The sequence below is a fragment of the Microcaecilia unicolor genome, chromosome 11 (genome assembly GCF_901765095.1).
Source record: "Microcaecilia unicolor chromosome 11, aMicUni1.1, whole genome shotgun sequence".
In the NCBI taxonomy this organism is placed as follows: domain Eukaryota; kingdom Metazoa; phylum Chordata; class Amphibia; order Gymnophiona; family Siphonopidae; genus Microcaecilia; species Microcaecilia unicolor.
The window spans coordinates 32,659,706-32,769,661 of NC_044041.1; the positions used below are offsets into that span (position 1 = coordinate 32,659,706).

The 109,956-nt window shown below is 45.1% G+C and overlaps 1 protein-coding gene across 2 annotated transcripts; it reads right to left on the bottom strand.

Moving 5' to 3' along the window:
- Positions 1–31,438: 31,438 nt before the first annotated feature.
- LOC115479552 (aldehyde dehydrogenase, mitochondrial-like) lies at positions 31,439–100,410 on the bottom strand. Of its 2 annotated transcripts, XM_030217520.1 has the most exons (13): positions 100,190–100,410; positions 91,519–91,623; positions 79,319–79,459; positions 68,089–68,168; positions 66,574–66,685; positions 60,622–60,750; positions 59,154–59,267; positions 56,057–56,159; positions 54,390–54,574; positions 48,383–48,547; positions 47,695–47,852; positions 39,507–39,621; positions 31,439–32,183 (listed from the first exon to the last, which is right to left on the bottom strand). In XM_030217520.1, exons 1-13 carry the CDS (start codon positions 100,313–100,315, stop codon positions 32,151–32,153), a joined length of 1,566 nt encoding a protein of 521 aa, XP_030073380.1. In that variant the 5' UTR covers positions 100,316–100,410; the 3' UTR covers positions 31,439–32,150. The 2 variants fall into 2 exon arrangements, with proteins under 2 accessions (XP_030073380.1, XP_030073381.1); XM_030217521.1 differs by lacking the exons at positions 31,439–32,183; positions 39,507–39,621 and adding an exon at positions 47,200–47,550.
- Between the last annotated feature and the right edge of the window lie 9,546 nt (positions 100,411–109,956).

Here is a 109,956-nt window from a genome sequence, read left to right on the forward strand (position 1 = left end):
AGTCTAAGGCAGGGTTGTAGTTCAACAGAGGGGTTCAGCATTCAGTTGGGTTCAGGATTTCCCCAATGAATAAGCATGACATCTATTTGCATACATTGCCTCCATTGCTTGCAAATAGATCTCATGCATATTTATTGGGGAAAGCACTGACAACCTGATCAGGCAAGGGCAGAGGTCAGACACCCCTGTTCTAAGGGCTAGATGCACAAAACTTTCCAGGCTAGCAGCGTGCAATTTTTACGGGTTAAAGCAGGTTTACCAAGCACAGCATTTAGCGAGAAATGCACAAAGGGGTTCTGCGTGCTTTTTACCATTTGTCATATGCAAATTTATTACAAGTAGCTGATTACTATTTACATGTGCATTCCAAGCAATGCACAGACTGCAGTCCCTACCTTTTACGAGAAAAGTTTTACAGGAAGTCAGGAGCTGTCATAGCATGACAGTGGCTTCTCAGCGGAGCAGTGCTTTTAATGAAATGGAGCGTTCCCCTTTTCTTAAAAGCTAATGATCACAGCCCTAACTTCCAAAATTAACTTGTTTTCTTCTATCCAGCTTACACTACATCATCTCGAGAAAAAAAAAAGCCACGTGTATGAAAGCCATGTGTAGCAATGAAATGCTGTGGAGGCGCATCCTTAGCACACACTGTTCTGAGCATGCGGTTCAAGTTGTTTTTTTTCTATTTCCTGCTTCTGTTTGTCCTGGCCAGATTTTTCAAAACATGGTATACAGGGATGTTTGCCAGCCAGTTCATGGACCCTCAAAAACCTTGTAGCCGCAGTGGCGATCCTAGGTCGGCTGCCACCTGGGGCAGATCCCCGCTGTGCAGCCCCCCCCCCCCAGGTGCAGCGGCATCCGTCCCCCCAGGGTGCAGCATGACACCCCCTACCTGGCGCATCAAGCCCTCCCCCCACGCAATGACACCCCCCTCCCCGGCGCATCAAGCCCTCCCCCCACGCAATTACACCCCCTCCCTGGCGCATCAACCCCCCCCCCCCCCCCCCCCGTGCATTCTTGGCTGCTGGAGGGTGCAGAGAGCAGCCTCGTGCCTGTCGGCTCCACTGGCTCCCTGCTCCCTCTGCCCTGGAACAGGAAGTAACCTGTTCCGGGGCAGAGGGAGCAGGGAACCAGCGGAGCCGACAGGCGCGCGGCTGCTCTCTGCATCCTCCAGCAGCATGCCCCCACCGCCCCGCCCTTCCTACGCCACTGTGTAGCTGTGTGTGTGAAGTGCTATGAAGGTGCATCCATAGTGGACGCCGTTCTGGGCTTGTGCATAGCAGCCACGCTTAGCAAGTGGCTGCCCTAGCATGTGCTGCTTAGCGGGTGGCTGCTCGACGCATGCACTGTCGCTTTCCCTACTGTACCAAGCTGTTTTCTGTAAGTTGCAAGCAGCTCATTTGCATGCAATTTTGTTTGAGCATGACTCACTGTTTCCAACTTGGTAAGTTTTACTAAGGATCTTAAAGCAACAGTTTTTTTTGCCTGGACTTATGTACATCTGCCCCTATGTAAGACAGGCAGACCAGAGGCCAGGCATATTATTCCTTGGTCTCTTCATTCATAACACTTTTTCAACACATCTTTTGAGTTCTTAAATAGTGGTTCTCACCCCAGATTGATACATTTTGTTAAACTGATGAGTAGTGGGTATTTTTTTTTTTTTTTAGCAGCTTACTGGTTAGAACAGCAGATTTAAAAGAAGGAAGCCTCTGTTGAAATTCTGCTGATGTTCCTTGTAACAGTGGGCAAGTAACTACAAATGCTGTTGGGCTAGATCTGCCAATCTGCACTAATTAATTAGCTCACACCTTTTTTAGTAGTAGCTGAAGGTGAGTTACATTCAGGTACACTGGATATTTCTCTGTCCCAGGAGGGCTCACAATCTAAGTTTGTTCCTGAGGCAATGGAGGGTTAAGTGACTTGCCCAAGATCACAAGGAGCAGCAGTGGGATTTGAACCAACACCTCTGGATTGCAAGACCAGTGCTCTAACCACTAGGCTACTCCTCAACTAGCAACATTCCATGTAGAAGCCTGCCATTGCAGATCAGCAACGCGGCCACGCAGGCTTCTGTTTCTGTGAGTCTGACGTCCTGCGTCAGACTCACAGAAACAGAAGCCTGCGTGGCTGCGTTGCTGATCTGCAAGGGCAGGCTTCTACATGGAACGTTGCTAGTGGAATAGCAACATTAACATTCCATGTAGAATCTCAAATAGTAGCAACAGAATCTCAATAGTAGCAACATTCCATTTATTTTATTTAGATTTTGTTCACGCCTTTTTCAGTAGTAGCTGAAGGTGAGTTACATTCAGGTACACTGGATATTTCTCTGTCCCAGGAGGGCTCACAATCTAAGTTTGTACCTGAGGCAATGGAGGGTTAAGTGACTTGCCCAAGATCACAAGGAGCAGCAGTGGGATTTGAACCAACACCTCTGGATTGCAAGACCAGTGCTCTAACCACTAGGCTACTCCTCAACTAGCAACATTCCATGTAGAAGCCTGCCCTTGCAGATCAGCAACGCGGCCACGCAGGCTTCTGTTTCTGTGAGTCTGACGTCCTGCGTCAGACTCACAGAAACAGAAGCCTGCGTGGCTGCGTTGCTGATCTGCAAGGGCAGGCTTCTACATGGAACGTTGCTAGTGGAATAGCAACATTAACATTCCATGTAGAATCTCAAATAGTAGCAACAGAATCTCAATAGTAGCAACATTCCATTTATTTTATTTAGATTTTGTTCACGCCTTTTTCAGTAGTAGCTGAAGGTGAGTTACATTCAGGTACACTGGATATTTCTCTGTCCCAGGAGGGCTCACAATCTAAGTTTGTACCTGAGGCAATGGAGGGTTAAGTGACTTGCCCAAGATCACAAGGAGCAGCAGTGGGATTTGAACCAACACCTCTGGATTGCAAGACCAGTGCTCTAACCACTAGGCTACTCCTCAACTAGCAACGTTCCATGTAGAAGCCTGCCCTTGCAGATCAGCAACGCAGCCACGCAGGCTTCTGTTTCTGTGAGTCTGACGCAGGACGTCAGACTCACAGAAACAGAAGCCTGCGTGGCTGCGTTGCTGATCTGCAAGGGCAGGCTTCTACATGGAACGTTGCTAGTGGAATAGCAACATTAACATTCCATGTAGAATCTCAAATAGTAGCAACAGAATCTCAATAGTAGCAACATTCCATTTATTTTATTTAGATTTTGTTCACGCCTTTTTCAGTAGTAGCTGAAGGTGAGTTACATTCAGGTACACTGGATATTTCTCTGTCCCAGGAGGGCTCACAATCTAAGTTTGTACCTGAGGCAATGGAGGGTTAAGTGACTTGCCCAAGATCACAAGGAGCAGCAGTGGGATTTTGAACCAACACCTCTGGATTGCAAGACCGATGCTCTAACCACTAGGCCATTCCTCCACTCTACTACAGTGCAAGACAATAGTAAATAGATGCCCTTGCAAATAACAGGGTGTGCCTTAGTATGCTTAAAACACACTCATGTAGATTAAAGTGCAATAAACACTTTGGAGGACGCTAATGGGAAAGTATATTGCAATTATAATATGCTTCACCTGTGTGATGAGATATGAACTTAAATATTGGAAATAGGTACAGTAGATGCACCTTAGTAAATCCAGCCCTAGGTTTGCATATCCATTAGAGGCAGCGAAGTATCCACTTCACCTTCTTAAAACTCCCCTTGCGCTGCCAGTGAAAAGATGCAACCTAAACAAGTCAATATAAAAGAAAACAATGACAGATTCAGAGAGGTAATGAGGGTAGGCCACATTAAAAACAAAAAACAACCTCTTATAAGAAGTGCAGTGGGGCACATGCACCAAGATACTGTGTTAGGGAGGTGTGATTTTATTGTAATTATATACTGCTTTGAAGGCCTCCCTAGAATCAGCCATGACCTCAATCTTCCTCTCACTGACGCTGCTACTTCTTCTAGGGACTACCAGCAGCAAAATAACACAAGAGGGCCACCTCTAACAGTCCCACCTCTTCTCTGACATCACTTCCTGTTCCAGAGAGGAGAAGGTGAGAGTGGCAGAGACAGCAGCTATGCCTATAGGGGTTGCACCTTTGGGGCTAGTCAGTCACTGGATGTCACGCCTCTGCGGACGATCCGGAGTAGTGAGCCCTTGGGCTGCGGCCAGAGACCGGCAACAGCAGGAGAACCACCCAAGCATGAAGCGAGGCCAAACACCACTAGGCTGGTAACAGGTACAGGAGTCTCAAACAGGTTTGGCTGGATGGAACGCGGAAACAGACTTGGCTGGGTTGAACCGAAACTAAAGGCTGGAGCGGCCTCGGCTGGGCTGGACCAGACCCAAAGGCTGGAGCGGCCTCGGCTGGGCTGAACCGAAACCAAAGGCTGGAGCAGGCTGGGCTGGACTGGACCCAAAGGCTAGAGCGGCCTCGGCTGGACTGGACCGGACCCAAATGCTGGAGCGGCCTCGGCTTGGCTAGACTGGACCCAAATGCTGGAGCGGACTCAGCTTGGCTAGACCAGACCCAAATGCTGGGGCTAATCATGGTGTTTGCTTCTTTTCCTGGTCTAAAGAACTCTTTGCATTGCTTAGATGTAGAGACCAGTGATGTAATGATTGTTTATACAGCTAACCATTGTGTTTCTAGAGCTAATTACTGTATATGTGCTAACCATTATATATATATGTATATATATTAAGCATTGTAGAATCTAGCTTCCTCTAATAAAGGTTTCATTTACTTATCACAAATCCAAAATAATCCACAGTAATCACTGAGCAGTCTGTGTTAGTGAACCAGGCTGTAAATCCATAGCAGAATAAGCTGAAGACACACAAAGCAGATACAATAGTAAGGAGCTAAAGACACACGGAGCAGATACAAACATTAACAGTGGCGGAGTGGAGGAGTGGCCTAGTGGTTAGGGTGGTGGACTTTGGTCCTGAAGAACTGAGTTCGATTCCCACTTTAGGCACAGGCAGCTCCTTGTGACTCTGGGCAAGTCACTTAACCCTCCATTGCCCCATGTAAGTCGCATTGAGCCTGCCATGAGTGAGAAAGCGCAGGATACAAATATAACAAAAATAAAATAGATACTATTGGAGATTCTACATGGAATGTTGCTATTCCACTAGCAACATTCCATGTAGAAGGCTGCGCAGGCTTCTGTTTCTGTGAGTCTGATGTCAGACTCACAGAAGCAGAAGCCTGCGCGGCCACATTGGTGATCTGCAAGGGCCGACTTCTACATGGAATGTTGCTAGTGGAATAGCAACATTCCATGTAGAATCTCAAATAGTAGCAACAGTGGAGGACTGGCCTAGTGGTTAGGGTGGTGGACTTTGGTTCTGAGGAACTGAGTTCGATTCCCACTTCAGGCACAGGCAGCTCCTTGTGACTCTGGGCAAGTCACTTAACCCTCCATTGCCCCATGTAAGTCGCATTGAGCCTGCCATGAGTGGGAAAGCGTGGGGTACAAATCTAACAAAAATAAATAAAGACACACTAAGCAGATACAAACAGTAAGGAACTAAAGCTAAAGACACACTAAATTTGACTGAGATAAATTTACATGCATTGCCTCCATTGTATGCAAATTTATCTCATGTATAATCATTGTGGGTATCCTGAAAACCCGACTGGGTAAGTGTAACCTGAGAACGGGGTTGAGAAGCCCTGATCTGTACTAATCTGGCTTGTTTACTTATTCAATAATTGTATTGATGTTCTAGTGCTCAGTTAGGAAAAGGCAACAGCATAAACACTAGGCCCACTGCAGTGTTTATGGTACTGCCTTTTCCTAGGTACACCCTTGTTGTGTGACTCCTGGACGCTAATGCTGTTATGGTAGGGTAGAATTGCTCTTTAGATCCTGAGTGACATTTGTACTGTTTTGTTATCACTTTACAATATGCCTTTCTCAGTAATAGCTCAATGTGAGTTACATTCAGGTACAGTAAGCACAGTGGTGTTCCTGGCCTGGATGGCACCCGGGGCGGAGCGCCAATGCGCCCCCCCCTGCTAAATGACACCTCCCCCCCTCCGGTGAAATGACACCCCCCCTGGGTGCACGCCGCTGGGGGGGGGGGTGCCGCGGCGCGTGCCTGCTCCGAGTTCACTAAACTTCGCTTCGCTGCAGCTCCCTCTGCCCCGGAACAGGAAGTAACCCTATCCATTTCCGCATTCAATTCAAACTTCTCTTATTGACCTATAAGTGCATTCACTTCCCTACGCCCCCTCTCGGGTACTCCATTCTGTTGATAAATCTCTCTTATCTGTCCCCTTCTCCTCTATTGCTAATTCCAGGCTCCGTTCCTTTTGTCTTGCAGCACCTCACGCCTGGAATAGACTTCCCGAGCCTGTGCATCTAGCCCCATCTTTGGCCGTTTTCAAGTCCAAACTTTAAGCCCACCTCTTTACCACTGATTTTGACTCCTAACCACTGCTCACTTGGAGTGGCCTAGTGGTTAGGGTGGTGGACTTTGGTCCTGTGGAACTGAGTTCGCTTCCCACTTCAGGCACAGGCAGCTCCTTGTGACTCTGGGCAAGTCACTTAACCCTCCATTGCCCCATGTAAGCTGCATTGAGCCTGCCAAGAGTGGGAAAGCGAAGGGTACAAATATAACTAAAAAAAAAAAAAAAAACCTCACCTTTTATTCCCTTACCCTTAATTGTTCTGTCTGTCTGCCTGTCTTATCTAGATTGTGAGCTCTTTGAGCAGAGACTGTCTTTTTCATGTATGGTGTACAGCGCTGCATATGCCTTGTAGCGCTATAGAAGTGATAAGTAGTAGTGAACTGAAAACGTTTGGGAACCACTGCCCTAGATTGTATTCAGTGTGTATATTACCATCAGTAACAGAGGTACGAAGGGGAGGCAGATGGTGTATAAGCAGCAGACACACCATGAGCACCTTTCTGACCTTATTTGCAACTTTGTACAAACTAGTATCTTATTTTCTTACTCCTGTTACTTTGTTACCTATCTATATGCTCCATCATTGCTTACACCCTATACTGTAATTAAAATGATTTATTGTGCATTGTAAGTAGTAGACTATGTCATACTTTTTATTTATTTCAATTTTGCTCACACCTTTTTCAGTAGTAGCTCAAGCTGAGTTACATTTAGGTGCACTGGATATTTCTCTGTCCCAGGAGGGCTCACAATCTAAGTTTGTATCTGAGGCAATGGAGGGTTAAGTGACTTGCCCAAGATCACAAGGAGCAACAGCAGGATTTGAACCAACACCTCTGGATTGTAAGACCAGTGCTCTAACCACTAGGCTACTCCTCCACTAGCAACATTCCATGTAGAAGCCTGTCCTTGCAGATCAACAATGCGGCCGCACAGGCTTCTGTGAGTCTGACGTCCTGCGTCAGACTCACAGAAACAGAAGCCTGCGCGGCCATGTTGCTGATCCGCAAGGGCAGGCTTCTACATGGAATGTTGCTAGTGGAATAGCAACATTAACATTCCATGTAGAATCTCAAATAGTAGCAACAGAATCTCAATAGTAGCAACATTCCATTTATTTTATTTAGATTTTGCTCACGCCTTTTTCAGTAGTAGCTCAAGCTGAGTTACATTCAGGTGCACTGGATATTTCTCTGTCCCAGGAGGACTCACAATCTAAGTTTGTACCTGAGGCAATGGAGGGTTAAGTGACTTGCCCAAGATCACAAGGAGCAGCAGCAGGATTTGAACCGGCCACCTCTGGATTGCAAGACCAGTGCTCTAACCACTAGGCCACTCCTCCACTTTGTATAATTATTTTAATATTTTTACTTCTGTAATTGTCTATTGCTTATGTTTGACTAATACTCGCTGTACATCACCTTGAGTGAGTTTCTTCAAAAAGGCGGTAAATAAATCCTAATAATAAATAAATTAAGGGGTTCTGCCCTACTGTGTTCAAAAATATCCCTACTGTCCCTTTACTGCTGAGGCAGGTGTTACCTTCCCACTCAAAGATTTTAATTTGCCCCAGCCCTGCCCCACCTTAGCCTCTGCAAAGGGTTGAGTCACTGACCGCCTATGAATACAGCAAAATGTGAATGAAACCCTCACCTGACATAGAAGACTTACATGTAATTTACACTTAGAAATTGGGCTATATATGTAAATATAATTTTAGAACAGATGCTGCCTATCTATCTATCTATCTATCTATCTATCTATCTATCTATCTATCTATCTATCTATCTAACTATCTAATTTATCTTTTTCACTTGAAGTTTGGAGAACTGCTTCTAGCTCATATCATTTTCACCTGGGCTTTGGAGAAGTGCTTGAGGGAGTCAGTGTTTTCCCATTTGGCACTGAAAATTTATCTCCTTGTCCCTCTTAAGTAGAGGAGTGTGGTAGCCGTGTTAGTCCACTCTTAAGGTTATCAATAGAAATCAAACAAAATAAATCATGGAAAAGAAAATAAGATGATACCTTTTTTATTGGACATAACTTAATACATTTCTTAATTAGCTTTCGAAGGTTGCCCTTCTTCATCAGATCAGAAATAAGCAAATGTGCTAGCTGACAGCGTAAATAAGTGAAAACATTCAAGCATTACTATGACAGTAAAATAGATACCATTGGAGATTCTACATGGAATGTTGCTACTATTGGAGATTCTACATGGAATGTTGCTATTCCACTAGCAACATTCCATGTAGAAGGCTGCGCAGGCTTCTGTTTCTGTGAGTCTGACGTCCTGCACATACGTGCAGGACGTCAGACTCACAGAAGCAGAAGCCTGCGCGGCCACATTGGTGATCCGCAAGGGCCGACTTCTACATGGAATGTTGCTAGTGGAATAGCAACATTCCATGTAGAATCTATAGAAATCAAACAAAATAAAACATGGAAAAGAAAATAAGATGATACCTTTTTTATTGGACATAACTTAATACATTTCTTGATTAGCTTTCGAAGGTTGCCCTTCTTCGTCAGATCGGAAATAAGCAAATGTGCTAGCTGACAGTGTATATAAGTGAAAACATTCAAGCATTACTATGACAGTCTGACAGGGTGGGAGGATGGGGGTGGGTAGGAAGTATGCATGGAGACATCAAAGCATATAATTGAGCAGGGACTGTCTTTCTTCTATGTTTGTGCAGCGCTGCGTATGCCTTGTAGCGCTATAGAAATGCTAAATAGTAGTAGTAGTAGTAGTGTGGATAGGTGAGGGGAGGGTGATCAACAGAGAAATACAGCTTTATGGTTTATAATGGGCTAGGAACCCCAGATCCTTGTTAAGTCCTTTCTGTTGGGTGTTAAAATATTCAATCATTCTGACTTCAAAGGTTTTACGTTCTTGTATGGTTTTAAAGTTACCTTTCAGTATTCTTACTGTGAAATCACTGGTACAGTGTCCTGGTTCTGTGAAGTGCTGTCCCACCGGGGTGGGGGCCCTACTGGCTGTATTGTTCATGTGATGTCTATGTAAATTGAATCTTGTCTTAAGCATCTGGCCTGTTTCTCCAATATAGCATCCTTCGTTACATTTTTTACACTGAATGATATATACCACATTGGAAGATGAGCAAGTTAAAGATCCCTTTATGTTGAATATCTTTCCTTTGTGGATAACTGTGGGGGCCTGTGAAATATTTTGGCATAGTTTGCAACTGGATAAATTACAGGGACATGTGCCCTTCTGTTCCTTTTCAGTCTGTGATGGAAGTTTACTTCTGATTAGCTTGTGTTTTAAGTTGGGTGGCTGTCGGAAGGCCAGTACTGGTGGGGATGGGAATATCTCTTTCAGTAATTCATCCTCCTGGAATATAGGTTGTAGATCTCTTATGATTTTCCTCAGTTTTTCCAGCTCTGGATTGTATGTCACTACAAGAGGGATTCTGTCTGTGGATTTTTTCTCCTTGTACTGTAGCAGATTCTTCCTGGGTGTTTTGAGGGAGGAGGCAATATTCTTGGAGATTATTTTGGGGTTGTAGCCTTTCTGTTTGAAGGATGCAGTCAGGCTTTTAAGGTGTCTGTCTCTGTCCCCTGGGTCAGAGCAGATATGGTGGTATCTTGTGGCTTGGCTGTAAATGATGTATCTTTTTGTATGTGAAGGATGGAAGCTGGAGTTGTGGAGGTACTGTAGCTGCATCTGTCTGTGGTTTTCTTGTATATAGATGTTTGTATATAGCCATCACTGATTGAGACCGTGGTGTCCAAAAAATTGACTTTTTCTGGGGAGTAGTCAATTTTGAATCTGATTGTAGGATGGTATGTATTGAAGGCAGAAAAAATTGTTTCAGAGTTTCTTCACCCTCTGTCCAAATCATAAAAATGTCATCGATGTACTGGTAGTATTTTAGAGGTTTGGTCTGGTGTGTATTCAGAAATGTCTCTTCCAGCTCAGCCATAAAAAGGTTGGCATATTGGGGTGCTGTCCTGGTGCCCATCGCAGTGCCCATTATTTGCAGATAGATATCATTGTTAAAGCGGAAGTAGTTGTGAGTTAAAATGAATTTGATTAATTTTGTAATAGTTTCTGGTGAGTATTGATAGTCCAGTGTGGATTTTTTTTAGGAGTCTTCCACATGCAGCTATGCCATCCGCATGTGGAATGTTGCTGTATAGTGATTCTACATCCATCGTGACCAGAAGGGTGTTAGGTGGTAGTTGCTTGATATTTTTCAATTTATTCAGAAAGTCTGTGGTGTCTTGTATGAAGCTGTTAGTTTTGTGTACGAGAGGTTTCAGAATTCCCTCAATGAATCCAGATATTTCTTCCGTGAGTGTGCCAATACCTGATATGGTTCCTAGCGCATTATAAACCATAAAGCTGTATGTCTCTGTTGATCACCCCACCCCTCAACTATCCACACCCATCCTGTTAGAATATCAATGATATGCTTTGATGTCCCCATGCATACCTCCGACCCACCCCCATCCTCCCACCCTATCAGACTGTCATAGTAATGCTTGAATGTTTTCACTTATATACACTGTCAGCTAGCACATTTGCTTATTTCCAATCTGAGGAAGAAGGGCAACCTTCGAAAGCTAATCAAGAAATGTATTAAGTTATGTCCAAGAAAAAAGGTATCATCTTATTTTCTTTTCCATGTTTTCTTTTGTTTGATTTCTATTGATCTCCTTGTCCCAAAAGTTTGAGTTTTGGACCTCAGCTCCTTAATTAGCTGTGAACAGATGTGCATGTTTGCAAAATCCGCTACTTACAAATATGTAAGTAATGGCTTATACATGCAAACGCCATAGTGATGAATGTCAGGAAGACTGTTTTTGCCCCAGGTGTAGACACATGGGTGGTGAGGATATGAGAAGTACGTGGATTTGACTACATACATTTCCTACATGCAAGCTCAACCTGAGTTACAATTCAAGCACAATAGCTACATCCCTCCCTAGAGCAGTGATTCTAAACCCAGTCCTCAGGGCACACCCAGTCAGTCAGGTTTTCAGGATTCCCATAACAAATAAGCATGAGATCTCTTGCATATTCATTGTGGATATCTTGAAAACCAGACTAGCTAGGCACGTCCCAAGGACCAGGTTGAGAACTCCTGCCCTAGAGGACTAAATTTCAGTACATTGTAAGCCACTTTGAGTCCGCATACCTGTGGAAAAAAAGTGGCATATAAATGTGCAAATAAAAAAATAAAATAAAATAAATTTGTATCCAAAGCAATAAAGGATACCATGACTTGCCTAAGGTGACAAGAAGCATCAGTGGGAAAAGTGGAGTGGAACCCTGGGTTTTCAGTCCACTTCTCCACTAGAAATGCCGATGTTTCTCTTGCATATTCATAGTGCTTATCCCCCAAAACATTGCCTCAGGGATCCCCAAGGACAGGTTTGGGGATGCTGTGAAACAGGGATAGGCAAGCACCATCCTTGAAGGCCATAATCCAGTCAGGTTTTCAAGATTTCCATAATGAATTGGCATGAAATTGATTTGCATCTACTGCTTCCATTGTATGCAAATACAGCTCATGCCTATTCATTGTGGAAATCTTGAACACCCAACTGGGTTGTGTGGCCCTTGAGGAATGTGGTTGCTCACCTCTGCTCTGAAATAAACACATTACTGTACATGTTTGGTCTAGCTCAGGGGTGGGCAACCACAGTCCTCAAGGGCCTCAAAGCAGTCGGATTTTCAAGATTGCCACAATGACTACGTAAATGAAAGCGGTGCATACAAATCAATCTCATGAGTATTCATTATAGAAACTTGGAAAACTGGTTTTGGCCCTCATGGACCATGGTTGCTCATCCCTGATCTAGTTATTCTTTGGTGTATTCTCTGTCTGGTGTATGTTAGATCACTGGTTCTCAGCCCAATCCATGGGACACATTTAGTCAGCCAGGTTTGCAGGATGCCCATAATGAATATGCATGAGATAGATTTGTATGCACTACCTCCATTGTATGCCTATCTATCTCATGCATATTCATTATGGGCATCCTGCAAACCTGGCTGGCTAAACGTGTCCCATGGATTGAGTTGAGAACCACCGCCATAGACCTTGTGATCTTGAAGAGAGTTGCAGCCCTCAAAATATTACAAGACAATAATTTGGCCCTGGGCCAGGGGTTCTTAACCTTCTCCTCAGGACACACCTAGCCAGTTAAGTTTTCAGGATACCCATACTGAATATGCATGAGAAATTTGCGTACAATGTAAGTAGTGCCTGCAAATTTAGCTCATGCATTTTCATTGTGGGTATCCTGAAAACCTGACTGGCTAGGAGGGTCCCGAGGACTGGGTTGAGAATCCCTGCCCTGGGCAGATACAAGTTGGCATCCCTACTTATGTATTTCCAGAAGATAAACAGGACTTTATTCTCCCATTTCTCACCACCTTCTAGCTTAGATCATTTTATTGCCTAGGCAGTTTTAAGGTTCAGACGTGATGCCTCAGAAAACAGTGCGATCAGTGTACATACTGAAATGGTGACAATTCATAGGCTGTCTTAGAAACAGAATGAAACATAATTGCAATATGATGTGAGATATATGAAGTAAAACTGGTTTTGGTGCAAAGAGAGCGAGACTTAATGGTAACAAACTGGTCCTGGTATGTGTTTGTCTCATAGGAAATTTTTTTTTTCTGGCTGGAATTCAAAAACAAGTGTAAACTGACTACATGGCTCCATCCAGGCCACTAAAGCAATATATGGTCACAGTAAAAAGTTGCAAGTTTTCCAAGTGTCCTGTTTTATTTTTTTTTTTTCCCCTGTACTTTGTTCCCTTTTTTAAAGCTGCAAGTTTATCTCCTGCAGTTTGCACCATTGGATTGAGTCCTACAGCTGCCTGTCTTCCCTGAAGTTGAGACTGTCTGTGGAGCATATCATAAAGTCACTGTACAAGGCCCCCTGACTGACTCCGTCAGCTGGCAACACAGGCTGATGCTAAACCCGAACTAATGCACAAAATGGTTTATGGTTTACTGACATGATATACTGCTGTTTCCTGAAAGCACAGCAAAGTGGTTCACATACTGTTATTTTATTTTCTCCATTTGGCTTCCATACAGAGCAACTGTTTAATTGAATTGAATCTGAGTCTCCAAACTATAACCTCCATGATGCCAGGGGCTGTTACCAAACAGAGCTAATGGCAAGCCTGAGGCTAAGCAGTGTGCATTTCTGCCTTCTGCTCTGGTCACCACTCTCACAAAATATGTAAGCAAAACACACCTGGAGTTGAAGCCAGTTTTAGGGTTATTGTCATCTTGAATTTGTTGCCGGAGAATGTGGTAATGGTGGTTAGCTTAGCAGGGTTTAAAAAGGGTCTGGACGGCTTTCTAAAGGAAAAGTACATAATTAAATTGACTTGGGAAAATGCACTGCTTGTTTCTGGGATAAGCATCATAAAATGTATTGAGCTTTTCTGAGATCTTGCCAGGTATTTGCGACATGGATTGGCCACTGTTGGAAACAGGACTCTGGGCTTGATAGACCTTTGGTCTGTCCTAGTGTGGCAATACCTATGTACTTAGGCACCTGCAAACTATACTGCCTCTGCCCTCCCTGGCCTCCATTCCCCCTCCTTCAAACTCTGTTCACCCTGCATCTGCCCCCACTTACCTGTGTAGAACCTTCTGTCAAACTGGCATCGCTGCTGTGGACCCTCAGGTGCTGCCTGCCAGCAATCCAGCTCCAAGCATAGAGACCATGACATGAGCTGGCACATGTCTCCTATAGTCCTGACGTCATCTGGAGAAGGAGAGGTTTTGGCGGCAACTAACCACATATTTTAAAAAATTGTATTTGGGGGGGGGGGGGGGAGGTATGTTAACATTAATTGTTTCTTGCTGATTTATCATAGGAAATTTAACTTCCTGATTTGTGTTTCAGTTTACTGTTAGGATTAAGCTGCTCTGAACCTAGATTTAGGGATAAAATAGACTAGACGTAGCCATTAATCATAATATATTAGGTTCTAATAATAACAAACCTAAAATATATATCTTAATCAAAATATCAGAAAAATAAAGTTACATTCTACCATTTATCATATTTAAAGTGAGATTAGTACCTCATTTTTAGGTATAACTTGTCTGGAATGTTTTTACGTTTGGGGAGCGTGCCAGGTGCCCTTGACCTGGATTGGCCACTGTCGGTGACAGGATGCTGGGCTAGATGGACCTTTGGTCTTTCCCAGTATGGCACTACTTATGTACTTATGTAGGGTGATGCAGGGTCTAGAGGCACCTAAATAGTAGCAGAAATCAAGGTTACAGGCCAGGGCTGGTGTTAAGACACACCGGGAACCAGGGCAGACACATACATATACACACACACAAGCATAAAAGTGGTATACATCTTGCAAATACCAGTTTCTTCACCAATTATAGCCATGTCTAATTCTAATGCCAGTTAGAGAGCCTGAAGGCTGAATTAACCGTATAGCCAGTTATGAGAGGAGACACTTTATCTTAAGGGCAATACTGTTCAAGATTATTCAGTAGTTAAAACCAAGGTCGGAGCCAAAAGATATGGAACAGGCCTCTTAAAAACATGTTTCAGTTTCCAAACATGCAAGGAGCCTAATGGATCCAGGCAGGATAATTCACTTTTCTGTATCCCAGGCTCTGCATTTACTCAGTTAGGATTATAAAAGAGAAACTCTCAGGGAGACAGGGACAGGGATAGTGGTAGCAGAAGAGGGGAGGGAGACCCAATAAGAGGTAGGATCTGTATTGTACAACAGTATAAGAGAGAAAAGGCGGTTGGAGAAGAAGCAAGGCAGTAGATACCATGAAGTTTGGAAAAAACGTGGCAGGATAAGTAAGGGAGGGTGGGAGGGATAGGGAAATATAGGCCAAGTACTTCTAAAAATATAATACACCGTGTCAGGTTAGCAAAAATCAAGCTTTTACTTTGTTATCCTATATCGCTTATTCTGATACATGATCGCAAACATTTTGGCTACAGTGAGAGCGGTTTTAGGGTACGAGGGGAGGAAAAGATGTAAAAGAACAATATTGGTGAAACAAGTTACTGTCATAATCACATAAATATGTCATATTACTAGGGGGGGGGGAGGGGGGTCCCTGGACCAAGTTGTAATATTGGTTATATCATACAGCTGAGATCAAAGGGTAACAAACGAAAAACATAAGGCAGTGGAGGATGATATTATTTTACTTTATTATGTAAATGATGTTTTTTGTCAACAATCTTACAATAGTATGTCAGCTTCTCGGAGGGGAGGGATGGGGAAGAAGGGGGGAGGGGAAAAGGAAGGGGAAAATTATTACAAAATATTGTTGATGTTATACTTAGTTGACTGAGTTGTATATGTACTAATTTTGGTGTATGTATAACGGTTTGCCATTATGATAATATAATAAGAAAGTTGAAACATAAATATGTCATATTATTCAAACTGTTAACAGTGACATTTAAACATAGTAACATAGTAGATGACGGCAGAAAAAGACCTGCACGGTCCATCTAGTCTGCCCACGATAAACTCATATGTGTATACCTTACCTTGATTTGTACCTGTCTTTTTCAGGGCACAGATCGTATAAGTCTGTCCAGCAGTATTTCCCGCCTCCCAACCACCAGTCCCGCCTCCCATCACCGGCTCTGGCACAGACCCCGTATAGGTCTGCCCTCCCCTATCCTAGCCTCTCAACCACCAACCCCTCTTCCCCCCGCCACCCAATTTCAGCTAAGCTTCTGTGGATCCATTCCTTCTGCACAGGATTCCTTTATGCATATCCCACGTATGTTTGAATTCCGTTACCGTTTTCATCTCCACCACCTCCCGCGGGAGGGCATTCCAAGCATCCACCACCCTCTCCATGAAAAAATACTTCCTGACATCTTTCCTGAGTCTGCCCCCCTTCAATCTCATTTCACGTCCTCTCGTTCTACCGCCTTCCCATCTCTGGAAAAGATTCGTTTGCAGATTAATACCTTTCAAATATTTGAACGTCTGTATCATATCACCCCTGTTCCTCCTTTCCTCCAGGGTATACATGTTCAGGTCAGCAAGTCTCTCTTCATACGTCTTGGAACGCAACTCCCATACCATCCTCGTAGCTTTTCTTTGCACTGCTTCCATTTTTTTAACATCCTTCGCAAGGTACGGCCTCCAAAACTGAACACAATACTCCAGGTGGGGCCTCACCAACGTCTTATACAGGGGCATTAAAACCTCCTTTCTTCTGCTGGTCATGGTTATGTTAAAGCAATAGAATCATCAATAAAAATGTTGAAACGTAAATAAAATGCAGGGGAGAGGAATTAAGGTAGTAGATACCATGACGAATGGAAAAGAGAGCGGTAGGATAAGTAAGGGAGGGTGGGAGGGGGGGAGGGATAGGGAAATTTAGATAGGGTAACTTTAAATAATATACACCATGCGATGTTAGCCGAAGTCAATGTTTTATTTTATAACTAGCCATTCAGCCCGTAAAAACGGGCTAGTATAGGGGGGGGGGGTTGAAAGGCCCCCCACCCCGCCGCCGAGTTCGCTGCTGCTGCTCCCCCTCCGAGTTGGTCCCCCCCCCGGAGCCGCCGCCACCACTCACCTTCCACCCGGTTGGGCCCTCGCTCTGCTATTGAAACAGCGAGGGCACGCAGCACACAGCTCTACTGCTGAGCTGCCGTGACCTTCCTTCTTCTCTGCCTGTGTCCCGCCCTCGTGTGATGTAACGTCGTCGAGGGAGGGACACAGGCAGAGAAGAAGAAGGAAGGCCGATGGCAGCTCAGCACAGCTGTGTGCTGCGTGCCCTCACTGTTTCAATAGCGGAGCAAGGACCCGACCAGGTGGAAGGTGGGTGGTGGCGGCGACTCCGGGTGGGGGGAGCGTTAGCGACAGCGGTGTCCCTCGCAAATGCGCAGTAGAGACCCTCTCTGTTCCGCCCTCGTCATCACATATTGACATGGGGGCGGGGCAGAGAGGGTCTCTACTGCGCATTTGCGAGTGAGTATGACACTCGCCATTTATATATATTGATGTTCATTCTCAAAGAAGATTGCAAACATTTTGGTTGTGGGGAGAGCAGTCAGAGGGAAAGGGGGGGGAGAAAAGACATAAAAAGCATTGATGATACAAGTTATTGTCATACTTGCACAAGGATGTTATGTTATTCAAACTGTCAACTGTTGCATTTAAAGGCTATGTACAAGTGATTGACTCATCATTAAAAAAAAAAGTTGAAACATAAAAAAAAAAAAAAAAAAGAGAGAGAGACACTCTCAGTGCCAGGACCACCTTCAAATGAACCAGGGCGTTAAGTGTATGGTGAGTATCAGTACCGGTGGGGATGGGAATATCTCTTTCAGTAATTCATCCTCCTGGAGTAGAGGTTGTAGATCTCTTATGATTTTCCTCAGTTTTTGTAATAGCATCAATACTCACCAGAAACTATTACAAAACTAATCAAATTCATTTTAACTCACAACTACTTCCGCTTTAACAATGATATCTATCTGCAAATAATGGGCACTGCGATGGGCACCAGGACAGCACCCCAATATGCCAACCTTTTTATGGCTGAGCTGGAAGAGACATTTCTGAATACACACCAGACCAAACCTCTAAAATACTACCAGTACATCGATGACATTTTTATGATTTGGACGGAGGGTGAAGAAACTCTGAAACAATTTTATTCTGCCTTCAATACATACCATCCTACAATCAGATTCAAAATTGACTACTCCCCAGAAAAAGTCAATTTTTTGGACACCACGGTCTCAATCAGTGATGGCTGTATACAAACATCTATATACAAGAAACCCACAGACAGATGCAGCTACCTCCACAACTCCAGCTTCCATCCTTCACATACAAAAAGATCCATCATTTACAGCCAAGCCACAAGATACCACCGTATCTGCTCTGACCCAGGGGACAGAGACAGACACCTTAAAAGCCTGAGTGCATCCTTCAAACAGAAAGGCTACAACCCCAAAATAATCTCCAAGAATATTGCCTCCTCCCTCAAAACACCCAGGGAGAATCTACTACAGTACAAGGAGAAAAAAGCCACAGACAGAATCCCCCTTGTAGTGACATACAATCCAGAGCTGGAAAAACTGAGGAAAATCATAAGAGATCTACAACCTATACTCCAGGAGGATGAATTACTGAAAGAGATATTCCCATCCCCACCAGTACTGGCCTTCCGACAGCCACCCAACTTAAAACACAAGCTAATCAGAAGTAAACTTCCATCACAGACTGAAAAGGAACAGAAGGGCACACGTCCCTGTAATTTATCCAGTTGCAAACTATGCCAAAATATTTCACAGGACCCCACAGTTATCCACAAAGGAAAGATATTCAACATAAAGGGATCTTTCACTTGCTCATCTTCCAATGTGGTATATATCATTCAGTGTAAAAAATGTAACGAAGGATGCTATATTGGAGAAACAGGCCAGATGCTTAAGACAAGATTCAATTTACATTGACATCATATGAACAATACAGCCAGTAGGGCCCCCACCCCGGTGGGACAGCACTTCACAGAACCAGGACACTGTACCAGTGACTTCACAGTAAGAATACTGAAAGGTAACTTTAAAACCATACAAGAACGTAAGACCTTTGAAGTCAGAATGATTGAATATTTTAACACCCAACAGAAAGGACTTAACAAGGATCTGGGGTTCCTAGCCCATTATAAACCATAAAGCTGTATGTCTCTGTTGATCACCCTCCCCTCACCTATCCACACCCATCCTGTTAGAATATCAATGATATGCTTTGATGTCCCCATGCATACTTCCTACCCAACTCCCTCCTCCCACCCTGTCAGACTGTCATAGTAATGCTTGAATGTTTTCACTTATATACACTGTCAGCTAGCACATTTGCTTATTTCCGATCTGACGAAGAAGGGCAACCTTCGAAAGCTAATCAAGAAATGTATTAAGTTATGTCCAATAAAAAAGGTATCATCTTATTTTCTTTTCCATGTTTTATTTTGTTTGATTTCTATTGATAACATGATGATCAGCAAATCCCAACCTTAAGTATCTCCTTGCACAGGTTGTAGGTTCAGGGTATGAGTCAAGGCTGGAGAGGCACTGGAGCAGGAGGAAGGTGGCTGGATTTAGAAAAAAAAAAATAATTTGCAAACCAAGCCCTAGTGCCAGCCAGGGCCCAGCACTGTAATAACTAGATTAAAGCAAGCTGGGAGATGATATAAAACAGGGGAAAAATTGCTAGGTAACTGCAAAGAAACGTTTATGACACCACAGCCCAGACCTTAGTGTAGTTGAACATACTCTGTAACTCACCTTAAACTAAGTTCAACATTCCTTTCCCGTACAGCTTTAATAACATCACAAATCAACCCATCAAAAGAGGTGTAGATTAATGGTTTAGGCTTGCTGGAGAATAATGAGAGTCAGGTTGCCAGATTATTGCAAAACGTTTTCAAATGAGGTTGGTGCAAGAGATTTTAAGTTTAAAAGGTGTGATAAGGCATGTATAAAAGCTATCTGTCTATACTCATGTTGCACAGTCTTTCAGGAGCTATCTTACCTCTAATATTAATAACGTGCTTTGCCCTAGGCTTAAGATATTGTATAGTGTCAAAAAGTAGAAGTAGCAGTTATGACATTGGGAAAAGTCTGAATGTACAGGTTTGCTGTAACAGGGGATGTGAGACCATTCACCCTCCTTGCCAAACAATAAATAAGACATCATAGTTCAAGATAACATTTATTGGAAACTAGTAAAAAAGGCCCGTTTCTGACACAAATGAAACGGGCTCTAGCAAGGTTTGCCTCGGAGTGTGTATGTGAGAGTGACTATGTGTGAGAGAGAGAGTGAATGTGTGAGTGTGTGTGTGAGAGAGAGAGTGAGTCTGGGTGCAAGTGTGTGTGTGAGAATGAGAGTGTGTGCAAGTGCATATGTGAGATACTGTGAGAGAGAGAGAGAGTGTGTTTCACACAGATACAGTGTGTGCGAGAGAGTGTGTGTGAAACACAGACTCTCTGTGAGACTGAGTGTATGAGACCAAGAGAGTGTGTGAGTGTGCGAGTTACTGTGACACATAGAGAGTGAATGTGATACAGTGTGAGACACAGAGTGTGTGAGAGACAGTGTGTGAGACTGAGAAAGACATTGACTGTGAGAGAGTGTGTGTGTGTGACAGAGATACCTCCCCCCCTAGTGTCAGGCCCCCCTCCCTCCCTCTCTCTGGTGTCAGGCCCCACCCCCCCTCTCTGGTGTCTGAGCGTTACTGTGCAGGACGCTGAGCTCTGGCTGTGCTTCAAGGAACTGACCAATCCTATTTAATAGAATGCACCTCCAACATTCTGAAGCCGAGAAACCTCGTTTGGTTGGTCACTTCTGCTTGTGACAAACCCGGAAGTACGTGATGTCAATTCAGGAGATGGATACAGAGAGCAGGAATGCCTCAGCCATGCAGTCAGCTTCAGAATGTTGGAGGTGCATTTTATTATATAGGATACTTGGCCAATACGTCATCAGTGAAAAATTGCCTTAACAGAACTAAGAATAACAAAAACAACAGACCTCCTGCCATGCCCAGCTAGGCCAACATAGTAACCATCCAAAATTATACTCAACTCCGCCATGCCAGCTGGAGCAAGGTACAGGCCTAGACCCTCTATTCCTGTAGTGCAAGCACAGACCTAACGTTGACCGCTGGGTGAATGTTAAGGTCTGCTGCCATTAGCTGTGACAAGCCAGACTTTGCCAAATGACAGGGAGGGCAGAAGGGGAAGCAGGATGCCTCCGAAGAGAAGATCCCTGCTTGATGGAGGTCCTGCCTTAAAAACCACACCCGCAGCTCCTCCCCACCAAGGAACACAAAGGATCTGATAGGCAGATCCTTCACACCAATGCCTGCTTGAAAGTCGCCAGCCAATCCTGGCTAGAATTGTCTGCAAGCGACCCCGCTGCCCAGCATCCCCTGCAACCTGAACCAACACACCCTTTGACCCAGGCCTGGGCAAGCTAAGCTTCACTCTAAGCCCTCCATCACTGCCCAGATTGGTGTTGGGTGAAGCTCCTGTAATGCCCCCTTGGCTTCAGCAATGCTTTGCTTCTCTGAAGTAGCCAAGTTAGCTATTGGCCACAGTATCGGGTTTGGATGATTTCCCGTGAAGCAAAGCACATTTCCACCCTTGGCACCACTGCTGAGTGAGTGAGTAGGATCTCCAACCAGGTGACAGGCAATAAGAGGCTTCTGCGGGCTTTACAGGTAAACAAAGCTTTTATTGCACATAAGTTTCAAAAATTACTTTGGACAGCATTCAGTGAGCTAAGACACGTGTCTTAAAAAAAAAAAAAAAAAAGGACATCTTAAACCCTTTTACCTGGTATTCAAAACCTCTGCTGAGCTTACTAAAGTGCTGTATTTATTGGGGGGAAAAAAACACAACCCCAAAAAAACAATTACTCTTTGTCTTGCAGATAATACTACAAACCCAAACATCAGGTGAGTATTTTTTTGGTTTGTTTTTCAATAAATACAGCACTTTAGTAAGCTCAGCTGAGGTTTTGAAAACCAGGTAAAAGGGTTTTAAGAGGTCTTTTTTTTAAATTTGAAATGCACTTTAGACAAAACTTTTTGTTATTTTTAAAAATCTTTTTCCAACTTAGGATGAATGTGCTATGTGCTACTAAAACTACTTTTACCACAGACCCTGCGGTTACTCTGGTAGGTATATAACAGCTTTACCTCACAATAGTTTTCTAAAATAACTTGCTTTAACCAGCATGTGTGTCTTTGGCAGAACTTCCCTACCATAGTTTTTCAGGTAAGTATCCCTCTGCCCTGGCCCAGTGTTCATTAAAATGCAGCCAAATATTAGTGTTTAAATAAAAAGAACCAAGTGTGCACACCGAAATAAAAAAAAAATATATATAAAAAAACCTTCACTTGCTCCAGCGCTTTCTTGCAAAGGGTATCATAGGTTCTCAACAGCTGGACCAGACTCTGGATTTCCTCCTCGATGAAGTTCTTCTGGACAGGTTTCTCAGGACCTACTATCCTTCTCAACAAAGCGAGACCTTAACTCTGTGTGTGCAACTAAGTCAGTGCCTTCTTGGGCGGTAAGACCATGTATGCTAGATATTTGGGAAGGCAAAACATAATTTTCTGCCCCTGTTCTAATTTCCCAATAACCCAATAAGGTCTACTAATTGACTCCGAGTAGATTCTCTTTCAGCAGTGCTCAGCCACACAAAACTTCAGAGCGCTTCTTTCTCTGGCATGATAGTACTTCTGGGTTCATAGTAGAGAGTTGCACGGGGACAGAAATCTTACCCATCCCCGCCCGTCCCTGCTGGAATCTTACCCGTCCCCATTGGAATCTTACCCATCCCCATCCATCCCCGCAAAAATGTAACCCATCCCAACCCGTCCCCGCAAGAATTTAACCCATCCCCACCCATCACTGTAAGAATTTAATGGTACATAAAAGAAAATTCCAGTCAGCTCCCTCAGTCTCTCTCTGGATTTGAGCCACAGCACAGTAGGCAAGGAAGGAATGGAAGCGGAAACTTGGAACACTCTGGTGTGCACATGTAAGATTTGTCTCTGATTTACTGGCACTGTGTGCTGAGAGGTCACCACATGCACGCACCAGTAGGTCAGGTGACATCTGATGCTCATGTCTCTGTCAGAGCTGAGGTCTGCTCATCAGCCCGGGAGCAAAGAGGGTTAATTGTAACATAGTAAGTGACAGCAAATAAAGACCTGAATGGTCCATCCAGTCTGCCCAATAGTCACACTCATTATCAATTCATGATTAAATCAACGAGTGTGATATTATATACTTGATTATAGTCTTTCTTTTGTGTTTCTGGAACATAGACCATAGAAGTCTATCTGGCCCTATCCTTATGTTCCAACTGCTGGAGTTGTCATTGAAGCCCACTCCAGTCTATGTGTCTTCTCATTTGTGGGACACAGATCGTAAAAATCTGTCCAGAACTGTCCTTATGTTCCAGCCACTGAAGTTGCCGTCTAAGCCCTTTCCAGCCCATCCTAAACCAGACTTCTATATATTAGACACAGACCATACAAAGCTGCCCGGTATTGGCCCTAGTTAATCACAGCCAGAATCGCCATCTAAGCATTACTTCACACATCCACACACATGCAGCCATTTAAGGTTAAGTTTTTTATAACTTCCATTTTCTAATTAGAGATCCTCTGTGTTCATCCCACGCCGTTTTGAATTCCATCATCATTTGTGTCTCTACCACCTCCTTAATGGAAAATTTTCCACATTTGTGCTGTTAAAGCAAAGAGGAAGAGGAGGAGGAGGAGACAGCAGTCAAAGAACTTGGTACTCGGTAGATGAGAGGCTGGTGCAGGTGTAGCTTACATTTCCACGGGAACCCCGCAGAACTGCTTCCATCCCCACGGGAACCCCACAGGAACTGCTTCCGTCCCTGCGGGAACCCCACAGAACTGCTTCCGTCCCTGTGGGAACCCCACAGAACTGCTTCCATCCCCGCGGGAACCCCACAGGAACTGCTTCCGTCCCTGCGGGAACCCCACAGAACTGCTTCCGTCCCTGCGGGAATCCTGCGGGTTCCGCGGGATTCCCGCAAACCCCGTTCCCGTGCAGCTCTCTAGTTCATAGACACCCGTGGCTACACCCCCACGTCGACTCCTGTTCAGCCTCGGGACTCGGTGAAGCCCCAGTAAGCTTATTAAAAAAAAATTAGATTCCCCACCTTACACTCCCCCCTCCTGTTATACTGTGGCTATGGCCACGCCGTTCGCCCTTTATCTTTAAGAGCAGTTGTCACGGAAAGGCAGTCACTGCTTCCTGAGGTATGCAAGCAGATGTCAGGACTTTTATTTCAACACTGAATCTAAGAGAGGCTCAGGAGATACATGTAGCTTTTTCAGATGTACAGAATAATCTTTAACATTTTAAATAAACTATACATGTTTACTCATTCTGTATTACTGATGCAACCAGGTAAAGGGACTTTGTTTGCACATTACATTTTCAAGACTTCTGGATCTATTTAGAGCTTTTTAAATACCTGACCAAGAGATGATTGGTGAGACAGGACACAATACCTTCGTCACAGGTAGCAATAAGTTTGAGAGACTGAGCTCATACTTTTGCTGACCCTGCCTTAGGAGTGAGATTTATTTCAGTCATGGTATGCACAAAACTAATGCAGAAAACAGTGGAGATGATTAATGAAACAACACAACCATTAATGGTGTACAGCTGGCTTTATTGGTTACTAGTAAAAAAAGGCCCGTTTCGTACAGAAATGAAACGGGCGCTAGCAAAGTTTTCCTCGGAGTGTGTATGTTTGAGAGAGTGAGTGTGTGAGAGAGTGAATGTGCGCGCGTGTGTGTGTGTGTGTGTGTGACAGAGGGAGAGTGAGACTGGGTGCGAGTGTGTGTGTGAGAATGAGAGTATGTGCCAGGGTCTCCCCCCCCCCCCCGGTCTGTCTCCCAGTTGCAGTTGCAGGGGGGATTCCCCCCTCCCTCCCAGTTCCAGGGGGGTTCCCCCCGTCCCTTTTTCCCAGTTGCAGGGTCCCCCCTCCCAGTTGCAGGGTCTGTCTGTGTCCCCTCTCCTTTTGTCCTCAATTTAAAAACAACAATGTGAAGCAGCAGCTCCTAGGTTTGCTTGTTTGTGAGTGTATAGCAATGACGGCTGCGTGGGGGAGTTGAAACAGAGATTAACCAATGGGCTTCCTTCCTTACCGTACACTTGCTTGGGTCACTTCCACTCCTGTGTATTAAACGTCCTGAAGCATGTCATAGGTTTGCTTCTTTTGTTTTCAGTGAATGGGATGACGGCTGCGCTGGCTGGAGTCGTAGCCAGTGCTGTTTCCTCCCCCCCCCCCCCCCCGCTTCCGAGTCGCCAGTGGTCCTCGACCCCGAGCCCTCACCCGCCTCCTCCACATTGGACAATCGCCGCAGCCATTTGCTCGCCGTGTTGCCGCCCTCCCTCTTCGTCCTGTGCGAGAGTGTGAACCTGGCCTCTCTCCTGCTTTCGGCTACTGATTGGCTCCTTGAATGTGCTCCGCCCTCAACGTCATTACGTTTGACGCGAGGGCGGGGCCCACATCTGCTGCTACAGAGCTTCGAACAAACGAACTGGCTTCATTGACGTCAGTGGTCAATGGAACGTTGAGAGTGCTTTTTATGTCCAGATGGGGCGTGGCCTAGGGCGCAGATGGGCGTGGCTGAGTGCGGGAGTCCGAATAGCCTAGGTCAGGAGCCACAGTTGGAGAGAGGTGAGCTTCAGAATGTCTGAGGGGGATTTTATTTATATAGATCTTCTAAAATGACTTGACACGGGCCATGTTTCAGCTACATGGCCTACATCAGGAGTACGTTTTAAGCTAGCTAGCCAGCTCTGGAACATGTTAATAGCTATTGCTTGGCAGGGATGCCCGGAGGGTTGTTTTTCAGAAAGTAACTATGCGTTGTGCAAATATATATTTTTATATATACAATATGCAGTGCATTGTTGTCCTGTTTCTACCACATGGATCTGTCATCAGTATCTAAGTAGTTTGGTCACTATACGGAAAGACTATCTTATGTGCTTTTCATATTCGTAATCTTTTCATCTAGTAAAGAACAAGCCCTTGGAATAAATAAAAGCATCTGCCCAGTGTGCTGCAACGGCTAAGAAAGCGCACAGAATGTTGAGTATTGTTAGGAAAGGGATGGAAAACAAACACGAGGACGTTATAATGCTGTTGTATCGCTCCATAGTGCGACCGCACCTTGAGTATTGTGTCCAATTCTGGTTGCCGCATCTAAAAAAAAAAGATATAAAGGAATTAGAAAAGGTGCAGAGGAGGGCGACGAAAATGATAAAGGGAATGGAACGACTTCCCTATGAGGAAAGGCTAAGACGGTTAGGGCTCTTCTGCTTGGAGAAAAGGCGGCTGAGGGGTGACATGATAGAAGTCTACAAGATAATAAGCGGAGTAGAGCGGACAGATGTGAAGCGTTTGTTTACATTTTCAAACAACAACAAAACCAGGGGACACAAGATGAAGCTAGAATATGGTAGATTGAAAACAAATAGGAGAAAGTTTTTCTTTACTCAGCGTGTAGTTAGACTCTGAAACTCATTGCCGGAGAATGTAGTGACAGCAGCTGGCCTTACGGAATTTAAAGGGGGTTTGGACAGATTCCTAAGGGAAAAGAACATTATTAAAAAAATTTTTTTTTTTTTGGGGGGGGGGGGGTTGCCGGGTTTTGAAGCCTGGATTGGCCGCTGTCGGAGACAGGATGCTGGGCTTCATGGACCCTTGGTCTTTCCCAGTATGGCAGTGCTTATGTACTTATGCAAATTAGTTTTTAGATCACTTTTTCATACAAAGATTTTTTTCCATTTTGGTGGGCTGGTGATGTCACCGATGATGCATTTTTTAGGAGTTAGACTTATGATGGTGACACACACACAATTTCTGCTTACTCATCTTGCGCTGCAGATGCATTTGGAATGCTGCTTTTCTTTTTGGTAAGCAATCTAGCATTTGATTTTAGATATCCCAATGTTACACTGGATTTTATGATTCATTTGACAATCATATGGTGTTCATCCTATATCCTGTTTGTCTTTTGCACAATTGTTTTAACTTTTGAAGTAATTGTAGATTGCATATTCACAGAATTCCGGTGAACAAATATTTATCTGTAAGTGATCGCTGGGTACTCAAGTTTTATAAACGTTGTCTTAATTATAGCTCACTGATGGCGGTACAAAATAAGTACCTGAATATATGTAAATCGCTTTTTGAATGTAGTTGCAAAAACCTCAGAAAGGCAGTATATCAAGTCCCATTACCCTTTCCCTATTTGAGATTCCAAATGGAATGTTGAGATTCTGTTGCTACTATTGGAGATTCTACATGAAATGTTGCTATTCCACTAGCAACATTCCATGTAGAAGCCTGCCCTTGGAGATCAGCAACGCGGCTGCGCAGGCTTCTGTTTCTGTGAGTCTGACGTCCTGCACGCAGACTCACAGAAACAGAAGCCTGCGTGGCCGCATTGCTGATCTGCAAGGGCAGGCTTTTACACGGAATGTTGCTAGTGGAGGAGTAGCCCAGTGGTTAGTGCAGTGGACTTTGATCCTGGGGAACTGGGTTCGATTCCCACTGCAGCTCCTTGTGACTCTGGGCAAGTCACTTAACCCTCCATTGCCCCTGGTACAAAATAAGTACCTGAATATATGTAAACCGCTTTTTGAATGTAGTTGAAAAAACCTCAGAAAGGAGGTATATCAAGTCCCATATCCCTTAGTTCATAATTGTCACAGAGGGAGCGGATGCACCATTAGTATATTTTGTGTAATGTACCAGCAGTGCGGGTTAGTGTCGGTAGTTAGCTACATGGCTTTTTATGGCATAACACATTGGTGGTTCAGGGCTTGTGGACTGTGTTCAATATAGGGTGTGGGTGGCTGTCATATGGCCTATTCTCTTTTCCCATTCAGTTCCGTTTCCTCCTCCTTTTCCCATTCAGTTTCCTCTTCCTCCTCCTTTTGTCTTCCCTTTCTTCATGTTTTTTCTTCTATTTTTGTCCCCTTTCCTCTTTTCCCTCCCTTATCTTCTCTTTTCATCCACCTTATCATTTTTTCAGCTGCACTTTTTTGTATTTTTTTTAAAATACTTATATTGTTTAAGGCTATAGCTTGTACCTGATGAGTACTGCATGCATTACTAGAAGTGTTCAGTTGCTGTTCCTGAGGCACAATAAGTACATAATTATTGCCATACTGGGACAGACTAAAGGTCCATCAAGCCCAGCATCCTGTTTCCAACAGTGGCCAATCCAGGTCACAAATACCTGACAAGATCCCAAAAAAGTACAAAACATTTTATGCTGCTTATCCCTGAAATAGTGGATTTTCCCCAAGTCCAGCCGGCCAAACCTTTTTCAAACTCTGCTAAGCTAACTGCCTTTACCACATTCTCTGGCAACGAATTCCAGAGTTTAATTACATGTTGAGTGAATAAAAATTTTCTACAATTTGTTTTAAATTTACACTTTGTAGCCTCATTGCATGCCCCCTAATCCTAGTATTTTTGGAAAGCGTAAACCGACGCTTCACATCTACCCATTCCATTCCACTCATTTTATAGACCTCTATCATATCTCCCCTCAGCTGTCTTTTCTCCAAGCTGAATAGCCCTAGATGCTTCAGCCTTTCCTCATAGGTATATTCTTTTATGTGTACTTATGTAAACATTTTCAGGATCATACCTTGCATGTGATATAATTGCTCTGTAATGTTATTTATACTAGTTTAGATATGTTTGTTTGTTTTTCTATGTTCACATGGTGTTTCAGATATGAAGATCATGTTGGTTTCATCAGTCACAGGGTATCAACATCCACTATCTTTTACACAATTTTTTACCTAAATTGTCACTATATTTATACTATACTAGTAGCGCCCGTTTCTGGAGCAAATGAAACGGGCACTAGCAAGGTTTTCCTCCCCAACCCCCGCCCACCCCTTCGTCGTTGTGAAGCCACTGACACCATTGCTCCGCACCTCGTCAACGCACCTTCATCACCTTCTTCGTTCTGAAGTCACTGACGCCATTGCTCCGCCCTCGACATCATCACGTTTGACGCAAGGGCGGGGCCCAGAGACGGTGATTTCGGTGGCTTCACCACCACAAACCCTTCATGAAGGAAGTGACGTCAGTGTCTTCAGAACATTGAGGGTGAGTTTTATTATATAGATTATACATACAGTATTAATATTTGTTGATTTTAATGTAGCTACATTATTTGTATTTTGTGTGTCCCCAATAGGCTTTTACATAGATGTCTTGTTGTTAATATTTGTTGACTATTTTGTATTTACATTATTTGTATTATTTTGTGTGTGTGCTAATAGGCTTTTAGGTGGATGTCTTGTTGTGTACTCTTTTCAGACTCCTGATGTAGGCCATACAGCCAAAATATGGCCTATGTCAAGCCATTTTAGTAAATAGCCAGCTGTACACCACTGATGGTTGCGTTTCATCTTCACTGTTTTCTGCATGTGTTGTGGAGGTCGGTTCTTCTTTTTCTGGTTCATGCACAAAAAACTAACCCATTGGGAGAAATTGCCCCCAAAAGGAACAATCCACTTTAATGGTGGAGGGAAGCACTTGAATTAAGTGATCAGTGAAGACAGACAAGTAAAGATCTGAGATTTTTGTGTTTTCAAGACAGCATTGGGGTAACCTACACAAAATGGCAGCAATAACTGCAAAACAGCAGAAGGAGTGTGGTGGGATAGCTAATAAGGAAGAGTCATTGCACCAGACTTCCAAGCTTCAGCCAGCCTCAAGTGTCATACCCAGCTCCCTGACAGCAGTATGCAGGTCCCTGGAGCAGGTTTAGTGGGTGCATTCCATCACTCTACATAACATGCCGAAGACAGACCCCGCCTGCACCTAGTCCCCAAAGAGCAGGAAACAGCAGAACCCAGAGAACAGATACTGGGTAACAGGTGGTAGATTCCAGCCAAAGATACAGCCCAAAATGTATTCAAATGTGTTTTTTAAATCACAAGTGTCACAAAACACCTAGCACCCACCTGGGGCTAACGCTGTGGCCACCTAAAGGGCCTGTCCTAGCACTGCTCAGTCCTGCTTGCACCTGTGCATGTGGTCTACACTGGCATACCCTCCACCCTACCGCACCTGGGTTCCACTTGCCTCCGGGCAAGTCTCCCACCCGCAAGTTAGTTCCCTGATGGTTTCTAAGGACACTGGGGCCAGAATCCCAGGGGTCCCACAGTTCCTAGGAAACACCCACAGATGGAGAACACAAACCACCCAGACTCTTAGTCCAAGACAACAGAGCTAATACACTTTTCTGATAATAAACCTCTATTAGGTTAACAGTGGAAAAAGGTGTAAATAGCAAACAATAACAGCTAAATTAACATGTATTAACTTTAAAACTAACTAGACACTTTCTTACTACCTGAGTAGCACCTGGGGAGTTCAGAAAAATAACTGCTCACAGGTTCTGAACATGGTCAGAGTGAAGAGATCTTTACTCTCTACAAGTACACTCCCTCACTGAGACTGGAGATTTCCAGCACATACTGGCTGGATTTTGAACTTCAGGGCTAATCAGAGCCCAGAGCATTCTGAGGAGTATTTGGCCAACAGCAGTGCAGGCTACTTTCCCTCAGGGCTTAAGCTGAAAGGAAAATAGTCTTTAAAGCAGCGGACAGGCACCACCTGCTGGCCAAACTTAAGAGAAATGCTTTGAGGAAACATATGTCATACAGCAACATAATAAATCAGACATAAGTCTCCTGTTTCACCACAAGAATCAAGTGCTCCAAAAAGGTGCCTCAAGGATTAACAGATGAGCTTGAATGGATTTCAGTGCTTAAAATGGCTTTTTGTTTCTTTTCATGAAACCAAGAGCACCAGTCCTAGAGTAGACTGTAAAGTATAGCGCAGCGACCTCACCTTGAGCATTGCATTCAGTTCTGGTTGCCCTATCTCAAAAGGGATATAGTAGAATTAGAAAAGGTTCAAAGAAGAGCAACCAAAATGATAAAGGGTATGAAATTCCTCCCACATGAGGAAAGGCTAAAGAGATTAGGGCTCTTCAGCTTGGAAAAGAGACAGCTCAGAGGGGATATGATTGAGGTCTACAAAATCCTGAGTAGCATATTACGGGTAGAAGTGAATAGATTTTTCTCTCCTTCAAAAAGTACAAAGACTAGGGGACACTCAATGAAATTACATGGCAATACTTTTAAAACAAATAGGAGTTAATATTTTTCACTCAAAGAATAGTTAAGCTCTGGCATTCGCTGCCAGGATGTGGTAACAGAAGTTAGCGTATCTGGGTTTAAAAAAAAAAGGTTTGGACAAGTTCCTGGAGGAAAAGTCCATGGTCTGTTATTGAGATGGGCAGGGGGGGGAAGCCACTGCTTGCCCCAGGATTGGTAGCATGGAATGTTGCTACTAATTGGGCTTCTGACCTGGATTGGCAAATGTTGGAAGCAGGATACTGGGCTAGAAGGACCATTGGTCTGGCCCAGTATGGCTGCTCTTGTGTTAACACACACATTTCTACTTTGTGCTATGTAAAAGTGAAAGTTAAGCAGCAAACATGAATCTGCGTCTAGTAGCAATAGTCATATTTTCTCATCATGCTTTATATCAGTTCATATGGAACTCAGAACACGCACTGGCTGTTGATTATGTCCAAAATATAAAACTTATTTAACAAAACAAAAAAACAAACAGTGAGGCTGTATTTGTATTCGATTCATGCCCAAAAAGTGCCCCCCCCCCCAAAAAAAAAAATTGTATTCAGTTGAATAGTGATTTAAATTCAAATACAAATAATTCGGGGCTCTACTGTGTTGAATCATACTGAAATAAAACATTTGATCTCTGATTTCATGTTGCCTTTTATGAAAAATGGGCACTGAGCTTTAACATATTTGGCCGAATAATAAAATGTTCTTCAGTACAGCTCTAAAATTTGAAAATACATAAAAGTGTTTTCCATAATAGTGATTTGGAGGTTATTAAAACACAATGGAAAGTGATGAACCACTTCAGACAGCAACAAAAAGAAGTGAATCTTGTTTGCAGATATTGTTGCATTTCTTTCATGCATATCGTATTTGGTTTGAATTTTTTCTTATGTTCTTAATGCAGCTTAAGGCGATGTTACCCCTTCTAAAAGCCTATGCGTTCTTCTGGGACACCTGGACTGTGACCTAAAATAAAAACACAAGACAAGTACATTGAGAGGCAAAGATCCACAAAAGGAAGATAAAACCAGATAGCAGACCAACCCAAGAGAGATAGGGCTTATTTTCAAAAGACCAAACAAAAAAATGGCACAAAGTGGCAGATTAATTATTTTTGCAAAAATGTTAAAATTGCTATTTTCAAAACTCAAAGACATTTTTCTATGCAATTTGTCTAAATCTCAAAGGGGCGTGTTGGAGGCATGTTTTAGGTGAGACTTGGGAGGGCTTATGATTTGGACGATTTTCTGTAATAATGAACTTTGTAAAAATATCCAGGGCAAAAAAATAAAGATTTTTTGGCTAGACCTGTTTCAATTACAACTAAGTGGAAAAAGGTGCCCAAACTGACAGTGGCATTCCTGGGGGGGCTGGCACCCGGGGCGGATCGCTGATGCGCCCCGCCCCCCTTCCCCAATGCAGCGCGGACCCCCCCCCCCCGGTGAAAGGACACCCCCACGAAGGACTCCCCCCCCCCCGCCAGGTGCACGCTGTCGGGGGGGGGGGGGGTGCCACGCGCGCCTGTACTCCGTTCCATGCTTCTTCTCTGCCCCGGAACAGGAAGTAACCTGTTCCGGGGCAGAGAAGAAGCATGGAACAACGGAGGACAGGCGTGCGCGGCACCCCCCCAGCGGCGTGCACCCAAGGCGGACCGCACCCACCGCCCCCCCCTAGGAACGCCACTGCAAACTGACCAGATGACCACTGAAGGAATAAAACCATGACTCCCCTCTTAATCCTTCCAGTGGTCACTTAACCCATCCCAACCCCCCCCCCCCCCAAGAGGTAAAAGTGACAGTACATACCAGACTTTAAGATAGCTACAGATATAAATTTATTTATTTATTACATTTGTACCACGCTCTTTCCCACATACAGCAGGTCCAGTGTGGCTTACATAGTAAAAGAAAGCATCTTACATGGTAAAAACAAGGAAAAACAAGGAAATGTAGGAACAGTATTATAAATTGTGATGATCATAACTACTTACATTATGAAAGGCATTACAAAGGACATGTGAAAAGAATGTAATGAACTAGAATAGGGAAGGTAGACAAGGATATGATAGGTGAAAGGAAAGGAGAATGGGAGGGAAATGGTAAAGGATGGAGGGAAGAAGATGAGGGATTGAGTATAACATTGGGGTCAGAGTAAGCGTCAACGTCTTAGCAGGAGTATCGTAGGTGATCTGGTGGAATTAAGCTGGTCCACTAGGGTAAACTTGCTTAAAAAAATGGGACTTTAACATTTTCCTGAAAGGTAAATAGTTATTACTAGCTCGGATGGGTCTTGGGAGAGCATTCCAAAGTTGACTACCCAGAAAGGAGAAACTGGATGCATAGTATGTTTTGTACTTGACACCTTTGCAGTTTGGGAGGTGTAGATTGAGGTATGTTCGCGATGACATTCCTCTTAAGGGTAGCAAGCAGGTCCCTGGAGTAGCCTAGTGGTTGGTGACGTGGACTATAGAGAAGGGACTCGGGCCCATATCCTACTCTAACTGGTACACTTGGGGTGGAAAGTGTGAGCACCCCCCAAAAAAAAAAAAAAAAACCCTATTGAAGCCACAGGCATAAGGGCTACTGTAATGGTGTACAGTACTTTTTTTGTAGTATTCCTGAAGGGCTCTCCATACAATATAAGAGAGTTATGATGTGATGAATAAATCATGAAAGAGTGGAGGAGTGGCCTAGTGGTTAGGGTGGTGGACTTTGGTCCTGGGGAACTGAGGAACTGAGTTCGATTCCCGGCACAGGCAGCTCCTTGTGACTCTGGGCAAGTCACTTAACCCTCCATTGCCTGCCGCATTGAGCCTGCCACGAGTGGGAAAAAAAGCGCAGGGTACAAATGTAACAAAAAAAAAAACCATGGCTATGTTTTGCCAATTAGACTGCATCAGGGATGAAAATACACTTAAAAACAATAAAATAGATAATACATATACAATGTAACAGCCAGAAACTCTGAGCTCCCTCAATATCCTGGGGTGGATCCAGTCCAGTCCCATGGCTTTGTCCACCTTCAAATTTACAAGTTGTTCATAAACAGTTTCGTTAGTGAACAGTGCTATATCTGCTCCATTCTCATATGTACCTTTGCCAGACAATCATGGTTCTTCTCCAGGATTTTCTTCAGTGAATACAGAGCAGAAGCTAACACCTTAACATAGTAGCATAATAAATGATGGCAGATAAAGACCTGTACGGTCCCATCCAGTCTGCCCAACAAGGTAAACTCATTTTACATGGTATGTGATACTTTATATGTATATCCGAGTTTGATTTGTCCTTGCCATTCTCAGGGCAAAGACCGTAGAAATCTGCCCAGCACTGTTCTTGTACTAAAAGTTCTGAAGCTAACGTCGAAGTCCCTTAAAATTTACACTCCAACCAATCCATATCTATTTAGTCACGATCATGGCATAGACCACAGAAGTTTGCCCAGCACTGGTTTTGCTTCCCAATTACCAGTGTTGTCACCCAATCTCCATTAAGATTCCATGGATCCATTCCTTCTAAACAGGATTCCTTTGTGTTTATTCCACACGTTTGAATTCCATTACCATTTTTATGTCCAACACTGCCTGCGGGAGGGCATTCCATGTATCCACCACCCTTTCTGTGAAAAAAAAAATACTTCCTGACAGTATTCCTCAGTCTGCCCCCCATACAACCTCAATTCATGCCCTCTAGTTCTACCGCCTTCTTGTCTCTGGAAAAGGTTTGTTTGTAGATTAATACCTTTCAAATATTTGAACATCTGTATCATGTCACCCCTGTTTCTCCTTTCCTCCAGGGTATAACCTCTCCTCGCATGGTTTGCAAGGCAACTCTCATACCATTTTTGTAGCTTTTCTTTGCACCACTTCCAGTCTTTTTACACCTTTAGCAAGATACGGCCTCCCAAACTGAACAAAATACTCCAAGTGAAGCCTCACCAACGACTTGTAGAAGGGCATCACACCTCCTTTCGTCTGCTGGTTATACCCCTCTCCATGCAGCCTAGCATCCTTCTGGTCACGGCCGCCGCCTTGCTGCATTGTTTCTTAACCTTCAGATCCTCAGACACCAATGCCCCAAGGTCTTTTGCTGAGTCGAGCTTACTAACCTCTCCCCTCCTATCCAGTATCTCTCTTTTGGGTTTCTGCACCCCAAGTGCATCACTCTACACTTCTTGGCATTAAATTTTAACTATACAGCAACCACAATCCAGAAACCTCTGTTTTTTTTTTTTAATATATAAGTACCAAAAAAACCTAAAATTATTATAAAGTTGTGATAAGTGCTCAGTTTTTGGTGCATTACACAGACCGGAGACTTCATCAATTGTAATATCACCAGTCCACCATCATAGCACCATTGTCCATCCCTACCTTCCTTGATTGTATATGATATACAAACAAAATCTTCTTGTTGTTAAGAGATATTAAAGTTCGCCGTTTAAAGGCAAAACATGGACATGTTGGGAACACAAGAAATGGAACTAATATATTACGAGACATCAGGATAACAATATTTTAAAGCCACAATGAATGAGTCAAAATGGGGAGTTATAACAAAATGAGGGCATTTACCACTGAAAAAAAAATACACTTTATTGATCTTGGACCGTTAGCAGAATATCACCACAGTGAGAACAGCACAATGTTTAAAGATAAGTACAACTGCTTATGAACTGGGAATACAGAACATGGTGTAGGAGACCACCTGAATATCCACTACTCTCACCCCATCAATCTACCAGAGGGAAAATCCCAAAACGGCACCAAGGAAACCAGTATACCATCAAATGAGTACTATCTGCATTCCTACTTACCTATTCCAATTGCTACATAAACGCTCACTCAGTGGTAAACAAGTTGAAACTCATATGGTCCTGGGTGGAAAACCTAGGACTAGCCCTGATATCAGAGACCCGGATACATGACAATGAGGACCCGATAATAAGTGATTTATGCCCCCAGGTTACAAAATAATCCACTTGACACAGCCCTCAAAAAAAGGGAGTAGGCTTAGCTGTTATATACTAATTGTTCCTGAACGTAACAATGACCTCAAACCTCTTTACGCCATCACTAGAAATATTCGAATTCACCATAAATGATTCTGCTCTCATAGGCAACTTCTGCGGCACATTCTTCTATAGACCACCAGGCAACTGGGCCAAAACAAGAGACGACTTCACTAACTTTAATAGCAAATATATGTGCATCCTACTCAAAACACTTTACTATTAGGCAACATCAATCTCCACCTGGAAGACACAAAGGACCTCTACACACAAGAAGTTCCAGACTACCTGTCATCCTGGGACTTCACCTTATCCTACACTACCCCAACCCACTGCAAAGGGCATCTCCTCAACCTGTTCACATACAAATTCACAAATCAAGACAATCTACAGATATCCGATACTTCATGGACATCTGTCCCGTGGTCAGACCACAGCAAACTCATCTTTACACTCAACTGGAGACAGGAAGAGACACAGGAAAGCTACACCACAACCACCCAAGTTCCCCTTCAGCTTCTGGACTAAAATCTCAGCATGCCACCAAATACTAACACCCGATTTGATAGAATTCCTCAATACTTGGGACCAAAGTCACTCTAGATAACATTACACCTGCAAAAACAAAATCCAGACGCTCAACTAAAATCTCTCCATGGTTTAACAGCGAAGAACTCCCTGCCAAAAGACACTGTAGGCAACTTGAGAGAAAATAGAGCAAAGAGCCCACTCCAGAAAAAGAGACTGTCTGGAAACAAGCAATCAGAACCTATAAAGATTATCAAACAGGCAAAACTGAAATTCACCTACGTAGGCTCAGGCTAACCCAATATTAAAAAACTATATGGATTAGTTGATAACCTTCTGCATATATGAAACGTGACAACCTCAAATGAAAACCTGCCAAACACGAATGACCTAGCCTTGCACTTCAAACAAAAAAGTGGCCAACATCAGGCCAGGTCTCTCTTCTCACCCAATACCCCTACAAAACTGCCTAGGCTCCTTGGAGATCCAAAATGAAGCAATATACGCCAACAAAACCTGGACCTCATTTACCATACCTACAACAATAGAAGTCTTCAACTCCCTAAGCAGATATGCCAGATCTCACTGTATTCTAGATGAATGTCCCTCCTAACTACTGCAATATACCTCAGCTTGGTTCACAGACCTACTAACCAACCATCTTCTCATTACGAACAGGGAGCTTCCCTACAACAAAAGGCAGTACAATGCTTACCCTCATCCCGAAAAATACCCTGACCAAGCTAAACGTCACCAACTTCCGACCAGTTACCTCCATCCCACTACTAATCAGAGACATGGAAGGACTGGTTACCCAAGAATTGATGGAATACCTATTGGCTTACTTAGACCACACCAAAGCACAGAATCAGTTCTCATCTCCTTAGTGAATGGTATCAAATTGGAAATTAGTAAAGGAAATAAATAAAAAAAAATTCTAGTACTCAGTTCGACATGTCCAGCACCATTGACGTTGTGGACCATAACACTCACCTACCTCCTGGATCATATAGAACTTGGCTGACTACTGCTGCGATGCTTCTCTGGTTTTCTCAAATCAAGATCATATCAAGTCAAAGCAACTAACCATATATCTTCACCATGGTCTCCAGGTTGCGGTGTACCACAAGATCTCCACTATCCCTACACTATTCAACATCATGATGGCTCCCCTTGGCAGCAACCTTTGAGAGCAACAGCATAAAAGCACATATTTACGCTGATGATTTCATAATTTATATCCCCTTCACAGGAGATATAACAGACATCATAGTAACGAACAACAATAGCCTAGACATCATGGAGACATGGGGCCACAACACTCAAAGAAAAAAAAAAAAAAAAGACTAAATTCCTAGTTATGACAAGCCCTTTCTGGCCATTCACAATTGGCAAAAGCATCTTCCCCCTAAAACGAAATCTCAAAATACTAGGTGCGACACTCGACCAAAACCTGACATCTGACGATCAAATAGTACACGATGAAGCATATTTTCAAAGCACTTAGCCTTCCGAAGTTCCATAGGTTTCTATGGAACTTTGGAAGGCTAAGTGCTTTGAAAATGAGCCCCAATGTTATATAGTTTAGACAGTCATGTTTTGCTAAATGTTAGAATAATGTTATAATTAATGTTACACAAGCTGTTATATTTTTACTCAGTTATATGTAAGCCACTATTTATTCATGTTCCATGTAAGCCATATTGAACCAGACATGCTTTGGGATAATGCGGGATGTAAAAACAAAAACGAAACGAAAATTTTAAAATGCCATTGTGTGGAACAGGTGGTCTTCATCAGGTGCAGCTAAGATGAATTTTGAATGTATATAATATTGTGCTTGTCAGAGTTTGTTGGGCCTCATTAATTCTCAAAAGCATTTAAAATATTTGCACTAAACCACAACACAATTTGGTTAAACACATTATGACAATGAAAGAAACCTAGCCGAAAGGTTTAACATAGTAACATAGTAGATGACGGCAGAAAAAGACCTGCACGGTTCATCCAGTCTGCCCAACAAGACAAACTCATATGTGTATACCTTACCTTGATTTGTACCTGCCTTATTCAGGGCACAGACCGTACAAGTCTGCCCAGCAGTACTTCCCGCCTCCCAACCACCAGTCCCGCCACCCATCAGTGGCTCTGTACAGACCGTATAAGTCTGCCCTCCGCTATCCTCGCCTCCCAACCACCAACCCCTCTTTCACCCACCTGCTCCGCCACCCAATTTCGGCTAAGCTTCTGAGGATCCATTCCTTCTGCAAAGGATTCCTTTATGCTTATCCCACGCATGTTTGAATTCCGTTACCGTTTTCAACTCCACCACCTCCCGTGGGAGGGCATTCCAAGCATCCACCACCCTCTCTGTGAAAAAATACTTCCTGACATCTTTCCTGAGTCTGCCCCCCTTCAACCTCATTTCATGTCCTCTCGTTCTACCGCCTTCCCATCTCCGGAAAAGATTTGTTTGCGGATTAATACCTTTCAAATATTTGAACGTTTCACGTGTTTACAGCTTCTGAGGTCTTTTCCTCCTTTATATACTTTTGACACCATTTTTGATGCATTTTGTAATATTTTGGATCATCAAGATTTTTTTCTCTACTTGATGTGAAAAATTTGCATCTGCGTCCCTATCCTGTGAAATTCCTCAGCAGAACATCTGGAAATGCAGACCACATCTGTCAACCAACGCTTGCCATTAAATGTGGCTCGTTACTAGAGGAGCAGAACTGTAACACTCACAGTTTTTACTTCTGTGTATGCCTCCAGGCCATATTCCCCACCCTCACGTCCATTGCCAGAAGCCTTGTATCCACCGAAGGGGGTCTGAGCTCCAAATACAAAGAAACAGTTTATCCTGTAACAGAAAGTTCAACAAACGCTAGATTAGTTTTGCATTGTAACCTCCTTCCTCACCAAAGTCTTCTTACCCTCATCTCCTTCCTCGCTTTCCTATCCATCCTCTATCCTCTTTGCTCCCTTCCAACCTCCAGTCCTCACCATCTCTAGCCACTGCAGAGCCCTGAAAAAAAAAAAACAAATTCCCAAAGCTACCCCTCCACCCAAAACATGTGAAAACTGATCAGGTAATCTATTACAGCACTCATCGCCTAAGATTTTCAAGCCCAATATACATAACTGCATGTAACAGCATGCCTTTCTGGAGGCTCTACAGAGAATACTGCAAAGGGCACAGTTAGTGTACACCCAATTATCTTCTGCCACCTGGAGCTTCCAGTCTATGGCAACGATCTTTATTTCTGCCCATAAATTAAAAACACACAAGTACTGGGTTACCAGTAGAATGGCATGGACTCCACAAGTGAAATTACATTACGTTAGATACCCCCAGGGATGTGAGTTGGCAGCATTCCTCAGAAGTGCAAATAAATTACTTCACTCCCTCAACTATATTGTGAAACCATGTTGTACGCTGGGCATATTCTTCTTGTGAAATAACATTCCTTCCCATCAGCTTCTCTTAGGATCCTGTGGGATACGCTTGCTTTTTGTCTTTATTTTATTTTTTTCATGTCCATATTTTATGGACTTGTTTATGCTGTACAATTTTAACTTAATGTATTGTACTGTATGTTTGAGCTTTTATTATATGTAAATCGCTTTGATGGCTTTGCCTTAGGTGATCAATCAAATAAGTGCAACCTTGAACCTTCACTGTTCTGCATCAATGGGTGTTACCCTTCCTATCAACAGGTGGAGGTACAGAAAACTGAACTCTACCAGTGACATCACTGGAACAATCTTATCTTCAGCAGGTGGTAGGTCATGCTGACGGTGGTCCCACGGTCCCTGGCCTAGCTCTCTGTTCTGCTGGCTGCAGCCACACAGCATTGTTGAGCCCAACAGTGGCTCCCAAAGTTTGTCTCTGGAACATACTTGGTTGAGCACGGAGCCTGGTTCGGCAGCCCCCCCCCCCCCCATCACACAACACTGTTTGGGTGCGCTTGCTAAAGGCTCCCCCTGCAGCTCCCAGGTTTTTTTTTTTTTTTTGGAAAATGTCTTTATTAAGTCAGAACACAACATTGACATTCATAAAAGGTAAATCGTAAGAATACACTACTGCCAATACAAAAGAGATTCGTTTGCAAATAGTTGCTTAGCTTATGTGTAATACACACTATTCAGAAGGAAACGGAACATAAAAGACTCATCTCTGACTCAATTTTGAACTAAAATGTCCCCCCCTCCCTCCCCCCACTGTCCATTCACCACATCTTTAGGAAGCAGCCCCTACCCATTAGTATCTGACGGAATTGCCCAGAGGGTCTCCCAGCTGGACCCTCCCGACATTGCTATAACCATCTGGGTAGATCAGTAGGAAAAAAGTGCTCCTCCTGACAAAGTAAGGTGCAGTTCCTTTTGTGACCAATTTGTATATCCGGACAAGGAGATACTGGACAGTCCCTCCCAACTTCCCCACTTCCCCCCTCCCCTTAGAAGAAGAAACATACCACCCAAGTTCCACCCATATTCTCCCATTATTAACTATAACAACCTGAAACAGCCCCAGCCACACATACAACCATATCGCAACATTCAACCCCCCCTTGCTCACCACCACCCCACCCCCCAAATCATACATAACACTCCATAAGGAAAGCTCCCCACGCCCTATTTCCTCTGCTCCCCACCACATCTGCTTTATAGTATCATAAGTGATAAAGCTGTAAATCAAACTTTAAATATTTCCAGACCGACTGGATAGCCGCCGATCAACCTAGATCCAACAATGTCACTGCTGAAGCAAACAGGCAAAGTCGGTTCTGCAGGGTCGCTCCTGGTCGCAAGGTATAAGTTGTCATGCCTTGCCTCAGAGGCCTCTTGGGCGCTGCTCTTCCTCAACAGCTACCGATTTTAAGGCTTTAGTTCTCCAGAAAGATCTCAGGGACCGGACACCTCCCTCCCCAAGACCTCCAGTCCTTCTAAACTCCGCGGCGGCAGTAAACTAGCAATGAGTACACAAACTCAGCAACTGGCAAACAAACTAACATTAGGCCGCAGACCATTTGGTAGCATTTACGACTTCCACCAAGGCTGCTCCAGCAACAGTGGGTATATCCATGGGGTCACTGTAGTCTACCCACAAAAGCTCCAAGGTCCTTGGGATCAGTAAAGTACAGTGCTTTGTTATCCTGTACAACTTGCACTTTAGCTGGAAGAGCAGACTCTTGCTGCCCTCGTATTGCACCTGTTTCTTTCCTCTGAATGCTTGTAATATTTTGTCCTTGTCTGCATAATTCAGAATCTTGGTCAGCACTGGCCATGGCCACATTTCACCCTCACGCAGCACTCCCACTCTGTGGACTCTTTCAATCCGCAACGCGCTGAGAACTGCAGGCCCAATTGATCCGGCAGCCAGCGCTCGACCAGCTGCCAGAAGTCTGTCCTTCACTCTTTCCAGGACCCCTATAATTCTAAGGTTATTTCTTCTGCTTCTGTTTTCTTGATCATCGACCTGCTGCACTAACTGAGCATACTTCTGCTCCAATGCTGCGATCCTCACATCCGCCGCTTCCATTCGGTCTTCCTAGCGCGAGATGCGGTCCTCAGCCTGCTGCAAGCGCGCACCTTGTGTCACGTTTTCCAAGCTGGAACTAGGTTTGTGAGCCCTTGGGCCACCGCTGAGGAGTGGCAGTGGCAAGCAAAACCACCCCACACCGGAGACTAGGCAGAACAGGACTGGAACCCCGGACTGGAGTTGCAGCAGAGGCAAACAGGCAGGACTAAAGCAAAGCAGGGACCCTTAAACTTCACCTGCACTTGGCCACTTTTCACCAGGAGTTGAGCTCCTGGCTGCAGGTGGCCAGCAGGACTTACTGGGCAAGGCAGGACCGGATACTCACTAGGCTGAACTAGGACTGAGGGTCAGAGAGGAAAGGAACATACAGGGACAGCAGGGCAAGGAAGGGATAAGCTAACGGACAGAACTGAAAGCTGCAGAACAGCCACTAAAGACACAAACAGACAAGGACTAGACACAAAACAGAAGAGTAAACCAAAGGACAAGTCGGGTCAGGGCAGGCAGCAGACAGAAGAGAAAACCAGGATACTAGCCAGGTCAGGGCAGGCAGTAGAGAAAACCAGGAAACAAGCCTGGTCAGGGCAAACAGCAGAATCAAGCAAGAAACTAAAACAAGAGACCAGACTAGGCAGAAGAGCACAAAGCACCAACATACCAGGGCCTTAGACGATGCAAAGGCAGAGAGGTTCCAAATGGCTAATAAGCCTAGCAGCAGCTGAGGCTCAGCTGACGCAATCACCAGGCAACTACGGGAGCTGTGCAGGGTCAACCAAGACAGACAAATCCGGCAGCCTGGAAGATCCGGACTGGACCAAATTCTGGACCGGGTGATAGTCCATAGCAGCCACCAGTTCTGGCCACCAGAGGGCGAAGTGAGCACCGACGTAACACCTTGCCACTCCACTGACTCTTGGATCTGGTCCACTGAGGCCTGCAGCTTAGATAATTTCTCCTCCAGTATTGTGGAAATCTGTTGGATCAGCTCCTGGATGGCCTCTGCCGGCAGGCCTGCCGCCCAAGTGTCCTCCTACGTCGCCGCCATTTTGAAGCGTGAGTCCTGTGTGCGGGGCTTCTTGGCGTGCAGGGTCTTCGTGGGCATAACAATCTTCCATGACACCCAAAGCCGTCCAGATTTGGCAGAAAAACCCACGTTCCCCTCGCTTCTCATTCGTGTGGCTATGGAGTCTCCCCAGGAGTTTTTTGCAGGCAAATTTTAAAGATTTCGGGGTGGAAGGAGCGAAGCCAGGAATAGAGACGTCCGTTTAGCTACATAGCATCACTTGACCCCCCCCCCCAGCTCCCAGGTTTCTGAAAAAGAGAAAATTCAATTGGACTCAGCCTGGTTGTTAGGGAATAAAGCTATTTAAATAGATGTCTTGTACAGAATATAAAAAAAAAATGGGAATGAGATTTCCCCATCGCATCCAGAGAGAGCCATGGAGTAATAGAGGAAATGGATCCCCAAACCGAGGCAGGCCAGGTTGGCTTGTCAGCTGGCAGGTGTTTACTAGAGCTGACAGGTCAGATCAGCTGTCGTCTCTGCCTCCCCCCCCCCCCCAGTTCCCAGGCTCTTCCCAACTTCGGAAGCACACCGAGGGAGGAGAGGCAGGAGGCTGCCAGTGTCAATGCAGTCTTTCCCTTTGCAACAGCATTAGGACATGTGGTCCCAATGCCTTGAGGGGAACAGCAGCCATTTTTTCCCCTCATCTGGTATTTGCTCCTGCTGAAAACAGGAGAGCTTTCAGTCCACATTGGAACTGGAAGAGGAGGAGGATGTGTCTTCTCCCTACCCACTTTGCATCAAGACATGTTGGGGGGGGGGGGGGAAATGCCCTGAAGGGACATCTGGGTTTTTTTTTTGTTCCAGGACTTAGTCTCATTGGTAGTCATGGCCCTGTAGTTGAACTGTGAGGCCTCATTTTTAGCTTCTATGCGTGCAGGGTTGCTTTGGAGGTGTCTGAAGGGGTTATCACCCCTGAAGGCAGTAGGGGAGGGCTAAGGGGCCCTCTTGGGCTCTAAGGCCCCCTTGGATTCAGTTTTTGAAGGTCCTTCCTTGGTGTGCTTAGGAGGGGCAGTCCCAGGCGATTGCTCCTCTTAAGGAGACCACTCATCTCATCCTTCTGCTATGGACCTTGTAGAGGGGGATCTGATGAAGGAGCAGCTTGCAGGGCCCTTGAAGCATTTTAACTAGGCTTTCATATACTGATCAGGAGAAGCCCAATGGTGCCTTTCAGGGGCTAGGATTTTTGTTAGCCTTTATCCGGGCATTCCCCAAGGGGAATGCATTCGAGATGGTGGCTGCAAAGGCGACCGCTGTACCTGTACATGGGGTCTTGGCCCTCCAGGAGCTTTATGACAGGAAAGAACAGCAATTCTGCCTGCCCTTCTTGGTGGGGGAATGTAACTTTAGGCTGCCATCTAAGATGGCCATGTGGCTCAAGCTCTGCTGTGCTGGCTGCAGCAGCTTCCTAGGTCCTTGGAAGTTGCTTGCCTGGAGTCCAGAACAGCCTTTTTAGTGGATGTTCTCTATGTCCTGGGTCACCTGCCTTCCAGTTCAATGGTTTCTTCTGTAGTGGGGCACCATTGGCTGTGGCTCTGCCTTTGGGCCGCAGATGCGGCCTCTAGGAAGCTGTTGGGTGAACTGCTCTATAGAAGGTGCTTGCTTTTTGGAACAGACCTAGAGAAAAGGCAGGGCCATTTTGCATCCTGGCACTGAAGCAAGGAGGGCACAGAGAGCTTCTGCATCTAGGGGGCATTCTGATGGTAAGGGTGCTCCTCAGCCCAGATGGAGGATTTGAGTTTGGTCCTTGAAGTAGGGTTCCTTTCATGGTCCCAAATGAACCGGGTCCGCAGGCCCCTCTGGCTGCCCAGTCTTCCGGTGGGAGGTAGGTTGTCTCTCTTCCTTGGCGAGTGGGCCTGTATCACCTCAGATCAATGAGTCCTGGAGGTGGTCAAGAAGGCATGCCCTTTGGAGTTCATCCATCCGATTTCGAATGCCTTCATGGCCTCTCTGTGAGGCTCAGCCCTAAAGTGGCAGGTTGCTGCTCTTACTCTGCATCCTCTGTGCAATTTAGGGGTGGTGGATTCCATGCTGTGGACGGTTCTCCATATATTTGGGTGGATCCTTTTGCCCCATTTTTTTACCTCAAGGAGGTAAATTATTGGCCAAGAGTCCAGCACTTTGGACCTTACGAAGGAAAATCTCCACATTGCCATCACAAGAGATTTCTGTGCTTTTGTTTGTTGGGGCAGTACATTCAGGTTTGAGTCCTTTGGCCTGGCTACAGAACCCTACACGTTTTCTAACATCATGGTGGTGGTGGCTGTAAAACCTCCAGTGCCAGCCTGGTCACCTCTCAGTTCATTTTCCACTGGGCTGGGTAGTGAACCAGTCCAAGTGTCATCCGATTCTGTCTCAGTCCCTGGAGTACCTCGGGACCTTTTTGCCATGACCATGGGGATGGTATTTCTTTTGGAGGAGCAGGTGGAGATTCTGCGCACATGATAGTGCAGGTTATGCGAGCTCCTGGAGCCTACTGTAAGGCATTTTTTGCGGCTACTGGGCTCCATGACTGCGACCCTGGAGGTGGTGCTCTGGGCAAGGGCTCATATATACCCTCTGCACAGGGCCCTGTTGTCATGGTGGTCTCCGGCCTCACAGGATTTTCATTGTCTTCTGCCTCTCACTCCCAAGGTGAGACTCAGACTGGTCTGGTGAGACAGTCCGGGTCACCCAGTTCCATTGTATTCCCCTCAGTGGGTTCTGGTCACACAAATGTGAGCCTTTTAGATTAGGGAGCTCACTTCCTGGGCCAAGTGGCCCAAGAGACCTGGTCAACCCAAGAGGTGACCTAGTCCATCAATCATCTGGAGACCTGGGTGGTGCAACTAACCCTGCGGGGGTTTATCACTTCTCAAATGGGAAACAGTTAGTGTGATGTTGGACAATGAAACAGCTGTGGCTTACATCAACAGGCAAGGTAGTACCAGGTGTCAGGCTGTGGCCTTGGAGGCAGCGAGCTTCTGCCAATGGGCAGAAAGCCATCTCCACGCCCTTACAGCCGCTCATATTGCAGGTGGACTTCTCAGCCTCTCTCTTTCCTGGATATGGGAGAATGAAAATGGAGGCATCAGGTCTATAAATTCATTGTGGACCACTGGGTCTCTCCACAATTCAACCTGATGACATACAGAGTGAATGTGAAAGGTGGAAGCGCTTCTTCGGGTTTTCCTTGAGCACATTTTAAATACAGTTGTTTTTGGTGTTTTCTTTATACCACCCTACCTCTGAGAAAATACTCAACCTGAGGTAACTTGGCTGTATATGACTAGAACAGGGTAAAGATAGGTATTTTTCCCCAGCAGAGTGAGGGCTACACTAGCTTTCGCAGTCACCTTTTCTACCTGTTGAAGACCTTAAGATCATCATACGATCACACCCAAGTGCCGCTCTGTGCACAAAAGTTCTTCACCCCCCTAAACTGTACCGTTCCCTCAGGTTTTTGCAGCCCAAATGCATGACCCTGTATTCTTTAGCATTAAATCTTAGCTGCCAAATTCCAGACAATTCCTCTAGTTCAGTTAAGTCCTTCCTCGTGTTATCTCCACCATCAGAGGCATCTACCATAGGGTAACCATATGGCTCCAGAATAAAAGAGGATAGATTGACCCAGTTCGGATTTTACTTCCATTGAAAGCAATGGAAGTAAAACCCGGACTGGCTTAATCTGTCGTCCTTTTTTTTGGAGTCATATGGTAACCCTAGTCTAACCTACTGAAGAATTTGGTATCATCCACAAAGAGGCAAACCTTACCAAACAGCCTTTCAGCAATATCGCTTTAAAAAAAAATATTGAAAGGAGAAATTGTGTCTTGCCTGATAATTTGCTTTCCTTTAGTCAGTTATACTGTTCTGCAACCTGCCCTAGCAAGACCTTGACCCAGGGTTCTGGGTGTGCTCTTTGTATCCTTTTCAGGTCTTAAAAAAAAAATCTTATTCTGATTGGCAGCAATACAGGGTTCCCATGAAATTGCTATATCCTGGTAGATGCAGGGTAGCTGGTATTTTTCTGTGTTGTTTTGCTCGCTTGATTATCATTGTAGCTGCAATGGTTGAAGGGGCTTCGGTGCATTGCAAAATGGGACCTTCTGCTTGGTCAGATGTACACTGGATTGTTACAGAGAGCACCCCAGTTTATACTGGTGATATCGCTGGTAGAATTCAGTTTTCTCTAGCTCCACCTGCTGGTAGGAACAGATAACACCCATTAGTGCAAAATAAAGTGTAACTGATTAAAGGAAAGAAAATTATCAGTAAGATTTTCTAATTTCGAGGAATATCATTTGTTCCTTTGTTCCTCAAATGCAATTAAGATGCAAATTTCTTACCAGACAGTTCCAGCCTTCACTGCCTGCGATATATAGTTTGCTTTATTAATGTCTGTTGTAAAGACTCCTGCTGCGAGGCCATATTTACTATCATTCGCTCTCTCGATGACTTCCTCAATGGATTTGAACTTCAGGATTTGCATCACCGGCCCAAATATCTGACAATTAAAGAAGACTTAGAAACTTCTAAGGCACAATTTTTTTTTATGGCTTCTTTGAGAATTTCAGAAGCTGAAGTCTCCCTCAGCCTCTGAAGCTCTGAAAAGGCCAGTATATTAAAACCAAGATAAAAAGTTAAAACAAACAAACAAATAAATAAATAAAATTAAGATAGAGCGACTCAGGGCAAAGGGGAGATGATAGCTTGCAGTACATCCAACCAAAGAACATTATGGTAAAAAAATAAAATAAAAAATTGTTTATGAAGGAGGTGAAGCAATTATTAAATAGGAGAACTTTTTAGGATTTAGCTTGTTTCAAGAAAGGTCTTGGGTATGGAGAAGAAACCAATCTTATGCGCCTCGGCAAAAAAAAAAAAAAAAGGTACCTGCAGCTTTGTGCTGCTCTGTGGAAAGGTCAAGATCTTGCAAGGCTTACACTGCATTTGCCTCCAGTGCTATAAAAAAAATCTCACCTTATGACTTTTGGCTGAAGCCCCCTATAAATCCCACCAGGCTCATTCTAGTACCTCCTCTCGTGCTATGGTCATATCGTCCTTCACATCACCAAATACTGTGGGCTGGATGAAGTATCCCCGGTCAGCGGCAGAACCTCCACCACACATCAATTTGGCTCCTTCCCGCTTCCCACTGCCGATGTAGCTCAAGACCTTCTCAAACTGAACTTTGTCAATCTACTCAAGAACACAAAAATGAGAATTATATGGCTCGGAAGGGAGGGAGGAGGAAAAAAAAATCAGTGTTACATTCACCACATCTTTTCAGAACGAAGACCACCGACACATTGCATCATGCAACCTTTTTAATCTCCACCCTCTCCCCCTGAAAAAATAGATGTCATTCCTTGTAAAATAAGAGCAGATTACTTTCTGGGTTCAAATATTCCTTGCAGCCTGCACCAATCCACCTTTTGGTACCTGGTTCTAACTAGAGGAAGAACTGTCTATGCTGATATCTGGTTGAAGTTCCACAGCTTGGTCATGGCAGGTAATTTGCTTACTTGCTTGTTAGCGTTTGGCTATGCCGTTTATTTTTCTATGCTATACTAGAGATAGCAGTTATGTCCACACAAATTAGGACAGGAACCATTCCAACTAATCAATTATCAGCTCTAAGATACAGCTGGTTAGGCTGAAAAAGACCAGAAGCTCTCTTTTGAGCCTCCATCTCAAAACCAGATCCAAGGCTGGGATCATGGCACCCAATCCTGGCACCCAAGCCCTCATTTTCAACTATCAGGGGAAATTATATATCCCCTTCCAACAGGCCAAGCCCAGCCATTCGGGTGACTGACTTTGGCCAGGGGCTTCCTATAGAATGTGGTAAACTATATCTAGAGTTAGAAAACTAGGTATCACACTTCCAGGGAATGCCCCCATCTCAATAACATAGTAAATGATGGCAGATACAAGACACATGATCCATCCAGTCTCTCCAACAAGGTGGCTGGAGCTGTGCCTGCCACTCTGTGTGGGCCCCAGCCACCCATGCTTAAACACTGGCTGTCAAGTCTCTACCATGCTAACCATAGAGACAGTCAAACAAAATGAGAGCCTTCGTTATAACCATATATCATCCCCAAGCATTGCTGACAGTATTTAACTTACCAGTCAAGATGTCTTCTCCTCTCCCGAGTAGCACAAGACAAAGTGATCTATAACACCGGAACTGACTAAATGTATCCTGCATTTCCACGGAGACGTGGCTAAATGGTTCCCATGAATGGGATGCAAACATACCAGGCTATAATCTATTTAGGAAGGATAGAGAGGGTCGTAAAGGTGGAGGAGTAGCTCTGTATGTGAGAAATGATATCACGGCGACTGAAATGACAGGGACCTGGGGAAAAGAAGAAGTGATATGGATCACCTTAAAAAGAGATGATAGAACCTCAGTCCATGTGGGTGTTGTCTACAGACCCCCAACACAACTGGAAGAACTAGATAGGGATCTGATCGCGGATATTCAAAAGTTAGGAAAGAAGAGGGAGGTGCTGTTGCTGGGAGATTTCCATCTGCCGGATGTAGATTGGAAGGTTCCGTTGGCAAAATCGGAGAGAAGTAGACAGATCATGGATGCTTTCCAAAGTGTTTTGCTCAGACAAATGGTGACGGAACCCACAAGGGAGGGAGCAACGCTGGATCTGGTGCTCACAAATGGGGATAGCGTGTCAAATGTCCGAGTGGGTGCCCACCTGGGCGGCAGTGACCATCAAACGGTTTGGTTTGATATGACTGCTGTAGTGGAGGGCAGCCACTCAAAACTCAAAGTCCTGGATTTCAAGCGTGCTGACTTTACTAAAATGGGGGAATACCTGAGGAAGGAGCTGATGGGCTGGGAGGAAGTACAAGAAGTGGAAGGACAGTGGTCCAGGCTGAAAGAAGCTATAAATAGGGCTACAAACCTTTATGTAAGGAAAGTAAATAAAAGCAAGAGAAAAAGGAAACCGATATGGTTCTCCAAGCAAGTGGCTGAGAAAATAAAGGCTAAAGAGTTGGCGTTCCAGAAATACACAAAAACTCAAGAACAGGAACACGGGAAGGAATACCGGAGGAAACTGAAAGAAGCCAAGAGAGAGATACGTCTGGCGAAAGCGCAAGAACAAATGGCTAGAAATGTAAGGAGGGGTGACAAAAATTTCTTCAGGTATATTAGTGAAAAGAGAATGACTAAAAAGGGAATTGTGAGACTAAAAGATACTGCGAACCGCTATGTAGATAGTGATGAAGGAAAAGCAAATTTGCTAAATAGATACTTTTGTTCTGTTTTCACAGAAGAAAATCCTGGAGCAGGACCGCGATGGACTGGAAAAAGTACAAATGATAGTGGAGTGGATACAGCATCATTTACAGAAGAGAGTGTGTATGAACAACTTGTAAAGCTAAAGGTGGACAAAGCCATGGGACCGGACGGGATCCACCCCAGGATATTAAGGGAGCTCAGAGAGGTCCTGGCGGGTCCTCTTAAAGATTTGTTTAATAAATCCTTGGAGACGGGAGATGTTCCGAGGGATTGGAGAATGGCGGAGGTGGTCCCTCTTCACAAAAGTGGTGATAGGGAAGTAGCTGGAAACTACAGGCCGGTAAGCCTCACTTCGGTTATTGGAAAAGTAATGGAAGCGATGCTGAAGGAAAGGATAGTGAATTTCCTGGAAGCCAATAAGTTGCAAGATCCGAGACAACATGGTTTTACCAAAGGGAAATCGTGCCAAACGAATCTCATTGAGTTTTTTGATTGGGTGACAGGAGAATTGAATCAGGGACGAGCTATGGACGTAATCTACTTAGATTTCAGCAAAGCTTTTGACACGGTTCCCCACAGGAGGCTTTTAAATAAACTGGATGGGCTGAAGATAGGACCTAAAGTGGTGAACTGGATTAGGAACTGGTTGACGGACAGACGCCAGAGGGTGGTGGTGAATGGAGTTAGCTCGGAGGAAGGAAAGGTGAGTAGTGGAGTGCCTCAAGGATCGGTGCTGGGGCCGATTCTGTTCAATATATTTGTGAGTGACCTTGCCAAAGGGTTAGAAGGTAAAGTTTGCCTATTTGCGGATGATACTAAGACCTGTAACAGAGTGGACACCCCGGAGGGAGTGGAAAACATGAAAAAGGATTTGAAGAAGCTAGAACAATGGTCTAAGGTCTGGCAATTAAAATTCAATGCGAAGAAATGCAAAGTGATGCACTTAGGGAATAGAAATCCACGGGAGACGTATGTGTTAGGTGGTGAGAGTCTGACGGGGAGAGGGACCTTGGGGTGATAGTATCTGAGGATTTGAAGGTGACGAAACAGTGTGACAAGGCGGTGGCTGTATCTAGAAGGTTGTTGGGCTGTATAGAGAGAGGTGTGACCAGCAGAAGAAAGGGGGTGTTGATGCCGCTGTATAAGTCGTTGGTGAGGCCCCATCTAGAGTATTGTGTTCAGTTTTGGAGGCCGTATCTTGCTAAGGATGTAAAAAGAATCGAAGCGGTGCAAAGAAAAGCTACGAGAATGGTATGGGATTTGCATAACAAGACGTATGAGGAGAGACTTGCTGACCTGAACATGTATACCCTGGAGGAAAGGAGAAACAGGGGTGATATGATACAGACGTTCAAATATTTGAAAGGTATTAATCCGCAAACGAACCTTTTCCGGAGATACGAAGGCGGTAGAACGAGAGGACATGAAATGAGATTGAAGGGGGGCAGACTCAAGAAAAATGTCAGGAAGTATTTCTTCACGGAGAGAGTGGTGGATGCTTGGAATGCCCTCCCGCGGGAGGTGGTGGAGAGGAAAATGGTAACGGAATTCAAACATGCGTGGGATAAACATACAGGAATCCTGTTCAGAAGGAAAGGATCCTCAGGAGCTTAACCGAGATTGGATAGCAGAGCCGGTAGTGGGAGGCGGGGCTGGAGGTTGGGAGGCAGGGATAGTGCGGGGCAGACTTATACGGTCTGTGCCAGAGCCAGTGGTGGGAGGCAGGACTGGAGGTTGGGAGGCAGGGATAGCGCTGGGCAGACTTATACGGTCTGTGCCAGAGCCGCTGGTGGGAGGCGGGGATAGTGCTGGGCAGACTTATACGGTCTATGCCAGAGCCAGTGGTTGGGAGGCGGGGCTAGTGCTGGGCAGACTTATACGGTCTGTGCCCTGAAGAGCACAGGTACAAATCAAAGTAGGGTATACACAAAAGTAGCACACATGAGTTGTCTTGTTGGGCAGACTGGATGGACCGTGCAGGTCTTTTTCTGCCGTCATCTACTATGTTACTATGTTTACCATTTGCAGGAGATAGAAGTCTGTCTGTCCGGCTTTGGCTTTAGTTCCCACTACTCTTGCCCAACATCACACCTCAACAGCCATGTTGCATTTCCATCCAATTTCTACTTAGGCATCTCCTGTGTCTAACCGATACATTTTTGAATTCACACACAGGTTTTGACTTACCACCTCTCCTGGAAGGGTGTTCTAGGTGTCCACTACCTTCTTTGTAAAGATTTACTGACTTACACCCCGAGTTTACTTCCCTGCAATCTCTATTCATGTTCTCTAGTTCTATCGCCCCTACGCCTCTAAAGCGATTTGTTTGTATATTAACACCTTTCAAGTACTTAAAATGTCTGTATCATATCACCTCCCCCCCCCCCCCCCCACCTCAAGCCAGCCTGGTGAGCAGAATCTTGGCCCTCCACATAGTAGTGCACAGTGCATTGTATAGTACAGAAACAGGCCCAGCATCCCTTGCTTTACCATCACATTAACAAATACTCCAGATCTTTTGCACTTCTTCCCCACAACCCCCTTAATCCAGGAATAAATACCCTCCATACCCATCCCTATCCGCCAACTCCTCTTCACATCACTCCTCCTCCCGGCCCAATCACCAAAATTTACCACAACATACCTTATTTAAAATTTCAAAAGTAGATTTTAAGAAATGTAATTCCTAATCTCAAATACCTAGGGTCAGCACATCATCTTATCCACCAATCCTTTTCTCCTCCAATTTTTTTTGTTTTAGCTGTTGCTGTGACACCGACTGGAATGTTCTCTGTGAAGAATCTCTCTCTCTCTCCAACCTATGGGCACAGTTTTGGGGGGGAGGGGTGGCAGTGCCCCCCCCCCCCAAACAAGCTGCCACCCCATCCTCCAATCCCCGAGCCACCGGCAGCCTCTGCCAGAAAGCAGCACGCATGCTGCTTTAGACCTGCCCCCGGAAGCCTTTCTTTCTCCTTCAACTTCCTGTCAGGGTTGCCAGGTGGAAAATTTTTTTCCCACCCAAACGAGCCCAAATCCAGCCCAAAACCCGCCCAAAGTCAAACCCCGCCCCTGACACCCCCACCCCCGCATCCCCCACCCCCGCCGTCATCGGCCCCGCCTCCCACATCATCAACCCCGCCTCCCACGTCATCGGCCCCCACCCAGATCAATAACCCCGCCCAGATCAATAACCCCGCCCAGAACAATAACCCCGCCCCCCGCGGCCGAAAAAAAACGCTTAAAAAAACACCCAAAAGACCCCAAACAAGCCCAAAAAACCGCAACCCGCCGCGGGCAAAAATTTCCCGCAGCGGGTCGCAGAAAACCGCCCAATTGGGCGGTAAAACCGCCCACCTGACAACACTGCTTCCTGTTCCCATGCAGGCAGGAAGCTGTAGGAGAGAGAAGGGCCTCCAGGGCAGGTCTAAAGCAGTATGCGTGCTGCTTTCGCTGAGGCTGCCAGGGGCTCGGGGATTGGAAGACGGGGGACGGTGATACCGGGCACCACTAGAAGACTCCAGTGCTGTGGTGGTGGCGGGGGGGGGGGGGGGGGGGAGCGGCAGGAGAGAGACATGCCCCGCCCTTTGCCTCCCAAATGAAACTGTCAAACTATGCCCATGCTTCAACTAGCATAAAATCAATTTCTGATTAGCTCAGATTGTGCCCTCTCACTTTTGTTCAATATTCTTGGAATAAAAAGATCAGATCTTTTCTGGCCTTATAGTAATGGTACATGAGGGATTTGGGGAAGCAGACAGTATTTTGTAAACTGACCTGAGGTCCATGTTCTGTCTTGAAGTCAAATGGGTTACCCACAATTCTAGCTTTTGCTTTTTCAACACTCCTCTCCAGGAACTCCGGATAAATGTCTTCCTGTACATAGATACGAGAGCCCGCACAGCAGCACTGCCCTTGGTTGAAGAACAAGGCAAAGTGGGATTGTTCAACCGCCCAGTCCACTAAAGAGGATTTAAAAAGGATGGGGGAAAGGGGAAATATTTAATTATTTTGACTTCAAAAGGTCTTGCGTTCCTGTATTGTTTTAAAGTTTCCTTTCAGTATTTGCACCATAAAATCATTGGTACAGTGTTTAATTATCTGGACACCCACCAGACAGGACTTAAAAAAGATCTGGATTTTCTAGTCCATTATAAACCATGAAATATCACTGCTTTGTCACCCTCTGATCACCATGCATATCTCCCTGCCCCTCATCCTCTCAGCCCTCTCTGTTTCTCACCTAGCCCACCCCTCCCTCATCCCTTCAGACTGTCACTGAAATACTTTGATGTTTCACTTATATATGCTGTTACTTATCAAAATTTGCTTATTTCTGATCTGATGAAGAAGGGATACCTTCGAAAGCTAATCAAAAAATGTATTAAGTTAGTCCAATAAAAATGTATCATTTTTTTTCTTTTCTCTGTTTTCTTTTTCGATTGGATTTAGTTTAATATCACTCCTGTATTTTCCCCTTTAATGTGCTCTATAAACTTGAGGTTAGTTTACCCTTCTTTGTTTAATTTTGTTTCTTAGACAGAGGGAGAGCGATTTTAAAAGCCATTTCCACAGGTTAAAACAAATGCTTTACCAGTGGTAGTGGGCTTTTAGACAAAATTTCCCGACCTATATGTTAAGTATGTTTTCATGTCCTCTATTTTTGCATTTATTTTTGCAGTATGGTGGGGGGGGGGGGGGGGGGGGGGGAGCTTCATGAGCAACCAAAACATGCCTACTTCTGAATTTTCAAAAATATTCATGTTTTTTTGCCAGAAAAATACCCGTACAAATTAAATATTTGCAGGTACTTCATTACAGTAAAAAGCATGGGTACTTTTAGATGAAAATCATTAAAAGTCTGTTGGTTAAGGAGGACCCACGGGCTTTGAAACAAATGTAGGCAGTTTTAAAAATTACCCCCATACTACCTTCAGTTAAGCTTATTTTTTTCCTATCCTGTGACCTCTACCCAGTGGCACTCCTGGCCTGGATGGCACCTGGGGCGGAGCGCCGATTCGCCCCTCCCCCCGGGTGCAGCGCGCCCCCCGCTAAATGACACCTTCGCCTCCCCTCCGGCGAAATGACACCCCCCCGGGTGCACGTCGCTTGGGGGGGGGTGCCGCGACGCACGCCTGCTCCGAGTTCGCTAAACTTCGCTTCGCTGCAGCTCCCTCTGCCCTGGAACAGGAAGTAACCTGTTCCAGGGCAGAGGGAGCTGCAACGAACGAGCGACGAAGTTTAGCGAACTCGGAGCAGGCGCGTGCCGCGGCACCTCCCCAGCAGCGTGCACCCGGGGTGGACCGCCCCCACCTTGGTACGCCACTGCCTCTACCATTGTTTAGCCATTTTTTTCCTCCAGGGTGGGAAAAATAAAAGGGAGTGTAATTCCATGGTGGCAAGGGAAACACATATGCCCAATGCTGGTGTAAGTAAACTCTTACAATCTACATCAGACATGACGATAATTGGACTCTTTCCACCAAGCTCCAGGGTCACTCTCTTCAGGTTACTGCTCCCTGCAGCCTGCTGGATGCTATGACCAACCTGTAACAAACAGGGGAACTTTCAGTACACGAGCTCACATACAAGCCAAGCTTTCCACTTACAAAAGCACCGATACATAAGAAACCACAGCACCAAGATGTCTGCTTTGGCTGCAATTGGCTCATTTTCTTTGCAGTTCCAAAACTAGGCCAGCAACAGGTCAGTACTAAAACTTCATAACTGGTTCTTGCTCTTGGCTTTACATAGAGAGCACCACCTTTTTCAGGGGTATCAGGCGAATTCCCACCCGGACAGTTCCCACCAAGGACTCTCACTCGTTCCCCGCCCTCATTTCCCACCCTCCCTAGCCTTTTTTTTTTTTAAAGCCAACCAAAGCTTCTTTCATGTATTGGTTCCCATAAGTCCTGGCGGTGAGTTAAAAAAAAAAAATGTATTTATTAACAGTATCTGGAACAAAGAAGTTAGAGAAGCATACGATCTACACAGAGGACGTATATTAACAGAATAACTTCATAGAGTAGCAATTTGTTATAAATCGTAATCAGTGTGTCATTTTGAGGGGCTGAATTAGGTTGAAACCTAGTTTGGGGGTGTGAGGGGCATTACCTCCCCCCCCCCCCACCACATGAACTGGACATCTGGAAGTGGAAAGGGATGTGTAACAGATGATATTTTTTTTTGGGGGGGGGTGAGGGGGTACTGGCCCCCCCCAAACAATCTGAAAGAGAAAAGGAAGAAAGATTAGTTGCCTTGTGTGTTTTGTATTTTTTTGGGTTATGGGTGGGAATAGGAAACAGAGAGTGGGGTTAAATGGGCAGTATTCACAATGGAGAAGGGTAGTTAGTGGGGTTCCTCAGGGGTCTATGCTAGGACCGCTGCTTTTTAATATATTTATAAATGATTTAGAGATGGGAGTAACTAGCGAGGTAATTAAATTTGCTGATGACACAAAGTTATTCAAAGTCGTTAACTCGCGACAGGATTGTGAAAAATTACAAGAGGATCTTACGAGACTGGGAGACTGGGCGGCTAAATGGCAGATGACGTTTAATGTGAGCAAGTGCAAGGTGATGCATGTGGGGAAAAAAGAACCCGAATTATAGCTACGTCATGCAAGGTTCCACGTTAGGAGTTACGGACCAAGAAAGGGATCTGGGTGTCGTCGTCGATAACACACTGAAACCTTCTACTCAGTGTGCTGCTGCGGCTAGGAAAGCAAATAGAATGTTGGGTATTATTAGGAAAGGTATGGAAAACAGGTGTGAGGATGTTATAATGCCGTTGTATCGCTCCATGGTGCGACCACACCTTGAGTATTGTGTTCAATTCTGGTCACCGCATCTCAAGAAAGATATAGTAGAATTGGAAAAGGTGCAGCGAAGGGCGACTAAAATGATAGCGGGGATGGGACGACTTCCCTATGAAGAAAGACTAAGGAGGCTAGGGCTATTCAGCTTGGAGAAGAGACGGCTGAGGGGAGACATGATAGAGGTATATAAAATAATGAGTGGAGTAGAACAGGTGGATGTGAAGCGTCTGTTCACGCTTTCCAAAAATACTAGGACTAGGGGGCATGCGATTAAACTACAGTGTAGTAAATTTAAAACAAATTGGAGAAAATTTTTCTTCACCCAACGTGTAATTAAACTCTGGAATTCATTGCCGGAAAATGTGGTGAAGGCGGTTAGCTTAGCAGAGTTTAAAAAGGGGTTGGACGGTTTCCTAAAGGACAAGTCCATAAACCGCTACTAAACGGACTTGGAAAAATCCAAAATCCCAGGAATAACATGTCTAGAATGTTTGTACGTTTGGGAAGCTTGCCAGGTGCCCTTGGCCTGGATTGGCCGCTGTTGTGGACGAGATGCTGGGCTCGATGGACCCTTGGCCTTTTCCCAGTATGGCATTACTTATGTACTTATGTATAGTCCTTCCTGGTATGCTGGGAATTGGTTCAGTGGGAATTGTCTAGATCGGAACTGGTGGGTGGGTGAACTGTCCAGTTGGAAACAGACCGAGAACCTTTTCAGGGCACCTCCTTGTGAAGGAACAGATGTACAAATTTCCTGGAAAGTCTCACTACTACAAATGAGTTTTTCTGATCTAAAAAACGGTTACCTTTAAAAACTATTCAAAAAATGTATTAAAAAATGTATATTCCGCACTATCGCTAAATGTTCTAGGTGGATTACAGAGTCACATACACAATAGTAAAACTCACTCACATATTACAACATTAATAAGACTCAAAGCCCACACAACTTAAACATGTTTATTTAAACTTGACGAAATTGCCTTAACGAAGAAATCAAAGCTATTTACAAAAATTAATAAAACATAAGAAAAATAGAAAAGAACGCCAATATATAGACAAGAAAACAAATCACACCAAAAAAGATAAAATATAGTTGAAAAAAAAATATGTATTTTCAGAGCTCTGCTCTTATATACAAGGGAAGACTCCCCAAAAATAAAATGCACCTTTTCTTATTACTTCCTAATATGCTTGCCTGGGATTAGACAAGACAAGTCTGATCACTACGTGAACACAGACAGTGCGCCAGAGCATAGGGGATAGTCAATAACGTCAAATAATCAGGCAAACCCGTATAAATCGCTTTATGTGCCAGGGTAAATCTTAAAATGTATTCTCAAATGTACAGGTAACCGATGCAATTTCAGCAACAAAGAAGTAATATGATCAGAGCGTTTTGCGTGACATAATAAACGAGCTGCCATATTTTGGAGAGTTTACAAATGTTTTCTTGCAGAATTTGGAATACCAGCATAAACCACATTACAATAGTCTGTGAACAAATGAAAGCATGAAATAAACTATGTAACCCTGAAAAATCTAGAATACCTCTTACTGATCTTATCCTTCGAAGAGCAAAAAAGCTCAGTTTAAGCACAGATGAAATCCGCCTAGAAAATATCCAGCAACATATGACGCAATTCCTGCTTTTGGACTGCAAAAGAAATAACACAGACTGCTGCTCGCCTTTCCGGTTTTTCTAATGACGCCTGCTGTCTTACCTCAGTGGAGCCTGTGAATGCAACTTTAGCCACATCCATGTGGGAACAAATGGCAGCTCCCGCTGTAGGCCCCATTCCAGGGATAATATTCACAACACCTGGTGGAAATCCAGCCTGTAGGTATACAAAAGTAAGTTCATTTTTGAAAGTTTACTATTACCACCCAGCAACACTCATTATCACCATGAAACAGTGAACCCCAACCTCTTCCAGTCTGTAACCCACTGAGGAATATAACTTACTGGACCAACTCAAGAATCAGCCACATCCCAGCTTGAATTCCACCTCCCCCAATGGTTTTATGTAGTGACTGCTGCAAACCAAAAGCTCAAGAAACAGATGTATCGCAAGTTTGCTCATATGAACTTCGTCCTTAGAGGGACCACCGATTGCAACCCAATACAAATTTTGCTCTACATATAGGAATCTTATTACACTCTATCCTTGGTTCTAAACCCCGATCTTAAAATTCCTAGCCCATAGCTGATAAAGAACAGTGGGTATCTTCAAGCAAATAGCCCTAGGAACGAGAAATAGATTTATCATAAATTGACTTTTAGGAGCTGACCAGGAGCTTCCACGCTTGTGTCCCCAGGTTTGACGTCACAAACGCAATGTACACAACCCCCTCTCCACAGAAGGGAATGGGGAGGGGGAGAGGGAAGATGGGAGTCCTGGCCACTGTTTAAAAGGCAACACTGCACCTAGTGGCTTGACTTGAGGGCCTATGACCGCGGGATTCTGGATGGACCCTTGTGCGCTGCCCTGGCCCAAAACCATCACAGCAACAGCTGGACTAAATCGAGTGGAAGGAAAATATAAAAGTAGGTGAAACGGAGAAATCCCCATAGTCATTCATAACCCAGAATCCCAGCCTCGATTCTGACCGAGCTGGAATACCCAAAACAAGGAGGTAACCGCCAAGATCGCCAACACATTCTGACCTTTATAGAAACCTTTTGCTTTCTTATTTTAGCCCGAACTCTAATACTATTTAGATTTGCTTATTTATTTGGGGTGGGGTGGAAAACCAGCATAGTGGTTAGCGCACTGAACCATGATTCAGATGTACTTCTGAGACATGGGTTGAATATATATTTTTGATACTGATCCTGTTTGGCCGTAGCTAACTTACATCATCTTCCAGGTACCTCTAAGACTGCACTGAAAAAGATTTGTTCTTCCTGGTAAACGTTTACTCCCCTCTCTTGTATTGTGGCCATCAGAAACATTAGTTAACTGTACATGAAGCTGCACACGTCCTAATGTTACTGGTTGTTGCTACTACTACTACTTAACATTTCTAAAGCGCTACTAGGGTTACGCAGCGCTGTACAATTTAACATGGAAGGACAGTCCCTGCTCAAGGAGCTTACAATCTAAAAGACAGGTGTATAATCTAGAGACAAGTGTACAATCTAAAAGACAAGTGTAGAGTCAATCTGATAGGGCATACTATATTTCTCACCTCTTTAACAAGGCTGGCCACATAAAGAGCTGTCAGGGGAGTCTGTTCTGCCACCTTCATTACAACCACGTTTCCTGTGGCCAAAGCTGGACCGAGCTTCCAGGTCTGCGACATCAGGGGGAAATTCCACTGAAAGAAGACACAAAAGGGACCCCCTGCTTCCTTTTAAAATCTTAATGCACAAAATTCAAACAGATATGGGGCCCTTATTTGGAGGCATTAAGCCCTAGAGGACGTAGCTTACTACTTAATAGGCATAATGCGACACCCTGAAGGTTAAAGATAATTCTGATCACACATATACTATAGTCAAAGACAGTGGGGGGGAGGGGGGAAGGAAGGAAGGGGGAAGGGATCTCTCAGGGCTCTCAGAATACAAGCCAGGAGGGAGATCGGGGAGAGAGGGGTGAAGGAGTATACAAACGGATGGTATCACTGGAAAGAGGAGGGAAGGAGGGGTGGGGGAGGAGGGTGGAAAAGGGGGAGGGGAAATAATGTTGGATGCTGATAATGAACACAGACGACAACTGGCTTTGTAGATTCATATGTGCAAAATTTTATTTCTGTATCGGTTGTTCAATAAAAATGTTGAAACATAAAATCTTAATGCAAACCAATGGAATTGGAGGGCGGTTTTCAAAAGTGATTTACATGGGTAGTGTTTGAATTGTATTAAACAGGCTATCTGAAAACTACCCTCCCTGGATGTGGCTTAAGTGCCTACATGATGCTATCAAGGAGGACACTTTTAGTCACATCAAAAGGAAGTGAATTTATTTTTTTTTTAGGGGGGGGGGGGTTAGATTGCATTTTCAACTCTATACTGTAATTTCTCTGAAAACTTCTACCTGCAGAAAAGCAAGCACAAGTGGTCACATGTAATTTGTACCTGTGGTGAAATTCAAAGTCACAATACCTCACGAGTTGGTGCTTAGCCCTGGGTAAGAAGTACATGAGGCCTTTGTCCCAGTGCAGACATTTGAAAATTGCTCTTAAATGGAGTTATGTGGAATACTTGCTCATTGCTATGAGGAATGTTGATGAATAAAGCCCTGTACCTATGACCATCAGTTATCCCTGGACAAAGGGCTCGTGCCATTGGTTGTAGCTTAGGCATAAAAACTGGCCATCTGCGGTCAGTGTTTCTTTTAAACGCTGTATAATTCTCCACACAGATCAATTCTACTGCAAATGATGTTGATAATCTCAAAAAAACACACGGGGGAAAAAGTCTCAACGAACTGTGGCAAAACCTCAATGGATGATTGCACACAGTAAAAAGTAAAAAGTCATCATCGACTAAAAAAAAAAAACCCCTTTTTTTATTTTTAGTCTCTTTTATATATACGTCTTGAAAAACAAGTCTTTATGCATCAATGTTTCTCCAAATCTTATAGAGTCAAAAAAAGATAAATTTAACTAGACTTATCCTTACAATGTCGACTCCAGCTTGCGTGTTAATCCATGGACGGTCCCAACGGTTCCGTTTCGTGTTGCTTCCTCAGGGAACCACACCACAGAGCATCCAAATTTAAAGATTGCTCTTTTAAACGCTGGCCACAGTGCATAAACATACCAGAATATTTAGTGCCAGCTGCTATTCAGATACTCTGCAGATTGCAACCTTATCCAGATAACAGCAATATTTAATGCTGTTAAGTTCAACTTTAGCTTTGGTCCGTACTGTCCTAGCACTATCCGATAGTGCTGGGGTGGTCTGAATGGGTATATGGACATTTCATCACCATGGTCAACATAAATGTATTCAAATTGTGTGTGTGGAAAACAGGGGGGGAAGTGTTGCACCTAAATATGAGCCTCGCTAAAAGTTCTTATACATACAATTTTTGCAAGGCTCATATTTAGGTGCAGAACAGCAGCGTTTTCATCACTTTAATCTGCCACTTCCATCATGTGACATCGGCACCAGCACAGACATTTCATCATGCATTCAGACTGTGCGCGTGATGAAACAAATGGGGGAGGAGGAGCATGCAGATAATTGCAGCTTCTTTGTGCGCGTGTCCAAAGGAAAGCGGAAGTGTCGGCACACACTGGCTGGCACGCCTTTCTTTTGCACCTAAATATAAGCCTCAAAACACACACTGAATTCTCTTTCCTGTTTTATCTACACAAGTCTCCAAGAAGCTACCTCACTTCCTCTCCTCACTCCATTCCCACCCTCTCCAACCCAACTGTGATATGTGCTTTGTAAATTACTTGCGAGTGATGAATTGTCACGGTTTCAAGTTTCATCACCTTTGTGCGTGAGGTTTACACACATATTCATTGTACATTATGTGATATCTGCTATTTTAAAATGTAATTATCTTTACTCAGGGACCATTTTACAAAGGCACGCAAAGGCCTACACACGTCCAGGGCACACCAAATCAGCATTACCACCCGGATACCCCATGCCCCAGGTAGTAACTGAATTTGGTGTGCACCGAAAACATGTGGACCGCGAAGCATTTATCTGGCAGTAAACGGCATTGGGCACATGATACATGCCTACAGCCTGGGTAGCACGTGAGACCTTACTGCTAAGTCATTGGGTGGTGGTAAGGTCTCAGGATGAAAATGGATGCACATTGGTTTTTATTTTGCTGCATGTCCATTTCCGGCCCTTTAAAAAAAAAAAAAAGGGTCTTTTTTCCAGGACATGGTAAAAGTGGCCCGGAGCGCTCCCAAAATACGTGCTTGCATTGCCATAGGCCACTTTTTGCTGCAGCTTAGTGAAAGGGCCCCTCAGGGGTCCTTTTACAAAGGCGCGCTGAAAAATGGCTTGCAGTAGTGTAGGCACGGTTTTGGGCGCGCGCCAATCTATTTTTCAGTGTACCTGTAAAAAAAGGCCTTTTGTTTTGCCGAAAATGGATGTGTGGCAAAATCAAAATTGCCGCGTGGGTCTGAGACCTTACCGTCAGCCATTGACCTAGTGGTAAAGAATCCGGGCGGTAATGACCTGTACATTTCCGAAAATAAAAAATATTTTTTCAGACACGCGCCAAAAATGAAATTACCACAAGAGCCACGCAGTAGTCAGGCGGTAACTCCATTTTGGTGCACGTTGGGCACGACTAGATGCTTACACGGCTTAGTAAAAGGGTCCTTCAGTTTGCTGCACAAGTTTTCTGTGTATATAATGTGCAGTATAGCCAGCTTTCCGATCGCTTGTTGGCCTGTCGGTTGGGGCCCAGACTGATCAGCATCGGATATAGCTGTATGTTATGTGTTTAAGCTTTAGGAATTTGTTTTCTTTTCTTGTTTGTAATTTGTGGTGGTCTTGTTCTATTATTAAGTCTTGTTCTTTTATTAAAAATGGCATTTTTATTATTTTATATTGAGTTGTAAACTGCTTAAAAATTAATTCCTATGGGCCGTATATCAAATTTGAAATAAACTTGGAAACTTGGGCGATAAAAACACTGTTCTTCTGTGCCTAAATGTGACGCTCGTGAAAATGTGGTTTTAGCAAGGCTCATATTTAGGCGCAAAAGAGTAAGGCACCGATGTGTGCTGGCACCCCCTCCCATCTGCTGAAGGTTCTCCATGCATATTATTTGAATACATTTTGCTTGAGTATGTGATGAAGGATCAAATGATGAAATATCTCCAAACCGATCTAAATAAATGCCACAGAAAATCCAGGAAGGCCCTTGACAGTGCTACTTATCCGAGTAGCAGGTGCTGTTACCCAGATAAGGATTTTTGAATATTGAGCCAAAAACTTATATTTATAAGCAAAAAAAAAACAAAAAAAACAAAACACACACTAATCAGAAATCCCTTTTTGCTACCTAAATGAGCACAAAATTAACCTGAGATTGCTACCTAGGGACAATGCTATTCTTTGTCTTTTTAACATTGGGGTAGAGAGGATAGGAAAGATCTGACAGTAATTTCTGTTGATGACCAGTGTTTTTCTTTTAAACCCCCCCCCCCCCCCCCCTTTTACAAAAATATACCAGACTAAGTTCAGGAACACAGATGCATGCGATTCTTTGAAAAAATGTTTCAAAGACAGAAGGAACGAAATCCCATTTTAGAACTGCATCAAACACGGAATATTATCTGTAACCAGTGGCGTAGGAAAGGGGGGTGTCGACTTCGCTGGTTCACTGCTTTCTCTGCCCCGGAACAGGTTACTTTCTGTTCCGGGGCAGAGCGAGCAGGGAAGCAGCAGAGCAGACGCAGCTCCCAGCGACGTGCACTCGGGGCAGACCAGTCCTCCCGCCCGCCCTCTTTGGTAAGAATGCGCTCTGGGGGGGGGGGGGGGTGCGCTGTGCTGCACCCAGTGGGGGGGGGGGGGGGGGTGCGCAGCGGTGAACCGCCCCGGGTGTCAGCCGCCCTCGCTACGGCACTATCTGTAATATATATTTGATTGTGTGCCTTTTCCAAATTCAAGCTCAGGGCACATTATGTATTCAGGTATATGAATTACTTCCCTGCCTAAACCGATTTACAATCGAGTTGTACCAGAGGCAAGGTCACAAAGGGGCTCATTTTCAAAGCATTTAGACTTACAAAGTCATAATAACCTGTGGAACTTTGCAAAGTCTAAGTGCTTTGAAAATACGCCTCAAAATTGTCAGCAGCAGCACTATTTGAACCCTGGTTTCTCTGCTTCTCTAAGAAGTTAACTACTCTAGGATGGCAGATTTTCAAAATCCTGCTTTTTGTTCAATGCTTTGCTTGGGATTCTAAATTAGCAAGGATTACTGCACTAGCACTCACGGCGGCAGTTCTGTACCCGGGAGCCACAATTTAGGTAGCTTGATTTATTTATTACATTTGTACCCCGCACTTTCCCACACATGAGGCTCAATGCGGCTTACATAGTAACAATATAAAGAAATACAAAGTCATAAGAAGAATGTACAATTAGTAGTAAACGTAGTATTAATGGGGTTAACGGATAAGTAAAATTGAACATAGGAGGAATTGAGTGCAGAAGGAAATGAGCGGTAGGAGGTAGGCGCAGGAAGATGGAGAGGAATAGATATGGGATAGCAATAAGGATAATGGGAAACATGGTCAATGTATAACAATCGTCGGTAAGAATCATGTGGGCAGACTTTAGTTAAGTTGAATCGTTAGGGTAGGCTTTCTTGAAGAGATAGGTCTTCAATGCTTTTCTGAAGGGCAAAAAGTCGTTGATTGTTCAGATGGATGCTGCCTGCTAACTAATGCTCAGATTCTAAAAATGGTGCCTTAAGTTGTGTGTGCTAATTGGGACACACAGCCAAAAACTGTGCACACAACTTAACTGAACAAAATAATTGGTGCTAATAATTGGCAACTAACCACCAATTATCAGGACTAATTGGCAATTAGAATTCATGCGAATATCCGATTCTATAACAGAATGTGCCTAAATCCTCTCTCGCGTAACAATTTGGGGGCACGTTTAGGGGCGTTCTGATATTTTATGCACGTTGATATAGAACCACGCCTTCCTTAGGCACAAGTATTTAAGCCTGCTCATAGCAGGCCTAATTGCAGCTGCCTACAGTTAGGCGCAGCGTAGTGCGCCTAACAGTTCTATAAAGGATGCATACTCTTTATAGAATTGCGCTAACCACGTTTCCTGTCTGGCACCAATTTTTAGGAGCTAGTTATACAGTTTGGCCCTAAGTCTATAACAGCATCTGTGTTGCTTTGTATCCAGATTCCAATAGAGAATACAAGCTTAAGTCAGCATTGCTGGGTAAATATTTAGGCCACGTCAATGGCAGGCCTAAATGGGAACTCCTAGACGCAGTATTTACAGAATACTGTATGTTGCACACAAGTTGTGCATGGTACTGAGAAACATGCCCCAAAATGGTACTTAACCTTTCTTAGGTGCCTCGTTACAGAATGAGGGGTTACATGCTTAGGAATTACTACCTCTCTCCCTGCATCTCCCCAGATGACAAAACAAGTTTCCTCTATGCTTGGATTACTCACCGGGATAATCTGTCCACATACTCCCACTGGCTCGTGTCTCGTGTAGCAAAAGTAATCTCCATCTATAGGAATGGTTTTTCCATGCCATTTGTCAGCCCAACCAGCAAAATATCTGAACAGCAAAATACGCATTTTATTACCACAAACTACGATTAAATTCTACTTTTTGGAGACTTTTTTTTTTTTTTTTAAAGATCCGAAATCCTATAGCTTCCTTATAGCTCTTTGATTTTAAGTACATTTTACTCTGAATACATATATATCTTATTGATCTTATGTGTGCGTCTTCATTACATAGTCCTCGTTCTGTGGCACTGAATCTCTTCTGCTTATCTGCACAGTGGTACTGCTACAGAAATAAACAATGGTAACTAATTTTACTACTACTACTACTATTTAGCATTTCTCTAGCGCTGCAAGGCATACGCAGCGCTGCACAAACATAGAAGAAAGACAGTCCCTGCTCAAAGAGCTTACAATCTAATAGACAAAAAAAAAAGTAAGCAAATCAAATCAATTAATATGTACAGGAAGGAGGAGAGGAGGGTAGGTGGAGGCGAGTGGTTACGAGTCAAAAGCAATGTTGAATAGGTGGGCTTTCAGTCTAGATTTAAAGGTGGCCAAGGATGGGGCAAGACGTAGGGGCTCAGGAAGTTTATTCCAGGCGTAGGGTGCAGCGAGACAGAAGGTGCGAAGTCTGGAGTTGGCAGTAGTGGAGAAGGGAACAGATAAGAAGGATTTATCCATGGAGCGGAGTGCACGGGAAGGGGTATAGGGAAGGATGAGTGTGGAGAGATACTGGGGAGCAGCTGGGAGAAAGAGAAAACCACACACTTATGTAAGGAGCCAACAGCACTTTACAACTCTATCCTCACTGAAAAACTAGCCTTGCTCTTATTAGGTGAAAAAAATTTTTAAGGGTAGATGCCAGGCCTGAGCCTACCTTCATTCCCAAGTTCAGAACCAATCACTACATTTTCATTCCTTTCCCTACGCCCCCACCTCCCCCAAGGGCATCCACCCACCTTCTCCCAGGCCTACCTGATGGATGCCCTGGTTGTCCAGGCTAAAGTGGGCAGCATCCCTGCTGCTCATGCTGGCTCTGGGTTGAAAATGGCAAGTCCCTACCTCTGGCTACTCTTGTCTTTTTTGAATAATTATACCTTTATGCATTTTATGTAGTGGTGAATCTTCAAACCAGTTGAGGTATGGTATGTAGTAATCAAATGCTTACTGGAGAACTGGAACATTCTCACTTGAGTAGATATAGCCATCCTTCAGGGTTAGAGGGTAAATGCCTCAAGATACTTCACCTCCATTCCATATTCTGCTTTAACTCTGCCTCTAGTTCTTCTTTCTGAGAATTAGCGTACCAGAATCATGGCAAAGATTTTTAACCTGTCCCAGGAAGGACAGCACCACCAATCCAACAGATTGACCCCAGGCCCCATACCCCCTAGGAGATATCTTCTTATTCACACACACCCCTCTGTAAACAAATATGAATTTGCATACCTCAAATATTTTACTGCCATTTTCAAATCCATTCTATACGATACGGTGTATGGCTTCCCATTATCCAAGGTCTCCAGGGTCTAAAACAAGAGCATTTATGTGAAAAATCTACATTTTAACATTGGAAGTTTTTAATTTATGAAAAAGAAGGGAAAGGGAAAGAGAAATGGGACGTGATATACTGCCTTTCTTTTTTTTTATTATTTTTTATTTTAGTATTTTCAAAGATACACAATACAATGTGACCATGCAATTCACATTCAGTTCCATAAACAGAAAAACATTTCATTCAACATATAAGGAAACAATAAGAACATTTTTTTTTCCCGTCCACACTTAAAGAAAAAAAAAAGGTTGATTCCAAGATAGGAGAAATTTAACAGGAATATTGAATTATTACACAATTGCTACCTCTGTGTTCAGACTCCAGCCTGTTATGTAGGAGGGCATATAACAGTCACTTCAACTCTAGCATCTAAGAAATCTGGAGGAGTGGCCGAGTGGTTAGGGTGGTGGATTTTGGTCCTGAGGAACTGAGTTCGATTCCCACCTCAGGCACAGGCAGCTCCTTGTGACTCTGGGCAAGTCACTTAACCCTCCATTGCCCCATGTAAGCCGCATTCAGCCTGCCATGAGTGGGAAAGCGCAGGGTACAAATGTAACAAAAATAAAATAGATACTATTGGAGATTCTACATGGAATGTTGCTACTATTGGAGAGTCTACATGGAATGTTGCTATTCCAGTAGCAACATTCCATGTAGAAGGCTGCGCAGGCTTCTGTTTCTGTGAGTCTGATGTGCAGGACGTCAGACTCACAGAAGCAGAAGCCTGTGCGGCCACATTGGTGATCCATGTAGAATCTCAAATAGTAGCAACAGTGGAGGAGTGGCCTAGTGGTTAGGGTGGTGGACTTTGGTCCTGGGGAACTGGGTTCGATTCCCACTTCAGGCACAGGCAGCTCCTTGTGACTCTGGGCAAGTCACTTAACCCTCCATTGCCCCATGTAAGCCGCATTGAGCCTGCCATGAGTGGGAAAGCGCGGGGTAGAAATGTAATAAAAAATAAAAATAAAATCTTTACGCTGTTTAGGGTCTACAAATTGAAATTGTTTGCCCTCAAGCAATACGATACATATACAAGGAAAACGTAAATCAAAATTTGCTTTAATGGCCTCGACTCTGGGTCGCAGTTCCAAAAAGGCCCTGCGTCTCGTTTGCGTTGGCCTAGATAAATCAGGAAAAATTCTAACCTTGCAACCCATAAACAATCTTTCTAAATGTCTCAGGGAAAGCCTTAATACTGCATTCCGGTCTGGTTCCAGCACAAAAGTGACCAGCATAGTCGTCCTGTGGGTAACTACTTCCAAAGAACTTTCCAGGAAGGAAGTAAGATCCATTTCTTCACCCGTCCCTCGTATAGGGGGATCTCCTACTGTCCCCCTAGTATTCCAGATGTAATAGGCCCGAGTTATGGGTCTTTGTCCATTCCGAGAATATCAATCATATATTTTCTCACCATCTCCATTGGGGAAATTAAAGGAGATTTGGGGAAATTAAGGAACCGAAGGTTAAGTCTACGAGCCTGATTTTCTAGGTATTCCAAACGTTTGTGCAAGAAATTGTTGTCTTTAACCAAAGCAGATTCCACGGTCCCCATTTCTTGAATTTTAGTATCCACTCTCTCAATCTTACAGGACTGCTGCGTAGTCACTTGTGCCTGTATCAGCACAGCATCCGAAAGAGTTCTAATATTATTAGTATTTTCTTGCAACATTTTTTGCATGGAGGTTATATACCATGTCCCACAGTGAATCAAGCGTCACATTTAAGGGTTTAATTATTCCACCTGTTGGTAACGGGGTGTGAGGCAGGAGCTCAGTGTGAGAAAGCTTAGTCACAATATTTTGTGGTAATACCTTTAAGGCCAAATCGGCCGAAAACGCCTGATCCTGGGTCCTGTTCTGATTCACCGCAGTCCTCCCCTCTAACAGTTGCGGATTCACCACTCCGGTGTCCGTTTCTGCTTGGGCTGTTGTGAGTAACACACTCCCCGGCTGCGGTGGAACCCTGCGTTCCTCGGGGCTCAGGGAAGCCCCGTCTCCGCTTCCCATTGACGTCAATGCGTCGGCATTTACAGAAGGAGTCGATGTGCACAGAGGACACAGTTGCGCCGTGGGAAATTGCAGAGTGGATTGTTTCAATCCCGACGATGGTCCAGGAGTCGAGGGGAGCTCCTTTACCTTCCCCCTTCGCTTCCCCATCGGTATCGATGAGTCGAGGAGCCCGGAAGAAACAGCAATCTGCAGCAGCCACTCGGAGCTAACTCAGGTGCGTGTGTTCAAAGCGCCATCTTGGAACTGAATTCTGTATACTTGATATACCGCCTTTCTGAGGTTTTTGCAACTACATTCAAAGCGGTTTACATAATATATTCAGGTACTTATTTGTACCAGGGGCAATGGAGAGTTAAGTGACTTGCCCAGAGTCACAAGGAGCTGCAGTGGGAATCGAACTCAGTTCCCCAGGATCAAAGTCCACTGCACTAACCACTAGGCTACTCCTCCACAAAAGTTAGTCAATTATATGGCTGGAACCCTTTTATTTATTTTTTAATTTATTTTTTTAAATTATATATCTGGCCGTTTCCGCCTGTGCCTCTGGGTTTCCAGCTGTGTTTCAAGCTCAGGTGGAAGCAGGATGCAGTTTGCTGCCAAGAGCCTCAAATCCACAGGATTTTATATTCTATCAATACTCGCTGTCATAGAAGAGTGACAGTCGTCTGCCAAGGATCATAAACCAAGTCCTGCAGTCAAGGGTCCTGAATTCAGCCACTAGGTTAGAGGTTTCACACTATGACTCAGGCAATGAAAGCAGCACAGTATCTGCAGTATGTCGTACATAAGAGCTGATTAGAATAAAAACACCTGATGTGGCCACGTTTCAGCCACCACCTACAGCAGGGTTACAGTGAAATTGCTGTGCAGTGACTTGGAGGCAACTTTGTGTGATGTAATCTGGCAACCTTGTAAGACCACTTTGGATATTTACATTTTTGTAGTGGCGGTGTGTACCCAGCAGTAATCAGGCAGTGCCGCGCGCTGCTCATTATCACCGGGTTAGCATGGGAGCCCTCAACACCACCTCAATGGGTGGCGGTAAGTACTCCCACCCAAAATGGCCACGCAGCAAGTGCTTCACTTGCCGCACAGCCATTTCTTGAAAAAACAAACAAACATACACACACATACAAACCAAAGATCTACCTTTTACCCACTGCAGTAAGAGGGGGTCCTTGGAACGCATCAAAAACATGCGCCGATGCAGCACAGGCCCCCTTTTGCCGCAGCTTCGTAAAAGGACCCCATAGTCTCTCAACAGCAGACCTGAAGTGCTTTCAACCTGCTGCACTGCACCACCCCCACCCTGTCAGTCACTGTGTGCCGCTAGCTGAAAGAGAACAGAGGGACTGCGGGAAGAGAATGTGGAGCTGGGGACAGTTGCCAACTTGACTTGCTAGCCCCCAGTCCCAAATTTTGGCTTTGGCCTTGTCTCTCACTAAGTTGCTAATGTCAGCGGGCAGAACTGGAGAAAAGACAGATGCTGGATGCATAAAAGGAGGGAGAGGAGAGGGGCCTCATTTTTTTGCCATCCATTAAATCACGTAAGAACATAAAAATAGCCATACTGGGTCAGACCAACGGTCCATCTAGCCCAGTATCCTGTTTGCAACAGTGGCTAATCCAGGTCACAATATTTAAATTACAGGTTCGGTGTTTTATGTGAAATGCATGAGAAGCCACATTGTCTATAACAAATTACACAAGTGGGAGTTGGGGGAGGGGTTGTAATTCTGTCTGCTTGCCTGCCCCAAGCACCGAAAAAGCTGATCCCGACTTTTCGAGGTACTAAACCTTATTTTTAAACACACCTCACATGCCACATAGTGAAACATCCCTTCAGACTGAATTTGGCTTATTAAAAACAAAACAAAACCCCAACATGATTCCAGCATCTTCCCTTTACAAATACCACCCTGTTATTGAACTACCCAGGAAGAAACTGACTTAAAAACTGAAGAGTACCTTCTATTAGAGCACTTAAATACTGTGCTCAGTTACTGCACTGCTGTACTGACTTAACTAAGGGGTCCTTTTACCAAGCGGCAGTAAAAAGGACTCCTGTGGTGGCGGCAGCATACGTGTTTGCTGCAGGCCAAGGCCTCCTTTTACAGCCACCACTAAAAAGGACCTTTTTGGGGTTTTTTAATGGAAATGGCAGAGCAGTAAGTGTAACACTTGCCACTTGGCCATTTCCCAAGCGCTAACAAAAAAATTTAAATACTACTACTACTACTATTTAGCATTTCTATAGCGCTACAAGGCATACGCAGCGCTGCACAAACATAGAAGAAAGACAGTCCCTGCTCAAAGAGCTATGTAATAAAAGTAAGCCAAGTATAGGACAATCAAGCCATTGTGACATCACTGATGAGGTTGGCTCTTATTGGTGGCCTGAGGCATTATGACATCACAATATTAGCTCTGGTTACAAGAGACTACTACTACTACTATTTAGCATTTCTATAGAGCTACAAGGCGTACGCAGCGCTGCACAAACATAGAAGAAAGACAGTCCCTGCTCAAAGAGCTTACAATCTAATAGACAAAAAATAAAGTAAGCAAATCAAATCAATTAATGTGAACGGGAAGGAAGAGAGGAGGGTAGGTGGAGGCGAGTGGTTACGAGTCAAAAGCAATGTTAAAGAGGTGGGCTTTCAGTCTAGATTTAAAGGTGGCCAAGGATGGGGCAAGACGTAGGGGCTCAGGAAGTTTATTCCAGGCGTAGGGTGCAGCGAGACGGAAGGCGCGAAGTCTGGAGTTGGCAGTAGCGGAGAAGGAAACAGATAAGAAGGATTTATCCGGGGTCACGTGATGTGGAGGAGCTGAACGGACGTCCCGAAGGCTGGCTCCGCTCCCATCGGTTAAAAACCTGCTAATTTAATGTTGTAAACTCACCGGAGTGATCTTCCCTCTACCATTGGCGATTTCAGCAATAAGCAGCGCTTCTTTTGAGGTGGAAACGGAATCGGGTGGAGTGCTTGCGAGGGGGTATGCCATCTAGGGCCCCGCGGGCGAGGAAACACAGTGCATTGAAGGAGAGACCTAAAATGGCGGTGGTGGCGGCAAATAGCACTCCTCAGCAGCTCGTGATGCCAGCAGAGACGATCCGGGACCTGACCCATCAGATTACTGCAGCGTTGGATGAGAAATTGACTAAACTACAGGCAGGGATGGATCATATCACGGAGGCATTGGAGGGACAGAATGTGAGGCTGCAATTGGCTGAAGAACGCATTTCTAGACAAGAAGACAGAGCGGAGACAACGGAGGCGCGGATAGCTGCGTTGGAGGGTCAGTGCAAGCAGCTGGCTCAGCAGGTCGATGACCACGAGAACCGCAGCAGGCGCAATAACATTCGCATTATCGGATTACCTGAAACAGTAAAGGACACAGAGCTATGGGAGTTTGTAGAAAAGGGGATCCCAGAGCAGCTGAATATACAACTCCAAGAGAAAACACTGCGTGCTGAAAGAATACACCGTGTGGGAGCGCTCCGCGAGGGAGACCAGCGACCGCGAGCCGTTCTGGCGCGAATCCTCAACTATGCGGATAAAGATAAGATCATGCAGGCGTTCCGGGGAAAGAAGAAAGTGGCGTGTGGAGGTCATCAGATTTTGTTGTTTCAGGACTACTCTGCGTCAGTATCCGACCAAAGGAAGAAAATGGGCCTCCATTGCAAGCGTTTGTATGACAAGGGACTGCGATTTGCCCTCCTTTACCCTGCCAAGGTGAGGCTCACTCATGACAACAAAACCTTATTCTTTACGGATCCAAAAGAACTTGGAGCCTTCGTGGATAAGTTGCCCTGAGGAGCAGGAGAGGCTACAACTGGAGCGGAAGACTGCTTTAAGTAGGGTGCAAGAAGTTTGCCAGGAGAAGCAGAGGTGTAGAGATGTGTGAGCAATTTAGGACAGTATTGCTTGGATACTCGGGGACCTTATATATAAAAAGGGGGAGGAGGGGAAAAGGAAAGAGAAAGAAACATCTGTGGAATGAATTTGCCTTTTCTCCCTTCTTCTTATTCTTCGTTTTCTTGTTATACGTAGTCTAATGTTGCATCTAACCTGATGTTTTTTTTTTTTTTTTTTTACTTTTTACTGTTAGATGATGTAATCTTACACTTGTTTAGAGAGTGGAGGAGCAGCTGTTGAGCAATGCTCTTGTAAGTTTAGCGTTCATGGTAGAGGGAGGGTTGGGGGGAGGGAGATGAGAGGGGAGCAGCTTCTTGGAGAAGGGATTGTAACACTGGGTGTTCTGGGAAGAAGGGTAGGGATGGGGAGGGGGGAGGAAGCGCAAGGAAATATGAGTGGAGGGGGAGCATGGGATATGGATGGGGTGTGTGAATGGCATAAGAAAGGTGGCTGTGGGGGAGGGGAAGGGGAGAAGGGGAGGGGGGAGGGGGGTGAGGAGTTGGGCAGTAGAATAGGGGGGGGAGGGAAAGTTATTCCTGGAAGACGAGGGACCATGGCTAGATGTGCAGGGCGGAGGAGGCAGAGGGCAAAGCCCATTTTTGTGTGGGAGGTGGTGAGCTGGGACACCACCTCTGGATTTCGGAAAGATAGCAGGCTTACTAGGCCCATACAGCCACATGGGTAGTTTGAGATTCGGGTCTCTAAATGTGGATGGAATCCATTCCCCAGTTAAACGTTCTAAGATTCTGTCCTATTGTGTCAGGATGAAACTTGATGTGCTTTTCATGCAGGAGACTCATCTCTCGCAGCAGGAGCACAGAAAATTACAACGAGGATGGGTGGGAGAAATAGTATCCTCATCCTTCAACAATAGGCAAAGGGGTGTAGTTATTCTGTTTCATAAAAAGCACCACATTACTACACATAAGACAGTTCAGGATCCGGAAGGACGGTATGTTCTTTGGCTGGGAGAGGTAGCGGGTCACAGAGTAGCCCTTTGCTCTATATATGCACCCAATATATACTCTCACTCTTTCTTTTCGGGGGTACTGGCGCAGTTGGTGTCGATAAGCGGATACAAATTGATAGTCGGGGGAGATCTTAATATTACTGCAGATCCCCTGATAGACTGCAAGCCAGCAAAACCACGTTCCTCAAGGTGGCAGGATAAAGGGGTAAACTTTCTAATGAAGGAGCTAGGATTATTGGACATATGGCGCGTGCTGCACCCAGAGGATTACGACTATACTTTTTTCTCACAGGTGCATGGGGTGTATGCAAGGTTAGACTATTTATTGGTGGATTCCTCCCTACTTTCGAAGGTGCGTGCAGCGGAGATAGTAGATGGGGCGGTGTCCGACCACTGTTTAGTATGGGTGGATATACAATGGAGGCAGGACAGCGAGACAAGGATGTGGCGAATGAACCCTACCTTGTATTTGGACTTGGAATTTCATACCTTCTTATTGCAAATGTGGGGTAATTACATGACGGAAAATGATCCGGAAACAGTAGACCCTGTTGTGTACTGGGAAGCGGGGAAGGCTGTACTAAGGGGACACATTTTGGCGTACACAGCAAAAAAGAACAGGGAGAGGAATGAGAGATTGGTGACCCTGTCCAATCAACTGCAGCAGCTAAGGGGGAGATGTGCCCGTCAGAGAGATGAGGAAGCGAAGAAAGAGTACTGGGCGACAAGAAGATGCATCAGTGATATTTTGAATGAAAGAGCGGCCCAAGACATCAGTATATATAAATACAATTTGTTTCGTTGGGGGAATAAAGCAGGGAAATTGATGTCGTCACTGGTGAAAAGTAGAGGGGCCAGGAAGATCATAACAAAGATAAAGTCGTCTAGCGGGGAGATAGTGTCAACGAATGTAGGTATACAGGAGGAGTTTGTGAGATTTTACAAAGCACTGTACAATAAAGGAGAGGTGGACGGGGTGCAGAGAGAGGTATTTTTCAAGGATATTTCTCTACCACAGCTATCTAATGAGCAGAGAGATAAACTGAATGAGCCAGTAGTGGGTGAGGAGGTTAGACAGGCAATCAAGAGATTAAAGTTAGCCAAAGCACCGGGCCCGGATGGGCTAGGGCCTGAATTTTACAAAATTTTGGGAGCCAAGATTTGCCCCCCTTTTCAGGAACTCTGCCATCATTTATGTACAACCGGAAGGGCGGGAGGAGGTCTCACACACGCCCATATAGTAGTACTTCCTAAACCCGGAAGGGATGAGGAGAAGTTGGGCTCTTATAGGCCAATTTCGCTTTTGAATCAAGATATTAAGCTTTTTGCAAATATAATGGCGAGTAGACTGGGGAGGGTCTTGCCTGAGTTAGTACATACGGATCAGGCAGGGTTTGTGCCAGGGAGGTACGCCTCTTCCAATATTATGAGAGCGTTGACAGTTTTGCAAAGAAAGGGAAAGGCTCCGGGGGATGCAATAATCACAAGTTTGGACGCTGAGAAGGCTTTTGACAAGATCTTATGGGATTATCTGTTCTGGGTCCTGCCCCAATTCGGCATAATGGGAGAATTTTTGGGCGGAATTAGAGCTTTATATAGTAACCCTACAGCCCAGATATTAATAAATGGGGCAATGTCTCAAGCTTTCTCATTGGAAAGGGGCACCCGGCAGGGATGCCCACTGTCACCTATGCTATTTGTACTGTCATTAGAGCCCTTTGCTATCAAAATTCGCCAGACTAAAAATGTAGAAGGGATTAGATTGGGGTCCCAGGAAATTAAAATTAATTTATTTGCTGATGACATGCTTATCTACCTAGACAACGCCTCGGCAAGTGTCCCCCACTTAGTAGCTTTGCTCGTACAATTTGGATCGTTTTCAGGCTTGCGGATAAACTTTGACAAGTCTGAGGCTTTGCCGGTGTCTGTCCCGTGTGCATGCAGGCAGTTGCCTACTTTCCCTTTGGCGTGGTCAACGGGCACGTTGAAATACCTGGGAGTATATCTACATAAAGATATGCGAGTGATCTACAGGAGGAATGTCCAGGATAAGCTGGATAGCCTTAAGGTGTTGTGTCAGCGATGGAAGGACTTACCGCTTTCTCTGCTAGGCAGAGTAGCCCTCGTTAAAATGGTCATGTTACCAAAAATACTGTATTCTCTGCAAATGTTGCCACTTTGGATCACAAAAAAGGATGAGCTGTATTACAAAGGTTTTATAGGCACTTTTATTTGGGCCGGGCGCAGGGCTAGAATCAGTTTTGCCAAGCTAACATTGCCCAGAACTAAAGGTGGATTAAACTTTCCAGACCTTCGCTTGTACAACGTGGCAGCTATACTTAGGTGGATTCATGAATTGCATGAGGGATCGGCTAGGTATGCACCGCAATCCATCTGGCAGGACGAATCTTTATCATATTCTGCATTTAACAGGATACAACTGAGGATGGGTAGGAAGGGAGAATCGCAGTTTCTGCTTCAACCGCTGCAGAGGGCTTGGGAGTGGTGGAGAGGATATTTGGGTAAGGCGACGGGTGCATCTCCATTCCTGGCTGCAGTGGATAACCCTGCTTTTCCAGCGGGACAGGGGGTGTCGCGGTTCCAGGTATGGGCAAGAAATGGTTGTCGGTATGTGGGGCAATTTATTACATCTGAGGAGGGTTTACTCCCATCGTTTGAACAGGCACAGGCTAAGTGGAACTTAGGAAGGGTGGACTTCTTTCCTTTCCTACAGTGGAGGCACTACTGTGCCACCTTGACTACTTCAGCATCGCAAGGGCCTACCTTTACCCGATTAGATAAGATGTTTTGTCAAGTTCCGAAGTCAGCGAATAGGTTGGCGGTGTGGTATGCACTGGGAAAGGAACACAAAGATGCTACTTTTTTTGCTGGCTTGGCGAGTTGGTGGGGGGAGCAGCTGGGAGAAGAGATCACAGTGGATATGCTTTCCAATTATTTTACATGGGCATTTAAATCAACTCCTAGTGCGAATTTGCAAGAAATGCAATTTAAGTTGTTACACGGGGCGTTCATAACACGGGAGAAGGGTAAGCGTATGGGCTTATGGGAGGATAGTACATGTCTGAAGTGCAAACATAGAGAAGGAACATTGATACACACTTTTTTAGAGTGCACAAAGTTAGCCCAGTTCTGGAGCACAGTGGTGGAATCGCTGGAGTGCACATTGGGAGTCCCCATAGAGTGGTCTTACAAGATACTGCTGCTGGGAGATGAGTCTGAATTAAGTGATCAAGGCCTGCAATATTCTCAGGTTCGGTTTGTGGGTGTCGCTCTTATGGTGGCACGGAAAACAATATTGGCCCAATGGACACTAGTAGAGCCCCCAGTTGTCAATCTCTGGTTAGCCAGAATGAAGCAGATGGCTTGCTGGGAACAGGAGCGCTCTAAGTCTTTGGGTCCGCGTGGATGGGGATTTGAGCATTTATGGCAACGCTTTGAGATGTTGTACTTTGGGTCTCAGGTTTCTCCAGGAGCAGGGGGGGAGGGCAGGGGGCAAGGGGGGGCGGGGAGGGAGGGGAAACATTAAAACAAAAAATGAGGTGGAAGGTTAGGTGTGATAATAGCTGTTGTGATCTTTGTCATGTATACATAGGATGTGCATTTGTCTGTGGCTTAAAGTTATTTATCATACTGGATAAAGGAGATGTCCTTGTTCTAGAGTTAAGGGACAGAAGTTGCTGTTCTGTTATGTTTGCTGCAAAGTATGAAAATTTCAATGTTCTGTTATATGCCTTTCACACTTACAATAAAAATATTTACAAAAAAAAAAAAAAAGAAGGATTTATCCATGGAACGGAGTGCACGGGAAGGGGTGTAGGGAAGGACGAGTGTGGAGAGATACTGGGGAGCAGCAGAGTGAGTACACTTATAGGTTAGTAGAAGAAGTTTGAACAGGATACGAAAACGGATAGGGAGCCAGTGAAGGGTCTTGAGGAGATCCTGCAAAGTCTGCAGAGTGGAAGGCCTACATTACCCAATTAGAGGGTAATAATACAACTGAGTACGTAGGCAGGGAAGGCATTCACATTGGTAGGAGTTAGCACTATCGTTGGACTCCAACGGTAGCCCAGTGGTAGGGCGCTGAGTGCCAAGCCCGCAGTAGCCCTACCACGGGCTTAGCAAAAGGGTCCCTAAATGCACCTTGTACAGCTTAGACTACAGGGTCAGTGTTAAAATTAGAAAAGCACAGTACAATACAGATACTCACAGCCAAGTAAGTTTTATCTCGCTCTATCAAGTCAGCAAGGCGATTCAGAAGCACGCCCCTGTGAGAAGCATCCATTCGCCTCCAAGGGGAGCCCAGCTTAAAAGCTTCTTTTGCTGCCTTCACTGCCTTGTCCACGTCTGCCTGCAAGAGAGAGAGAAAAAAAAAAGGAGTTGCGAGCTTGCTGCAGCCTTGTTGAATAAACCCCATATGCATCAAAATTAACGCAAATATAGAGCATTTGCTATTCTGTGGCATGTGAAAGAAAGTTTTAGCTGTGTAACTACTGTAGAAAAAATCATGCCAGAGTCTAAGGCAGCGCAGAAGTGTTGGTTGAGATGAGTGGATGTCTACCAGATCCTCCTCCCTCCCCCCAAAACTGACCACTCCGTCCCAGATAGCTGTCATTAACACCCCCCCCCCCCCCCCGCCTCCCTGATCACCAAAATGCAATGTGAAGCAAACTCCCTTCCCCCTTCCATAGTTAAAATGGTAGTCTAGTGGCCCCCCTCCTCCGACCCAACTTTTTTTTTTCTTTTTTACATGGAGAAAATCCCTGGTTTCTAGTACCATCCTCCCACCCCCGAGCCTGCCCTCTGGAACTTCATGAAAAGGAGGAGCAGTACCCACAACACTCCTGCCTCCAGTGTTGCCATCTTGAAAAATGGCAGCTCCTTGCTCGGCACATCCTGGGGATGTACCAGGTGAGGCCTGTCAGTCATATAATGGAGTGTTGTGAAACTTGTCTACAGAGATGAAGGCTAAATGAGCGAGGTTTTTCTTGCTGGCCTCAGTTAGCCTAAAACTAGTTCTGGCAGATGCACATTCCAATCAATAAATTCAAGGTCTGGTCACTTTATTTTTCTTAATGGTATTTGTCTCTGGTTTCTGCACTTGTTCTGCACCTAAGTATGAGCCTCACAAAAATTGATTGTATAGGAAATTTATATCATACCCTCCCCCTTCCTTTCAAAGAGGGGAGAAATCTTCAAATTTCGGGATGAAAATTCTTCACATCTACTTAATGCCAAGGAGATTTTCCCATCTTGAGCCCAATTGCAAAGCCCTAGAAATTTTGCACTTCATATCTTGTACTTTATAAATGAATACCTAAAGCCCCCCTGCAATGTGCTGTACCTGGTATTGTTAGGGGCCCTTTTATAAAGCAGCAGTAAGCCCAACACGGGCTTATCGCTCGTTAAAACGGAAGTACCGTCAGGCCACCGCAGCAGCTCGGTGATAGTTCCCACCCTCAGCGTCCACCATTTCCGGCGCTACAAAAATATTTTTTTATTTTTGTAGTGCCGGTGTGTACCCGGCAGTAATCGGGCAGTGATGTGCTGCCCCGTTACCGCAGGAGCCCTTACTGCCACCTCAATGGGTGGCAGTAAGTACTCCCCCCCCCCTCAAATGCCTCTGCGGCAAGAGCTTCCTGTGCCACATGGCCACTTCCTGAAGAAAAGACAGACCTACCTTTTACCTGCTGCGGTAAAAGGGGGGCCTCGGTGTGCGTCAAACATTTGCCGACGCCAGCGCAGGCCCCCTTTTGAGGCAGCTTTGTAAAAGGACCCCTAAGTGCTGGCTTACAGAACAGATTACAATCAAAAACAGCAGAATGGGAAGAAGTTTGACCTTTATAGAAATAGACAACAGAAACAAAAACACTTTCTAGAAGGATAGAATCAAATTTTATAGGCCACATCACGAACTTTCCCCTGTCACCTATCACATTAAACACATCCTCTCTACCATCAATAATCACTTAAAAATTTAAGGATGGTTTTTAGCACAAATTTACAAAGTGTGTTTTAATATGGCTAAAATGGGACTCCTGGATGACACTGGCAGCTGATAGCTGACTGATCTCCGAGCTCCTGGTGTCCGAGCTTAAATCTAGTGGCATCTCCTGTTAATTTTAGATCTGAGAACACCTCTTGAGCTTCTAGAATGAACTATGTAGTGCTTACCTTGGATCAAAGGATGCCAGGTAAGATGACCGGCGATATAAAGACTTTCTTTCCAAGTGCAGCCTGTAACATTCTTGTGGAGATGTGTGGTGATATGGCCGACTTGTCTGATGTGGTGGAGTTGGCGGAAACCAAGTTGCCTAGTGGGGTACAAATTAGACAATTCTGCTCGAGACTCCCCCTCTCAAAAAGCTGACCTTTACCAACATTGAAAAAAAAAAAAAAACTGAGGTTGTGAATAGGTCATTGAACTTTATGGATTTATGAATGGGCTTGACAGATTTGGAGTTCCCATGTGGAGGACACAGTGTCATCTTAATGAACAAGAAAGGTTACTGAACAGCACCAAAGTGAGCGTGGATCGAATGGATCAACAACTGGCAGCACTCGCAGATAAAGTAGAGGATTTAAAGAACAGGTCTCACTGGAATAATTTACCCCTGGAAAAGCATCCGTCAGGTATATTGTTGGGTTGTCAATGCAAAGTAGGGCAGACTGTCTTCATAGAGGGGGATTGAAAAGTAAGTGGCAGAGGCAGGGATTTGAGTCCATATGTTATGTGGATTAGGCACAACAGAAGAAATAAAAATCTCAATGGCATTTAAGGCACATGTGACAGAACAGTGTGTTTTAAGCCTGTAAAACTGCCTTGATTAACTCTTGATGTGCATTTCTCTAGTTTGGTCAGCAGGTGGTGCATGTTTTACATTAAAGCTGATAAAGAAAAATGAATGCTCCCTTTTTAGTTTCACTCAATGAAGACGTAATTTACAGTACTGTGAGCAGTATTGTTGGCTGGGGTCCGATTGGCCCGGGAGCTCTTTTCATTTGGATTGTACTGTTTTTTCCCCCTGTTTCAGCCCAGAAGAGAGAGAAAGCTCTTTGCTGAAGCCCATTAAAACAGTTATATTTGATAACTGGAGAGCAGCTATATGTCCTGATCTTCCCAGGTACTGTTTAGACAGTATACAAATGTTTAGTTCGTTTTCTAATTGATCTATTTTTCAGTTACTTGTTACTGTTTGTACTTTTTCTGTCCACTGTTCAATATGAGAATATGAGAATAAACACAATTGTTTGTTTGCCCTGCTTGTCTGTACTGAAAAAGAATCCTGGTGGTTTGTGTGTTGGGTCTGCAAGTGCTTTCTAGGAACTGTGAGACCATTGGAAGTGTGGCCCCAATAACCTAGACTGATGGAACATCACTCATGCTTGAAGAATTTGAAGCGAGAGGCACCTTTAGTGCTGCATTGTGAAGGTAAAAAAAACATCAATCTGATACGCTGCAATGCATAGCTATTGAGCAGTTACAGCCAGTGGCGTTCCTAGGGGGGCTGACACCTGGGGCGGATCACCGATGCGCCCCGCCCCCCAGGTGCAGCACCCCCCCCCCCCCCGGAACAGCGCGATGCCCCCCCCCGGCGAAAGAACCCCCCCCCCGGGTGCACACCGCTGGGGGGGGGGGGTGCCGCGTGCCTGCCGGCTCTTCGTTTTCATGCTCCCTCTGCCCCGGAACAGGAAGTAACCTGTTCCGGGGCAAAGGGAGCATGAAAATGAAGAGCCGACAGACGTGCGGCACCCCCCCCCCCCCAGCGGCGTGCACCTGGGGCGGACCGCCCCCCCCCTTGGTACGCCACTGGTTACAGCCATCATTACAGAGAGGAGACAGGGGTCGTGCTCTCCGACAACTAGAGCAGAAATGGATTTTTTTCTTTAATTCAGTGGAACCGGAGGAACTAAATGTCCGGGTAGAATGGTCGGCATTTTTTTTTTTAAGCTAGCCGCTCGTGATAATGAGACTGACATCATGGTTTTTCATCGGGAATGATTGGACACTTGGAGTGAAAGTGGGAGGAGCATGATTGATTTAAGACAGCTTTTTTTTGTCAGTTACCTGCCGCGTTTGAGACTCCGCAGTCTGGACACAGGAGTAGAACCCCTGAAGCAGCTCTGGCGAAATGGGGACTCCCTGTTGGGTTTTGTGGATTCAACTTGGTGAGTGATTGGAGCAGCGCAGCACTGGATGGACTGGAGACATTGGATTGATCTTCAGATAAGTGCTAGGGTCTGCCGCACCGAAGTTGTTTATCTGATGTATAGTGGCAATTTGGTGATGGGAATGAACATTGCATGAAATTACATCACTTTTTATTATCTGCATTCTGCATATATGCACAAGTTTGTCACTTGGACTTGTTGGTGAACACTCAAGCATAAGAAATTGTGGAGTTTTTTTAGGCCACATGATGGTATACCAGACCCACGCCTTATAGCTGGAAAAGTACTGGCTGGCTGGGTGGTATTACTGAGGCCTTTTTTCTCCACCATCTGGAGGCTGGGTGATGCCTGAAAGTCGCATCGGGTGCATGTATAATTGTAGTACACTTGCAGCTTTTGAGCTGTAATTCTTTATTTTCGTATACATATAGCATTAACAGATTCCAACAACTTAGTTTTATCAGCAACAAAGGTGCCCAACTGAGCCTCAGTGGAAGGAGACTGCAAATTGGTTATGTCGGACAAAGCGAGGTGATAAGTTTGTATTATTTGCTGCTATGATGTTACAAATTTGGTAGGATTCTCCTGAAAATCTGGGAGACTCCTAGCCAAATTCACCACCTCCCTGGGAGACCAATTGATTGGCACAGTCATAACAGCATTCTGTACCGCCAGGAAAGCCTGCAACAGGTAGGCCGTGGACTTATCGCCAAAAGGTTCCAGTTAACAGTCAACAACCTCACTTATTTTTACCATACAGTTCATAACAACATTCATTTACCTCCCATACAGTTTCAAAATGTGACTCTAGCGCTTGTCTAACTTTCTCTATCACCTATGATTCAACTTGCTTTTCTTTCAATATGTCAAATTCTCCCTTGTAACGACTTGCGTGTTATGATTGGGGTCAGAACCCCTCTCAAACCTACCTCTTTCCTGGGGGTCAGCTTCTTAGCTGGCTTCTGTTTCTTTTGTCTGTCCTTTCTGAGCTGGCTCTGTCTCTCTGTGCTGGCAGCTTCCAGCAGCATGGGGTTAATTGTTTTACTTTACTACAGCTGTATGGGTGGACTGAGTTAGCTCTACCTCTCTTTGGGTGTACTGGCTTCAAGTGCTTCACGGTGTTGCATTGGTGTGGGTTGGGCCTGTCTGGGTCAGTGTGCTTTTGCCTAGGTCTAGGGAGTGTGACATCATCAGGGAGGGCCTTGATAAGGAAGTGGTGTTGTTTCCTTCAGAGCCTTTGCAACGGTTGTGTTTGCTTTAGGTAGGGTGGTGCAGTGTGCACTTCTGACTGTGTCTAGTTTCCCTGCTTGACTTTGCTAAGGTCCAGGTTAGTGTTAGTGCAGTGTGCACTGGTGTTTGTGTGTTTAGCTTTCCTGCTTTTCCCTTGTGGTTCCCCTGCTTTTCCCTCTTGGTTTGGAAGCGCTGTTGCTGTTAGAAGTATTTCAGGGTTTGGTGTTAAGAACACTACAGATTTCTGTTAGAAGTACTTCTGGTGTTTGTGCTATTGGGAGCATTGCAGTCTTTGCTGTTTGGGTTTTGGGTGCTGTAGAAAGCACTTCAGTTTGCTGTTAGAAGTACTTCTGGGTTTGGTGCTGTTAGAGGCACTTCAGTTCGCTATGAGAAGTACGTCAGTAGCTTGGTGCTTAGTGGAACCTGGGTTAGGTTAGTGCGGTGGTGCACTGCTGTAGCGTGGGGGCTTAGGAAGCTCCTTTGCTAGCATGCGTTTGCTTTCCTGCTTTTTCCTTGTGCCTTCCCTGTCTTCCCTTTTAGTGCTAGGAGCTCTTTTGGTTGTTTGGTGCATAGGAGCACCTTAGTTAGTTTAGAGTTGTAGAGCACTGCTTGTAGCTTGGTGCTTAGTAGCACCTGTGTTAGCTTGTGTATTTAGTTCCCCGCTCTGTTAGTTTAGGGCTTAGGAAGTCCCTTTGTTAAGCAGGGACTAGGAGCTCCTGTTTAGTAAAGGGCTTAGGAAGTCCTTTTGTCAGTTTTCTGTTAGGAACACTCCTGCTGGGTTAGGGCTTGGGAGCACTTAGATCAGTTTAAGTTTAGGAGTACTTCTGTTTCCAGTCCTGGTCCCTGTGTCATCCGGTATCTGGTAAGTCCTGCCGGCCACTCGAACCCAAGGGCTCAACCCTTGGGGGGGGGGGGGGGGTAGTGGCCAAGCGCAGGTGAAGCTGTGCGGACCAGTCCAGTGTGCTCCAGTCCAGTGTGTTCCGGTCCGGTGTGTGTTCCAGTCCTGTGTCCTCCAGTCCGGGGGATTGCAGTCCAGTGTTCCAGTCCTGTGTCCTCCAGTCCGGGGGATTCCAGTCCATGTGTTCCAGTTCGCTGGGCAGTGCCTGCAGTCCCTGCCGGTGTGCTTACCCAGTGTTGGTTGGTGGGTTTTGCCTGCTGCTGTCGCTCCTCGGCACCAGCCCAAGGGCTCACGTTTGCTCCGAACCTGAGAACCTGACATTGCGAAGCTGTTTCCCATCCACCCCTGCATTATCCAAATCCTTCCTTAAAGCCTTCAATAATTCCTTTAGTTGACTTACATTATACCTAGACAGATCACCTGAATCTGTTCCCAGACAGGAGCCACCTTTAATAAGGTTTGGGCATCTAGGGCGGTATCACATGCAAATTTGGCAGGCTCAGATTGATTATGAGAAGGCAGCACAGGCGGGGCTGATGGACAAAATCCTGCTGTTACAATACACACTTCATTCTCACAAGCAGGCGGAGCAGTGGGGGCTGCCGGTGCTTCTAAAATCAGACTTAGCAGCCGTGCCTCCTTGTACAGTGTGAACTCCTGTATTATTGTCCCGCTACATTTTCGCATTCTCTTCAAGGGCCATATTGTTCAACCAAGACAATACGATCCACTTGTTAACTAGTGTGTGGCCGTCCTAAAATGGACAATGCCATCTGGTATTCTAAATATCCCAACTTGTCAAGGACAAAAGTGTCCCCTGAAGGAAACGGCAAGAGGGCCACCTGGCAAGCAGCTCCAGTGCCCATTTGCCATGATGGTGCAACATCTTATTACAAGTGTTGCAATCTGTTAATACCTTATTAGGCATTACCTGAATACCCTCCCAATGCTATGCTTTATATAAGTGAGAGGAGCTCAGTGAATACAACTTTGCTTGGGAATTAATGTAGGGCTTTTATTTAGCTCAAATTAATAGGTACACAAGTTAACAAATGCAATAAAGGTCTGATTAAAGAAATATGTAGAAACTCACAATCTGTTTCAATAAGATGTCATGTTTAAGAGTCAATACCGCATATTTACTCTCGGTAACTCCCAGTTTGGTTAATGGATTAGAGTTTGTTAGTTGTCAGGCCAGTACTGTTCCAAATAAAAGGGTGATTTTAAATCAGAATATCACTGTAGCAGCATTTCTGATGTTAGATCAATCTGAATAGGAATGTCTCATCTTTTCCTAGGGAGAGATCCTTACCCCCCCCCCCCTTGAAGAGACATTTTTCCTCCATGGCACATCTTTCCAGTCCCTCTGCTGGGCTGGAGTCCACCATTTTTTCACATACTCCAATTAACTCACTCTCTCCCCCTCAATTCATATCCAAGAAATCCCACATTATATAGAATTTGTCTTTTTAGCCATTAATAATATGTCATTGACTGTTGACAGGTTAACATGGAGCTTGGCAACTCATGATTGGTCCAGCTTAATGAGGACTATGTCATGGAAATTGGTCCTATGATGCAAAGGCCTAGTCAGCTTAAGCATTCAGAACCCATTCTCTGATAGGCCCAAGGGGAGACTCTACAGACCTACACTCGGCCCACCTTCACGGGTGGGCATAATTGTCCAAGATCATTGTGACCCTGCTGACCTAGTACCATGGCTCTCCTGTCCCATGATCTCACCTAGAGTAAGCAGTCCAGCTCCATGCTGTACTGCTCTTTGGTACACCAGCCTGGATCAATAATGCCAACAGCTTAATTCTCCTAAAAATACAGTTCAGGTCTGGTCTGAACAGCTGGGAAGCAAAGTCTAATTTAGCTTCCCTATAGCCTATAGGCCCCAAACCACCCCAGAACTAACCATTACACTAGGACTCCTAGATTTGTTGGCACCATAAAATTTTTCTTTTGCTATTCATTACTCTGCGTCTGACGCTTTTTACAAACACCTTTTCTCAATGCATTTCTCATATTCACACTTACCCCACCAGTGGGTCCATTGAACAGATGCTGGGCTCTGAATCCAACAAAAACAGCACCAAACTGATGGCTGTTAAAACCTGGGGGACTCCTTGCCCTTTCCTCAGCTCTTAGGTTTCAGAGCCCAAAGTGTGTTTGAGGAAATAAGACAACACAGATTACAAATATAAAATAATAGCTAAAGCTTTAGGAGAGAGAGTCAGTCATGCAACTGCAAACTCAACAGCTTTGATACACAAGTCTCTAATCCTCTTTCAGCTGAGCTGTTTTTATTAGCAAATTTCTGAATACAGATTCATAAGTAATGCCACACTGGGAAAAGACCAAGGGTCCATCGAGCCCAGCATCTTGTCCACGACAGCGGCCAATCCAGGTGAAGGGCACCTGGCAAGCTTCCCAAACGTACAAACATTCTATACATGTTATTCCCGGAATTATGAATTTTTCCCAAGTCCATTTAGTAGCGGTTTATGGACTTGTCCTTTAGGAAACCACCTAACCCCTTTTTAAACTCTGCCAAGCTAACCACCTCCACCATGTTCTCCGGCAACGAATTCCAGAGTTTAATTACGTGTTGGGTGAAGAAAAGTTTTCTCCGATTTGTTTTAAATGTACTACACTGTAGTTTCATCGCATGCCCCCTAGTCCTAGTATTTTTGGAAAGCGTGAACAGACGCTTCATATCCACCTGTTCCACTCCACTCATTATTTTATATACCTCTATCATGTCTCCCCTCAGCTGTCTCTTCTCCAAGCTGAAAAGCCCTAGCCTCCTTAGTCTTTCTTCATAGGGAGGTCGTCCCATCCCCGCTATCATTTTAGTCGCCCTTCGCTGCATCTTTTCCAATTCCACTATATCTTTCTTGAGATGCGGCGACCAGAATTGAACACAATACTCAAGGTACGGTCGCATAAGATAATTGGCATGGAACACATTTTTACTTTGTCTCTTGTTATATTAACAGGTACACCATATCTTTCTGGCCCATACACATCCTTCTTTAGCTGAGCCACACACACTTTGCTCAGTTTCCTTTATGTCAGATTTCAAGGCCTTTGATAGTACATTTGGCTCAACAGATAATTATCCTCAGCCAAATATTCACAGCTCATACCCTTCAAGGCTACTGTTTTCAGCTTCACAGGAACTCAATTCCTCTATTATATGACTGACAGACTGTCCATTCCTCCATCATCCCCTACTGGACCCCCAACTCTCCAGTTCTCCTGGGCCCTGTTTTTTTGGCTTCCCTCTAGGTCCCTTACAACAGTCTCACTTTAGATAGGCTGTTTTTGAACAGGTATTGTGCACAATTATGGGCTCATCATAAAAAGTCTACAGCCTTATGGAATGGAGACAGACTATGTAAAGAGCAGGGGCCATTAGAAGGTTTTGCATCCCTCTGAACAAGAGTACACCCATATTTCTAGAGCTCATTTTGCTCAAAGCACACTAGATTATCTTCTGATTTCAGATTTTTTATTTGCTGAGGTCCTAGATGTTGGGTTTTTAATCATTTCTGATCATGCTCCAGTGCTGCTCCAATGGGTACTAGTAGATGGGAGCCTTTACTTTGGAGAAGAATGTCAAACTTGCTCATGGCCCAGATTTTCAGCAATATTTAGTGCACAAATGGAAAGATTATTCCCCAAATAATGAGCAGCATGCTCACAGACCAGGACTTTTCTGGGAAGCCGCTAAAAGTGGATATGAGTGGTGAAAGTAACAAGATTAAATAGGGAGATTCTACTTCTCAATAAGGAATTAAAACTTGCTAAAGGTTGATGTCTGAAAGTAACAAAGAACAATTTCTAACCTTTCAGTGTAATTTAAAATTAATTACTACACCACAGAACATTTTCTGCTAATTTTTATGGACCATTCACCCACTTTGGAAATATGTCTGGCACTTCTCTGGCTCATCTGATGCGTGGGGTACAAGGGATGAGCTTTATACCTTTTTAATCGAAATGAGACAGAATAAACGGGTTTGTACAAATTTAGAATTTGAACAGTATTATAAGGACTTTTACAGAGCCGTATGGGCAACTTGTCGATTAAAGCTAACATTTTCATCAACTACATTTACCCCAATGATCTCAGGAAGATTTGACTACATTAAAGAGTCTGTTGACAGGGGTGGATATTGACAAGGCTATAGGGCAGGTGTCCACTAATAAGAGTCCGGGCCCAGATGAACTTCTAGTTGAATTTTATAAAATTTTAGGTTACCAAATTTCTCTACTTTGGCTGCGGTCTTCAGGAGTTCTGCAGCATGAGGGGCCTCCCTATTACTACTAATGAAGCTTTAATATCCCCAGTACCCAACCCTGGGAGGGACCCTGCTTTGGTGGAATCCTATAGGCCGATTTCTTTATGTTGATGTGTAGAGGAGTGTGGTAGCCGTGTTAGTCCACTCTTAAGGTTATCAATAGAAATCAAACAAAATAAAACAAGATACCACCTTTTTTTATTGGACATAACTTAATACATTTCTTGATTAGCTTTCGAAGGTTGCCCTTCTTCGTCAGATCACAGCTAGCACATTTGCTTATTTCCGATCTGACGAAGAAGGGCAACCTTCGAAAGCTAATCAAGAAATGTATTAAGTTATGTCCAATAAAAAAAAGGTATCTTATTTTATTTTCCATGTTTTATTTTGTTTGATTTCTAGTGATAACTTTATGTTGATGTGAAAAGTTACATCACAGTAATTACAGATTGTACACTGTCCATCCTAAATTAATGATGAAGTCACAAGTAGGTTTCACGCCCAGTAGAAACTCAACTGCTAACGTACATAATGTGATTGCAGTGATACAAGAAACCCAACGTCTAAAGACTAAAGGTGCCTTAATTAAATTTGACATTGAAAAAGCTCTTGGAGTCTATGTCCTAGAAATATCTTTTGTTAGCTCTTGGAGATGTTTGATTTTGAGGGCCAAATTTTGCATTGGATTCAGTTATTTTACAACTGGTTCGTGTGCCAGGAAGTTGTGTCAGAGGGAAGGCTTAGGACCAGCGCAAGTGGGAGGATACGAGTGACTGCTCACTGCCTACAAAGAACTAAAAAGTACCGGGGGTGGGGGGAGGAAAGAGATGCCAGGCAGGGTTCTCCTGCCCACCTACTCTGGGCTCAGGCTTGCTGACAATCGGGTGTCTGGCTATGCCCCTGGTCCACACTGGTAGAATCTGTGCAATTGCAAGAGATTCATTTTAAAGTTGTACATAGATTATATATGGCACCAATCTGGGTTGTTAAAATATGGCCAGGGAGGTCGGCAGCTTGTATGAAATGTGCTGGCCAGTAAGTGACATTCATTGTTTGTGGGAATATGCTCTGACCAAACCTTTTGGGAGGCTTTATGGGCCCATTTAGATTTGATGGGTGAGCAGGCTCCTTGTCAGATAGAGAGAGGGTGTGTCTGTTGGATAATGTTGAGCTGGAATGCCAAGTGGTGAGGCATGAGTTATTTTTATGTAGGGCCTCTCTGATTGCGAAGAAATATATTCTTCAATGGATATACCCTGAACTCTTGACAGTTTCTCTGCGGCAGAATCAAATGCAGAAATTGCTGAAAATGGAAAGAGACTGTTAGTCAAGGTAAGGGGGGGAAGCTATTAAGTTTTTACAAGTCTAGGCCCCCTTTTTGTATTCTTTGACAAAGCAGTTAACTACGCCGGTAAATTTGCTGGTTACCAAATAACGTTGGACAGTTTTGATTTCCTGTTGGTTGGAGGAGGAGAGATTTGGGATGTTTACTGAGAATTACTTATTAATTAAACAATCTGGTTTTCTTTTTCATGCTACAGATAGTTGGTCTATTTGGTTGTGTACCATAACGCTACGTTTACATGTTAAAGATGATTTTTCCATAAAATAGTTAAGAAGTCCAACCCAGGAGCTGAAAAGTTAATGCGTATTCATTAGGGTTATCTTCAAAACCTACCTGAATTACAGCCCTTTCAGAGCTAGCAGTGTCTACCTCCCCGTTTCCTTATTCACCTAGATGTATGAGGAGAGATGGGTCACAAATTAAATAAAATCTCCTTTCCCCCTTACATTTACCTTGTCTCCTTCAGCAACATGGCAGATGACCTCTCCAGTGGATGGGTTGACCGTGGGGAAGGTTTTCTTGCTGACAGCATCATGCCACTCATTGTTTATGAAAATCTGTAAAGAGATATTTAGCACATGAACACATCTAAATAGTGAGAGAATTTTACCCAACTCCTTTCCACAAATTGATTTCTACCTCTTGTTTTTCTACAGGAAGAGAGAAAAACCAGTTCCATGCAATGGAGCAAAACAAAGACTGAAGTACTGGTTTCTTTGTTTTATTACAAAGTTTTAATACTCCACCATAACCACAAAGGAGTTACTATGTAAGCCGCACTGAACCTGCTAATAAGCGGGAAAGCACAGGGTATCAGCGTTATCTACTATAGTAAAACACACCCTCAACATTCTGAAGCCCTCTGATGTCACTTACTTCATGAAGGGTTCGTGGTGGTGAAGCCAGCAAATTGAACATGTCTTTCTGCCCCGCCCTCGCGTCACAACGTGATGACGTAGAGGGAGGAACAGTAGGGCTTCAGAACAAGGGTGCGTTTTAACATGTTCAATTTGCTGGCTTCACCACCACGAACCCTTCATGAAGTAAATGATGTCAGAGGGCTTCAGAACGTTGAGGGTGCATTTTATTATAGTAGATTACAGGGAACTGTAGCTCCGCCCTTGCATCAAAATGCAATGATGTCGGGGACGGGGAAAGCAGAAGGCAGAAGTTCGCCTCCGTCAGCAGACGTACGCAGAGGCTTCAGGGGGAGGTTTTACGGTGTCCAGTGGATCGTGCGGGGGGGCAGGCAGTAACGCGAAGGGGGGGGGGGGTCAAATCGGAGGGAGGGGGGAGTCTGCAATTCGGTGGGAGGGGCGTGAAGGGGGCCTGGAACTCACAAGGGAGTGACGGAGGGAGGGAGGGAGGGGGGTCTGCAACTCGCCAGGGAGGGAGGATGGGTGGGAATTTACCTTACTAGCGCCCGTTTCATTGCGTTTCGAAATGGCCTTTTTAACTAGTAAATAAATAAAAAACAGCAAGAATATCAGTTGGTAATTGTATCTTGATGCATACCACCTTTTTCGGTCATGTGCGGATGTAAAAGTGAGTATTTCAACTAGAGACAAAAGCAGAATCATCACTTACTATACGCCAACGGTCACAGCACCTCCTAATAGGAAGTTTCTCATAAGCACAAAAAAAAAAAAACATTAAAGCAGCCCAGATCTTTAAATTCAACTCACAACTTCCTCCAACATGAAACAGTAGGGACAGGGGGGTAAGCACAGATGAGATGGTCAAATTCATTGTAGACAAATGCATGGTTTACCTAAAGTCATCTGATTTTTTTTGATCAGCAAACTGCAAATCAAATTTTCTAATTTGAGTGTTTCTATTAGCAATGTATAGAAAACCTGCTTCAACCACCAACATGAAAACTTAAGTTTGGACAAACATCCATACCCACATTTAAGCACCGTTGAGGAGGACTATGATACCAGCCCAAAAAAACTTCAAGGGCTTCCCATTCTCAGATGCTCTCCAATACTGCCAAGATCTTGTCCACCTACCAGCCTTAAGCAGCAGAGCCATAATAAAAAAAAGTGTGCCTATATTTTCAATCTACTTGCACCAAGATTTTCTAAACAATTTGGATGAAGGAGAAGTCCAAGGCCACAGGAATGCCTATTAGCCAGGGCTGGCCCTTCCCACAAGCAGGATTTAGTTTCAGGCATCCATAGCTTCAGGATATGCAAGCTCCACAGTACCCCCACCTGACAGACCGTTACTAGGTGGTTTGTTAGAATAGAGATTGGGCAATCTTAGACTGCAAACAGTACAACTATGAACAAGGACATGAAAAGCTATGTTTTTCTGGACTTTAAAAAGAGCACTGTTCTTGTACACAGAATCACACTTATTAATCCTGCTGAAATTTCAGAATTCAGCAAAGTAGAACATGTAGGCACATCAGCATTCCTACGTGTGGGAGTCACGGCCTGAATCCACCATGAGGATAAATGGAGTATCTTAGGAGGAAAGCTTGGACCCTGCTACAAGATAACCAGCAAAGGGGTCTTGACTCAGCAAGTGGAATATCTAGAGTGAGTGATGGGGTGAAATGTGCTTTAACAAATTTATCTTATTTAAGAAAAACAGGCCAGATTTTAAAATGGCATTTTGCATCTGCACCTAAATTTAAGATCTGTGTATTTGCCAACGCTCTGCAATAATATACTCAAGCTTTGCCTAAGGTATAAGTTTGGTACAAGGAGTAAAACCTTCCTCTTCCCATCCCTCAAAAAAAAAAAAAAATAGCCAGAACAAACAGGAGCAGGAAAGAGAAGCAAGAAAGACAACATGAACTGAGCACCCAGAACAGCGTGTGCTATAGACGCACCTCCACAGTGGATGCGCTGAAACACCCACTCCCCTCCACACAAAAATGAAAACTATTTAAGCATGTAGATGGCACATGGGAACTTAACCACAGGACAACTGAGCGTATCGCACAGTAAGCGCATACTAGCGTTTACTGCAGCTTAGTACAAGAATCCTAAAGGAGTTAAAAAGCAAGGGCCTCAAAGCAAGGCATCCTCTCTCTAGTGAGCTATTATAACATAAATCGTTCAATTCTACAAAAAAAAACAAACCCCAAAATTAGAATTACACAGTTAACATTGTACTGGGGAGAGAGGCTATGGCTGTACAATTTTCTTATTGTTACGTGAATATTGGCTCTATGTTGCTGTTACTCTTTTCTCATCAATAAAGATAAATACATGGTTAAAAAAAAAAAAAAAAAAAAAAGAATTACACAGTTAAAATACCATTATTATTATTATTATCCTATTAGAACATAAGTATTGCCGTACTGGGACAGACCGAAGGGTCCATCAAGCCCTGCATCCTGTTTCCAACAGTGGTCAATCCAGGTTACAAGTACCAGGCAAGAGCACAGGACAGTACAATCTATTTTATGCTGCTTATCTTAGAAATAAGCAGTGGGTTTTCCCCAAGTTAATTTTAATAACGGCTTATGGACTTTTCTTTTAGGAAGCTAGCCAAACCTTTTTAAAACCCCGCTAAGCTAACTACTTTTACCACATGGCACCTGAGTTGCTAAATTCCTCTCCTCACCCCCCCACATAGGCACCAGATTTGGGAGGGAGGGAGGAGGGGGGAAGAGACAGAAGGAGGCTTAGTAAATTAGACCCCTGGGTCTAGGATATGTGGACAAACTCCCAAAACAACACATTTAAAAGGTTAACCCTGCTAATTTATAACTTCACTAGCCGTTAAGCCTGTTAAAACGGGCGAGATTTCCAGCTACCCTCCTCGCCGCCGCTCCCTCCCCCCTCCGTGCCGGGCCCCCTGCACTGACCTGACAGCGCCTCTCACTTCCGTGTGAAAGCGCTGCAGGCAGCAGCAGAGCCCGATACAGAGGGGGGGGCGGGAGCGGTGGCGGGGATGGGGGGGAGGGTGGAGGTTGATGCAGGCGATGTTCATTTCCAGGCTCCAGCGGCAGTGTCCGACAGTCCGACTCAGTTTCCCTCTCTGTTCCGCCCTATGACATCATCACGTCTTGACGCGAGGGCGGGACAGAGAGGGAAGTCTCTACTGCGCATTTGCAGGTGAGTCGGTCATTTGCCATTTATATGTTTGATGTATTACTAGCACAGTCAATAGGGCATAATTCATGCTCAGAAAAAGAAAGTGTGGACTTTCACTTCTCACCAGTTAAGATTTCTCCATGGTATAAGAATATGGCATACAAGTTATCAGACATTTATTAACCACCACCCCAACCTCAAATCAGAGAAAAAGAACAGGCAGAAGGCGATCTTTCTTTTCCAGGTTCCAGTGCATGAAGCTGTGGAAAATATTCTCTCTTAGAAATATTTTTTAATAGTAGGTTAGAATTTAGTGAGTGTGACCACTTTACTGTTTAACTATAAAGAACAGAGTGATCAAAGTGTTAAGTGACCTAGGGACCTTTAGGAATGGAAAAACATTGTAAGTCATTTGCAGTGCTATTTTTCTAGCAAAAAAGGTGCCGGTACTCAAATGCCAGGCCACCCTTCAGGGGTGGGATGATCACTGAGGGACTCACCCCACAATAGCCAGGCCCCCTGCAACCAGTCACAGAATCTATGACAAGGCAGAATTGGTGTGTTGAGCCTGAGCTCTTTCATTAAAACTTGTGGTGCATGGGTCAATTTTAGCAGATACTGGAAAAGGTGCCGGTACTCAGTACCTTGACTTCCTTCTCATCAATGAAACTTGGATCCATAATTCCAAAGACCCGATAATCATAGAGCTATGTCCACCAGGATACAAAATCACTCATTGGACAAGAGAAGGAAAAAGAGGCGGAGGTATAGCTATAATTTATAAATCCCAATTCAGTTACAACAACAGCTGCATCAATCCTCCCCCAACTCGAAATAGCCACAGTCAGAATCACCCACCCTAACCTACATGATCAACTAAACATAATCCTATTCTACAGACCCCCGGCTAACTGGCAAGACGCACAGATACACATCACAGACTTCATATCAAATACTTGTCTGTCCTCCCAAAATGTCCTCATAGCAGGAGACATAAACCTCCATCTTGAAGACACAACCTCAAACAACGTACACGAATGCAAGGAATTCCTCCAACTATGGGAGATCCACTGGCCTAACATGCATCCCACCCACAAAAAAGGACACACACTAGACATCATAACTCAAATTTTCATCAGAAGCGAACCTCATATTCAGGGATACAAAATGGATAATCACACCATGGTCAGATCACTACAAGGCAACCACCTCCCTCCTCTGGAAAACAAAAGAGAAACAACAAAAACAAGAAAAGAAAACCTATACTACAAGAGGCAAAATAGACCCTCTAACATTCTGGCAACAAATATATACCGAGGAATGGAATACAACTACAGAATCACCCCAATTCCTACAAGAATGGGACAACAGATGCAGAACACTGCTAGACAAAATAGCACCGCTCCAAACCAGAACCTCACATAGGAATAACTCAATCCCTTGGTTTAACGAAGAATTGAAAGAACTAAAAACACAGGTCAGAAGACTAGAAAGGGCATGGAGCAAAAAAAAAGATGAACACACACTCAAAGAGTGGAAACAGGTACAAAGAAAATACAAATACAAAATCAGACATACCAAAAGAACAGAGTGGAGTGGAGGAGTGGCCTAGTGGTTAGGGTGGTGGACTTTGGTCCTGGGGAACTGAGTTCGGTTCCCACTTCAGGCACAGGCAGCTCCTTGTGACTCTGGGCAAGTCACTTAACCCTCCATTGCCCCATGTAAGCCGCATTGAGCCTGCCATGAGTGGGAAAGCGCAGGGTACAAATGTAACCAAAATAAAATAGATACTATTGGAGATTCTACATGGAATGTTGGAGATTCTACATGGAATGTTGCTATTCCACTAGCAACACTCCATGTAGAAGGCTGCGCAGGCTTCTGTTTCTGTGAGCCTGACGTCCTGGGACGTCAGACTCACAGAAGCAGAAGCCTGCGCGGCCACATTGGTGATCTGCAAGGGCCGACTTCTACATGGAATGTTGGAATAGCAACATTCCATGTAGAATCTCAAATAGTAGCAACAGTGGAGGAGTGGCCTAGTGGTTAGGGTGGTGGACTTTGGTCCTGAGGAACTGAGATCGATTCCTGGCACAGGCAGCTCCTTGTGACTCTGGGCAAGTCACTTAACCCTTCATTGCCTGCTGCATTGAGCCTGCCATGAGTGGGAAAGCGCGGGGTACAAATGTAACAAAAAAAAAAAACGCATTACAAAACTATAATAGGACCAAACTACAAGGACACGCACAAACTCTTTTCACTTGTAAACAGTCTCCTAAACACCACACGGGTCACCTCGAGTAGCACAAACACCCCATCGGCAACCAACCTAGCGAACTATTTCAACGAAAAAATTACAAAGTTACGACGCACGATACCGAGCAATACCATTGAGTACACAAGCATCCTTGAATGCTTAGACCCAAATCCTGGGGAATACCCAGCCGATCGATCATGTACCAATTTTGACCTGATCTCAATAAATGAACTCACACACTGGCTCAGTAAATGTGCCAAATCTCAATGCAAACTTGACACTTGCCCTACCAGCCTAATAAGATCCGCACCCAAACAATTCAAACAAGACCTCACGAACCAAGTAAACTATAGACTCATAAATGGACTCTTCCCCATGGAAAATGGAAATATCCTACTCACTCCTCTGCCTAAAGATACCAAGAAAAGCACAATGGACTTAACCAACTACCGACCAGTCGCTTCCATCCCACTCACAACAAAATTGATGGAAGGCATAGTGACGAAACAACTCACGGAATGCCTGACCAAACACTCAATTCTACGTGAGTCTCAATCAGGATTTCGATCAAATCATAGTACTGAAACTGTACTAGTGTCGGCAATGAACACATTCAAAACAACGATCGCAACCGGCAAGAACATACTCATTCTACAATTCGACATGTCTAGTGCCTTCGACATGGTGGATCATGGAATACTATTACACCTACTAGAGTACTTCGGAATCGGAGGCCCAGTTCTCAAATGGTTTGAAGGATTCCTCACCACCAGATCCTACCAAGTAATAATGAATACGGACAGATCGCCATCTTGGAGACCAGAATGCAGAGTTCCCCAAGGATCCCCCCTCTCACCAACTATCTTCAACCTAATGATGATACCACTAGCCAAACTCCTAGCCAACCAACACCTTAACCCCTACATATATGCCGATTATGTTACGATCCACATCCCGTTCAAAAGTGACTTAAACGAAATAACCAACGAGATCAACCAGAGCTTCCAGACCATGCACTCTTGGGCGGACTCATTCAACTTAAAACTCAACGCAGAAAAAACTCTAGTTCTCACCTCCCAATACAATACAAACAACTACCCTACAATAACCACACCCTACTGCACACCTCCTATCTCAGAAAATCTGAAAATCCTTGGAGTCACCATTGACCGAAACCTCACTCTTGACACCCACGTGAAGAATACGATGAAAAAAATGTTCCAATCGATGTGGAAACTCAAAAGAATAAAACCTCTCTTCCCAAGAAACATCTTCCGCACCCCAGTACAGTCATTGGTAATAAGCCACTTGGACTACTGTAACGCTCTGTATGCAGGCTGCAAAGAACAGACCATCAAAAAACTCCAGACAGCCCAGAACACCGCAGCCAGACTCATTTTTGGAACACCTAAATACGAAAGTGCGAAACCCCTCAGAGAGAAACTGCACTGGCTCCCGCTCAAGGAACGAATTGAGTTCAAGATCTGCACGACTGTACACAAAATCATTCATGCAGATGCCCCACTCTATATGCTAAACCTAGTGGACTTACCGCCCAGGAATGCCAAAAGATCGGCCCGCAAATTCCTGAACCTGAACTTCCCCAGCTGTAAAGGAATGAAATACAAACAGGCTTATGCTGCTACCTTTGCGTACAAAAGCACACAGTCTTGGAATGCACTACCCATGGCCCTGAAAACCATGACCAATCTAACAAGCTTTCGCAAAGCTTTGAAAACACATCTCTTCAACAGAGCCTACAAAAGTCACCCGCAATGAAACAAATCATTCCTTAAACTACCCACCTAAAACACCTCTCACACGACCTTACCTAACACCTTTCCATCTGAATTCCTCTTTCACCTCAGCTTATGATCGACTGTTTTCTTAAATCATGTAACGACGTTCTCATTTCCATACTCTGTAAGCCACATTGAGCTTGCAAAAAGGTGGGAAAATGTGGGGTACAAATACAATAAATAAATACCCCCTCAACAAAAGCCCTGGTCATTTGTATCATTACTTGGGAACAATTTATGATATGTTCCATGGTATATTTCTTACCATGTATGTTCGCACATTATTGCAATACCATTTGTAATCCTGTTACCCGGAAATGGCATCAGCCATTACGGCAAATGTAAGCCACATTGAGTCTGCAAATTGGTGGGAAAATGTGGGATACAAATGCTACAAATAAATAAACAATTTATGACTTTCTGTGTAACTTCCATGTAGCTGTGTTATTTGTATTAATGTTATCCACAATTCCAGGAATAACATGTATAGAATGTTTGTACATTTGGGAAGCTCGCCAGGTGGCCTTGGCCTGGATTGGCCGCTGTCGTGGACAGGATGCTGGGCTCGATGGGCCCTTGGTCTTTTCCCAGTGTGGCATTACTTATGTACTTATATCCTCTACTGTCCTCCTTTCCAATCTATTTAATCCTATTGACTATTGTACCATCCCAATTCCTAACAAAATTCCATTAACTCAATTTTTTCCCATTCCTAAAGGTCCCTAGGTCACTTCACACTCTGTTCACTCTTAACAGTGAAATAATACACATTCAGAAAGTGGTCATACTTACTAAATTCTAACCTACTATTAAAACATATTTCTATCTATTTAGATTGTAAGCTCTTTTGGGCAGGGACTCTTTGTATCAGTTGTTCAGCGCTGTGTGCGTCTGGTAGCGCTATACAAATGCTAATAATAATTATATCTAAGACAGAATATTTTCCATAAAGCGATCTTTTAGATATCGGAGCACCAGTACTTCCCTTTAGCTTACAAGAACGGTCACCTACCTTATTATAATGAATGTCCGGCTGAGGATTGGGGACAGGAATAGCTGCAGCCGAGAATCTACTGTGGATCGGATAAGAAAAGCAAGAAACCCTGCAGCAGAAATTACCTACAACCGTCCGGTGCATCTTTAAGGCAAAAGCTAGCGTCCACTATAAAGAAAAAAAAGAGCGATTAAGAACAATATCGAACTAATCTTCCATCTGCCCCAACTAAACTCAAACACTACTACACCTGACCCGCCTCGGCGCCTCCCACTCCCCCCTCCTATTTCCGCAAACACTCAGCAGCAGAAGTCCCGCCCACTTCGCCGCCAGTCACACTGATGCAAGAGGAGGGACCCAATCAGGTCACGTCATGGTCGGCACAGACTGTGGGGTTGAGCAAAAGCAGCTGAGCCTTAGTGGGACTGGGAGGAGGAGTGTGAGCAGTTGGGTGGGGAGATGATGACCTTTGTCTGTTCAAATGTGTTTTTATCCTGCTCCAAAAAAACCAGCAGCACTTCCTCTAACAGCCTACCAGCTATCACTATCTCTTTCCCTTTAACCGTATAAAGCACAGGGTGTTTCAAGATCCGTGTGTACTGTCTACAAGTGGCAGTCTTTGCTTTCCGCTACAGTTTAAAGGGCTATGCGTAAAACTTTCCGCACGCGGTCTTGACTGGTTCCGTTTAGGAAGCATGGCATTCAGCGAGAAATGCACAACGCGGCACTGACTGCATGCTTTTTTTTTTTTTTTAATCATTCATTATATGCAAATGTATTACAAGTAGTAGATTACTCTTTAAATGTGCGATGCACAGAATACAGCCCCTATCTTTTACAAGAAAATGTTTACGGGAGTTCAGAAACTGTCCTAGCATGACGGTGGCTTCTCGGTAGAGCAGCGCTTTTAAGTGAAATGGAGCGTTCCCCTTTCCTTCAAAGCTAACGATCACAGCCCTCTGACTTCCAAAATTAACTTGTGCTGCCTCTGTCTACTTTAAACTACACAGCGTTTCGAGGAAAAAAAAGCTATACACAGCACATGTACACACACATGAAAGCTACGTGTATGAAAGCTATATGTCGCAGTGAAACACTGTGGAGGTGCGTCTACAGCAGACGCTGTTCTGGGTTCTCAGTTCATGTTCTCTTTCCTGCTCCTGTTTGTTCTGGCCATTTTTTTTCGAGGCATGGTATACCGGGATGTTTGACAGCCAGTTGGTGGACATGGTCCTTCTGTATGTAGCTAATATAAAACTATAACAGTGCCCACATAACCCCCCTTTCTCCCTTCTCCCACCCCACCCCCTAATTCAAGCAACACAGAGGAGGTTGCACAAGCAAATGCAAGACCATCAAGATGAAGTGACAGGAGGAGTAGGAACCTTTAGAGTCAACTACATTTTCTACTTAGTTTCTGCTTATTAACAACCCGAACTTTTACTGACTTCTGCTCAGTCTGTGTTGAGGCACCAGTCCTCAGTTTTACTCGGAACTTCTTCCATTTATTTTTGGCTGGAAAAAGGAAATTTTATCTCCCCTAAATAACTCTCCGCATGCTCTGAGATTGGAGCTGGATCCTTATTTACATCCAGTGTTGTGCTGCAGCAGGCTCTCACAGGCTCGCAAGAGCCGGTTGTTAAGTTTTTAAGAATTTTGGGAGCCGGTTGTTAAAGTAGGGCCCTCCATGGCTACTTTAACAACTGTCTCCCAAAATGTGGGCTTGGGCCCCCTGCTGAATTATCTTTTACTTTGCTGGTGGGGATGCTGAGCCCTGCCAGCCAAGTAAATAGACTACTGCTGCTCCCCGCTCCTTGTTTCCAGCTCTAGGCAGCAGGCTGGGACTTCTGGAGCATGTGAGAGAAGTTCCAGCATGCTGCTCAGAGCAAGACGTTGGGAGTGGTGGCAGTCCATTTATTGGCTGCCAGCAAAGGTATGCCTAGCGTGCGCGCACGAAGGGAGGGAGGAGAGAGAGGCAAGTGTTGCTGCCCCCCGCCGGCCACCCCTGGCCCTTCCAACTGCAGAGCTGGCTACGTCCGGAGAAAGAGCCTGTTGTTAAAAATTTACCAGCACACCCCTGTTTACATCTATCCGTCCTCTGGGACAATAAAGAAAAAGCCTACAGCAACCTTTATCAATTGGACCATCCAAGGATATCAGAACCAGAAACTCTAAAGTTCATACCTGCAATCCGCGAGTTAAAAAATTTATTTGAACTACATAATCTACTTCTATAACTCTGAATCTTTTAGATTCCTTAAAACCAGGGCTTTTTTTTTTCGAAGGGGTACTGAGTACCGGCACCTTTTTCATTGTCTGCTAAAATTGACCCATGGCCAGTGGCGTACCAAGGGGGGGGTGGGGGCGGTCCGCCCCGGGTGCACGCCGCTGGGAGGGGGTGCCGCGCGCCTGTCGTCTCTTCGTTTTCATGCTCCCTTTGCCCCGGAACAGGTTATTTCCTGCTCCAGGGCAGAGGGAGCATGAAAACGAAGAGCCGGCAGGCGCGCAGCACCCCCCCCCCCAGCGGCGTGCACCCGGGGGGGTTCTTTCGTCGGGGGATCGGGAGTTCTTTCGCCAGGGGAGGGCGTCGCGCTGTTCCGGGGGGGCGCTGCACCCGGGGGGGCGGGGGCGCATCGGTGATCCGCCCCGGGTGTCAGCCCCCCTAGGAACGCCACTGCCCATGGCCCCAAGTTTTAATGAAAGAGTCCATTCTCTACACACCAATTCTGTTTTGTCATAGGTTCTGTGACTGGTTGCAGGGGGCCTGGCTACTGTGGGATGGGTCCCTCAGTGATCACCCCACCCCTGAAGGGTGGCCTGGCATTTGAGTACTGGCTTTCTTTTCTACCTGAGGTTTTCAATTTGTTACCAGAGTACTCACTCCAGACTAAATTGCACAAAATACTCCTTACACCATATATACTTTGATTTGTTTCTTTATTACACATGCCTATTGCCTCTAACCTCGCAATTCACATTCTCACATGGCTCACACCCCCTTAATATAATAAACCTCTACATCTCTTTTTCATTTAATCCAGGGCCGTGCCGATGAGGTAAGTGCCGCAGAGGGGCGCCCACCTCTGGAGGGCGCCGCCGCGGTGCTTACCCTCGCCCCGCCGAGGACTTTAAATCTTTTGGCACCAGAGAGGTGGGTGCCGCCGCTCCCGCCACTCCCGCCGCTCCCGCTGCTCTTCATGATCCTGGCACCCCCCCCCCCCTCCCGCACCAGCCCTTTAAATTTATTTGCCGAGCGAGCGCAGCACATCGTGTGCAAGTAAAAGAAGCGGATCCGATCATCTCATTGGGCCTTCCCTCACTGTCCCGCCCTCCTCTGACGCAACTTCCTATTTCCTCTAGGGCGGGACAGTGAAGGAAGGCCCAATGAGATGATCGGATTCGCTTCTTTTACTTGCACACGAGGTGCTGCACTCGCTATCGCGTCGGCATTGGCAATTTCTTTTTAAAGACGGGTGGGCAGGGAGAAGACGAGGCAGGGTGAGGGTGGGGGACAGATGGGGTGGGGGGGACTCGGATAGCAGAAGGGACTGGGTGGGAGACAGATGGGGTGAGGGTGGGGGGCACTTGGATAGCAGAAGGGACTGGGTGGGAGCCAGATGAGGTGAGGGGGACTCGGATGGGCAGAAGGGACTGGGTGGGAGACAGATGGGGTGAGGGGGACTCGGATGGGCAGAAGGGACTGGGTGGGAGACAGATGGGGTGAGGGTGGGGGGCACTTGGATAGCAGAAGGGACTGGGTGGGAGACAGATGGGAGAAGGGGCATGGAGCTGGAACTGGGGTCTGAAAAGTGAGCAGGAGGGAGAATGGGGTCAAGCCTGGGGCAGGGGTGGATGGGAGAATCAATGGATCTGGAACTAGGGGCAGCCGCAGGTGGGAACTGGGAGCCGAAAAGAGGGGGCAGTGAGAGAGGGGGGATAGATCCTGGATGGAATGGGGAGTGAGAGGGAGGGCAGACCCTGAATGGATGGGAGGGCAGAGAGGCATGGATGGGAGGGCAGGGCCCAGGGAGAGGACAAATTGCTGGAAGGGGAGGGGAGAGAGGATTGCTGGCTATGGATGGAGGAGGGAAGGGCAGAGAGGGACAAGGATGGACATGGGGGCCCAGGGAGAGGACAAATTGCTGGAAATGGAGGGGAGGGGAGAGAGGAGGATTGCTGGCTATGGATGGAGGAAGAAAGGGCAGGGACAAGAATGGACATGGATGGGAGGGCAGGACCCAGGGAGAGAGGAGAAATTGCTGGAAATGGATATAGAGCAAGAAATGAAGAAGAAAGGAGAAAAGTAAAGAAATAAATGGAAAGGAAGCCCTGGAAACGGAGTTAAGAGGACAGATAGCAGCAGAATCAGATACTGGGCCAGCATGATCAGAAAAAGAAAGTCACCAGACAACAAAGGTAGAAAAAAAATCATTTTATTTTCATTTTAGTGTTTGGAATATGTCCACTTTGAGAATTTACATCTGCTATCTTATTTTGCAATGTATAGCAATTTGTTTCTAAGAATATTGCTGACAATTCCTTTCAGTGTGGCAAGTGGTGAGCGATCATTTTCATGGGGGGGGGGTGATCATTTTCACGGGGTGGGGGGGCGCCAGAGACCCTAGGCACGGCCCTGATTTAATCTACCCTTTTGCTTATACATTCACTTTCCAAAATACAACATTAGGTACATAGTTATTTCAATACCTATTTCAAACTGTTCCAAAGCGATGCCTTCAGATCTATAACTGGCATCCTTCTTGAATCAAACCTGAGGAAAGAAGCATTAGAGGGTGGGATTACCCTCTTCTCCCCCAGCAAGCCAAAAATACCAATCCAGAGCAAACGGTGGAAAACAAGGCTGGTTGTTAGTTCAGGCAGGCTGGAGAAACTTTGTATATACTCTCAAGTTCAATAAGTATACGCAACTCATCAGTGGCGTTCCTAGACTCGACGACACCCGGGGCGGATCGCCGGTGTGCCCCCCCCCCGGGTGCATGCCGCTAGGGGGGTGCTGCAGCGCACGCCTGTCGGCTCGAGTTTGAATCGCTACGCTAAATTCTCTCGTTTGCTGCAGCTCCCTCCCTCTGCCCTGGAACAGGAAGTTGTTCCAGGGCAGAGGGAGGGAGCTGCAGCGAATGAGAGAATTTAGCGTAGCGATTCGAACTTGCAGCCGACAGGCGTGCTCCGCGGCACCCCCCAGCGGCGTGCACCCGGGACAGACCGCCCCCACCGCCCCCCACCCCTTGGTACTCCACTGCAACTCATGCACACTCAAACAGTTTATTCTTCAATTCTGCAATAGCAGGAACCTCAATCCATTTCAACATCCCAGAGACTAGTGTCCCAAAGGCTGTGCTCCTCTCATACTCTCAGGTCCAGACCTGATGTAGTCTGACCTCGCTCCTAGGTGGCCTTTGCATTGGCTCACCCTGATCTTGGGATAGGCACTCCCTGGCTCTGATCCCATGCTCCCAGGCGTGTTCTCCCCTCTGCCCACCGGTAGCTCTCCTCCTTTACAGCAGGGGTGTAGCCAGATAGCCAATTTTGGGTGGGCCTGAGCCCAAGGTGGGTGAGCAAGGAATTTCCCCCCACCCCCAGCCTCTCCAGTTTGCTCTTCTCTCCACCCATCCCTGCCCACAAACCCCAAATATTAAATACTTGAACCGGTGGGGTCCCTAAACTCTGCCAGCTGAAGATTTCCTCCTCCTTCTCGAGGAGCCAGCACTCTTCCAAATGGCAGCCGGCAGCACTTGCCTCAAACTGATGCTGCTGCCAACAGGCCATGCATGCTCAGTGCTTTTGCATATGTGAAAACTGAGCATGTGCAGAAGGGTCTTAGCGTCAGCTCAAGGCAAGTGATGCTGGCTGACATTTGGAAGAGCGCTGGCTGCCCAAGGACAGAAAATCTTCAGCTGGCAAGGTTTGGGAATACCCACCAGCCATAGCAAGAGTGTCACAATTTTGGGTGGGCCTGAGTCCAAAGTGGGTGGGCCCTGGCCCACCCAGGCCCACCTGTGGCTACGCCACTGCTTTACAGTTCTTGCTTTGCTGAGTCACAACTCTCCTCTACAGACAGTGATTTTACTTCTCCTACTTGGGATTCCCCTTCCAGGTCAGTGACAAGGGATCAGGCAACCAAAGACCCCCCCCAAGGGCAAACATTCCTCTTTCCTTTTTATCTCTTTCCAATCTCCCCCCCCCCCCCCCCCCCCCCAGTCTCAGGGCACTATTTCTCTGCATTTTATTTCAAAACTACTCCCCCTTGGCTGGGCTTCCTCCCAACCAGGGACCTCCCAGTCACTCCCCCCAGTGACTCTCTGCAGGGATTTACTCTCCAAGTAATCCCAGCCGAACAGGGAATTACATATACCTTTGGTTTGTAAACTTTATTACACCACTCTGTTAGATGCCTTAACCTGAGAAAAGTGTAAGGCTTCACAAACACATTTAAGATCGTTCAATCGAACATTTGGCTGTAGAAATACTTAGCAAACAGGTGCTGCAGGAATTTCAAACTACCTTTTCCAAATCTTTCCTAGCAGGCTGTTGCTGGTGGTGCTTCTCTTCCAGCAGACCTCACCTTCTGCCCTCTGGCCAGATCTGTGAGTTTCACATAACCGCTACTAAATGAACTTGGGAAAAATCCACAATTCCAGGAATAACATGTATAGAATGTTTGTACATTTGGGAAGCTCGCCAGGTGCCCTTGGCCCAGTGGCGTAGGAAGGGGGGGGGCGGTCCGCCCCGAGTGCACGCCGCTGGGGGGTGTCGGCTCCACACTGGTGCACTGCCCTCTCTGCCCCGGAACAGGTTACTTCCTGTTCCGGGACAGAGAGAGCAGTGAACCAGCGCGGAGCCGACACACCCCAGCAACGTGCAGTCGGGGCGGATCGGCCCTCCCACCTGTCCCTCGCCACAGGTATGTGCTCCGGGGGGGAGGGGGAGGTATGCGCTCCGGGGGGGGGGTGCGCTCCAGCAGGAGGAGGGTGCGCCATGCTGCACCCGGGGGGGGGGGGTGCGCAACGGCGACCCGCCCCGGGTGTCAGCTCACCTCGCTATGGCTCTGCCTTGGCCTGGATTGGCCGCTGTCGTGGACAGGATGCTGGGCTCAATGGACCCTTGGTCTTTCCCCAGGGTGGCATTACTTATGTACTTATTTCTTACATATACCTGCTGCTCCCCCCCCCCCCCCCCCACCACCTGCAAAATGATTGAGAGTTTTTAATGAAACAGTGGGTCACAAGGAAAATACTCAAGTATAAGTTTTGGATCAGTACAGTTCAAAAAGGTCACCACACCCGCCCTGATTGTGATAGCAGTATGTTAGCTATAAACTGTGTGCCACTCCTCTAGCTGATGTTTAGCCAGTGGGGGATGGTGTAATTCTTGTATTAACACTTAGGACATGCAGGTTATGAGGAAAGTCTCTGCTATCTGTAAACTGTGTGCAAATCATTCGCATACATTTGGGGGGGGGGGGGTGAGGGAGACAGAAAATTCCTCCACATAGTGGTTGGAATCACACAAGTTCCCTACAGTCTGGGCTCTCTAGCCTATCCCTGGTTGTAGAAAATGAGATAGGTTTGTAGAAGCCTCCCCCACCCACGACTCCTCCCAGCAAGACTATCTGGCAACCTCTTGCTCCAATTAAAGATACTCTCAGTGAATGTGCTGCTTTTCTGTCTTAACTCTGGTAGTGATTCTGGCACAGGCAATAAAAGGGCAATAGCAGCACGCCTCATACCTAGGTTACATGGAATACTAGGGTGGACATCACAAGATCCATTAGGTGGCAGACACATTTTAACAAATTGCTGAGGCCTCCTTCTTAACATATTACATATTATAACATATTAGATGACGGCAGAAAAAGACCTGCATGGTCCATCGAGTCTGCCCAACAAGATAAACTCATATGTGCTACTTTTTGTGTATACCTTACCTTGATTTGTATCTGTCATTTTCAGGGCACAGACCGTATAAGTCTGCCCAGCACTATCCCCGCCTCCCAACCACCAGTCCCGCCTCCCACCACCGGCTCTGGCACAGACTGTCTAAGTCTGCCCAGCACCATCCCTGCCTCCCAACCACCGGCTCTGGCACAGACCGTATAAGTCTGCCCAGCACTATCCCCGCCTCCCAACCACCAGCCCCGCCTCCCACCACCGGCTCTGCCACCCAATCTCGGCTAAGCTTCTGAGGATTCATTCCCTCGGAACAGGATTCCTTTATGTTTATCCCATGCATGCTCGAATTCGGTTACCGTTTTCCTCTCCACCACCTCCCGTAATTTACGTACATAAATTACAGAACACTGTAACTTATGCCCACCGCAAGCTGCACTTATGCCCACCCATTCACACCTGCCACTGATTGGCATAAGTGTGCTATCCAGGTGCGTAGCTACGTGGGGCCACGGAGGCATGGGCCCCCGTGGATTTCGCCCTGGCCCCCCTGCCAACGACCCTCTCGACCCCCCTCCCGCCGCCAAACCTCCACCGCCGTCGGGCACCCTCAATGAGTGCTACATTGGATATGTATGTCAAAAGCTGTGATCAGTAAACAATCTTATAAGTGTTACATTAATTGCAACTGCTGTTTATATGCTTTGAAAACTTTAAAATGTAACAAAAAAAAGTGTTCTCAACGGTATATGTGGGAAATTGATAGAAAATGTATTCTGACCAAATGATTAGCGATGGGGAAGTAGTTCACACACATGGCACATAAAATGGTAAAGGAAGAGCAGGTTGCCACCCTGTGGTCAGCTGGGTGTTTTGTTCATACTTGAGAGAGAGAGAGAAACTTGGTAAATGGGATCACATGATTTGAGGCTGAGCAGGCTGCCACCCTTGTAGCGCCTGGGTGTCCTGACTCATGCTGGGAAAGGGTGAAGTGTTTTCCTTTAGCAGGATGCCACCTTGTGGTGGTTCTGGGGTCCTGTTTAGAGGTAAAAAGGTTGGAGATTGGCTGACCTATGGTAGAGAGAGGTCTCCCTTTATGAGGAGATTATAGTGGGAAACAGATGAGAGAGAAAAGTGTGCTTTCTTACTAAAGTGGGAAGTAATGTGAAATAAAAGTTTGATATAATCCGCTTTGAATGTAGTTGCAGAAACCACAGAAAGACTGTATATTGCAAATATAGAATAAAATAATAAGCCTTTACCTTGTCGTCCCCTTTCCCTGAGAGGGGGGCCACCCTGTGGCGAAGACTTTGTCTGCTCTGATGCTCTAGAACACCGAATATGACAGGTTGAAGAATTGATGTGCCCTAAAGATATTGATCCTGTACATCCTTGTATAGCTCCAAAGGACCAAAGAAATATTGGCATGAGATACTCCAATCGGTCCACCTGATCCAGCTTCTCCCTGCTTGTTCCAGTCCATCTGCTCCAGCTTGTTCCAGTCCGCCCGATCCAGCTTCTCCCCGCTTGTTCCAGCCCATCTGCTCCAGCTTGTTCCTATCCGCCTGCTCCAGCTTTTCCCTGCTTGTTCCAGGCCATCTGCTCCAGCTTGTTCCAGTCCGCCCGATCCAGCTTCTCCCCGCTTGTTCCAGCCCATCTGCTCCAGCTTGTTCCTATCCGCCTGCTCCAGCTTTTCCCTGCTTGTTCCAGGCCATCTGCTCCAGCTTGTTCCAGTCCGCCTGCTCCAGCTTCTCCCGCTTGTTCCAGGCCATCTGCTCCAGCTTGTTCCAGTCCGCCTGCTCCAGCTTCTCCCGCTTGTTCCAGGCCATCTGCTCCAGCTTGTTCCAGTCCGCCTGATCCAGCTTCTCCCTGCTTGTT

What these genes read in the sequence shown, in the direction of transcription:
- LOC115479552 (XM_030217520.1), bottom strand. Translation starts at nt 100,315, where the DNA reads ATGCACCGGACGGTTGTAGGTAATTTCTGCTGCAGGGTTTCTTGCTTT. An exon ending in TGGCCAGCCTTGTTAAAGAG is followed by an intron (nt 59,268 to 60,621) that starts GTGAGAAATATA and finishes GTATACCTACAG; the next exon opens with GCTGGATTTCCACCAGGTGT. An exon ending in AGACAGAACATGGACCTCAG is followed by an intron (nt 48,548 to 54,389) that starts GTCAGTTTACAA and finishes GTTCTTGAGTAG; the next exon opens with ATTGACAAAGTTCAGTTTGA.